The following is a 121,896-nucleotide window of genomic DNA, read 5'->3' on the forward strand; positions in this document are numbered from 1 at the left end:
TAACCATAAAGAAATGATAAATGTTGCCAGGAGATAATGGTACACATACCTTTACTCTCAGCACTTTAATCCCAGGCAGAGCAGGCAGATCTCTGAGTTCGAGGCCAGCCTGGTCTATAGAGTGAATTCCCGGGCAGCTACGGGTGTACAGAGAAACCCTGTCTCAAACAAACAAACAAAAAAATACATAAAAAAGCCGGGCGGTGGTGGCGCACGCCTTTAATCCCAGCACTCGGGAGGCAGAGGCAGGCGGATCTCTGTGAGTTCGAGACCAGCCTGGTCTACAAGAGCTAGTTCCAGGATAGGCTCCAAAACCACAGAGAAACCCTGTCTCGAAAAACCAAAAAAAAAAAAAAAAAAAACATAAAAAAGATAAATGTTGCTGGGCGATGGTGGCGCACGCCTTTAATCCCAGCACTCGGGAGGCAGAGGCAGGCAGATCTCTGTGAGTTCGAGACCAGCCTGGTCTACAGAGCTAGTTCCAGGACAGGCTCCAAACCACAGAGAAATCCTGTCTCAAAAAACCAAAAAAAAAAAAAAAAGATAAATGTTTGTGAAGATTGATAAGATTATGTTGATTTATCATACAAAAGTCAGGTGCAGTGCCACAGGCCTTTAATCTCAATAATTGCGAGGAAGAGGCTGATGAATCTCTGAGTTCAAGGCCAGCCTGGTCCAGTGAGTTTCTGGACAGCAAGATCTAAATAAAGGTTCCCTGCTTCTAAATAAATAAAATGACATGATACATAGATTATACCCATAAATGTATACAATTTTTATATCCTTATGTGTCTGTTAAAAATGAACTAAAATTAAAATGCACTGTATAAAGTCTTAGAAGTCCTGTGATTTCTGTGAAAATTTGCTTTTGAGTCCTTACTTATATCTCATAAATGATATGAAGACAGAGCTGAGATGGGCAAAGCAGACTGATTACAATGTTCTAAATAAGTATGAAGGATACTTCACAAACCCACTGGGTTTCCTGTCCTTCCCCCAGACTCTCAAAAGCTGACAGGTTTTAGTGAAAAGACAGGTAACTTAGGATCTGTTGTTAAAGACCCTAGGCTGTGCTCTGTGGTGTCATGACCACCATGGTCATTGCTGGTGCTCACATGTGGTTGCACGTTGAGAATCAATGGACAGACTGGATAAAGGTCTGTCTTCATTCAGCCTGACCGCCATTGTGGAAGTGGACTTCCAGAAGTTTGGAAAAACACAAAACAGGAGGTTGCTGGGAGAGGGCAGCGTTCTATGCGATCAGGACTTCCTCTCTACCCAGCCAGGCATTGCCCCAATCCCGTCCCTCTTGCCCTTCTTTTTGCCTCTAATTTTCTCTCTGAATCACCCTCCCCGGCTCAGAAGTACACACCTTCATTCTAATTGGCTTGCTAAGGACAACTCAGTGCAGCTCAGTTACAAAGTATCTGATTGGTTGACTCAGGTCAAGCCTACATACCACTCTACCTAGGCACCAAGGCCTTGTATGCTTCTGGCTGTAGCTAGCCGCTAAAGCAGACAGGCCAGGGTTGGAAGTTCCCAAAGAAGGGAGGACGGTAGACTTGAGCACATCTGCAAGTGAGTTTCTACATTGGACGTCTGAGAACAGCTGGCCTTCCTCAATGTGGGTGGGCCTCCTGCAGCCAGGCTACAACCTCAATACAGCAAAGTCTTTCTCTTTCCCAAAATGAGAGCAAACATTTTCTATCTGATTGCTTCTGCAGGGGACCTGACTTGTTAAGTCACCCGGTAGATTTTAGGATGGGCAGCACCCATAATTATAAGAGCCAACAATACTGACAATCCTTATAATAATTCTCAACCTTTCTTCTCCCTCTCCTTCTTGTCCTCTTACCCTTTCACCTCCACTTCCCCCACCCGTGTGTGTGTGTGTGTGTGTGTGTGTGAGAGAGAGAGAGAGAGAGAGAGAGAGAGGAGAGAGAGAGAGAGAGAGAGAGAGAGAGAGAGAGAGAGAGAGAGAGAGAGTGTACAGCACATACTAGGCCCAGTGCTGCAAAGGTGGACAGGAAGATGTTTGGGGCTCACTGGAATCACTGGGTTCAGGTTCAGTGAGAGGCTGTGTCTCTCTTCCATACAGACACACACACACACACACACACACACACACACACACACACACACACACTATTTCTGTTTCTTTGAAAATCCTCAGACATACACATGTAATCATACAGATACACATACACTGTCAGCAATATGATAAAATTGAATGCGCTGGTTTAGACAAAGATCTCAAATCTGACACCTAGGTTTAACTCTCAGCTTCTCACTTCCTGATTATGTGAGCTCAGGTAAATCATTAATGTCTAAAATGCCTGTTTCTTCAGCTGTGACCTGAAGCCAACACAGGTGACTTAACCAGTTAAGCAGGTGACTTGCCTCAGTGACTATAACCTGGTGTTCTTATTTAGGCTAACTGATAAGAATATTTGTGATTTTGCTTCCTTTGTCTTTTGAATAATTTCAAATGCAAAGAGTTTCAGCACTAATACAAGAACACTTTCTCTGAGCTGCTTAAGACCAGGTGCTTGAGGTTACCACAGGCTCTCGAAACCTTACTGTAAATTCCTACCACAAAGACAACTTATTGCTATCCATTTTATCAAGAAATGAACACTGATATACCTCCATCCAACATAAAAATGGACCTTGCTCGGCATCATTCAGAAGTGCCTGGCAGGAATGCCGTGGAGAGATGCTGTCATCCCTTTCTACCCTATGGCGTGGTAAAGCATCAAGTGTGTCCATTGTTGTGACGTTCACTTTAATGGTGACATCAAGAGAATGCAGCAGATTTTTCCTGCGTGCAATCCCCTTCCCTCACGCCCTGATTGTATCTGTTTTCTATAAACGGCAGAGGCAATTTACTGCTAACTCATTGATGGAAATGTAGCCTTCTGCAGTTCTGGGGCAGGGAGAGGGCAGGTCTGTTCACTGCGGTGGAGCTGACTCCTCTGAAAGCTCTTGGGTCAATTTCAGGCCATTGTTCCTTTCAAATAAGGATTCTCTCTGCCTCTGTCTGTCTCTGTCCCTCTGTCTCTCTCTGTCTCTCATCTCATCTCATGTAGCTCAGGCTGGCCTCAAAACTCGTGAATGAGAAGATGGCCTGGAATTTCTGATTATTCTGACTCCTCCTCCAAAGCGTGGGAGCACACCACACGCCCTGGTTTGTGGGTTTCGTGAAAGCAAGCATTTCATCAACTGACCTTACCCCTCTTTGGAGTCTTTCCTGAAATTTTTTTTTAAGATTTATTTGTTATGAATACAGTGTTCTGCCTATGTGTATTTCTGCATGCCAGAACAGAACACCAGATCTCATTCTAGATGGTTGTGAGCCACCATGCGGTTGCTGGGAATTGAACTCAGGACCTCTGGAACAGCAGCCAGTGCTCTTAACCTCTGAGTCATCTCTCCAGCCCCCTCTTTTGGTTCTTTTGGACAATCTTGTGTACCTCAAGCTGGCCTCAAACTTTATACATAGCCCAGGATAACCCTGAACCCCTGATCCTCCTATCTCTATCTTTCTCACAGGCATATTTTCTGCCTGGTTTGGAACCCCTCGCCCTTATTCTTTAAAGAAAAAACATTTAAATTAGTGTGTGTGTGTGTGAGAATGGCATGCATTGCCACTACACACCTTGGTGTTCAGAGCACTCTTGCAGGCATCAGTTCTCTCCTTCCACCGTGTGAGCCCCGGGGTCAAACTCAGATCCTCAGGCTTGGCAGCAAGTGCCTTTACCAGCTGAGTAATCACACCAGCCCCACACTCAGCCTTAAAAGAACACTAGTTGGGGGCTGGGGATATGGTCAGTTGCTAAAACTGAACTGTCATGGTTGCAGACATGGAAGAAAGGTTGGTGAATGGTGTGTGAGAGAAAAGAGGAGACAGTGCAGCTAAGGCATGCCTGTGAAGCCATGCTAAAGAATTTAATTCTCAACTCTCATTGGACATAAAATGAAAAGTTTGTTTATTTAGGTGTGTGTGTGTGTGTGTGTGTGTGTGTGTGTGTGTAGGAGGAGGAGGAGGAGGAGGCTGCTTGTTGATTCCTGGTTGCCCAGCCCAGAAATAATCTCACAGAAACTGTATTAATTAAACACTGCTTGGCCCATTAGGTGTAGCTTCTTATTGGCTAACTCTTACATATTAATTTAACCCATTTCTCTTAATCTGTGTATCGCCACAAGGCTGTGGCTTACAGGGGAAAGTACCGGGGTCTATCTCGGCCCCAGGATACATGGCTTCTCTCTGACTCTGCCTTTTTTCTTCCAACATGCTATTTAGTTTTTGCCACCTACCTAAGTTCTGCGCTATCAACAGGCCAAGGCAGTTTCTTTATTCATTAATGGTAATCACAGTACACAGAGGGGAATCCCGCATCATGTGTGTGTGTTTGAATGAGTGCCTGCACCCAAGCATGCAAATGCAGAGGTCAGAGCAGAGCCTGGTTTGTCTTCTTTTCTCGGCCTAGTGACTTGAGACAGGGTTTTTCAGTGAGCCACTGGGCTCAGGGGATACACCTACTCTCCCTCAGAGCAGGGATTACAACTATATGCAACCAAGTCTTCTGGCATGAGTGCTGAAGAATTCGGTCTTAGGTTCTTATAGTGGCAGAGCCAGGGATCTTACCCACTGAGCAGTTTCCAGCCTCCATGGTAGAATGGGTTTTGTTCTGATTGGTGGGTTGTTTGTTTGTTTGTTTTAGATAAGATCTTACTGTGTAATCTGGTTGACTTTGAACTCATTGAGATCTGCTTGCCTTTGCTTCCTGAGTGCTGGGATTAAAAGGCACGTGCCACCACGTCCAGTGACAGTGGAATGTTTTACACAATCAAATGACAGACAGTGATTTATGTTTGTCAAAATTTGCAGTGTTCAACCAGGTGGTGGTACCTTTAATCCCAGCACTAGAAGGCAGAGGCAGGTGGATCTCTGTGAGTTCAAGGCCAGCCTTGTCTACAGAGTGAGTTCCAGGTCAGCTAGGGCTGTTACACAGAGAAATCCTGTCTCAAGAAAAAAAAAATCCCAGTGTTCTTATTGAATCTTCTTTTCCTGGACTCCCAAGAGAATATTCATCTTTTATTGTTGTTTTTGTTTTTGAGACAGGGTTTCTCTGTGTGACAACTCCGGCTGTTCTAGAACTCGCTTTGTAGACCACAATGGCCTCAAACTCACAGAGATCCACCTGACTCTGCCTCCCGAGTGCGGGGATGAAGGGTGTGCAGCACCACTGCCGGGCTGAGAACACTCATTTTTCAGAGATGCCCAGGTCCTGACACTTCTAAAATCTGCCATTGGTCACACACCAGACTGATAATTCTCAAATTGCAGAGAGATATAGAATTGCCTGGAGAAGATTGAGGAAAGCGAACATTTTGAATCTTAACCCCCAAGATTCTCAGACAAAAGGCCTCAGAACTGAGTAGGATAGAGGATTTCCATTTCAGTGTCTACATCAGTGAGATGCTAGCTGTTTAAAATAATAATTAAAAAAAATCAAAGGTGTTATCCCTGGCAGATGATAAAACAAAGATTTGCATAAGTGTTTTCCCTGGGGGCCAAGACTGCAGAACTGTGGGAAGAAAGATTAAGGTAAGACAGAAAAGCAAGGAGGCCAATAAAGCATCCACTATCAAGGATGTTCCTATTGTTGGCTCTTTGGACTTCTTCCACTGGGGGACTCTGGAGTCAAATTGTGGAGCAGAAAATTCCATTAGCCACCTGCTGAGAGTCAGCCAGGGTATAGGCACACCCACTCCGGTCAGGCTATTTAGAAGAGTATTCCAGGAAATGTTGATATTTCGGCACCTTCAGCATGCCATAAAGCAAGCAGAACAGGTGTGGTGGCAGAGGCTAGAACAGGCAGCCAGGGCTGGGAACTGGAACAGGAAGTGCTTTGCCTGTGGCTCGTGTCTGTGTGTGCGTGTGTGTGTTTGTGCGAGTGCGCATGCGAGTGTGCATGAGTGTGTGTGTGTGTGTGTGTGTGTATGTGCGCGCGCGCTGTGGAGAACAGCACAGAGAGCCCAGTGATAGCTGTACACGCAGAAACTGTGAGATGGAGGGCAACTTTGGAAAGTTTCAATCCTAATGTACAACAAACCAACTCCTTTAATTCTTTTGCTTGCTTGTTTATTGTTTGTTTGCTTGGTTTTTCAAGACAGGGTTTGTCTGTGTAGTTCTGACTGTCCTGGACTGGACAGAACTTACTCTGTAAACCAAGCTGGCCTTGAACTTAGAGATCTACCTGCCTCTGCATCCTTGAGTGCTGGGATTAAAGTCGTGTGCTACCACCACCTGACCAATTCTTTCCCTTTTTTTTCAAGCTATATTTTTATTTAATGCCTGTATGTATGTGAATATCTTCTGAATATGTTGTACCTCTTAGTTCCCCCTGGAGTTACAAATGGTTGTGAGCTGTCATGCGGGTGCTGGGAATCAATGCTCCTCTGGAAGAGCAGAGCCATCTCTCTGGCCTCCTAATTAAAACTTAACTTTAAATGTTTACCCATTTGAACGCTTCTCAGTTTTGTTAACTGTTGCCTACAGTTTCACACATGTGCCATTTTTTATGATTTTTTAAAAAATGCGGGCGGGTCCCTGGTGGGCCATGTGACGGCAGGCAGTGGCGGGCTCTGGGAGCAGCCAGTCCCACTGGGAGCAGCCAGTCCCAGACAGAGACGACAGCTGTCAGTTCCCGGAGGTCCCGCCTGGTGCAGTTTCCCAGCAGCAAGCCGTTGAGCAGGCTGGTCCCGCTACGCGGGCGGGTGTGAGCAGGCTGTGGGTAGAAGGAAGACACATTGTACAGAATAGAATTGAATATTTATTACTTAGAGGAAAGAGAGAGTGTGGGGAAAGAAGGAGAAGAGAAGAAAGAGGAAAGAGACAGAGAAGAGGAGAAGCGGGGAGACACATGTGCAAAGAGGGAACAGTAAGAGATTCAAGATGGTGGGGAGGGGGGAGCAGGAGTCACTGGGAGTGGGCGTGGCTTGCCTCTTAAAGAGACAAAAACCATAACACCAGTGCTATGTCCAGATCATGGTGTCCCCCCAAAACCAACTAGGAGACTAAGTCCTATGTTTAAAAGCAAAGAGCCTTTATTCTTACACAAGTTTGCAAATGCAGACTCTCCGTGTGCCCAATGTTTTAGAGTAGAGAGCCCCAAGCTCAGTTAGGGTTGGGCTTTTATAGCAGCAAAGGTGGGGGTGAGGAATTTCTAAGGTTCAGGACCCCTGATTGGCTAACATTTGTCTAGGGGTGTCCTGGTTTAAAAAAATGATGGGTGTATGCTGGCAGGTGATCCTATCTACAATGGTTGGAATGTTAGGAATTTCCTTTGGATGGCTTGTTCCTGGGTGGTGCCTTGGGTGGTCTCAGTTTGTGGTCTTTTCTGGAACCAAGTATTGTCTTAGGGTAACCACTGAGACTTAGGCATCTTTTGAGCTTGTCATGGCTGGGTCCTACATCAGCAATAGCAAACCATCCGAGTGTTAGCTATTGCCTATATTACCACACATGTGCCAGCAATAGCAAACCACCAGAGGACCTGTTCTAATACTGTTCAAGTTTCAAATACTTGGTATACCCAAAATGCTATAATTTCTTAATTTTTCTTTTAACTCTGTATTCCTGAAAAAATTCCTAATAAGAACTTAAATGTAAATTCCAGTTTCTAAGGCGGTGAGAGGGCTCAGCATGTCAGGGCATTGCTGCCAAACCTGATTACCTAAATCTGATCCCTGGGGCCCACATAGTAGAAGGAAAAAACTGATTCCTACAAGTTGACCTGTTTTACACAAGTATACTGTAACACGTGTGTGTGTGTGTGTGTGTGTGTGTGTGTGTGTGTGTGTGTTACACGCAGGTAAAAGTAATTTGTAGAAGAATCCAATTTTCTAACATGTCATTTAACCCAACATGGCAATCCCAGAGAAGGGGAATGTTATGTGTTCAGTAAGAACAGTTGTTCTCACAAGTTCCTTTATAGTCACTCTCTCCATATCCTAGATGACATACACACACTACAGAAGTGAGGAAGATACATTGACACTCATAACTGCCTACAATTATAGGGGACGTCTAAACTGCTCTTGTCTAACAGATCTGGCTTATAACAAGATACCTCTGTTGTCTACTTGGTTAGATTACTGAATTATTTCTGGGGAGGTCTCTATGTGGCCAATGGTTCTTCACCATGCAGGGAAAATGAGTTTTTTTAATTATTTACAAAAAAACACGAGGAGAATAATTTTCTTGGTGCTTTGGCCCAGCTTGGCAATGTCATTTTGTCATCTGGACATGGAGACAGTTTCTGCAGATGGAAAGATGCTATTGAAAGGACATGAAAATTTGATGGCTGGAATCCTAGAAGGATGTCCAATGGTTTTCAATAAAATATTCATGACAAAGGCATTGAAGAAAGAGATACATTTCCCTTGGCATCATTTGGGCCTTTGAATATACACAGATTTTTTGGGGGGGATGGGGGTGGAAGACAGGTACCTTTTCACTTACCAAACCAATCCAAATTTATATTTTGTCTCTTTGTCTCTCTGCCTCTCTGTCTCTCTGTCTCTGTCTCTCTCTCTCTCTCTCTCTCTCACACACACACACACACACACCCCTCCACACTAAATGAGCTATGTTTGCTGTCATTTACTATTTAAATAGTTAATGATGAAATAAATTGGTACCAGGAATAGGGTGGTTTTCAGGAAAAAGCCCTCCATACAGTCATACAGAACAGTCTGTGGAAAGAGTGAAAAATCAAGCAAGCAGAAAATAATTTAAAATGGTCTCTGCCTTAGTCTTATCTTCTTTTTAATTTAATTTTATTTTAAAAAGAAAACAAACTATCTTTTTTTCTCATTTTACATACCAATCCCAGTTCCCATTCCCTTCCCTCCTCCCATTCTTTTCACCTAATCCCCCACCACCATCCCCCCATCCAGCCCTCAGAGAGGATAAGGCATATTGCTTTGGGGAAGATAGTTTTATCTTCTTATGGGTAAATAAATCCCTAAGAAACAAAACAACTCAATAAACTTTCAGTGAACAGGACTTTCTACTTTTGCACCACAAAGATGATGCCACCACTGCCCAACTTAGGTAAAACCATTTTTAAGGGTAACCAAAATCAGTGTTCTGAAGCTTTGTTGATAGGACTGGGTCCCAGATGAGCATGTAGCCAAATAATTTATTTCTTCTATTAACTGTGATGAGGAGTGTGTGTGTTCATCATCAAAGTCCAGGACAGAGAACAGGATAGAACGGATTGTTCCTTTAAGGTGTGCCTACTGGGGAAGGTAGTTAATAAACTAAGTATGACATTAGTATTGTATTGTTACCATTTCTTTCTTTTGCTTTTTTTTGAGACCAAATTATGTAGAACGAAGTATTCTGGAGCTCACAGACATCCACCTGCTTCTGCCTCCTGGGTGCTTGGATTAAAGGTGTGCATCACCATGCCTGGCTGTCATTATTTCATTATTTCAATAGACAGACACGACAACGTACAGGGTGACACATACAAATGAGTGTACGAGAAGGCCTGGTCATCCTTGGGGGATCACGGGAAGCTGTTAAAAAGAAATGCCTCTTTCATTAAGCTCTGAACAGGGAAGAAGTGGGGAAAGAGCGCTAGGAGGAAACCTGGGGATGAATCGCACAGAGACTGCTTGGGATCTGAAAAGCGGCTTGGGCATTATTCTAAGAGCAAAAACAAGAGGTGAAGGAGCTTCCCAGGGAGGAGTGGGGCTGGGAGGAAATCAGAACCAAAACAGGCAGGAGGGTGAAAATCTGGATCAGAGGACTTGGATGCAGGGAGTAATAATGTTTTGTGTGAAAGAGTTGCAGGGAAGATAAACAGAGGAAGCTAACTCAGTTGGTTGTTACTCAGGATCTTAATACAACTCTGTGTGTCTCACACACACACACGTGCTCACACACACACACACACACACACACACACACACACGGCATGGTCTCACTAGCTTCAAACTCAAGATCCTCTTACCTCAGCCTCTTGAGAGCTGCGATTACAGGCATGCTCTGTGGTGCTTGACCTAGAGTGTAAACTTTTTTTTTTTAATTTTTATTTTACTTTATGATTTTTTAATATTTATTTATTATATATACAATATTCTTTCTGCATGTATGTCTGAAGGCCAGAAGAGGGCACCAGACCTCATTACAGATGGTTGTGAGCCACCATGTGGTTGCTGGGAATTGAACTCAGGACCTTTGGAAGAGCAGGCAATGCTCTTAACCGCTGAGCCATCTCTCCAGCCCCACTTTATGATTTTTTAAAATTCTATTTTAAAAACAATCTTCTTTTACATACCAATCTGAGTTCCCTCCCCCTTCCTGCTTCCACCATTTCTTCCCCACCCTACCTCCCATCTACCCTTCAGAGAAGGTGAGGCCTCCCATAGGAAGTCAACAAAGTCTGTCATATCACCTGATGCAGGACCAATGCCCTCCTCTCTCTATCTAGGCTGAAAAAGGTATAAAAAACATCCTAAGTGAGATAACTCAATCCCAGAAAGACAAACACAGTATGTACTCTTGCATAAAAGGATATTTATAAAAAGCAAAGAATAACCAGTCTATAGTCCACAACCCCAGAGAAGAGAACCCTGTCACTTGTATTTTAAATAAACGCTGATTGACCAGTAGCCAGGCAGGAAGTATAGGCAGGGCAACCAGGCAGGAAGTAGAGGTGGGGCAACCAGGCAGGAGTAGAGGCAGGGCAATGAGAATTATGGGAAGAGGGAAGTTTCAGTCTGCAGTTGTCACCCAGACACAGGAAGCCAGATACAGAGCAAGTAAGATGTTACTGCCTCAGCGAAAAAGGTAGCAAGCCACGTGGCTAACACAGACAAGTATTATCGGCTAATTATAAGTTATAAGAGTTAATAAGAAGCATGAGCTACTAGGCCAATCAGTTTATAATTAATGTAGACCTCTGTGTGTTTTCTTTGGGGTGAACAACTGCGAGACCGGGAGGGACAGAAACCTCAGTCAACAAGAGACAGATATGGATCTCCCCAGAAGGAGAAGTAGAATGTATCTTTAACCATTATTGTTTATTGCTTTCTATCCTAGCATCTTTCTTTCTTTCCTTTTCCTTTCCCTCCTTCTTTCTCCTCTTCCCCTCTTTATTTGTGGATCAGAGGCTGGGGATCAAAACCAGGACCTTGAGCATGCTAGGCCAGTGTCCTACCCTGGGTTACACCCCCACCTTCAAGTAGCACTTTATTTAGTAGAGTTTCCAAATCCTCTGAGTAAGATCTTGGGAAGACATGTCAGACTTGTTCCATGGTCTGAACTTCCATCTCCTTCCTAACTATGTGACATCATAAAGGAAACATATTCCGAAAAACATCCATTCGTTCAATAAACATCAAGAACCGCGTAGATATTGTCGTTGTTCTACCAGTCTGGGACCTCACACCTTTGCTTTCACCCCCTTAATAATTTAGCCTTACACTACCTTAATATTCACCGACTAAAATGAATTTAAAGACGCTTTCATGAGCTCTCGGATGATGAAAAGGGAGATGTACACAAGTCAACATCCCATCCCATGCTCTGTGGGTCAAAGGCCGTGGCAGAGCAGCCTTTGTTTGGATTTGGGTTGGTACCATCCAACTGGGTTTATTGTATCACAAGTTCCTACTTCAGTACCCAGGTCCCTGGGAGCAGCATTAGTTAGTGTTTCCATAGAAACCAAGTGTTTATCCTGCGCCAAGTACTTAATGTACATTTCTTCAGTTATTCCTCAGAACATTACATAATAGGAGAGTCACCTCTTATTCTTTTAACACAAAGAGGCTGGTAAGGTGTAGAGAATTATGGTCTATCAGATGATGGTACCACAATATAATTTTGAGGGGTTGGAGAAACAGCTCCCTGTTAAGAGCAGGTACTGCTCTTGCAGAGGACTAAGTTTGGTTCCCAACAACCATATTGGGCTGCTCACAACAGCCTACAGCTCGGGCTTCAGGGAATCTGACTCCATCTTCTGGCCTCCTCAGGCACTGTACTCATGTGCACATACCCACAAACGTACACACACAAACACATAGTTAAACATTTTTTGGTTTATTTTGTTTTGAGACAGGGTTTTTCTATATAACCCTGGCTGTCTAGAACTCACTCAGTAGACCAGGCTGGCCTTGAACGCAGAGATCTGACTGCCTCTGCCTCCTGAGTGCTGGAATCAAAGGCACATGTTACCATGGAGGCAGTGCCTGGTCTACAGAGCTAATTATAGGATAGCCAGGGCTACACAGAGAACCCTGTCTAGGGTAGGGGTGGACACTTAAAATATTTAGTCAAATATGAGGGGGAAAATTCAGTAGATAAACTGAACACCTTGTGCTGATTTTAAAAAGAGATGATGGGAAAAATACTTCTATCAGCTTAAAACCTTTGAAGCATTTTGGGTTTTTTGTATGTGCTATAGCCAAACAAGTCAAGCACAATTTTGTTAAACACAACAAGGGATTATGGAGAGATCATTCTCATATTCTTTAAACTCTGTTCATTATTCCTTGGATAAAAAAGATGACTAAAGAAACAACTTGCTGGGTGGTGGTGGCGCACGCCTTCAATCCCAGCACTCCGGAGGCAGAGGCAGGCAGATCTCTGTGAGTTCGAGGCCGACCTGGTCTACAGAGCTAGTTCCAGGACAGGTTCTACAGCTGCTGAGAAATCCTGTCTCAAGAAACCAAACCAAACCAAACAAAAACTAAAAAAACCAAACAACAACAACAACAACAACAATAACAACAAAAATCAAATAACTTCTGACACTATTATGCTTATAATGTAAAATTTTTAATGATTTTTTTAAAAATAAACTATGCTACTTATTAAATACTCTTTACTAGTTATACATACTTAAGATACACTTTTAGGCTTACCATCTTATAAAGAAAAACATACATACATACATAATTCAAAAGTAATATCAAATAACACATATTTAAAGCTTTTAGTTTAAAAAAGGTAAAATGAGAGATGACATTTAAAAAGATGAGATAGTTATTTCATCTTGGTACTTGTCTCCTATTTTACTTCATTGTAATAATTTTTTTGTCTTTGGATTATTCTTTTTTAAATGTATTTCTTTGCAAACAACACATACAACCACAAAAACATCAGCATTTTCCAATAAAAAAATGCGCTCAAGGACTCCTTAGGAGCTCTGAACAACGGACACGCTTTTTCAATGACAACACAAGCATGTCAACCCAGTGAAGCAAAACTGCACCCGATTCTCATATGTTCATACATGTAGTGACACACGAGTTTTCTGTTGAAGACTCAGGAGAATATTTCCAGTTTTGACCTGTGAAAAACAAAAATGAGAACAAAGCGCCCTCTCATGTCCGAGAAATCTTGTCAGAGTTAGATGGCAGCAGGGTTATTAAGAACAGACCTAAGCGTTGACCAAGTATAATTCTTCAACTCACAGATACAGCTGAAGTTGGCGTCTCTTTTAAAAGGCATGTGATGGCTGGGCAGTGGTGGTGCATGCCTTTAATCCCAGCACTTAGAAGGCAGAGGCAGGCGGATCTCTGTGAGTTCGAGGCCAGCCTGGTCTACAAAAGGAGTTCCAGGACAGCCAAGGCTATACAGAGAAACCCTGTCTTGAAAAACAAAAACCAAAACCAAAAAAAAAAAAAAAGAGGCAAGTGATGTGTGTGCATGGGGCATGAGTACATACATGCATGTGTAGACTTTAAAAATGCCTGAAAGGTCCCATCTAGATGGACTTCTCTTCTGCCTACAACAGGGGTCCCCAAGTTCTGTCTCTTGATCCACTAAAGCCCAGGTTCTATATTACTCAGCTATTTATATCAGAGACAGAAAGAGGAAGGCAAATATAAAAAAAGCAGCAAGAAGCTAGGCAGTGGTGGTGCACGCCTCCCAGCACTCGGGAGGCAGAGGTAGGCAGATCTCTGTGAGTTCGAGCCCAGCCTGGGCTACAAGAGCTAGTTCCAGGACAGGCTCCAAAGCTACAGAGAAATCCTGTCTCTAAAAAACAAAAACAAAAAGGTAGCAAGAAACAAAACCAGAAGAATTACTTTGCTCTGTTCTATGACACAATTACACCAGCAGTGAATTTCTGAACTTGATCATGAAACAATGTCCATTTTGGTTCATCAAACATATGACATTCATTCTTTATGAGCAAATGCCAAATAATATTTACTATAATTCTACATTTGTGTCACAGGTGTCCTGTTCGCAGAGCAGGCTATGATTTTTAACTTACTGAGTCACTCTCATGATCATTCCCATAGCTGCACTCTTTGTTTGGAGCACTTCTCTCTCTCTCTCTCTCTCTCTCTCTCTCTCTCTCTCTCTCTCTCTCTCTCTCTCTCTCTCTCTCTCTCTCTCTCTCTCTCTCTGTGTTGTTTTGTTTTTGAGAAAGGGTCTCACCATATAGTCCTGGCTGGTCTGGAACTCACTCTGTAGGCCAGACTGGCCTTAAACTCACAGAGATCCACCTGACTGTCTCTCAAGTGCTTGGATTAAAGACATGTGTTTTGAATTTTTAAAAATTGTAGGTGTGGGTATTTTGCTTGCATGTATGTCTGTGAAACGCGTGTATGCCAGGCGGACATTAGATCCTCCTGGAACTGGAGTTACAAGTGGTTGTAGACCACCATGTAGGTGGTAGAAATTAAACCCAGGTCCTCTGGAAAGTGCTGTCAGTGCTCTGAACCATGGAGCCATCTCTCCAGTCCCGTCTGACTGGTCCCAATTTTGCGTGAGAAAGGCCTGGCTGACTTGGTACTCACCATGTAGTCCTGGCTGGCCTCTGAGTCAACCATCTTCCCAAACACTGGGATTACAGCCGTGAACCACCAGGCCCAGAGCTACTGCTAGGAGCTACAATTGATTGTTCATGGTTTGGTTTGCTTGCTTCTTTTTGCTTATGGGCACTACAAGTGCAGTCGTAGAACTGCTGGCCAGCCTCTGGGAGTGCATAAATGCCCATTTCAGAAGCAGACAGTGGAAGTGTAGACGGCTCACAGCGGAGCGCTGAATATGAGATCCAAATGTCAAGAAAGGCTGATGTGTAGAGTGTTGTGCCCCAAATGCTAAAGTGTAATTGTCAAAGTTGAGGAGACACTCAAAGTGATTTTGTCCACAGCATTTGTTCAAGTATTAGAATTTTCATGTAAGTTACAATTTCTCAGATTTATATTGGAAATAAACAGCAAGAAGTAATGCCAGCCTTTCTACGAACCCTGACATTGAAACCCCACATGCCAAAAGCATGGTCACCACTTGCTATTCGAGAGGGCTCTGACATTCTCCACAGAACCCATAGCTAAGAGAGAAGGCAGGAGAGGGGAGATGTGGTAGTCTGAGTGAGAACACCCCCATAAACTCATATTTGCATGGTTAGTCCCCCGTTGATGGAAGATGTGTCCTTGTTGGAGGAGGTGTGTCACTGCATGTGGCCTTTGAGGTTTTGAAAGCCCACACTAGGTCCAGTCTCTCTTTCTGCCTGCTGCCCCAGGATCAGGATGTAAAGCTCTTAGCTACTGCTCCAGCGCCATTCCTGCCTGCTTGCCAACACGATGATAAGGGACTAACCCTCTAAATGTAAGCAAACCCACAATTAAATGCTTTCTTTAATGAGAGTTGCCTTGGTCAAGGTGTCTTTGCACAGCAATACAACTGTGACTAAAGACAAAAGGGGAGAGGAGGAGTAAAAAGGAGAAAAGGACAGACCTGGAGATGAGAACCAGCCTTAGCTATCCCAGGTATGGATTTAGTGCGGCCTAAGGAGCAGAAAGGCAGCCTGTGACTTCCTAACACAGATCGATCACGTTTTAGAAGTTCATTCAATAAATATGTGTGGCTCTTGGATTTCAAAGGTGTTTGCCAGGAAATACCAAAAGCTGAGAAAGCCCCGCTTTGTATCTTAGTATGGATAATATTTACCACTTTTTGGTACAAAGAGTTGGAAGAGATTTTTTTTTTCTTAAATTCTCCACTAAACACCTAAAATTTTCGAATACAGCATGGGAATTCCATGGTGAAGGAAAATCACTTTAGGTCTTAAAGTGTCACATGATCATAACTGGTCCTTCTAGAATGTTTTAAGATTCTATCATTGACCTTCGCTGGCAACAGTGTTACAGATTCAGCTGGCATCAAACAGAAGAGCATTTGTGAGTGGACCTGGTTTTCATAAAGTCAAAGGCATTGTTGTATTTTGTATTCAAAGACGTCTCCGAAGACCGGACCAAACGTTTTTAGATCTGGTAACCAGTGAAAAATCTAAATAGCGCTCTTGGGTTCACTGAATGTTCTGAACAGACAAAAAGCAAGACTGGACTCGAAGCCAGTACTGTATGTGTATATTCTGGCTCTGTCACCAAAACCTAGTTTGTGGGTATTTACTCCGCGTCCCACGTGCCCACAGCCGGAAAAAAAAAAAACCAAAATAAGTATCACCAGCAGTGGTGAGGACACAAAACAAGAGTGGAAATGAGAGCTGAACATCCCAGGGTGGTTTCCCTGAGAACCAGGCTGTAGACGAGAGGGGAGAGTGGACGTAGCTTAGCATTCCTGTGACTACCATAGCTGCGTCTACCCCTACTGCCTTTGTAGCACAGGTTTTCCGCTATCTCCTCAGGACGAGCCATTTCTGCGGATACAGGGACGGAGATAACCTACTGGATTCTGATACATGGGCTACTACATCGCATTAATAAAAATGTTTATTACTTCCCACTTTCTGTCTGCTTTCTGTGTAGGAGGAAGAGGACTCAGGATGTTTATTTTCAATTTCTTCCTCCCTGGGAAACAGGATTCATCTTACACAGACCTGTGTTTTATAGAAATGTACTTCTATCAACTATGTCCCTTTTCCCTCTGTTACTTCACGGAGGTGATAACAGGCCCCTCCTAATTCCCTAGGCTGCCCGAGACATCAAAAAGGTTGTTTGTGTAAAAGTCATTTGAGATAAATAAAACATTATGCAAAATGTCCCTACCCTGATAGCAACCTTAAGAGTAACTAGGGATTAAGTCAGATCCCTCTTGGGGATAGAATAAGAACTTCCTGTACTGTAGCTAGGTGATAGAATTGCAAAGCCGCTAAGCTAAGCGCTGGCTAACCACAGCGGAAAAGAAAAAAAAAAAAGGTAGAGACCCGAGACTGTCAGGAATTTGAATTTGCTTGCTTGTGAAATCATCTGAAATATTTACTTTGACCACATTAAATCTGAAACTGGAGCTGGGTGTGGGGGCACACACCTGTCTATTCAGTACTTACTTGGAAGTGGAGGCAGGCAGGTTGGGAAATCTCGTCTTAAAAATACAAAAGAAAACAAAGCAAGGGCTGGGGAGATAGTTCAGTGGTTAAGAGCACTTGTTGCTCTTGCAGAAGACCCACGCTCAGTGCCCAGTACCCATGTCAGGAGGCTCACCACTTGTAATTCAAGCTCAAAGGGATTTAATGCCCTCCTGCTCTGGTATCCACAGGCACCTGCACTTACATGCCCGTACACAGACACAGACACACAGTTAAAAATACAATTAAAACGACAACAAGGAAAGCCCCCTCAAAAGCCTGGACTTGCCCTTTGATTTCTACCCACTGCGCAGAAGTTCAGTCAAGTGCTCTTGTCCGTGGAGAAATACAAAATCAGACCTCTTTGCTAAAGATATCCCTTGGGCTTTCTCTCCGAGGCTTTTGTTGCATAGAAATTTCTCCTGATTGCGCCCTCCTCGGAGCATGGCAATTCTTCTGGGATGCACTCTCAGACACACGCTTCATCTTGAAATGCTGCCCAATTAGCTGGTCTGAAAGCCTCTTCCAGACACAGCGGTGCTGTAATTACCTCGTCTGGCTTTTCAGTCTCCTACGTGAAACCTCAGCACAGAGGCTGGTCTTTACCGAGGTCGCACGTTTTAAATGTGTTACAATGGAAACACAGAAGTCAGGGAAGTCTTAACGAGTCTGGAAAGAAATACATTACAATGGTGACAACCTTTTCCAGGGGTTGGTAGGATTACGTCTAATCTAATCTTGACTGTGGTTCACTGACCTTTATTGTCTCCAAGTTTGTCCGTCTCATAACATATTATTATTCTTTTAATTTTTAAAAGCTATTATTTTGTGCACACTGTTTGTGTGCCTATTGGCTGTGGAAGATAAAAGAGGGCGCTGGATCCCCTAGACCTGGAGTTACAGATGGTTGTGAGCCATTATGTGGGTACTAAAAATGAAATCCAGGTTCTCTGGAAAAGCATTCAGTGCCCCTGGAACTAGAATTCCAGACAGTTTTGAGCTGCCATGTGGGTGCTGGGAATTGAACCTGGATCCTCAAGGAGAGCAGTCAGTGCTCTTAACCACTGAGCCATCTCTCTAGCCCCCCCCCCCTTTTTTTTGTCTTTTTGGTTTTTCGAGACAGGGTTTCTCTGTGGCTTTGGAGCCTGTCCTGGAACTAGCTCTTGTAGACCAGGCTAGCCTCGAACTCACAGAAATCCACCTGCCTCTGCCTCCCAAGTGCTGGGATTTAAGGCGTGCGCCACCACTGCCCAGCTACCCCTATTGTTATTTTTAATATTACGTTTCTTTATTTGTGGGTGTGAGTGTGGGCCCCACATGAAGGTCAGGATAACTTGAGTCAATCCTCTTCTTAGAATCCTCTCGATTCGAGGGAATCGGGAACACAGGCCATCAGGCATGGTGGCACATGCTGTTACCACTGAGCCATCCTGCCAGCCCCAACACACATTATTTCTTAATGGGGGTGAGAGAGCAAGTTGCATAGGAAGATTCTAAAGAATATCAGATAATTATCATCCTGTATATACTGACAGGGTCTCATATTTGAGGGCTAGGAAAAGTTCCCTTTTCTTTCTCAATCCAATGAGACAATGTTAAATTCATGATAATAACTTTTTTAAAAAAAGATAAATAGTATTTAAAAATAATAAAGAAAAGCACATTCCCTTTTAGGGATAAACAACTCAAGCACAATGTAACCAGGCATTTGAACCTCAGCAGTCACAGAGCACCAGTAAATATGCCCCCACACAAATATCCGGGCAGCATATGATCCATGTCCTCAGTCACAGATGCCAGGCTGACTCAGAGCAAGGGGGACACTCAACTCATGGAGTTGGGGCCCATGTGGATGATGACGTGCTTCTCGTAAGCCCTTTTCATTGTTTTCTCAATCTGCTTCAGAAAGACCTGGGGGATCCGTCCACACAGCGTGTGCACTGTCTCCAAAAACTTCAGCTGGAGAGGGTAGTACATGGATTGGAACAGATTGTCTTGAAAGGGAAACTGAATGACAGAAAGAAAGAAAGCCTGTGATTCAAGTGCTGATTAAAACCACAAATCACTCTCAGTAAAACACACGACACAGTGCAAAGTGACTAAGTTTTGACCCAGTGGTACAGCCCCATGGAATCATGTAACTCTCTGGCCTCTCAGTTCTGTTTTCTCTCTTTCCTTGAAGTCAGGCTTCCTCTAGCTGAGAATGACCTTGACTTTGGAATTCTTCTACCTCCATCTCTAGTGTGTTGGGATTAAGGCATATACCACAGTGCCTAGTTTTCCAGTACTGGAAAGCAAACCAAAAAAGATGATTTACTTGTGTTTTTTAAGGCTCTTCAAGTTTGAAGACAATGTAACAATATCTACCACTAAGGAGAAGAATATATATATATATATATATATATATATATATATATATATATATATATATATATATATAATCTTTCTGATTAGAATGCATACAAGTCTAAAGCAGATAGTCATTTTGAAATCTACTACAACAAACACTGAATTTATTATTTTCAAAAGATTTATTTGTTTTCATTTTATGTGTGTGCATGCAAGTATGTGCACTATGTGTATGCCTAGCACCCACAGAGGTCAGAAGAGGGTACCGGATCTCCTGGAACTAGAATTATGCCACCATATTTGAACCTGGGTCCTCTGCAATAGCAGCAAGTGCTCTTAGCCTATGAACCATCTCTCCAGCCCTTATTTATTTATTTATTTATTTATTTATTTATTTATTTATTATCCTTTTGCCATTCAAGAAACTTAATGGCATGTCTGTGGCGGCTACAGAAGGTCAAGAGTTCAGCCATTGCAAGTTAATGTATTGGCCATGAGCTTTCTTTCGCTATTCTAGGCACCAGGTTGGGATATGGCTCACTGGTGGAGCATCTGCTTAGGATTCCAAAGTCCTGAGTTTGAGCCACGGGACAGGGTCAGGCATGGAAGCTGGGGGGAAAAGGAACTAAGAGGCCAAATGTCAGTGATAATTTTGAGTTTTTTAAATTCACTGTGTATTGGACATTTGAAGATTTGTCTTGTTTTAATATCTCTTATTTTTTTCATGTGATATATGAATGAGCAGCATCTTCCAAAATCAACCTTTTTGGCTACTTAGAAACTAGCATGTGTCAAGCTTTATCACCATCCTATTGAAAGAGAAAGGGCCGCGGTAGATCATGTCACAGTTTAACTTTTGCCAATGAAAAGCCTAAGGAACAGAAAGGTTAAAGGGCAGGCCCCTAGCCCCAGAGCAGAGTGGATGGGTATCGGCTCTCCTAGAACACAGCTCCCACTCCTTCAAGGTCATCAGAAACGTTGTCTCAGTGCCGTGGATCAGCAAGGTGAAGAGGTAACTTGAGAATGGGCCACACCTGCTCAGGTTTGGGACAGCATTGCTTTCTCTCACAGCCCTCAGACAGCCAACCAGAAGTCCCATGAATTCTATCCTCACAGCCCCTTCTCCCTACCTTCCCACTTCCCCAAACGTCCCCGCTAGCTCAGCTCTTGCCTGTATGGCTGCTCTCAACCTCACAAATGGCCCCGTGCCTCACTCTTGCAAGTCTGCAATTAGTTGACATAAGTCACCATAAATCACAGCTGTCACTTTCCTGCCCAGACTTCCCACTGCAGCCCAATTCTCGCTGCAAAAGCTCCAGGAGAGCTGGAGCCCTGCTGCACCTGCTTCCCCGCCCCCTCCCCCCGCCACTAGCTCTCCACGATGGTTTGAGGTGACTATCCTCGTGTGCTCCGGGCACACCAACTTCATTCCACCTTGGAGAGTCTCCAGATTATGTCGGTAGCATCTTCCCTAGGAATGCCTCCATCCAACCGTGTTTCAGGCTGGCACGGGCCTTCCCTGGAAACCCGAAACATCCCTCTGTAGCCAGTTCTCTGCCCTCCCCATCCTGTTCCTCTTAGATAGGCTCTTTCTTTGATTGCGATGGGAATTTATTATATCATCTGGTTTTCTCTACTAGAACAGAGATTCTTGACCACAGACAGGGCTTGGTGTGTATGCAAGCTTCCATATTCCGGACAACTGGAATTATTCCTACATAAACTAGGCTTTGTAGATGACTGCTTAAAGAATTGCTAAAGAATATCTGCCTGGGAGCCGGGCGGTGGTGGCGCACGCCTTTAATCCCAGCACTCGGGAGGCAGAGGCAGGCGGATCTCTGGGAGTTCGAGACCAGCCTGGTCTACAAGAGCTAGTTCCAGGACAGGCTCCAAAACCACAGAGAAACCCTGTCTTGAAAAAAACAAAAAACAAAAAAAAAAAGAATATCTGCCTGATGACCTTTGGGAGGGCCATGATGGGAGCTGTTATTCCTGTCATCCATCACATGAACACATAGACACACAGGGTTAGGCTGTGTGCATACGAGAGAGAAGGAAGACAGCAAGCTAAGAAAAGAAACAGATATGGAATGTTTGCAATTAAAACATCTACATACTACATGCAGCTGTCAGGTGTGTGATTAAAGTTTAAAGGCCATAATTTTTTTACTCTTCATAACTGTCTCATTAGGAAGCTTTATTTATATAAAAGTATTGATTAACACTTTAAAAAAGTTTGTGTGTGTGTTTGTGTGTGTGTGTGCGCATGTCCATAGAGGCCAGATGGGTTACTGAACCCCCTGCAGCTGGAGTTACAGGTGGTCATGAGCCAGCTGATGTGAATGCTAGGAACAGAACTTGGGTCTTGAGGAAGAGCAAACGCTCTTAACCACTGAGCCATTTCTCCAGTCCCCAGAAGGTAACCTTCTTATCTATTTTATGATGAGGAAATCAACCGAGGCTCAGTAAGGTAACAGCAGTTAATGACTAAACAGAGAGTAATAGAAATGGGGTTTGAGCCCAGGTCTGCCCAGGCAGAGCGCCAGCTCTGATCCTTTATCTTACGCTGAGAACATCACAGCCCTGTAGAGAAAGGTAGGCATAGGGGAAAACCGCGTCACAATGGAGTGTCTTCACTCCCGTGCTGATCTGGAGCCAGTGACTGCCCTGACGGAAATGCCTGAATGAAAACAGTCTTTTGAGGCCAAACTGCAGAACTCCGCGGAGTGATTAGGCAGAACTGTTTAAGAAGCAAAGTCATTTGGCTGTCTTTCTGATCCCCTGTGAGAACAAACCAGATGAGTCATAACTCAGCCACAATTGCTCAACTCCAAAGGCGGGCCAGAACACAAGGGAAAGTAGAGAGGGCTCCAATCAGCCCACACGGTTGCATGCTTCCTTGACTTCCACCCGTGCTGGGCATGGGTTTCCCCTGGAGGCAATGTTTGAGTAACCAAGTGTGAGAATGTCACTGAGTGCATAGCAGATTCTGTAATTTAATCACTTGCCCTTTGAAAACTGAACAGCAGGAAACAGGAGAAGAGGTACTCGCTTAGATACATGTCAAGTGATCCCCTATGGGGAGGACAGTGCTGGGATTTCCCAAGCTGGAATTCTTTAGCCAAATGTTCATCTTGATACAGATGTGGTCCAGCTGGGGGATGGCTCAGTGAGTCACACAGATGCATTGCCAGCAGGGAGATGACTCCGTAGGTAAAGTGCTTTCTGCAAAGTGTGACATCCTATGTCTGGGTCCCCAGAACACGCAGAAAGCCTGGCATGGTAGCCTGTATCTATGATCCCTGTGCTCTTACGGTAGGATGGGAGACGGAGATGGTAGACTCCCCAGAATCCCAGGGACCAGCTAGCCTGGCACATGAAGCAGTAAACCACTAAGAGCCCCTGGCTGCCCAGGCAGAGGTGAAGAACAACAGCCCGAGTTACTCTCTGACCTCCACACATGGCTGTCGTATGTGTGTGTCTAAATCCTGGCACCAGGTTCCCAGATTTTCAAGAACAAATAAAGATATTTAATAAAGTCTGTCTCAGGGGCTTGGCAAACGGTTCCTGTCGGGGTGGGGGGTAAACAGCAAATCCTTTCGGCGCTGTGCACCCTATAGTCATAACTAAGAACCTCTGCTGTCAGAATGCCAGTGTAGAATAAGAATGAAAAAGGCACTGTGTTCTCCCACGACTCTGTTTGTGAATGCTGAAACACAAAGCTCCTACAGAGTCATGTTAAAAATTGTTTTGTTGTTGTTGTTTTTCTCTGCACATCTTTGGCTGTCCTGGAACTTACTCTGTAGCCTAGGTTGACCTTGAACTCACAGGGATCTGTCTGCCTCTTCCTCCCTAGTGCTGGGATTAAAGGCAAGCAGTGTTTAAAAGAATACAGTTTCCGTGTAATTATTTCAGGGCATAAGCTAGCCAGGCAGCCGAGAGCCGGGTGGCAGGAAGCAGCCCGCAGCTCCTACTACATCACCCGGTTATGTTGGAAAATTTTACTGATCCTTGCTCTGTCTTCCAGGGTCGGTTTAAGGAGAGCACCCCTTGTAAGTACCTGCTATTGGTTTCCTATTAGCAATCGCAATCTCAAGGCAAAAGGTAATGAGCAACACGGAGCTTTCCAAGTTCACATAATCCTGAACTGCTCCTTCACACGTGTTCACCCTTCTCTTCGAGGAAGACAGAGTGGGCTCAAACTGTATGAGGTTCCATAACCTCCACGCCAACATTGTACATAAAAATCATCGCTTATCCATGGGAGATACATATCTACATACTGAGTGGATACCTGAAACCTTGATGAGTACCGAGCCCTACAGACCGGATACCCTGTGGCTATGACATGACTAGTAGGTGGGAAATATGTACAGTGTGGCTACAGGTACAAAGACATGACTCACATTCCTGCATGACAGAGCAGGATGGCATCCAATCTCGTCATGTTCCTGGGAACAGCACACAATGGACAACTTATGAAGCATGGAATTCTGGAATTTTCCATGTAATATTTTTGGGTCATGGTCACACAGGGTGACTGAAACCATGCAAAGTGAAACCATGGGGCAGGGGCTTTATCTACTGAATGTGATCTTTGAGACCAACCACATACGGCTATAGGGCTTGCCTGGCAGACCTGGTGGGAGGGGCTGTTCTTTCAGGGTCAGCCTGCCAGAGGGACTCACTATGGGCAAGGGCTCAGACTTTCTGCCCTGGGCAGCCAGATTCACATGCAGCTCTGACTGCCTAGCCTGATGTTCACTTCTAAAGGCCTCCCTGTTCGGGTACCTTGGCTAGGGCACTTTCCTCTACTTGGATTTAGAACTTTCTGTTCCTAACCTTGTCCTCCAGCTCTCCATTCCTGGCTCACGGTTCATGAGGTGCAGGAGTGTTTTCCTCAGGGCCTCTTTGCTATGACAAGATTCCTCCATCTAGGTTGTATCCACATGCCCCCTATCAAATCTCCTTTGGTGCTAAAAATGGTAAGCATCTCTTTTTGATTGCATTGTTAAGTCAATAAGAGATTGGTGGATTGGGAATATAGCTCAGTAGGCAAAGTGTTTGTTATGTAAGCTTAAAGACATGAGTTTGATCCCCAGCACCTACGTAAACTCTGTGTGTTGGTGTATACCTGTGATCACAGGACTGGGGAGATACAGACTGGAGATCTCTGGGTTTACTAGGCAAGCCAGTGAGCTTTGGGTTCTGTCTCAAAATTAGAGGGGCCGGAGAACTGGTTCAGTAGTTAAGAGCACTGGGAATGTGGGCTCAATTCCCAGCATCCACATGGTGTCTCACAACCTTCTGTTATTCCAGTTCCAGGAGCTCCAAAACCCTTTTCTATCCTCCAAGGGTATCAGTCACACATGTGATACATGTATGCTGTCAAAACACCATAGACATAAAACAAAAATAGTTAAAAAAATAAAGTGGAAAGTGATTGAGGAAGGTATTTAGTGTCAACCTCTGGTCTTCAGACGCATACTCACCCATACATACACATGCAACAGGCACAAACATGTACACACACATACACAAATGAAGAAAAAGTAATAAAGGATCAATCGCTGCTTTCAGTGCAACAACTTCTAATTGACCAGCATGAGACATGATTGCTTAAGAGCTTGAAGCTGGTAACCAGGCAACACGCTTAGCTTAAACTAAATAAAACAATCTCACTTTTGTTACATTCTCTTTATCCTGAGCTCTTACTCCATAGGATGACAAAAGGCACAGGAGATCCCCCTGGGAGTGGTTGGCCTTCACAGTACCCACGGATCATAGTGCTTGAAGCACTGAATGCTGGCAAGCAAGCGTCCGCTTTGACGAGCACACTTACATCCCGGATTGCTTCATAGAGGGCTCGGAAAGTGGGCTGCTTATCGTCATGGTAGACACCTCGGTTGCCGTGTAGAACAGACACACCTTCCCGCTCAGCCTCTTTGCAGTTGCTTCCATACATGCAGTGATCAGGGCGGTAGTTCCACTGGCAGGGGAACACGTAGAGACACTCTGGTGGCAGATGAAGAGATAGAGCTATGGTCAGTGCCCGCTGTCACCTGTAAGACTGGCGCTTAAAACGTAACATTTATAAGCCACACACTGCACAATTTCAATGCTTTGGAGTGTGGCTGTGAATCCCAGGTCAAATATTCCATGCCACACTTGCCTTAATTCTGAGATCAATGATGGCAGGGACACCCATTATTGATGATAGAGGAAGACAGAACAATACCTAAAATAGGAGTTAAACCAGGGCATCAAACAGCCTAGTGTTCTAGCTTGCTTTCTATTGTTGTGATAAACACCATGACCAAAACCAGCTTGGAGAGGAAAGGGTTTGTTTCATGTCAACTTCCAGGAGCTCAAGGCAGGAACCTGGAGGCAGGCACTGAAGCGGAGGTAATGGAGGGGTACTGCTTACTGGCTTGCTCCTTATAGCTTGCCTAGTTTGCTTTCTTAGATAAAGCTGGACCACTTGCACTATATAGGTGGCCTCACCCACAGTGGGCAGGGTCCTCCCACATCAATCATTAATCTAGAAAATGTCCCACAGAGGTGCCCACGGGTCAACATGATGGAGCTAATTCCTCAACTGTGTTTTTTCCATAGGCAACTCTAATTTGTGTCAAACTGACAAAAATTAACCAGCACACTTGTATCTGAACCCCAACTTTTCACTTATGAACAGTGAAATCTGGAGCCAGTCACTTCTTTACTGATTTTGATTATTAAAAATTTAAAATACACCAGACTGAGGATGAGAAGTTGCATAACCTTCATGAAGCCCTAGGTTAAATTCCTAGAACCTCAAGGTAAAAAATACATAGCAAATGTTAACACAAAGCGCCAAGCACACAGGACTGCCCAAGAGTATCAGCAATGATCATTTCTTTGGAAAGGTTTTGTGAGGAGGACAAACTCACAAGATAGGAGAGCGTAGATTAAGATAAAGAGTTCTCTTCAGATTAAAAACAACCCAAATATAAAACTTTCAGTGAGGCTCCACCTCCTGACGGCACCACTTCCTTCCAAAACATGCTTGGGATTGACTGTCTAGACACAGGAGCCTAGACGGAGCATTTTATGTTCAAATCACAATACTGATGAACACCAGCACACAGTACTGATGTGGGATTCCCCTCTGTATGCTGTGAATATCATTGGTTAATAAAGGAACTGCTTTGGGTCTATAGCAGAGCTATGGGGTAACAGAGCTAGACAGGGAAAGCTAAACTGAATGCTGGGAGAAAGAAAGACGGAGTCAGAGAGAAGCCATGTAGCCCGCCAGAGACAGATGCCGGTACTTTACCAGGTAAGCCATAGCCACATGGCAATACATAGATTAACAGAGATGGGTTAAATTAATATGTAAGAGTTAGCCAATAAGAAGCAAGAGCTAATGGGCCAAGCAGTGTTTTAAATAATATAGTTTCTGTGTGATTATTTCAGTTCTGGGCAGCTGGGATGAATAAGTGGTCTCTTACAACACAGTACACCTGTGATCAGTGTTTATGACAACTGTCCCTAGACATGCAGGATCATTCTTTACCGTTTTGTGGGTCACAGATCTCTTTGAGAATCTAATGGAAGCTTTAGACCCCAAGTACGCAAAACTGCAACTGGGGGTGGGGGAGAGGGATACAGATCTAAAAGAACATTTGTTTATAAGTTCAGGGTCTTCATGTCTCCTAAATATCAGCTATGTACCCCAGCTGCCAAACCTCTAATACAAAATGGAACTCAGAAGAAATTCAATTCACACCTTAACAGAATTTCCTGGGATGAAAAATGCAAAATATTGCACAGGTAATCATAGAAAGCATTTGTCACCTGTGTCGCTGTAGGACAGTGGTATCCTGTTTTGACAATTTCATTTAAATGCAGGCTTTAGTCAGGATGCAATTCTGCCAGAAACCGAAGCTTGGAAGAGCACTCCAGGAAGAAAAGATTAGATTTTGAGAAACTGGAACGTGTTTTAGAAGAAGGTAAATCATCTTGGGTTTGTTGAAGAAAAGATTTCTTCAATGGGGAAGGACTGTAGAGGAAAAGCTGTCATAAATACGCTAGTCTGAAATGGTCACGACATAGAAATCTGTGTTGGGTTGCAGATAACTAAGTAGCTCATAAAATGTGAGGTGAGGCAGAATCGGAGCCAGAAGTGGAGCAGCTCCCAGGATCCGGGGTGGGGACTAATTGGTGTCATCTTTTCGGCACTGCTGGCTGGATGAACCAGCCATGGATTCTGTTCTTAGGTTTTAGGATTTAGAAACCAGGGAATGGATGGTCTGACTGGTTTAGCAGGGAAACACTGGAGGGCAGGGCTCTTGGACACATGAAATGGGGAAAGAGCTATTTCATCCAGCAATGGAATCTGTTATCAAAAGAAAGGGCAATCAGCAGTAGGAAGATGAAGATAACAGATCTGGTCTGGGGGATAGCTTAGTTGGCGAAGTGCTTGCTGTATGAGCATGATGGCCTGATTTGGGCCCCAGAACGCATGTGAAAATAGTCAGGCTTGGTAGCATCTTTGCATTCTGAAGCAGAGAAAGTAGATCCGTGCCGTTCATGGACCAACCAGACTAGCCTACGGGGCAAGTTCCAGGCCAGTGAGATCCATGATTGTCCTCTGGCCTCTACACATAACACACATGTGCACCTCCTCCTGTACACTCACCCCCACCCTCCAAATACATAGATGTGTCTGTTTATTTGCAGGTTAACTTTGTAAACTTAAACTGTCCGCTTTATGAGCAGGAGGAAGAGGAGCAGAAGGGCTAGGCAGGCATCACTGAGAGGCTGAAGACAGGCTACACAAAGGACCCTGTCCAAAAACAAGTAGATAAATTAAAAAAAAAATTCAAAACACCCTTTCTTGAAGCCCTTGGTCTTTGCTATTCTCTCTCTCAAAGTTATATTAAAACTGGTTCCCTATGGGTGATATCCCTTAATGACTGATATCTTCAAGACCCACACAGTGCCAGGACTCCCTTGCAGCTCTGATGATTCATATCCAGTTGGTGCTGAAGATTACAGTATGGTTTGTGCCTGATCATTTTAACTTCACAGAAAGATGAGCTTGACACTCAATTGCTACCATCTACCAACGGAGCAGAGACCTTTGCAGCAGGACCGTTGTGTGTGGTTGTTGTGGTGGTGCACACCGGTAATCCCAGCACTCAGGAGGCGGGAACAGGAACATGAACTGACATGGTCTGTGTAGGGAGATGCTTATTTTCTCTGTGTGTGTGAGTGTGTGTGCGCACACACATGCTGAATGAGTGGAGTGAACTTTATGCCTTCCTAGACTGTAAGTATCTCAGTCTTGTCTCTTGCTGGAGACTGCTTTCTGTCCCTAATTCCCTTTTGCTGTGATTTTGTTTCTCTTCCATTGACATCACTCTATTTTTTTGATTCTACCCATTCAACCAACTAACACTTCTGGCGCCTTGTACTGAAACAACAACAAAACCAAAACCATAAACCATGCCCATCTCACATGGACCCTACAATATTCATTCTTGTCTCTTGTGCTTTACAGAAATCAGGGCTGGTGAGCTTCCCAGTTCACCATGTCCAGAAGCGCACCTAATGTGAAGTAATTGGTCTGATCACCCTCACAGCACAGTACTCAGGACTTCCTGAGGCTGACTGCTTTGTTGTGGTGTTCATTCAATGTAGCCAAATAGCCAAGGCCAGGGCCCTGGGAGGTCCTGGGAAGGATGAGAGTAAGAACCTAAAATAAGGCCTTCAAAGAGTGTGTGTGGCTATGGGCCCTACTACCTGTGTCCTCCGGAGATCCTGACTCCCTAGTAACATACATTCAATACCTAGTCTGGCTATGTACGTTCCAGGGACAGGTTAGCTCTTCTCTGCCCCTTAGAGAACTGTATATTTCTGTTCTGGTGGGACGCTCTGCCCAAAAAATTAAATCTAGTGTAACTTTGGAAGACACCCAAAGTCAACCTCTGGCTTCCACATGCATGCACCCACACACATGTATCCATGCCACATGAACACACGCACATGTGCATGCACACACAGAAATGTGAGGTCAGCCTTTCATTCAAGGAGAAGCTGCTTTTTTCCACATACCAAGAAATGCTCTGTGGGACCAGCCGCCTGCACAGTCCCCAGGGGCTTCAGTCACCTCCACCTGAGTCAGTCTGCAACTGAGCCATGCAATTCCACACCCACACACATTTTACGATCTAATCATGGCAGGACGTTTAACAACAGATTTTAGCTAATGACTTTTAAATACATATCAGTAAGTAGGTTACTGGCTACAGGAGACTCTCTTAACCCTAACACCGCAGTCCCGTGCGGCAGGTTTTATGTGTGTGACTTCATCCATAGCAACCCAGTAAGCCACAACAATAAACGTATTTATCTCCTAGGTTGCTGCCAGTATGGTCACTCTCCTCTTTACAATGCTAAAGGTGACAAATCTTTAAAAACATACAGTTGGCTTTAGGTTGTGAAGAGTTCACATGCAAAATAAATGAGAGGAAAACATATACGCGATGGCTGTCCTTAGCGGTTCATTAGAGAGAGCTAATGTTTAATACAGTGCCAAGGTAAGTGTAAAATGGGACCAAACAGCCACACAAAGGCCAGCAAATGACCTATCACTGACCTGAAACCTGAGCTCTTGATTGCTTACTAGGCTCTGCTCTGAACCAGGATGTAGAACATAATTATGTCATAGTATCTTCGGGTCAGTGGACCTCAGAAGGAGGCACCCAGGTCATCAAATCCAACTGGGTTTAGCACCAATGAAAGGCAAGGCACACACCAGGCATCATTCCCACAGTCCATGCTGCTGGCCTTGCTGATCCCTGCAGAACCATGTGACTTTTCCCCTGGGAGGGTGGAATTGGAATGAAGTTAGCCTTTGTGGGTGGCTGGACCCATAACAGATATGAGTACATTGTTTTGACGCCTGGGGAGCGAAGTGACAATCTTCAAAGAGGAATAAACAGCATCAGAGGGAGGGGGTAAGTGTATGTCACCTCCATTCCCCACCAGGTCCCCTCCTGTTGCAGTTACTGGGCTGAGCCTGCCAGCATTCCCACTCCTTGCTTCTATGAGATACCATCTGCTGATTTAACAAGCAACCTTTGTTCTGATGCTATCTGCAGGGCCCCAGAATCCAAACTGACACCCCTTCATCTACAGAAAAGACATTTTCCGCTTAAGAAGAAAAACGAGGTGCAGACCACATACTGGAGGAGAGAAATGGATTGGAAGTTGCATGTAAAGAGCCAAGACGGGCTCTGCTCATCTAGCTAGCACTGGAAGTCTCTCCCCACAAACCCATGCTGGCTCGCTTGTTTTCTTTCCTAGGATTTGGTTCTTTTTAATCCAGAGACCTACAGCATTAGGTTTCATAGCAGATGCTTTTCTTTTTTGTGGCCTATAACAAATGCTTTAAGGGTGACAAGCACCGCAGGCCACATCACTATCAACATGGCTCTCTACTTCAGGAAGGGAAGGACTGATAAGACAAGGACTACTTTATTTTCCCTAAAGATTCCTCTCAAAGGAAACCATTGTTTTCACTTTAATGAAATTAAATAAACCTTTTAGCAAAGGGGAGGGGAGGGAAGAAGGACATTTTATTAGCTTTAAGGATTAATATGAAAACACAGACCAGGAAATTTCATCTCTCTGTGTACTAGTTATGATTCTATACTCTATGATAAAGACCATGATCAAAGGCAACTTGGAGGAAGGGGTAGTGGTGGAACAAGACTTTAGTCCCAGCAGGAGAATCTCTGTGAGTTCAAGACCAGCCTGGTCTACAGAGCAAGTTCTAGAACAGTCAACACTACGCAGAAAAAAAAAAGCGACTTGGAGAGGAAAGGGTTCATTTTATCTTACGCTTCCTACATCAGTCATTAATTGATCAAGAAGATGCTGCATAGAGTTGCCTACACATAGAGTCGCCTAGAGGCCAATCTGAGGGAGTCATTTCCTCAATTCAAGTTCCCAGAGAATTCTTGCTTGTGTTAAGCTGACAAAAAGCCAACCAGGACACCCTGCCCCACTCGGTACCCTCTGACAAGTCACCAAGCTAACAACATATAACATTTTCTTTTGCTCTAGATAACAAAACCAAACCTTGGGGGATCCGAGATCTTAACCTAGGCCCTCTGCACTCTGGACAGGTGACTGAATTTTAAAGCTCAGGAGCCACCTCCCTTCCACTAGTAGTTGCTCCATGGTGAGGGTCTCGTGCTCACACGAAAATACTGTCATCTGGTCATCTGGTTCTGCGTCTTGCGTCACTTTACGCGGCACTTCTTGGAAGGATGGTGTGGCGGGACAGAAAAGGCTCTAAAACCAGAGTGCAGCGTTGGAGGCTTCAACATTTGGCCTTTTGTGTTAGTGGCTGAGGACCTGCCTCCGCAGATACCCGGGAGGCAGATGTAAGGGTGGGCCAGAGAAACACAAGCCTCTCTGTGCACCATGGAGGTCCATCAATAGCAGCCTGTGTCTAGAATGTTCCCTATGAAATGAGGTGGGCGGACTCCTACACGGTGGCATTCTCCAAAGAGCGCTTACCTGGGTTGAAATAAAAAATAATATTTAATAAATCCTGGTCTCCCCACGTGATGGCATTCTTATACTTCTGGTACAGCGGGAGCAGCATGTCCTCCCAAGCCAGGCCTGTTGGAATCAGGCTGTTCTGGAAGAGAGGAAACCGTGAGAGCAGCTGCAGGAAAGCGAGTGTGCCTTGTCCAGTGAAAATGCTTTCCTGTCCTCCAAGATGCAACACACAGGACACACAGGTGTGGTCCTGCTACCCTGGGCACAGAACCAAGCAAAGCGAGGGCTGTGGGTAGATGCTTGTGGGGGTGGGTACCTATGGATGCAGAGTGGATCAGGAAGTAGAGAGGGCCCTTTGGTTTTCTTTTCTTTTTCTTTTTTTTAGTATTTATTATTTGAATGTATATGTGTGTGTGTGTTTATTATGTATGTGCAAACATGTGTCGTGGGGAACATGTAGAGGTCAGGGGACAACTCCTTTTCTACCTTTATATAGGTTCTGGAGATGAAACTCAAGCCACCATGCTTGCATTGCCAGGTGGAATCCCCTTTACCTGCTCGGCTATTTCGTCAGCCTTGTCTTTCCAGAGGTGTATGAGAATGCCCGGTTGTGTGTGCGGCTATAGGCACACGTGGGTCACAGCACACGTATGGGGATGAGATGGCAGCTTTTTGGTCTCTAGTCCTGCCTTTTCCACCTTGTTTGAGCAGGGTCTCTTTGCTGCTCAGGCCAGGCTAGCTGACCCATAACTTCCAGCATTGCTCTTGTCTGGACCTTTAGTGTTCTGGACTGTAGGCAACTGTGCTTCTGTGTCGGCTTTGCATGGGCTTTAGGGAGCTCAGCTCCAGTCATCAGATTTGCATCACACTCGTTTGACCCTCTGAGCCCTCTCTGTAATTCAGAAACATCATATAGTATTTCTGAATGGAGTCTATGAAGCTTCACAGTATACAGTTGCCTGGGCTTCTCCTGAGCAGAATCCCACATTTCCAATACTTTCCTCCCACCCATAAGCCCGATCAGCACAGACACACACCCAGCATGTCCCTACTGGAAATTCCGGGTCTTCTGTTTCTTTATTTGGTTTGTTTCTCAAGGGTTTCTCTGAGTAGCCTTGGCTGTCCTGGAACTCACCCTGTAGACCAGGTTGTCCTTGAACTCACAGTGCTGGGATTAAAAGTGTGAGCCACCACCACCTGACTTCTAACTCCACATCTTTAGGTGGGATTTTTCCAGCTCTTCCTTACCTTGAACTGCGTACTTCTGATGCGAGTTAAGTTCATGAGCATGACCCCCGAATTAACCCCTGTAGAGCCGTAGAAAGGATGGCGGGCAAAGCGGCTGTACCAGCCAATCTTGGGGATTTCATGCTCTGGGGCCATGGCAGCAAGCTGGGTAGAGTTGAACTGTCTCAGAAGCTTCCAGATATCATCCACGGGCCTCAGAAAGAGGACATCCGTGTCCACGTAGAGAAGCGAGTCCACATCCTTTAAGATCGCCTGTGTGTACAAGGGGGCAGGGAAGCAAAGGGGACAAAACAAAAATAGGTCAGAAACAATGGAAATGACCCAACAGGAAAAAAATTGCTACTGATACTTACTGACCAATGCTGGATTCCACAAGAGGTACCACTATTAGCCCCCTTTCCTCCCTTCCACTTTCACCCGAGGGTAAGTGTCAGTCAAGTGAAGACTTAACAGCAGATAAACCTGGCACTAGACTGGCCCAACAGCCCAACCCGGTCTAGTTGTATATTGACTAGACTTTCAACGAGATCAAACTGGAAACATCAACTGAACACTGTAGCTCTTTTTCTGTTTGCTCGTTCTTCCTTCCTACAAGAAACCCACTTGTCTTTCCCTGTTAGTTCTTTGTTGGAACAATCAGGGATTGACAATTTGATATAGATGATCTCCAGGCCTTCCTCTAGCTCAGGGGTGAGGGCTCTATTCTAGGAGACAGCTCTATATCTTTCTAAGATGGTATTTTCAGCCTATGGCTTTGTTAGTAGATCCGGGCTTGACAAGCTTCCCCAGTAGAGGCCAGATGGTGCATACTTCGGGCTCCGTTGTAGCCAGTTGGCCCTGCTGCTGCATCCTGGGAGCAACAATGACAACTTGTACATGAACAAGAGTGGTTGTGATCTGCACCTCATGGAGGTGGAATTTCGTATCATTGCTGGATGCCAAAGAATAGTCTTGCTTTGAGTTTTAAAAAACCATAGGCTTCTATTTCCCACCAGGCATTCCAGACATCTTTCCGGTTAGTCTCCCCAGGTGAAGGACTGTCCCCTGCACCCCTACCTCAGCTTCCAGGGCTAAGCCCTGGAGTGTAAGACTTTAAAGCTTGAGTTAGCAGTGATGCCACTTGCCTCATTTTGTCATTGTTCCCGGAACTTAGGAATAATTTAATCAAGGGAAGAGTTAACTTTTCCTGAGTCCTCACTGTAACTGTACATGCTATGAACTAAATGTGTGTGTGGGTATATGTACAATTTCACATAGTAAAGCTCCGGCACCCAAATGGAGATATGGTTTTGGAGGACCACGAGGTTTACTGGGGTCATAAGGATGCCATCGTAACAGCACAAGTGCCCTTTTGACAGCAGGCCTCAGGAAGGGCCCTCCTCTCGCTGCCGCATTAGACACAGTGAGAAGGTGGCTGTGGTGCATGACAGGGAGAGAACCTTTTCCCCGACCCCACCCTGCTGGCATCCACGTCTCAGACACTTCCCAATGAAAACTGTGGGAATACATATTTCTGTTGTTCAAGGCAACCAGTCAGCTGTGTCTCGTACTCATCTGTACTCATCTGGATCCCCAGAACTTAACAATGTGAACATGTGTACCATATAATCCAGTTTCGTGGGGATTTCAGCCTGGAGGTATTTCAACACCTACTCAGCTAGCTCCAGTCTCTCTCTTTGCTCATCTATTGGAGCAACAGCTTTTATAAATTAGTGTATGAAATTAAAAACAACAGCTATCTACCATTAAAAAAATGTCCTCCTGACTCCCTGAAAAACTCAAAGGTCTTGAGTTCATTCAGAATTGTGATTCTGCAATTGAGCTTATAAACCATTTTTTTTAAACCTCTATCACACAGCTGGAAGTGGTGATAAATACCTTTAATCCCAGCATTCTGGAAGCAGAAGCAGGGGGATCTCTGAGTCGGAGGCTAGCCCTGGTCTACAGAGCTAGTTCCAAGATGGTCACAGCTACACCGAGAAACCCTGTCTCAAAACAAACAAACAATCAAAACTGCCACACATTCTCCTTGCTTTTCCTCTTTCTATGGGAAGGTAAAGCTTGTCACGGGTTGGCACAGCCTACAGTCGTCATTCAGAAATTTACAATTCTAGTGTACTGTGGAGAAAGGGTAAAAAGCTTTCTACAAAACTATTAAGAAACATGTTGGGATACGAATTGTGGTATGTATAATTAGGACCATGGTGTCTTACGCACCCCCAAGGCCTTTCAGGGGCTTCATGTTCTGCTCATCTAGTTTTACGCGGGAAGGAAACCAGAACACACCTGCTCCAAAAATGATGAACTATTCAGCTGAAGACAGGACCCAGGAGAGCTATCTGCCTCCCTCTCTGCTTTCCTAGAAACAGGACATAGACCATAGACACACAAAAACAGAGACCCTTTTCATCTTCCCCCACCAGTTCCTACCCAGAGAGAGGAGGTACATTCTCTTCCCAAGTCCTCATCAGCTCAGGAACTGAGACTCTGCAGCCTTTGCTCAGCCAGCCTTTCCCCTACACGTCTTCTGGAAGCCTGCAGCTGCTTTTCTTTGTCTTGTCATTGCTTTGATATTTATTATTCTCAAAGGGCTGGCGGGATGGCGCAGTGGGTAAAGGCATTTTCTGGAAGCCTGATGACCGGAGTTCAATCCCAGAGACCCATAGAGTAGAAGAAGAGAACCAAGGCCCTGCAATTTGTCCTGTCATTTGAGTTTTGACACATGTACCTGTCTCTCTCTCTCTCTGTCTCTCTCTCTCTGTCTCTCTCTCTCTCTCTCTCTCTCTCTCTTTCTCTTTCTCTCTCTAGCCAAATAAATAATATGGTCGTTTGAGTAAGAATGGCTCAAATATTTGAAGCTTAGTCACCAGAGAGTGGCACTGCCTGAAAGGATTAGGAGTAGAAGGAGGTGTGGCCTTGGTGGAGGAAGTGTGTCACTGGGGGGGGGTGGACTTTGAGGTTTCAAAAGCCCATGCCAAGCCCAGTGTCTTTCTGCCTGAAGATCAGGATGTATCTCTCAGCTACTTCTCCAGCACCACGCCTGCCATGCCTACTGCCATGCTCCCAGCCATGATGATCAGGGACTAAACCTCTGAACTGTAAGCAAATCTCCAATTATATGCTTTCTTTTAGAGAGCTGCTTTGGTCATAGTGGTCTCTTCACGGCAACAGAAGAGAGACTACGGCAAATATTGTAATGAAATTTCTGGTTCCCAGTTAGGTAATTAAATAAGTCAGGCTCCTGCCCTGGTCACCTGTGTGTTCTCCCATGTGGTGTGTGTGTCACGTGCTGATAAACTTCCTTCTCTTATGACTCTCCTGTGTCAGAACTCTGACTCAACTACAGACTTAAGAGGATTAAGGGGGGAATTATGTTTTATCTCCCTCACAGGGAAGGAAAGCTGAAGAACAAAAAAGTATTCTAAGTCTAAGACAAATAAGGCGAGAATAAGATGAAGTTGTTCGCCAGAAGCGTCTAAGGGAACATGACACTGCATAGTGTTGGGAAAAAAAAAACCAACTAATTTAAAATCTTAGAATTAGAATAAAGGGGGTTAAAGAGCAAAACCTGATAAGGCAAGTTCTACCAACCTTATAATTAGCTATGCATCTCTAGAAATATACTAGCAAACTGAAGTTCATGACTGGGATGATTTCATTGTTTTTCCTGGTCTTTAATCATGGATATATTAATACTTCTGAAATATAAAGTGCAGTAATCAGCCCTCATCAAAACAAAACAAAGGAAAAAAAACCAGATTGGAGGGAGGGCCAAGAAAGGAAAAGCTAAAGCAGAGGGGTGTTACACCGCGCAGGACTGTCAAGAGGGAGAGCTGATGTGCTGGGCGGGAATTCACACGCAGAGAGTTCTCTATTCCATGGCGGCTTTAGCTTCTGACACAGATCTTACTACACAGGCCACGATGGTCTCCAACTTGAGCTTCTCTGGCTTCCGCCTCCCAAATGCAGCGCTGTGCCCGGCCAGGATGAAGACGGTGTAATATGACATCTTACTATGTCACATATCTGTTTACTGTTATAGACAAAACTACATTTCGTTTGTGCACTTTGGTTTTCGTGGAAATTCTAATAATTGATAGCATTCCTCTCTTTTTTTAAAAAAAAAATCTTTAAAAAATTACATTCTGTTTATTTATTTAGTTGAGGAAAAGGAGAAAGACAGGTCAAAGGACAACTTGCTGAAGTCAAGTCTCTCCTTCAACCATGAGATTCTGAGGACTGAACCAGGTCATCAGGCTTAGCAGTGCATGCCCCTACCAGCTGTACCCCATGACAAGCCCTGCTCTTCCCTTCTAACAGTAACTATTTATTTGATTCAAAAATATGGTTTGGCCTGGCGGTGGTGGTGGGGCGCACCTTTTATCCCAGCATTTGGGGGGCAGAAGCAGGTGGATTTCTGTGAGTTGGAGGCCAGCCTGGTCTACAAGAGCTAGTTCCAAGACAGGCTCCAAACCGACACAGAGAAACCCAGTCTCAAAAAACCAATATACTCAATGTCCTTTATTTATGGCTACAAACCAATTATGAGTGAGTATATCCCATGTTCATCTTTTGGGGTCTGGGATACCTCACTAAGGATAGTGTTTTCTATTGCCATCCATTTGCATGCAAAATTCAAGAAGTCATTGTTTTTTTACCGCTGAGTAGTACTCTAATATGTATATATTCCACACTTTCTTCATCCATTCTTCCATTGAAGAGCATCTAGGTTGTTTCCAGGTTCTGGCTATTACAAATAATGCTGCTATGAACATAGTTGAACAAATGCTTTTGTCATATGATAGGGCATCTCTTGGGTATATTCCCAAGAGTGGTATTACTGGATCTTGGGGTAGGTTGATCCCAAATTTCCTGAGAAACCGCCATACTGATTTCCAAAGTGGTTGCACAAGTTTGCATTCCCACCAGCAATGGATGGGTGTGCCTATTACTCCACAACCTCTCCAGTAAAGGCTATCATTGGTGTTTTTGATTTTAGCCATTCTGACAGGTGTAAGGTGGTATCTCAAAGTTGTTTTAATTTGCATTTCCCTGATCACCAAGGAGGTTGAGCATGACCTTAAGTGTCTTTTGGCCATTTGAAATTCTTCTGTTGAGAATTCTCTGTTCAGTTCAGTGCCCCATTTTTTAATTGGGTTAATTAGCATTTTAAAGTCTAGTTTCTTGAGTTCTTTATATATTTTGGAGATCAGACCTTTGTCTGTTGCAGGGTTGGTGAAGATCTTCTCTCAGTCAGCGGGTTGCCTTTTTGTCTTAGTGACAGTGTCCTTTGCTTTACAGAAGCTTCTCAGTTCCAGGAGGTCCCATTTATTCAATGTTGTCCTTAATGTCTGTGCTGTTGGGGACATACGTAGGAAGTGATCTCCTGTGCCCATATGTTGTAGAGTACTTCCCACTTTCTCTTCTATCAGGTTCAGTGTGTTTAGCCTGATATTGAGGCCTTTAATCCATTTGGACTTGAGTTTTGTGCATGGCGATAGATATGGATCTATTTTCATTCTTCTACAGGTTGACAACCAGTTCTGCTAGCACCATTGAGCATATAATTTGTGATCCTAGAGAAGCTAAATAAGAAGGTGAACCCAAAGAAAATCATATAGTCATCCGCCTGGATATGGGAAGTAGACAAGATTGCCGGGCAAAAACTGGGAACTTGGGGGTGAGGTAGCATGGGGCTAAGGGGAAATGGGGTGAGAAACGTGAGAAGGGGAAGATGGGGGGAGCTTGGGGGAATGGGATGGTTGGGATAAAGAAAGGGTAGATACGGGAGCAGAGAAATATATCCTAATTAAGGGAGCCATCTTAGGGTTGGCAAGAGACTTGACTCTAGAGGGGCTAGCAGGTGTCCAGGGAGATGTCCGCAGCTAGTACCTTGGGCAACTGAGGAGAGGGAACCTGAAACGACCCTATCCTATAGCCATACTGATGAATATCTTGCATATCACCTTAGAACCTTCATCTGGCGATGGATCGAGATAGAGACAGAGACCCAAATTGGAGCACCAGACTGAGCTCTTAAGATTCAAATGAGGAGCAGAAGGAAGGAGAACATGAGCAAGGAAGTCAGGACCGCAAGGGGTGCACCCACCCACTGTGACAGTGGAACTGATCTATTGGGAGCTCACCAAGGCCAGTGGGACTGGGACTGAAGAAGCATGGGATGAAAACGGACTTTCTGAACGTGGCGGACAATGAAGGCTGATGAGAAGCCAAGGACAATGGCACTAGGTTTCGATCCTAATACATTAACTGACTTTGTGGGAGCCTAGCCTGTTTGGATGCTCACCTTCCTGGACCTGGATAGAAGTGGGAGGACCTTGGACTTCCCGCAGGGCAGGGAATCTGGACTGCTCTTAATTATCGAGAAGGAGGGGGAATGGAGTGGGGGGAAGGGAGAGAGGGGGAGGGGAGTGGGGGGAGGGGGCAATGTGTGGGAGTAGGGGAAGGGAAATGGGAAATGGGGAGGAGGTGGAAATTTTTTTTCTTTTTCAACAACTAAAAAAAAATAAACACCAAAAATATATATAAAAAAACACACACACATATATATACACATATATACACACATATATACATGCACATACATATATACACAAACATACACACACATATATACATATACACAGACACATATATTTATACACACATGCACACACATATACATACACACATACATATATGAAGACATATATTTTAAGAGTTAGAACTAAGGGACAATGAGGAAAAAGAATAAATTTAAGAATGGAGATAAAGTATCCTATTAGAATTTGGTTTCCTGCTTAATAACTCATGTTGAAATCTCCTCCCTCGGATGATAGTATTTCAAGGTGATAGGACTTTAAGATGATTTGGTCACCAGCAGAGATCTGAGTCTTTCCTGAGAGAAGATGATGAATGGCAAAGCAAGTCCATCCTTCTCCCTTTCCCACTTCATGCTCTCTTGATGTTTCTGGATCTGCCAGATTGTGATGTAGCCCTTGCCTTCACTGGAAGCTGAACAGACATTAGTGCTAGGCTCTTATGTTCCAAGGAACCACTTGTTTATCCTGGCCACCCAGACCAAAATAATCACACAGAAACTGTATTAATTAAAGCACTGCTTGGCCCATTAGCTCTAGCTTCTTACTGACTAACTCTTACATCTTAATTTTTTTTTTTTTTTTAAATATTTATTTATTTATTATGTATACAGCATTCCTTCCATGTGTGCCCACAAGCCAGAAGGGGGCGCCAGGTCTCATTATAGATGGCTGTCAGCCACCATGTGGTTGCTGGGAATTGAACTCAGGACCTCTGGAAGAGCAGTCAGTGCTCTTAACCACTGAGCCATCTCTCCAGCCCCCCTTACATCTTAATTTAACACATTTCTATTAATCTGTGTATCACCACAAGGCTGTGGCTTACCATGTCTATCTCCACCCCAGGACTACATGGCTTCTCTCTGCCTCTGCCTCTTTTCTCCCAGCATGCTATTTAGTTTTCCCCGCCTACCTAAGTTCTGTCCTATCAACAGGCCAAGGCAGTTTCTTTATTCATTAATGGTAATCACAGCACACAGAGGGGATTCCCACATCACTCTTGCATTTCTGAACCGCCAGATTTATAAACCAAAATAAACCTCTGTTTTGTTTGGCTTAGTTTTTGTGGTGCTGAGAATTGAACTTAAGGTCTCATGGGCAATAGTAGGCAAGAGCTCATCTGCCACTGTTCTTGTTAAGTTCCCCAGTCTATGCCATTCTGTCATAGCAACAGAAAATAAACTATGATAGGCTGCAAAGTCAGTTGAACATAATCTGAAAGCGGCAAAATAGGGTCATGTGAGTCAAATTCAGTCCAAAGCCTTATCATTTTTAACAATTTTGGCACAAAGGGACTTTCATGTGAGAACCCACAGTTTTGAAATCATTCCATCTTGACTAAAAGTCAGAGAGTTCAGACCTACCTGTCCTTGCTCCTCAAGAATGAACAGGAAGATGATTGACCAAGGGTGTGGCTCCTGGATGCCTTACTCTTCAAAGGCCAGCCAACAGAATGTTTGACTTAGGGCATGCCTACCAGGTGTTTTGAGGTGTAAGGAGGTAATTACCCTTGCTTGTTCTTTGTATCATGGAAGTCTTGTGCCCTCTCCTTTTGTTTGGGGCACATAAGGCCTGAGAGTAATAAACTCAGGGCCTTTTGCTTTGTGCTACACTATTCGCTGGAAGCCCTCCCCGCTCTATCTTCTGTCTCTTGTCTAGTTCTTTCCCCAGTCCATACTTTTCTCCTCAGTGGGCCGGTCCTGATACTTTTAAAAGTTTGAAATTATTTGCCTACTTCTTAAAAAGTATATCATTATCTTATGTTTATGAGTAGTTTGACTGCTTATATGTAGGTACACCACATGTGTGCCTGGTGCCTGTGGAGGTCAGAGGACAGCGATAGATCTCCTGAAACTGTAGCTACATATGTTGTGAACCACCATGTATGTGCTGGGAATAGAATCTGGGCCCTTCGGAAAACCAGCAAGTACTCTTAGCCACTGAGGCGTCTCTCTAGCCCCATTTGTCTGGCTTAACAAATAAATTACTTTAGCCAGGCATAACTTTAATCCCAGAACTAGTGAGGCAGAGACAGGCTAATCTTCGGGAGTTTGAGTCCAGCCTGGTCTACATAGGGAGTCCAGGCCAGCTAGCCCTACACAGTGAGGCCCTGTCTCAGATTGTTTAAAGGTTTTACAGTTATTTATTTATTTACTATTATTATTACTATTGCTATTTGGTGGTGGCAGTAGTAGCAGCAGCAGTAGCAGTAATAGTGTGTGTGTGTGTGTGTGTGTGTGTGTGTCTGTGAACGTGTGCACATGCTGGATGTGTGGGTGTACTCATGCTGCAGCACACATGGAGAAGTCAGAAGGCTATTTTCGGGAGTTCATTCTGTCACTCTGTGGGTCCCAGAATAGAATTCAGAAGGGTCAGCCTAGTGGCAGATGCATTTATTTACCACTGACACATCTTGCCAACACTGCTCACAGTTTCTTCAAAACGAAGAGATTAAAGAAATATCCAGATGTCTACCTTCCTGTAGGGCAAAGAGTGGTGTTCTTGGTAACAGACACTGGTAGTATTCTCAGTCCAACGGAATAAATATTTATGGAAGTTCCCCTAGGTGCCAGACATGGCTCAGTCAGACAAATATCTCTGCCTATAAGAGGCAGCAAGAAGATAAAATCACTGATTATATAGTGTGCAAACAGGTGAAAAACACCGGGGAGTTTACAGTGTGTGTTTATTTAAGGCAGGGTTTCACTACATAGCCCATAGTGGTCCCAAACTCACAAGACTCCAGCCTCCTGAGTTCTGAGGTGATAGGTGTGTGCTACTCCACACTTTGTGGGTCCCAGAATAGAATCCAGAGGGTCAGCCTAGTGGCAGATGCACCACAAGCTCGGTAGGAGCTTGTGACCGAAAACTGCACAGCTAGGAACAGGTTCACTTTGGGCACATAAGACAGGACAGGTATATGTCTGGCACGCTAATAGCAAGAGACCACATGGCTGGACACCGCAGCGATGGGAAGGGCGCAAGATGAAGAGAGAGGTGGCCAGGGCTGGCTGTTTAGGGCTGATGACACTCTTGTTTGGACTCGGCAATGGTAGCCACTGGAGGGCTTTTCCCCGAGGGGCTCCATCCCTGTCTGATCATCTGCTGAGACCAGACTGTTAGAGGGCTTTTCCCTGAGGGGCTCCATCCCTGTCTGATCATCTGCTGAGACCAGACTGTTAGAGGGCTTTTCCCCGAGGGGCTCCATCCTGTCTGATCATCTGCTGAGGTTGAGATGTGGTTTGAGAGTGCACCGACTCTGGCGACTACAGCCCAGGGAGTGAGAAGTGGTCCAACCCTGAAAGCCGCCTGAAGACAGGACCCACAGGGACGGCAGATGGACTGAGCGTGAAAAGTGAGAGAAAGTCAAGGATAGCTCCAGATATTCTCACTCAAGTGATGGAAAACCACAAAATCACCTCTTGACAGGGTAGGGGCGTGGGAATTGAAGAAATATAAGCAAAGACTATGAAGACTCATAGAAATAGTAAGACAGAAACCATAGAAAATATTGGGAGAGTATTCCAGGGATTACTGAGATCTTGAAATCTGCCCGCGTTTGACTCACACAATTGTTTTATCACTCTGAGACATTAAATTATTAGCATTCTGTTGCCTAGGTAGCAAAGGTACTCTAGATCACTGTATCCTATAGACCGCCCTTCCCCAGGTGACCTCATAGTTACCAAAAAAGTACATTTGCATATCTTGACCACCTGTCAGGATGGCATGGACTTATCTTAATTTTCAGAAAACCACACAATCACCTCCTGAGTTGGGATGTGCAACTATGTTTGTCAATCTCCAAACTCTCTGACCGTCAGACAAGGTGGAAATGGGCCTGCATTTCCAGGCCTCCACACCATGTAAACCGAGAGTGATCTGTATCGCCCTGCGGTTCCTCAGAGGCATCGGTGCCAAAGCCAAGTGCCATTCTCCCCCTCCTCTTCCTCCTCCTCATCTCACTCCCTAGTAGTGGTTAGCCTGGAACTCACTGCAGCAGGCTGGGTTTGAACTCCAACAGATCCTCCTGCCATGCAACACCATACCTGGCTTACTTTCTTTTCCTGCTGCAAAGGGAAAAAATACCCTGACCGTGTAGGGCCCTGGTCTGCCCTTGTTCCTGGGGTGCATCTCGAGGACAGTTTCTGGTCAGCTGACAAAGCATTCCGTTAGTTCCTAAGCTTCCCCTGCCCTCCTGGTGATTAGCTGTAGGGCATTGACTCTATTGTTGATATGGTAATTTCCAACCTGCCTGGGCAGAGGTCCTTGTGCAGTAGTTAGGTAGATAAGGACTCCCCCTAGTCTGAATAAACCCGCAGGCCTTCGGCTGAGCTCCTTTTGAATGACCCTGGCCTCCTTGTGTGCTCTTTCAATCTCCAGGCCCTTGCCCGACACGCGTACAAAGGTGAGCGAACTGTACCGAGGGTGTAACACAGAATCGGGTGTTACATGACCGAAGCAACTTAACAGAGAAATGGTTTATTCTGGCTTCCAGTTTGTCCCTCGTGGCAGGGAAGTCACAGTTGTGGGAGCTTGAAGCAGCAAGTCACACTGCATCCACAAAAACCAAACAGAATAAATAAATAAATAAATAAAATAAAAAAGGAAAAAAAAAACCAAACAGAAACAGTCAAAGCTCATGGTCTCCTTCCGTGGTCTAAGATCCCAGCCCCAGGGAAGGCTATCTCTGGTTTTTCCAGTCAGTCAACATAATCAAGATAACAAACATCCTACAAGCATACCTAGTGATCTATCTACTAGGTCATTCTGGATTCTGTTGACAACAGTAACCCTCACATTCACCATGGCCCCTCCTCACCTGAAGGGACAGAGCTAGCCAGCACTTGACTTCAATGGGAAGTGCCCAGGTTAAGCTGAGCATAGAGGTTTTCAGTATGCTCTCTGATAGGTAGATTATATGTCAAAAGGAACATACAAGGACACCTCTCAGAGGGGAGAGAAACCTCACAGAAGGACCTTGAGTATAGCATATCCTGAGTTGGAGTTTTGGCACCCACTCTGAGGCCTCTGCTCCCCCATCTGTAAAAGCAGGTGTCACAGCACTAACTGATCACATGAGGTGCTCACATAGCAGCTAAATAATAAGCAATAACTTTGTTAGCAGAAACCTGTCCTTCTGGCTAAAATAACCAGTGCAATTAGTTATGGTTCACATCAGTGCCCATGGCATAGCCAGACAGATGCCAAGCACAGAAAGCATTTTATGTCATCAGAGTCGAGAAAGAAGCAAGGAGGTTTGAGAACCTTTCTAATATCACAGTGCACAGGTTATCTTGGCTGGAAACAAGCACTGAGCCTTCTCACTGTTAACCCGTAAAAACAAAATACAAAGTGACTGCAATACTCATCTCTGGAGGCCTGCAATTCTGCTGGCATTGCCTTGAAGAGGACCATTGCTGGTAATGTTATAATGGGAAGAGTAATATTTACCAAAAGTACATTCTGATTGCTTTATGGAAATTAATGAACACTAGATGAGAGGCTTTTTTTCTTTCTTAAGAGAAGTAGGGTGTCACACAAAATCCATTTGTTCCCGGTGCTGCTCAGCCCACCCACTGCCCCAACTTGGATGGCTACTATCTGTGACCTAGCTCAGAAAAAACGTGCTAAGGGTGCAGGAGAGATCGCTCAGCAGGCAAGATTACTCTTGCTCTTCCAAAGAACCCAAGTTCAGTTTCCAGCATTCAAGTTGGGTGGTGTACAATCACCTGTAACTCCAGCTTCAGGGCATCTGAAGACCTTTCTGGACTCCGTGGGCACCTGCACACATGACACACATACACATGTAAATAAATCTTTAAAAAAAAAAGGAAAAGCGAGAGGAAGAAACATATGCTATGTGTTCAGTGGAGCCTAGTCAAAGCCAGCCAGCCTGGTTATCGGGAACAGGCTGGCTCTCTGTCAGGTTTATCCTGCTCCAGCTGGGGAGTGATTGTCCCAGCACAACTGGGTACAAATGTTAGTGTGTGTGTCTGTTAAAAATCTGACTAGCTTAATTCAAAACAGCTGGATCAGCTCATGTCTCCTCCTCTCCACTTTCTGCCCAACACCAGCACCGCGATGGTCCCCCAGGAATCTGTGACATCCTTCGTAGCTGCCTAACCCACTCCTCACAACAGCCACGGGGACTTTTAGCTTGCATGTGATTTCATGTTGACCCAGTGGGGCTTTCCAATGGCTGTATTTAATTACCAAGTATTTGGAAGTTACCAGATCTTTTTGCATCCACTTCTCATTTAATTCCCGTGTAGTCAGGGAACGCACTGCATGACTTCAATTTACCAAGGCTTGTTTTATGGCCCAGCATATGGTCTATCTCTGCAAATGTTCCCTGTAGGTTTTTAACACATGTTTGCTCTGCAGTTGATGGGTGGGGCGTTCCACCAGTTCTGTAGCTGTGCCTGAGGTCACTCAGTCAACAGTACTGCCGCGGTCTTCTCCATCCACACTGATGATAACCATGTGTGCTCCAGGGAGCCTCAGTTCCAGACACAGAGAAAGTTTTCTTATACATTCACGATCACCTGCCCAGGGTGCCATGGCCCATAGGAAGCTGAGCCCTTCCACATCAATCATCAATCAAGAAGATGTCCTACAGGCTTGTCCACAGGCCAGTGTGGGGCATTTTCTCAATTCAGGTTCCTCTTCCCAGGTAACTAGCTCGTGTTGATAAAAACCAACCAAACACAAGTCACAACAGCTTCCCTGGCCTCAGGTCTCAGCTCTGAAATAGCCCTTCTCAGAAAGCCCTTGTGGAGGCCCCCTCTTCTTTCCCTCCATGCATCCTTCATCACATCCCACGAGTTCCTTTCTCCTACCCCTCTTCAACAGTAGCCTTTTCTTAAATTGCTTTCTCCCTCCATTAGAACAGAAGCCCATGGGAGCCAGACTGGAGGAGCGCCTGAAGTCCAGGCACTGGGGCAGTGCTCCTGCTAAACTGTCTCGGAGCCACTACAACTTTATTTATTTAAGATGCAAATGACAACTTCATCATTGCTTTCTATAAATTCATTTTATTTTACTTTATATACACATAAATTTATATATACACACATATATGTTTTACGTAACAAGTAAAATACAATGAATATAGGTATTTTGCCTATATATAAGTAAAATAAAATGAGCATATATATATATATATAATGCTGGATGCCCATGGACATCAGAGAAGGGCATTGGATCCATTGGAACTGAAGTTAGAGATGGTTGTGAGCTGCCATGCAGTACTAGGGATCAAATCTGAGTCCTCTGGAAAATCAACCAGGGTTGTTAATGGCTGAGCCTTCTCTCCAGCCCCATCTCAATCTATTTTTATTATTTCCTTTGGTGTTTGCATGCACACACATATACCATGGCATGCATGTGAAGGTCAGAGGGCAACTTGCAGGAGCTGCTTCTTTCTTTCCAACATGTGGTTCCCAGAGGTCAAACTCAGGTCATCAGGCCTGGCAGCAAGAGTTTATTCACTGAGCCATCTTGCGGGTCTCAATTTTTCTGTAAATATGCTTCAAGACAGATTATAGAACAGAGACAGGCTCAGTAATAGGAAGCATATTGGACTCAGAGTCTTGAAGGAAAGCTGCAGGTATACCTGCCGTACAGAATACTGTTCTGCTGCATGGGCCTGTGCCTGAACCCACCAGCCTCTGCTGACGGACAGCTGTGTCTCTAAGGACACCAGTGCATTCCCTTGTGTCTTCATTTAAAATGGTTTTGTTTTTTACAGTTTTTTACTCGGTTGGTTGGTTTGGTTTGGTTTGGTTTTTGAGACAGGGCCCCAAACTTATAAAGATCTACCTGCTTTTGCTTCCCCAATCCTGAGCTTATAGGCATGTCATTTAAAATGTTTTGTTAGAGCCGGGCGGTGGTGGCGCACGCGTTTAATCCCAGCACTCGGGAGGCAGAGGCAGGAGGATCTCTGTGAGTTCGAGACCAGCCTGGTCTACAAGAGCTAGTTCCAGGACAGGCTCCAAAACCACAGAGAAACCCTGTCTCGAAAAACAAAAAAAAAAAAAAACAAAAAAAAAAGAAGGAAAAAAATGTTTTGTTAGCATATATTACTTTTACATAACACTGGGTTTCATCATGATATTTTGTATATGTACATAATATATTTAGATCATTTTCACCCTTAACCCTCTCCTGTCCACCCCCTCGCACTCCTGCTGATCCCTTACTCTTCCCAACCCGCTTCCCTTCTAGTTTGATGGCTTTTTGTTTCCGACCTAATGAGCCTCACTAGGGTGCTTTATAGGAGCATGGGTGAGGGCTTGTTTATGGGAGAATGCACCCTGAACATGGTCTACAGCTCTGAAAACATGTCTTTCCTTCCCCCCATCAACCATTAACCAGTGTAAAGCCTCATGGGAGAGGTGATGGGACTCCACGAGAGGCCCAGTCTGTGCATCTTATCAGACTGCTGGGAGCTCAAGGGTGCAGCAGCAGCATCGCACCTGGAAGCCAATGCTCCACACGGCTCCCGGTCCTTCCTCTCGCCTATGTTCTTTCCACACCTCACCTCCATTTTTTTCCCAACTAAAATACAGTTTTCTTTATCCAAATGTCATCTGGGGAGTTATTCAGAGATCACCCAAGGACAACAGGAGCCCATCCTATTCCCTCTTGGAAGCACCAGTCATTCCTGGAGTATATGCACCTTCAGGTCAAATACCTTGCCCAAGCTGACACAATCACCATTGCCAAGACAGGCACAGGTGCAGGGAGGGACAGCCTCCGCTAAGCTACCCCTGCCTCCATCTGGGCTTTCCCTGGTGGAAGACCCCAGGGAGCGTGTCCCAAGCCTTCTGCCTGTGTGATTCCGCAGAAAGCTCGCTGGCTGCAGCTGGGATATGAGGATGACCCGGGCAGCTACAGAGACAATAGTTATTGAGCAAAGACTGGAAGCTAGGCACACACATGCGACTGTTTGCATGGATGACTGACAACCTCTGTCACAGATGCAAGAGCCCAGCAGTTCAGCACATAAAATAACAATGGTCTAACTAAATAATTAAACTGATTACGACCATTTATATGGCAGATGCTATTCAATCAACTATCCCATAAAACCAGGAAAGAATGGACAGCTTTATTAACTTTTCGTCATCTAAAATAACATTTGCTTTATGCCACGTGTTTAATATGGAGATCTGAGAGATCTCACTTCTTGGAAGAGTACCGGTTGATGAGTCTGAACCCAGGCCTCCGGTGTGGGAGTCTGGGTGTTTTCATGATTAAATGAAGCTATACAGATCAGGAGAACTGGTCACACAATGGTGACAAGTTCTAGTCTTAGCCTCCTGGACAAAGTGGTGACCGTCAATATTCTCCAGCCAACGTATTCTTTTCCCCTAAGTATTCTGGAGAAGATTCTTTCAAACCACAGAAGTATCTCACTTTGATTAAATTTCCCAACCTCCATTTCAGCACTCACAGGTTAGACCTTCCTCCAGTAATTCTAACTGGGGCGTTCAAAGATGACCTCTCACCCCAACTCCCGTTCCCACACACATTCCCATTCCATGTAGCCCAGGCTACATGGCAAGACCCTCTTGCCTCCGCTTCCCAAGTGCTAGGGTCACAAACATTCACTGTTATGCTATCACATGTCTCCTCCCTCATTCTTTCTGCATGTATTAACTGCAACTCTCCTGTATGGAAGAATTATTATTTTTTTTGTGTTTATTTACCCACTCCATTATTTATTCTTATCAGCATGGAAATTATTTTACTGAAAGGGTGTCTGTAACACAGTATAGATGGCCCCTGACTTAGCAACAGTTTGACTTTATGATTGCACGGAAGCATTGCACATTCAGTAAAATCCCTACTTTCCTATTTGTCTTGGGATCTGTCAAGTCACAGAGCCATCCTTGCTGGTAGTCCTTGGTGGCAGCAGCAAGCACAGTCTGGAAAACAGAGTGTCATATATCCCAGATGAGGTAAGAATACCTGCATCTTCTAGTATTTTTAGTGAGCCCACTGAAGTGAACCCCACGTGTGGCATGTTTGTATGTGTGTGTGTGCCGCACCTCTGTGGAGGTCAGAGTTCAACTTTCAGGAGCCCGTTCTCTCTTTCCAGTTAGGGTTCCGGGGATTAAACTAAGATGATCAGTGTGGTGGTCTGAATGAGAATGGTCCCCAACGCTCATATATTTGAATGTTTGCTTCCCAGTTGGTGGACTATTTGGGAAGAATTAGGAGGTGTGGCCTTGTTAGAGGAGATGTGTCATGGGGTGGATCTGAGGGTTCCCTTTCTCTGCCTCCAACTTGCAGATGGAGATGTAGATCTCAGTTCCTGCTCCGGCACCATGCCTGCTGCCATGCTTCCTGCCACGGTAGTCATGGGCTCACCCTCTAACACTGCAAGCAAGCAAGCAAGCAAGCTAACAATTACATGTTTCCTTCCTTCCTTCCTTCCTTCCTTCCTTCCTTCCTTCCTTCCTTCCTTCCTTCCTTCCTTCCTTTTCTTCCTTCCTTCCTTCCTTCCTTCCTTCCTTCCTTCCTTCCTTCCTTCCTTCCTTCCTTCTTCCTTCTTTTCTTTTTTAAGGCAGGGCTTCTCTGTGTAATGGCCCTGGCTGTTCTGGAACAAATGCTTTCTCTTATAAGTTACCTTGGTCATTGCGTCTCTCATAGCACTAGAACAGTGAGTGACTAAGACAATCAGTTTGCACAACAAGCGTTTTCACCTGCTAAGCCATCTCGCCAGGAACCCACTGTGTTTTCTGAAACACAGTCTCTCACTTGGCCTGGAACTGTTTATTCAGGTAGGCTGTCTGCCCAGTGAGCCCCAGGGATCACCTTGACTTCACTTTCAAACATACCCAGCTTTCTTATGTGGTTCTGTGGATTGAACTGTGGTGCCTATGCTTTACACAAGCTAAGCCATCTACCCAGCCCTCTTTCTATTTGAAAAAATAAATCCTTATTTTCTGGTACCACATGACACTCCAAACTCATCTTGTATTTTCCTTCCTTCCTTCCTTCCTTCCTTCCTTCCTTCCTTCCTTCCTTCCTTCCTTCCTTCCTTCCTTTTCTTCCTTTTGGTTTTTCGAGACAGGGTTTCTCTGTGTAGCCTTGGTTGTCCTAGATCTTGCTTTGTAGACCAGGCTGGCCTCAAACTCATAGAGATCCTCCTGCCTCTGCCTCACAAGTGCTGTTATTAAAGACATGAGCCACCACCACCTGGCTGCATTTTGTGTTTTCTTACCCTAAGCCCTGGAATCAATCAGCTTCCCCAAGGAGCCCTATTGGAGAACAGTACTCAGAAGCCCAAACGTGGGTGTGAGGTATGCTCGTTTCCCACCACTTCTGACCTCTCAGTCAACAGAACTATGGGTATGTACCAACCACAGGTACATACCTAAAATAGTCATATTTAATTGTATATATGTATGTACACGTACACACACACACACACTCCCAGTGATTAAAGTCAGCTAGGCTGGCTTCACGTGTGTATGTATGTGTGTGCATGTACATGGGTATGTGTGCCTATATAAATTTATGTGCATGTACATGGGTATGTGTGCCTATATAAATTTATGTGCACTATGTATATGCAGTTGCTAGGGGTGGAGTTCAGAGGGTATCAGAGCACCACAGAACAGGAATTACAGGCAGTTTAAGAAAGTTTAAGGGTGCTGGGCTGAGTTTTGAGAAATAGATATGATCTCTGTACTTGACTCTGGAGGCAGAACAGTAGTGGCCACACATTGCCACCAAGTGACAGTATGAGGCAGGACATGCATACTCATTGACAGAAGGACAAGGACAGAACAGTCTGACTGGACCAGGTTACTATCTCTCTGGAAAACACTGTTACCAGGAGAACTTGCTTGGGTTATATTAGGACTTGGTTCACAAGGCCACGGATGACCCTAAGCCATGTGATGAGAAAGGCATGCAGGAGGGGACACGGGCACAAGGGAGATGAACAAACAGGCTAGAAAAATATAACTCTTTTACCTGCTATCATTGGCACATTTATGTTTTGTGTTAATGTAAACATATCAAGACCCAGTCAGGCATGATATACATGCTTGATATCCCAGCACTTGGGAGGCAGAAGCAGGGGGATCTCTGCGAGTTCTAGGCTAGCCTTAGCTACATAATGAATTCCAGGACAGCCAGGGCTATGTAGTGAGACTCTGTCTCATACAACAAAACCAGAAAAAAATATCCAGACTCAGAGCACTGGTCTCAAAATGCCCACAACTTTAAGATGATTCTGGTGCATCCAAATGTCTTTGTGAGCAGAGGGTCTGCAGATGCTATGAAAAGGAAAACAACCTAAATTCTTTTCTTTTTAAAATTTTATGTGTAAGTGCATTTTTCTGCATGTATATATCTATACGCCACTATGTGCCTGGTACCCATGGAAACAGAAGAAGGCATCAGAATCCACAAAACTGAGTTACACATATTTTAAGCTGTGATTTGGGAGCTGGGAATGGAACTCAGGATCTTTGGAAAAGCACCAAGCATTCTAAGCTACTGAGCCATCTCTCCGGTCCTCAACAACCTACATTCTTAACACACAAGTGCCTGTCGTCTGTTATAAAATAGTATGAACAACCCAACAGTTGACAGGGTAAGAAGTAGATATTGAGCTAGGCGTGGTTATACGTGTTTATAACCCTGGGCTTAGGGATGATCTCAAGTTCATTCAGGGTCATTATGAGTGAATAACAGATTCAAGGTCAGCCTGAGCTACAGTGAGGAAGACCCTGTTTCCAAAACACCAAGGGAGCTAGCTGGGCAGTGGTGGTACACATTTTTAATCCCAGCACTTGGGAGGAAGCAGAGGCAAGTAGAACTCTGTGAGTTCAAGGCCAGCCAGGTCTACGGAGTGAGTTCCAGGTCAGCCAGGGTTACATAGAGAAACCCTGTCTCAAAAAACTAAAACAAAAACCAACCAAACAAACAAACAAAAAACACCAAGGGCCGCATTAACTCTGAGCGGCTATCGAAGTACACTAAAGAAGCATTAATGATTCATGTTACTAAGCTATTTGAATGGTTAAACAATATGAAACAAAACCCAATAGCTAAGCATGAGATGTAATCAGAGGTAAAGAATTTGCCAAGTACAGAGGATCTGGGTTTAATCCTTAATCCCCAACACTGCCAATGACAATGACGATACTACTGCTAACAATTTGTTCCTAACTAACACGTATCCTGCCATACCACATTCCACAGCCCCACAGCCCTCTCTCCTCTCTGCATAATGAACCAACAGAATGGTTCAGTGTAGATATTATATTGTCTCCACATCTGTCCACATGTGGCATGGCCAGGAAGTCAGATCTCAATTCAATATGGCCTCTTCAGTCATTTTCATTTCTCTCAAAATTCTTCCTTTCTCCAAATTTGTAATGACTACTTAAAACTAACTCACACTGTAACGAATGAATGGAGTAGTAAATTTTTGCGACAGCATCCAATATGTAGCTTGAGCTATCCTGGAATTCATTATGTAGACCAGGCTGGCCTTGAACTCACAAGAGATCCACTTGTGTCTGTCTGTCTCCTGAGTACTAGATTAAAGGTCAGGCACATAGTTAAGAGCCAATAAGTATTGTTGAATGAATGACAACTGTTTATATAAATAAACATATATACCTATGTCTATACACACTTACGGATATTTTAAATAACAATGAAGCCATAGTATCCATTTCCCTGATTTTACTTTCAGGTATTTTCCCTTTGTTTTATAAGTATAGAGAGTAAAGATCTTCCTATTGCTCAGGCTGGCTTCCAGTTTTCTATGTAGCTCAGAACGGCCCTGAATGAACTATGAGCCTCCTGTCTCAGCCTCCCCAGGGCTGGGATTACATGTGTGTAGAGCTTAAGAGGACAACACTGAGTGTCCCCTTTCATCGCTCTCCATCCTAGATTTTGGAAATGGATTCTCACTGAGCCTGGAACTTACCATTTCAGCTGGACCAGCAGGTCAGGGAACCCCTGGAATCTGCCAGTTTCTGCCCTCCCACCAGCAGGGAGGGAGCTGGGGCCCAACATCAAGTCTTCGGGATTATGCAGCAAGCACTTTACCTACTGAGCCATCCACAGCCCCAGCAAATGTCTGTTCTTTACTAAATAGTGTTCCATCATTTAACTCTTTTGATTTGAGATTTTTAAGGTTGTTCATTAAACTACGAAAGTGGGGCAGTAAAAGTTAAACCACAAATAAAGTTTTTACTGTTACCACTACTGTGCCCCTTCGTGGAATTACAAATAGTGTACATATTCATTTCCACGTCATGTTAAAGGGCATGCTGCCAGCATCAGGGGCATATTTTGCGGGTGTATATGGTGAAGTGGGCCCTTCTGATGTGGTCATCTTGACAGACAAGATTCAGGCCACCTCTGCGCCAGGCAGCTCTATGAGAGCTTTGTTCAAGACAGGCTCCCTAAAATCCTGCTTCGTTGAACTTTTGCTCGGCCTTTGATTTCATCATTTCAGCTGTGTTGGCCAACTGTTGGGTCTGCAGGCCACTCTCCACATGGCTTTCGTAACTGGAGGGAGGGATCGGGTTTCTCTGGCATGTTCTGAGAGAATGCCTTTCTCAGCTCTTCCATCTGTTCCCACGTTCCCAGTTGCTTCTGCCCCTTATCAGGTGTTGCCTTTATAGCCAGCAAACCCACTTTTTCCTTATTGGTATTCCACGGGCCATGGCAACTGTTGTTTAGAGCAGAGCTGAATGTCTTAGTGAGATGGGGGCCCCCAGAGCACGTGCTCTCTGCCAGAGTTGCTGAAAAACTAATCACTGGGACACAAGGAACTGCAGGTCTGTGTAGAATAAAACTGAGTATAAAGGCTTCCTTCTGTCACTCGAGAACCAAACCCAACCATCATTTTCTTAATAGTTGTTGGGTTGGAGGTTGGGGGCTTTAGTAAGCGTTTTATCTTTAAATCTGCTGCAAGTATTTGAAGTTATTGGTAAAGCCTCCCCATGCTCTTCCTAGAACAAAGTGGAGCCCAGGTGGGCCAGAAGCTAGGCGTACTCTCATTTCCTCCCCAGAAATTCTGGGTTTTCTGTGTGCCACCACACCAAACTCTGAATAAGACTATTCATCCATATGTCTTTCTGTCCACCATCCATCCATCTACCCACTCCTAATCCCCTCCTTCCTTTCAAACAGTATTAGGAACTGCTTCCTGTTAACAAAGATATGTATTACTCTAGGAAACCAAGGATCTCAGCACTGACCTTATATATCCACGAGGCAAGCAATAATCAACAACAAAACAAAACAAAAACTAAGTGAATTATATACAGTCTGCTTCTGAGGGTAGCAGGATGGGGAAAAGCAAAGAGAGGCAATTAGAGCCCCACAGCCTCGCTACCTGGTAAGTTGAGCACACAGAGAATTCCTGCAAAGCTCAGGGGCATCACCCAAGGGAGATATCCTGGGACGCTTTAGGAATGTTTCCTACAAATGCAGGAAGAAATGCTTCAGGAAACAGATCAAAATAACTATAGGATAGCAGAAGTTGGGCTCCTATATAGAACCTAAAGAAGAAATGATTAAAGTTGCTAAAACAGCAATGTTCTTATTTGCAAAAAGGATACAAATGGGCTCATGCCACAAATAATTAATATTATCATCAGCTTGAAGGTCCTGAGAGACCTGGTGTGTGTAGCAAACATTGGCTCTTTGGTCACCTACCACCATCATCTTCGCTGGTACGTCCAAAGATACCTCAGTTTTCTTATCTTTCCTTTCTTTTCTTTTCCCTCCCTCCCTTCCTTCTATTTCTTTCTTTCTTTCTTTCTTGTATATAAGCATTATCGCCTGAGTTCAAATCCCCAGGACCCATGTGAAAGGCGGATATGCTGTGCATGCATCTTGGACAGAAAGATGCTTGGGGCTTACTGGTCACTAGCTTAGTTCCTGGTCAGTGAAAGACAATACTTCAAAGGCAGACAGTTATAGAGCAGGACACCCAATGTCCTCTGTGTGTGTCCTCCACACATGTGCATCAGCAAGCACACTTGCACACATAGACCAGCATGAACACCTGCACACACACATACACATACTAAGGCTCCTTACTATGTGTGTGTCAGGAGCCAGTTTCCTCCTAAAATCATTACAGGAACCATCACCCTGGGGAGTCTGCAGAGAACCCCACACCCCTAATTGTGTTAAGAATGGATCTATTGACAGAGCCTACCCCACACCCAAATTGGTTGTTAATGAGAGCTATCTGTTAGCGGAACCCACCCCGCATTCTAAACTATCTGGAGAACTAGGTGTGTCATCTCCTAGTTGCGACTTCTTGGCCTACTGTGACCTGACCAAAGGTAACCTGGCTACGTGATCAACGAGAACCACGTGACCAACGTGAACCACGCGGCAAGAGCCCAGAACCCTGTGCCCATCCCCCCAACTCCTTACCCTATAAAAGGTTGTATCTCGTCCCTAATAAACGGAGGCTTTGACAAACTTTGCATAGCCTTCTTCCTCTTTCTTAGCCCATTATCTTCCAGGTAGTGCCTCTCCGTGACCCTGGAATAACTGAACTGCCAGGCGGGCTACTAACCCTAGACTAAGTAGCCTGCCGAGGCAATCAACATGTGTGTCTGTGGGCACACACACCACAGCATATAGAAATCAGAGAACAGTTTATGAGAGCCGGGTCTCCCTTCTATCGTGAAGGTTGAACTCGGGTCTTTGGACTCAGGAACAAGCACCTATATTTGTCCAGCCATTTTGTCATTTCCTTGTTATGTTTAAATTCTCTTGTGCCATTCCAGCTTCTTTATGGTTGTTTTTGTGGCTTATCTTTCTCTATCATTTAATACCTATCCTTTCTGTCTATTTAAACCTCCTGTAGGTAACACATGTTTCGACTACATTTATCAACTCTGACAATCTTTGCTTTTAGAAAACACATTTATTATGTATTTATTATGTGCGTGTGCTTGTGAGAATAAGTGTGCAAGTAGAGGTCAAAGGACAACGTGTAAAAATTGGTTCTCTCCATATATCATGTGAATCCTAGGAAATGAACTCAGGTTATCTGGCTTGGTGGCAAGTAAGCCATCTTATGATTCCATCCCTGCTTTTCGATTTTATTACTTTCTCCATTTACATTTAGTGTTATTTGTATAAGGAATTTATGCAAACCATTTTGATTTTCATTTTCATTTCCTCTTTTTGTTCCTTTTTCATTTTTAAAAATTATTTATTTTGTTTTATGTGCCTTGGTGTTTTGCCTACATGTATGCCTGTATGAGGGTGTCAGATCTTAGAGTTACAGACAAGAATGAGCTGCCACGTGGGTGCTGGAAATTGAACCTGGGTCCTCTGGAACAGCAGTAAGTGCTCTTAACCACTGAGCCATCTCTCCAGATCCCTCTTTTCATTTTTTTATATTAAGTATTTTCTAATACAGAATTTTAAAATTTTTCAATATTTTTTTAGCGTTCAGTGGGATACCAGTTGCTCCACGATCTGATTCACTGAAAATCTGAGGCCAAGAGTGTTAAGCTCATTCTGACACTAACAGGGTACTGTTTATTTATTACTGGGTGCAGTGTGTGTCCTTCTGTTTGCATATGGAGGTCCTAGAATAACTCCAAGCTGTCAATTCTCTCCTTCCACCTTTATGGGGTTTGAAGAATCAAACTCAAGTTACCAGACTTTGTCAACGAACCTTTACACACCTCCCCTTACTTAAGAAAGCGGTTAATTTTGTTGCTTGTGGATCTTAGCCTCTTCAAGACAATAACTGTAGAACTAAGAAATGCTGATGGCTTGCCCCGCCTAAGGAGGTACTCGCGGAGTCTTCTTAAACTTTGAATGAATTTTATTAAACATTTATTTATTTACTCCAGATAGTTTAGACAGTTATCTAGAAAACAATGTGCTCCAGTTCTGCTTGCTTCACTGGGATGCAATTTCCCAGAGTTCCCTGTCCTACCATTTTAGACGCCACTGCCCTCACTTTTTTTTTTTTGAGATGGAGTCTCTTTATGTAGCCCTGGCTGTCCTGGAACTCTCTATGAAGGGCAGGCTGGTCTCAGACTTACAGAAATCCTCCTGCTTCTGTCCCCCAAGTGCTGGTTGCTGCTGCTGTTAAGCTTGTAGAATTTGGAATCAGGGGTCTTGGGCAACCTTTAGATTCCCCAAAGGAGGCTTGCGAGGATCTAGAGACTACAGATGGGCCCTGATGACAGCATGTGAGCCCCTGGATCTTGCTATGCTTAGAATTAGCCCTTTCAGCTGGTTGGTGATGGCGCATGCCTTTAATCCCAGCACTCGGGAGACAGAGGCACACAGATCTCTGTGAGTTTGAGGCCAGCCTGGTTTACAAGAGCAAGTTCCAGGGCAGGCTTTAAAAGCTACAGAGAAACCCTGTCTCAAATAAACCCCACACAAATAAACAAACAAACAAAAAATGGCCCTTTTATCTGGCCTCTGACTAACCAATAAAATAATTATTTGTTTGCTTAGCTAATATAACAGCTATTTTCTATGGTTGTGGTAAAATACCATAACCAAAAGCAATTTATGGTAGAAGAGTTTGTTTTGGCTTACAGTTCCAGAGAGGTAAGAATCTATTATGAAGGAGAAGTATTGCAGCAAGAGGTGGGCCATGGTAGCAGGAAAAAGAAGCGGAGAGCTCACATGCTCAATCAAAACAGAAAGCAGAATGACATACTTTCTCCAGGAAAGCCCTGACATTTAACTCTCCCTAAATAGTACCACCAATTGGAGACCAAGTCTTCAAATATAGGAGCCTACTGGAGACATTTCTCACTCAAACTACTACAGTAGAGTTGACATCTCCCACATGTAACCACGAGTTAGCATTGATATTCTGAATGTCAAATCTTTCGTAGGATGTGAATAAGTGATAATACTGTAGAAAGTTTCTTCATAATTTATTCACATTTAACATGACCATTTTGCTAGCTAAGCTCATTTCAGTGCTTCTGTGGCTTCTGGTAGCTGGGTCAGATTGAAAATATCAGCCAAGGTGATTCCAATGTCCCTCTTAGTAAGGGTATTTAATATATTCTTATACATTTGTCAGTGTGTGTTCATAGTCGGTGAACTGGTTCCCAGGGTATCTCAATGTTAATTGCTAATGCTGAGGTGTGACATTGGTAATAACAGAGGTCTGGCCATGAGTTTAAAATGTTCAAACAAGTCTAATAAGACAGCCTTTTCCATTAGCCTATACCTAACTCATTAGAACACCTGTGGTCACATAGATTTCTGCATATTAGAACCAGTTACAGGCCCCTTTAGCAAGCTGTAAATGGAAAAATGAAAATGTTACATGCCTTCCAATGTGATATAGAAAACACAGGTAATATAAGATGTGTGCATATTTGGCATGGTACTGCTTTGAAATATTTTTTAAAAGGAGGCAAGTTACTGGGTGGTCTGGAGTCAGACTGTGCTCGGGACAAATCGCAGATGGGTCTGAGAGCAATTTCATCCTAACTCCTGCCATGAATGCAGATGCCTGCAGCAAGCGATGGCAGTGTGCACTGAAGTTTCCTGCAAACCCCACATCTGTGTTAAAGCTTCTGCAGACGGATGAGCAATTAGGATGTCTAGTTGTGGAGAGCTGGAACGCTGTATCAGAGCCAACATTATCTTGGGTCATCACTAGCATCCTTAATTGCTACTTACCACCCATCTCCGTATCTGGCCTAACCTCCATCTCTTTGACTATCAGCTGAAATCTTTGGCATGCTTAACTCGGCTATAACTAGCTTCCAACAATCCAAAGCTAAGGATATTTATTATCAGATACCATCTGAAACCCATCACAGGGACTTCCCGGCTGTACTGTAACCTGCCTGCTTGATGTCCCCACCAATGTCCCCACCTTGCTTTATGGCTGTGTTTTGTTATGTGACTATAAGAATTTGTATAACTGCTTCCACAGTGGACTTCCCCATCCAGGGCATCCTGAGTTCATGGGGCATTGTCACAAACAGTTCGCTCAGAATAAAGTATCTCTTGTTCCCTCTGGCAGAAGAGCTTCAGTTTGCCTTAACACGGCACCACCAAAAGATATCAGATGCTGTTATAATTAGGAGCATATCAATTAAGACTCGGTGGAATCCTTTCTCCCTGACTAAAACCCGACTAGCATGTTCCCACCACACTAGCTACTACTTATTTCTGAATAGTTTGCCCTCCAGTTTCCTCCACTACATCCTAAATATTCCTAGGATCCCCAGGCACCTCTATTCCTGAGGAGAGAACCCTTTGTGATTCAACGGCAGTGGGTGGTGAAATGTGCAGTTGTTAAAAATGTCGCGGTGTGTGTTCATTCAAGCCAATGAATGAACGCTTTTGCAGAATGGAGAGTTTCCTGGGAGAACTCAGCCAAGCCGCCTGTAGCACAGCTTCCCTGTAACAGTCCTGCCCCTTGGGCCATTATCCCCAGCAGCAGGAAAGTCAGTTGATCTCTTGGACTTCATAACCCAAGCATCGATGAAATCTGAATTCCTCTAATGCTACATTAGAATCTGAAAGGCATGTGATGCAAAAATCTTTGCTCTGATGGTAAAATGTTAGTTGAGGGCTAGGGAGAAGGCTCAGAGGGCAAAAGTGTCCTTGCTGGGCAAGTATGAGAACTTGAGATCAAAATTCCAGGACCCACATAAAAAGCTAGGGGTGGTCATGCACACCCTGGAGGGTTTCACTGGCATCCAGCCTGCCTCCAAACCGAGAGACAGACCCTGTTCCAGGGAAGAAGGCTGAGGGTAATAGAGCAGGACACACAATGTTGTCTTCTGGCCCCTATACCTAGGCACCAGAATGCACACCTTCACACACAGACACACACACACACTTCCATACACCATACACACTCACTCTCACACACAGGGAAATACACACACACACACACACACACACACACACATATTAGTTAAGAGGGGTCTCTACTGTGTGTCTGGTGTGATGCCAACTGTAATAGTTATTTTCCTCATGGCTGTGACGAAACCCCTGACCAAAGCAACTGAAGGAAGGTAAGGTTTGTCTTGGCTCACAGTTTGAGGAGATACGGTCCATTGTAGTGAGACAGTCATGGCAGCAAGTAGCTGAAAACAAAGGGCCCCACTGCTTCTGCAGTCAGGAAGTGGAGAACAGGCAGAAAGCAGAGCCAGGCTAAAAACCCACCAGCTCCACCTCCTGTGCTCACTTCCTCTAGCACAGATCCACGCACTAGGTCCATGACCTTCTAAAATAGCATGTTCAGACCAAGAGTCCAAACACACAAGCCTATGGGGGCCGTTTCATCCAAGTCGCAGCGCTGATGGTGCAGAAGATGTCTAAATCTACAGTTCTAGCCCAGCCAGTCATTTGCTTGCATTACAGGGTTCCATTTTCCAGGCGCAGCCTTGGCGCATCCGATTAGCTTCTGAGAGGGTGGTTTCATGGGAAATATGATTTAGACTTTACTTCAACAACCCTGAAGATCAATCTCTCTCAACAATGCTCCCCAAAGCCGTGCTCGTAATCTGCCATTATGCTGTAGGACTTGGGAAGAAGGTAAATGTCCTGTCAGCCACAATCTCTCTTTATTGTTTTTAAGAAGGGATGGTTCCCATTACCAGAAGCAGATAAGGGACACTAACACCCATTTGTCATTCAAAACCGACAGCTCACTTCCGCAGAGCGAATCACACTCATCCTGTAGTGAGCTTGGTTTGTTGTTGTCGTTTTAATGGGGTCATAGAGCCATGATGCAAGGGCAGGGAAAATTCAAATGGGGATAGGGTTGGGAGACAATTTCCCAGCAGTAACTTTGGCTTTTAAATACATCCTTTTGCCTTAAATAGATTCTCACCTCAAATAATAATTGTTGTGTACATCACCATTCTGGAGGTTTTAGCTCCAATCTCAGGCAGGCTTCCCTTACCCAGGCTTTCGTACAACTAACTCATCTCACAAGATATAGACAGGTCTCCATGTGATAGAAATATGTCATTTTATCAAACGGCAACTGAGCCTTAGTAGTTAAATTGTATACTGCTCTGTGTAGAATCAGAGTTCGGTTCCCAGCTCCCATTACCAGGGGGCTCACGACTGCCTGTAACTCCAGCTCCCGGGAATCCAACATCCTTGCCTAACCTCTGTGGGCACTCGCAAACATGTGGTATATACATACACAAATAAAAAGATAAAATAAAATAAATATAAGAACTAAAATAGATAAGTGGCGACCCTAGGCTGCAGACTGGCAGCAGCCGCCCATCCAGGCCTTGCTCCTCTCCCTGATATCTACTTTGGAAATGCTAAGGTTATCATTCACCATTCAATTTCCAAACAAGCAGATGGGGAGGCACACCCCCTTCAGGTAATCCTAGACTCTTCAATATCAAACATCACACAGCTTCCTCACCCAAACCGTTGGTCCTGAAGTTTTCCTCATCCCTACACAGTATCACCGTCCATTTCTGAGATGGAGTCACATGAGAAGTGTGTGGTCTGAATGGTTAGATATTGACTGCTTTACCTGAATCAACCAAAACCTGGCCGAAAGCCTTCGTACTTGCTTGGCCCCCATTTCATCTCCAATAGGGGCTGGAAATCCATTTGTCAAGTCACAAATGGATTGTCTTCATTAAACACAAATGTTTGTCCCCATTAAAACGCAAATGGGGCCATCCAGTTTCCATACTAGATTGTGCAATGGCTTCCTACCACCTTTAAACAGAGAGTAGGCATCTCATGGGGCTCTCAGAGCTTCTATTTCCAGCCCCTGCAGATACCACAGGCCCTATCTCCCCCTCTGTTCTAGTCCATGGACCTTTATTTTGGGATACACAGCTCTTCCCAGATCAGGGCCTCTGCACACTACTATTCTCTTGCCTGGACACCTCTCTCTCTCTCTCTCTCTCTCTCTCTCTCTCTCTCTCTCTCTCTCTCTCTCTCTCTCTCTCGGGACTCCCAAACCTTTGTCACCCAGTAACCTCGCTTCATTTGTATCTAGCCACAAATGGTCTCTAAGATCTCTTCCAGGACACAGTGGGATTGTACATGACATATATCCATGGCACTTTTTCTCTGCTTCAGTTCTCAGTTAATGGTGAAGCCACAGACACAAAGTCCCTTGTCTAAGGTATGCTTTGGTTGCTCTCAGACCCAAAATCTTGAGGAAAGAGCCGTCAAGAGCTTTCTAGATCCTCTGTCTGCACGCAGCAGGCTGAGAACATCAATGCCAGAACTGAGGGGGCCACTTTCATTGCCCGCAGTAAGGGTCTCTACCACACCTTGGCTAATTTTACGATTTTCAAGGGGGAGTCTCCCCCAAGCAGCATCTTGATAATAGGGTTCCTACCGGAAGGAAGAGCCTCTGGGCGGCACAGGGTTTGAATAATTTCTTCCATTCTTGGGGGTTTCCAACGGAAAATGTGATGGGGTAGATTCTGTGCTCAAATTTCTTTGTATATGAGTCGGGCCACTGACGCAACTGCAAAACATGGAGACACAGAAGGGTTATGGTTAGACACCGAGATGCACGGAGGACACCTGAGAGGCCTCTGGCGGGCACAGTGGAAATTATCCAGGCAACTCACACAGCGAGATTAGCTTCATCACTGCTCCTACAGGTCACCAAGTGAAGAGACATTTTCCTATAACACTCTTTGGAGTGAAAACAAACCACATTTGCTGAAGGCAGGGGAGTTGGGAGTCTGGTCCACAAACACTGCCCAAGGGAATGGATGACATGCCAAGAGGGCAGTTCAGAACACTTCAGAAGCTGGTTAACAGAAAGAGAGGACAAGGGCTTTCGTCACATTGGAGTTGTGGCAACAAAATCTGGAGAGACTCTAAATGTCAATTCATAAGGAACTGGGAAAACAAAAATTATGATAGATATTCCATATATGGAATATGCAGAATAAAGAACTGTGTGTTTCTGTGTGATGTATACAAACGCTATTATATGGTCCGGTGCAGGGTACATGCCTGTAATCCCAGAATTAAAGAGGTTGAGGTAAGAGGAACCCAAATTTAAGGCTAGCCTGGGCTATGTGAGATCCTGTCTCAAAAAAATTCTAATATGGCTCCATCTAATAGCAAAAATATATGCATCTTTATTTCAAGGTTTACTTTTACATGAATGAGGGTTTTGCATGCAGGTATGTATGTGCACTGTGTGGTGTGCCTATTGCTTGCAGAGACCAGAAGAGAGTGTTGGATACCTGGAACTAGAGCTACCATTTGAGCCACCTGATGTGGGTGCTGGGAACTGAACCTGAATCCTCTGTAAAAACAGAAAGAGTCTTTAACTACTAGGCCATCTCTCCAGCCCCTAAGCACATGTCTTTTATATGTGGAGAAAAAAAATCTAGACAGATAGCGTCCTCTTATTAAAAGTGAACACCTTTACATCTGGTGCTTATGGGTCTCATTTTCTGTTGGATGTTTCTGTATTCTTCAGAACTTTTGTAGTGAATGTTTTTCCTTTGCATATGTCATTTTTTTTTAAAAAAAATATTCATTTTTAATCCCAGTACTTAGGAGGCAGAGGTAGGTGGATCTCTGTGAGTTTGAGGCCAGCCTGGTTTACGAGAGCTAGTTCTAGGACAAGCTCCAAAGCTACAGAGAAACCCTGTCTCAAAAATCAAACAAAAAATTTATTCATTTTATATGTGTCTTAGTGTTCTATTGCTGTGAAGAGACACCATGACCACGGCAACTCTTACAAAGGAAAACTTTTAATTGGGGCTGGCATACAGTTTTTCAGAGATTTAGTCCATTATCTTCAAACAGTGCACAGGCAGACATGGTGCTGGAGGAGGAGCTGAGAGTCCTGCATCTTGATCTGCAGGCAGTAGAAGCAACTGTCACATTGGGCATAGCATGAGCACACATGAAACCCCAGAGCCCGCTTCTATAGTGACACATGTCCTCCAATAAGGCCACACCCACTGCAACAAAGCCACACCTCCCAATAGTGCCACCCCTATGGGGGAAATTTTCTTTGAAACCACTACAATATGTATGTGTGTTTTTCCTGCACCACAGTGCATGTATGTACACCACATGCACAGCTAGTATCTGCAGAAGACAGAAGAGGGCATTGTTCCCCTGTGTTATGATTTAGATAAAACAGCGCAGTTCCCCCGAGGGGCGCAGTAGGCCACGAAGGGCAACAGGGTCCCACACCTGAGGCCTCTGTGGGTCCCAGGCAGGTGGGAGGCAGCGTGTGAGAGACCCTGGTGAGTCAGCAATGCGGCTTGGGGCAGCCAGTTTCATAAGGAGGTGAGAGACAGATTTGGATAGGCATGTGTAGATAGGAGCTGCGACAAATTGTATTCTTTTAAACACTGGTTGGCCCATTAGCTCTAGCCTCTTACTGGCTAACTCTCATATCTTGATTAGCACATTTCTATTAATCTGTGTAGCACCACAAGGTGGTGGCTTACCGGGAAGGATCTTAATCTGTATCCATCTTGGAGAGGAGAGCTATAGCATCTCCTCACTGCCTTCTTCCTTCCAGCATTCTGTTCTGTCTACTCCGCCTACCTAGTTTTCTGTCCTATCAAAGGCCAAGGCAGTTTCTTTATTAACCAATGAAAGTAACATATAGACAGATGACCCTCCTACATCAGGCATGCCATGCAGAGTGAGTTTGGATATAGTTTATTCAGTAAAAGGGAAGGAAAGGGAAGGGGGAGAGAAGAAGAGAGAGGAGCGGGGAGAGGAGAAGAGGTTTCAGCCACCTCTTCCAAAGAGAGATGGGGTAGAGAGAGTGCAGGTTGGAAGCTGAAGGAAGATTGGCTTGTTTTGGCAGAAGGGGGAGTGGGTGGGGCTTGTCTCTTAAGGGGACAAGACAGACCATTTCATTCCCATTCTCTTTTTTATAATAAAAAGGTGGGAGGTTAGGCACAACAGGTTAAAGGAGTTAGGATTGCAAATTCTCAAAACTGCTTCCTGCTTATTTCTGGGCATCGTCTTGTGGGGGGAACCTGAGAAAACTGGGTGCTGGTCACATCCTGGGGTAGTTGGTCTCTTTGATCCTGTCTGGTGTTTGTGGTATGGAAATGTCCAATGTCTCTTAGACCTGTTTAAGGTATTGGCAGAACAGAGGACAAGTTAAATTAAAAAAAAATTTAGAAGTCATTGTTTTTTACCGCAGCGTAGTACTCTAGTGTGTATATATTCCATACTTTCTTCATCCATTCTTCCATTGAAGGGCATCTAGGTTGTTTCCAGGTTCTGGCTATTACAAATAATACTGCTATGAACATAGTTGAACAAATGCTTTTGACATGTGATAGAGCATCTCTTGGGTAAATTCCCAAGAGTGGTATTGCTGGGTCCAGGGGTAGGTTGATCCCGAATTTCCTGAGAAACCGAAACACTGATTTCCACAGTGGTTGCACAAGATTGCATTCCCACCAGCAATGGATGAGGGTACCCCTTCCTCCACAGCCTCTCCAGCAAAGGCTATCCTTGGTGTTTTTGACTTTAGCCATTCTGACAGGTGTAAGATGGTATCTCAAAGTTGTTTTGATTTGCATTTCCCTGATTGCTAAGGAAGTTGAGCACGACCTTAAGTATCTTTTGGCCATTTGAAGTTCTTCTGTTGAGAATTCTCTGTTCAGTTCAGTGCCCCATTTTTTAATTGGGTTAATTAGCATTTTAAAGTCTAGTTTCTTGAGTTCTCTATATATTTTGGAGATCAGACCTTTGTCTGTTGCGGGGTTGGTGAAGATCTTCTCCCAGTCAGTAGGTTCCCTTTGTGTCTTAGTGACAGTGTCCTTTGCTTTACAGAAGCTTCTCAGTTTTAGTAGGTCCCATTTATTCAATGTTGCCCTTAATGCCTGTGCTTCTGGGGTTATACCTAAGAAGCGATCACCTGTGCCCATCTGTTGTAGGGTATTTCCCACTTTCTCTTCTATCAGGTTCAGTGTTTTCGGGCTGATAATGAGGTCTTTAATCCATTTGGACTTGAGTTTTGTGCACGGTGATAGATATGGGTCTATTTTCATTCTTCTACAGGTTGACATCGAATTTTGCATGCAAATGGATGGAAATAGAAAGCACTATCCTGAGTGAGGTATCCCAGACCCAAAAAGAAGAACATGGGATGTACTCACTCATAATTGGTTTCTAGCCATAAATAGGGGTCACAGAATCTACAATTGGCGAACCTAAAGAAGCTAAGTAAGAAGGTGAACACAAGGAAAAACATATCGTTATCCTCTTGGATAAGGGAAGTAGACAAAATTGCCGGGGAGAAAAGTGGGATCTTGGGGGTGGGGTGGGAAGGGGGTAAGGGGAGATGGGGAGAGAAAAGGTAGAAGGGAAGGAGGGGGGACTTGGGGAAATAGGAGGATCGGGATAAAGGAAGGTTGGATAGGGGAGCACGTAACCACAATTCTTAGTTAAGGGACCCACTTTAGGGTGGGCAGGAGAATTGACCCTAGAGGGGCTCCCAGGTGCCCAAGCTGAGGTCCCCAGTTAGTTCCTTGGGCAGCTGAGGATAGGGAACCTGAAATGACCCCATCCTAGCGCAATACTGATGAATATCTTGCATATCATCTTAGAACTTTCATCTGGTGATGGATGGAGATAGAGACAGAGACCCACACTGGAGCACTGGACTGAGCTCCCAAGGTCCCAACGAGGAGCAGAAGGTGGGAGAACATGAGCAAAGAAGTCGGGACCACGAGGGGTGCACCCACCCACTGAGACAGTGGAGCTGATCTACTGGGAGCTCACCAAGGCCAGTTGGACTATTACCAAAAAAAGCATGGGATAAAACTGAACTCTCTGATCATGACGAACAATGAGGGCTGATGATACGCCAAGGACAATGGCACGCAGTTTTGATCCTACGCAATCTGCTGGCTTGGTGGGAGCCTAGCCAGTTTGGATGTTCACCTTCCTAGATATGGACGGAGGGGGGAGGACCTTGGACTTGCCACAGGGCAGGGAACCCTGACTGCTCTTTGGACTGGAGAGGGAGGGGGAGAGGAGTGGGGGGAAGGGGAGAGGGGTGGGAGGAGGGGGAGAAGAGTGGGAGGAGGGGGAGAAGAGTGGGAGGAGGGGGAGGGAAAGGGGAGGCTGGGAGGAGGTGGAAATTTGTTTTTTTTCTTTATTCTTTTATCAATAAAAAAAATAATCAAAAAAAAAAATTTAGGACCAGGGAATTGAGAGGGGTATATCTGATCTGTTTAAGGTGGATCCTTCAATTTGGCTCCCTGGGACTCACAAGAATATTTTGGGTTTGTGAAAACATAAGTTTTAAACAACAGCATATTTATATCAGAACGACTATGACAGAATTTTTGCATAATGAAAAGTGTCTTTAAGACTATGAAAGGCAACATGAGAGAGGATTTTGTTAACTTGTAGCTTATTGAAATTTGTTTAGTGAGGCTGTGCTTTAAATGACAAAACCTCTCAGCTGTCAAACTGCATCAGAGATCTTTGAGAAGGATAAAATTTTACTTGAGTCATTGATTAAACAACTACAGAGAACTTACTTGGTTGGCACCTAGAACTACTCCTCAGGGTCCTGCATGGTTGCTGAGGGGTGTATTTGCCTTTCACTGTTTAGTGCAGGGCCGGCCAGGCTCCAGAAGATCCTGTGGGCTAAGAAATCTGTAGGAAGACAAGCCTACCTTGACCCGAGCAGCTAGGCTGTCAATTCCAGCAATCCTGTCCACTGTCTGGTGATCTTCAGCTTAGATGAAAGGCAGTTTTGCTCAGTGGTCAGCACTTGGCAGTTGAAATGAATTGTGGAAGGACACTGTTCTGTGCCCATTTGTCTTCTGTTTTCTTTGGAGGAAGCAGAGTGCTGCTGCTAGGAGCCAATCTGTCTCTTTTTGTTATGAAAAGTCTTTTAATAATTAAATATTTAAATGCCATATTCCCAGATCTCTGAGCAGTTGAGGGCTGTTTACAGAGTATAGATGAGCTATAACAACAGTATAGAATCTGACTGGAGAGCTGGGTCCAAACTTGACTGTACCAGCTCTTAACAGGTAAAATTTATACTTGTAAAAGACAGAAAGAAGAAAAAACTGCTGGCAATAGAAGGTTATCAGCAGAACTGACAATAGTAGAGAACAGCTTAATATATTTAAAATCAGGGTTGGATTAAATACACCGTATTTTTGTAATAGACTTAAAAATACCAGTTTAAAACATGAGACTTATTGCTTTGTAGTCTGGAATGATATATAATGGGCAGACGATTATAACAGTTAACAGTAAACACACACACACACACACATGTGAACAGGAATTGGGTGAAGTGGATGCTTTGGTGGGCCCTACCAAAGGCATGCCACTGCGCAAAACACACATACAACAGAGTCAGCAAGAGGAATTTAGAGACAAAAACATAAGTAAACCAGGGACTAAGCAGAGTATATCTCAGTAAAGATGCCAGGACTTGGACACCTGACCTGGCTGTCAGTTAAGATGGTGGTGAAGTCACCTGACTTCAGTTAAGAGGGCGGTAAGGTCACCTGATCTCAGTCAAAATGATGGCAGTCACGTGTTGTATGGAGAAGCTGCCATTTTTTGAGCGGCGGGAGTTTTAAATATAATAAATATAATATATTTAAATATTATTTAAATATAATGAAGTCTTAAATATAATAAGGGAGACCTAGAGGTGTGATCTGCCCTGTTGCCCCACCGCCACACCACAAACCCTGGCATGTAACAAAAACTGGAATTGAAAACAGCTGCCTTGCAGATCTGACTAATCTTGTCAGTTTCTGCAGGCCAGTGGTAGCAGTGGCCCGGATAGAATAGAAGGAATGGGAGCAAGAGGAAAAGAACATTTTCAGATGGGTGGGGAAGGGGCTGCCCAGGGAAAGGAAAAGTGGATCAAGGTGGGACACCGGCAAAGCATTTATAGGAGGTGGCTGATAGTCTGAGGGTTTATATTCCACAGCTGAAAATGTGAAAACCGGCAAAAACAGAGACTTTTATTAAGTCCTGGAGGGAGCATCTTGCAGTCCCACCATTCTCTGCAACTTGCTACAAATATCTGATGCTGACTGGCCTATAAAAGACATCACTACATTGGCTTGGCGATCTGCTGCCATGGGATCAAAAAGGGTTTACATCCTGTACCCCTCCAATAGTCTTTCTAAAAATCCTGCAGGAGTACTATCAGACCTTTGTACTATTGCTCTTACCTTAGCCAAATTAGCAAATTAGTGGGGTGTTACGGGAGGTCCTCCCACTCCTCCAGCCTATCGCTGCTGAGATACCAGCCCCTTGGGGCGTGGTCTCTCTCCCTTTAAAAAAGCGGCCACTTCCCTCTCCTCTCTCTCTTCACTTCCTGCTCCGCCGGTGACTTGACTTCCTTCCTGGTTACGCAGAGGGCTGACAGTGATCTGTAAGTTTTTTCCCCTTTAAATAAATACCACCCTATTAATCATAATTCCAAACTGGTGTGGCATTGTTTGTGACTTACGCCTTCATTTGGCGCCCAACGTTTGGTTTTAGAACCTCTCCCGGCTCGCAGCCGCGAGTTCGGCTTGGCGGCCGGAAGTTCGGCTTGGCAGCCGCAAGTTCGGCTTGGCGGGCGCTTGTTCAGCTTGGCGGGAGCCCTTGCTTCCTCAGCCGCTGCCTGTGGATTTAAACTCCACAGGCCCGCGTAGTCTCTGCCCGCCTGGTTTGCTCTTTTCTGAGTCGTTTTTAAATCTCCCTTGCAAGCACAGCTCTTAAGTGGCGCGAACCAGAGCACGCGGTTGCTGAAAGCTGCAACCCCTCAGGGTGACTCTGTCACGTGGAGGCATAAGCGGCTTCCAGGTTGCTCTTCTCTACCCCTGGATTCTGGTTTCTGGTTCCATCTCTGGAATTGATTTAATTACATTTACTTTGTTGAGCAACTTACATTTTCCAGTTTTTAACAAATACTAGGCGGACTCTGAAACAGGACCGTGTTTTCGTCGAGACTTGGCAACAGCGCCACCTGCTGGATAATAGGTAATATGGCAGTTCCCGTTTCTAACGCGAATTTTACTGTTCTGGTTACCAATACAATGGGTTATATCATGCAAGGTTTATATGACTATGGGGATAACTTAATTTACTGGTTACTAGGTTTTAGTATTCTTTTGCATATTCTATCATTTAGGAAGATCATGGCACTCCTAAGAACCATACAATCTTTACTAGAAACTCATGCAGGTCAGGAGATTAAGGATTCAAAAGAGACAATAATAAAAAGACTTGAAATGATTGAAGAAATGATTGGAGCTGGTGAACAGAGTAATAAGGCACAAGGACAGGATACAATGCCAACACCAGCTATTAGAACTGGCTTACCAAAGGTTTTAGCAGCATACCCTATACTTAATTCTGACAAAGCGTCAACTTCTAAAGGCTCAAAGGGAGTCAGAGAAGCTAGATGGACGCCAATAGCAATGAATGATCTAAAAGAAATTAAGCAAGCTATTGTTAATTTTGGCTTGCACTCTGCATACGTAAAGGAAATGATAAGGACTTGGGCTTCTAATGCTAGAGCTACCCCCCATGATTTCCATCAGTTAGTGTCTGCAGTTTTAGATAATGGACCTTCCTTGATGTTTGGAATTTATTTCAGAGAAGAATCCAAACATATGGAACAGCAAGGAAGAGCAAAAGGTATTGAGGTTTCCCAAGACCAAATTCTTGGTGCAGGAGAATATGCTGATCCACAGGTCCAAGCTCTTTATGATGATGAAGTACTGTGTCTATGTCACCAAGCAGCTTTAAATGCTTGGAATAGGATACAAGATCCAGCAAAAAGGGTTGAATCATATACCAGAATTAGGCAGGGACAGAGAGAACCCTTTATTGACTTTTTGCAAAGATTAATTAAGGCTCTGGACATAGGGGTAACAGACCCAGAAGCTAGACGAATACTTCTTGAATCTCTAGCTTTTGAGAATGCAAACATAGAATGCAAAAAGATAATTGGGCCTTTAAAGTCTAGATCAGCACCTATGGATGAATGGATTCAGCATACGATGAATGTTGAGACGTTTAGCTATAACGATGAATCTTGGGTAGGAGAAGCGATTTCCACAGCAATGAGGAGACATCAAACTGCCAGGTGTTTTAATTGTGGTAAATTAGGACATCTGAAAAGGGATTGCAGGCACAGAATTTCTAGGAATATTATCTCCTCTGGGAATGACAAAGATAGGAGACCTAGGCCTTCAGGTATATGTAGGAGATGCGGTAAAGGCCGACATTGGTCCAATGAATGCAGGTCAACAACAGACAAACAAGGCAACCCGATACCGTCGGGAAACTCCTTGAGGGGCCTCTCGCAGGCCCCCAAGCCAACAGTGGCCCAGTCATTCCCAGTCACAGTGGAGAACGTGCCTCACCAAGAAAATTAAAAGCTCCAATTTCTGCTGTAAAAAGTAATACTGGTCTAAATGATGAAATCCATGTGGAGGATGAGTCAAAAAACCCAGTTGGACAGAGTAAACGTATATTTTGGCAGACTTCTATTAATGATCAAAGACCAAAGCTAAGAGTCTGTATAAATGGCACTTTTATTGAAGGCTTATTAGACACAGGTGCGGATGTAAGTATCATTACCCCAGAATCTTGGCATCCGAATTGGCCTCTTAAAGAGGTAGATGTTCAGTTCCTGGGAATTGGAACCCTATCTCGTGTAAAACAAAGCACAAGATGGGTTGAATGCATAGGGCCCGAAGGGCAAATAGGAAGACTAAGGCCATATATAGCCAATATTGCCATAAATTTATGGGGCCGTGACCTGCTACAGCAATGGAATACCCAGATTAACATTCCTGTAGTTCCAGGAACTCATAATTCTGGGAAGTATATGATGAGGTATTATGGAAAAAGGTCACTAGCCATTCAGGCTGTACAAGAACATACAGCAAATACCAAACCTTTAGAGGTACCAACAGCCCTACCTTTAAAATGGCTAACTGAGAAGCCAATATGGATCAAACAGTGGCCTCTAGCTGAAGATAAACTACAGGCATTGGAACAGCTGGTGCAGGAGCAACTAGATGCTCACCACATTGAAGAATCAACCAGCCCTTGGAATTCTCCTGTGTTTGTTGTAAAAAAGAAATCTGGTAAATGGAGAATGGTGACAGATCTAAGAGCTGTCAACAAAGTAATTCAACCTATGGGCTCACTACAATCTGGAATTCCTTTGCCTTCTCTGTTACCAAAAGGATGGCCTCTTATAGTTATTGATTTGAAAGATTGTTTTTTCACTATACCGTTACAAGAAAAGGATAGAGAAAAATTTGCCTTCACAGTGCCTACTTATAATAATTCTCAGCCCAATAGGAGATATCAATGGACTGTCCTCCCACAGGGTATGCTCAATAGTCCTACACTGTGCCAATATTTTGTAAGTAAGCCATTGGAAATAATTCGTAAACAATTCCCCAAGTCCATTATTTATCATTACATGGATGACATCTTGTTATCTGATTCAAATAAAGATACTTTAGAAAGGATGTTTGAAGAAGTAAAGAAAGTCTTGCCTAGGTGGGGATTACAAATTGCCCCTGAAAAGATTCAAAGAGGAAATTCTATTAATTACCTAGGTTACAGAATAGGGTTAGAGAAAATTAAAACGCAAAAGGCACAAATTAGGAGAGACCGGTTAAAGACTCTTAATGACTTCCAAAGATTGTTAGGAGACATTTCCAGTCTACGACCAGCTGTTGGGATAACACCTGATCTAATAGTTCATTTAAACAAAACCTTAGATGGTGATAAAGATTTGAATAGTCCAAGAGAACTGACAGCTGAAGCAGAAAAGGAACTGACAATGATTGAGGAAAAATTACAGGAGGCACATGTGGATAGGGTGAACCCAAATCTTAGCTGCATCCTAGTCATATTGCCTTCCAGAATTTCTCCTACAGGGATTCTAATGCAGAGGGAAGATATTATTTTAGAGTGGATATTTATACCTAATAAACCAAGTAAAAAATTAAAAACTTATGTGGAAAAAGTCTCTGAATTAATTATAAAAGGTAAGCTGAGACTTCGTCAACTAGCAGGTATAGACCCAGCAGAAATTATAGTGCCTTTTACTACTGAAGAAATAAAAAAGTTATGGGAAGACAATGAACCGTGGCAAAGAGCTTGTGCTAATTTTTTGGGAGAAATTAATAGCAACTATCCCAAAAGTGGTAGACTTAACCTCATAAAAAGAACTTCTTGGATTCTTCCTAGAATTGTACGTGATGCTCCAATAACTGGAGCCCGTACGTTCTATACTGATGCAAATAAATCAGGGAAAGCAGGTTACAAGTCAGATGAATTGAGTAAGGTGGAACAAAGCCCTTATAATTCTGTCCAGAAGGCAGAGTTATATGCCATTCTTATGGTGCTAAGGGATTTTAAAGAACCTCTTAATATAGTTACAGATTCACAATATGCAGAAAGAGTTATCTTGCATATTGAAACCGCTGAATTTATACCAGATGACACAGAGTTGACTTCATTGTTTATCCAGGTACAAGACATAATCAGGAACAGGCTTTGTCCGATGTACATAACACACATCCGGTCCCATACAGGTCTGCCTGGTCCTCTAGCCCAAGGCAACGCTGAGATTGATCAATTATTGATTGGAAGTGTGTTGCAGGCCTCAGAATTTCATAAGAAGCATCATGTCAATAGTAAAGGCCTAAAGAAAGAATTTTCCATTACTTGGCAACAAGCTAAGGACATTATAAAGAGATGTCCTACTTGTTCTTTCTATAATCAAACACCGTTGCCTGCAGGGAGTAACCCAAAGGGCACTAAGAGAAATGAAATCTGGCAGATGGATGTGTTCCACTTTATAGAATTTGGTAAATTAAAATATGTACACCACACCATAGACACGTATTCAGGTTTTCAATGGGCTACTGCCCTGAGCTCAGAAAAGGCTGATTCAGTAATCACACATTTATTGGAAGTTATGGCCATCATGGGTATACCTGCGCAAATAAAGACAGATAATGGTCCAGCATATGTATCTAAGAAAATGAAACGCTTTTTTGATTATTATAAAATAAAACACATTACAGGTATACCAAATAATCCTACAGGTCAGGCAGTTATAGAAAGATCAAATCGTACTATAAAGGATATGCTGAACAAACAGAAAGGGACCGAAAATACCCCCAGAAATAGATTACATAATGCTTTATTAACCTTGAATTTTCTTAACGCTAATGAGAAAGGAACGACAGCAGCAGAGAGACATTGGATAATGGAAAAGTCTGCTGAACTAAATCAACCGATTTATTTCAAAGATGTGCTGACCTCTCAGTGGAAGCCAGGAGATGTGCTACGTTGGGGAAGGGGTTTTGCTCTTGTTTCCACAGGAGAAGAAAAATTGTGGATACCATCAAAATTAATAAAGTTTCGATTTGAAGAAGAGAAACCTCTTGGAAAGGAGAAATGACAACTCATCCACAATGATTATATTCATACAGGTGGTAAGAAAAACATATAGAATGGGGGCAGGGTTCTGTTCTTATCTCCACAGGAAAACACTCATCTTTGAGAAATTCAAGGGACCCTGGATGTTTGGATACTGACAGATGGAAAAATACCTGCCCGATAGGAAATATCAAGAAAACTGAATGGGTTGTGTAAGTAATATTAAACCATATTTCTAAATTTATAAAGCTGGTTTTGAAGTTGGACTCTGGCTCAGTCCCTCTCCAATTCCAAGCCTGTTAGTAAGAGAAAAACCCAGAGTTTCTGGAGTTTCTGTCTCATGTCAAGAGCCATGATGTGGGACAGAAAGAAATATGAGTTTAGAAAACATCTTTGCTTTTCTTCATATCTATCATACTTTTCATTGAATATATCTATCATGTCTTTCATTGAATATATATATATGTCTATATGATTAATGCTTAAGTTTTTCATAATGAACAATGAGTTTTTCCTGAAGTGACATTTGAAGTTTCCAGGAAGAAGATGGGGCCCCATAACAACAACTCCACCTGGTTGATATGACGTCATGATACTGATAGCGCTACAACAAGACCTGCTTTGGGTACCAGCTGCACAAGACAGTTCCAACTTGGTTAGCTGAAATGGTGCACATCTTATACAACATTTTGGCCAGACCTGCACAAAATACTCAGAGACTATTGGCAATATTAAAAGACTTGATCTTGAAATTTAACCATCATTTTACTTTCACAGGATCCCCCAGAAAGAACGTCGCCCCCATGACAGCTGGAAGTAATTCTAGAGGACGACGTCCCCTCTCCCAGTAAAGTTTGCCCTTGGGTTTAGGGACATCATTTAGGGGTTGATTATAATTAGTATACGATTGAGGGTTGGGGGAGGAATTTTATAAGCTCAGGGATCATTTTGAAAAAAAAAAAAAAAAAAAAAAAGAGGGATGATGGGATAATAGATTTGTAATTGTGAGTTACTGTTTTTAGACAAATATATTGGTATAGATTCTTGTATATTGATACAAAGTTAAATTATATTGACTATTGTATGCATGCATGTTTCTACCTTGTTTAAAACATTTTTATGTATTGACATATATTGTATTGTATATATTTACCATATTGCTGTGTACATTTCTACCTCTGATTAAGATACTTATATAATGTTTGTGTATTGATATATATTTACCTACTGCAATGTATATTTGTACATTGTTTATATTTGGAGGTCATTGTCCTCATTTGTTTCACAGTTGTTTATTGTCTTAATCTTTAAGTTAGATAGATATTGAGAATTATATAGACTAATAGTCATCTAAGTTTGTCATTTATAATTAGACTAATCAGGTTCTTTAGATATATAGAGATTATACTCAGTATAGATAGATAGTCTTCAACTTCTTCAAAGAGCTGTAGAAAATGGCCTTTAATCTAACTCAGAGTTTTGTGGTAGTGAGACACAATTGCTCCTGGCAACACCACTCTATTCCCGAGAGAATGTTGAGCACCAAAGACACTCCACCTGGAGCCTTTCCTTTTGGCAGAACTGGCCTTGGGGCAAAGAAATACCCATACCTCAACCACTGACAAAGATACAGAGCATGCATCAATGGATAAAACAGGGCTGTCTTATCCTGCCAAGACAGGGTAAGATAGTTTTGAAAAGTTGCTTGCCTTTGAAAATGGTGTGTCAGTTATGTTAGGCCTTAGCCAAAGTTGGTTGCTTCAACACTGCTAATGTGACTTTGGGTGATTGCCTAGGTAGCTAGTTGTCTCTGTGATTTGTTGCATGTTTTGGAAGTTGTTTTACTGAACTTCCTAATTAACCAGGTAACATTATTTCCCTTCTCAGATCTTCGATGGGGTTGAAGACTATATAGATGTAGTTACTTTTCTCTCATGACTTGGCCAAGTTATTTATTATACAAGACCTAAGCTAGTTAGAATAGGATATTTGTACTTATTGTATATAATTTCATAGTAGGTTTAGAACTCTCTTATTTAAACAAAAGGGGGAGGTGTTACGGGAGGTCCTCCCACTCCTCCAGCCTATCGCTGCTGAGATACCAGCCCCTTGGGGCGTGGTCTCTCTCCCTTTAAAAAAGCGGCCACTTCCCTCTCCTCTCTCTCTTCACTTCCTGCTCCGCCGGTGACTTGACTTCCTTCCTGGTTACGCAGAGGGCTGACAGTGATCTGTAAGTTTTTTCCCCTTTAAATAAATACCACCCTATTAATCATAATTCCAAACTGGTGTGGCATTGTTTGTGACTTACGCCTTCAGTGGGGTGCTTTGCAACCCCCCCCATTTTTAGACCTGCCAATTGGACTCTGGCAATAAAGACGGAGGCTGCTCCCTATCAGCTGGAGTATTGAAGTCCCATCCTCTATCTTGTCCGGTGATTGGGTTGGCCTGCTGTCAGCTCCTGGGACATTCTTTTTTCCTCTGTGGTTAGGAGCACCTGTAAGAGCTGCTGGTAATCATCCCAAGTGGGCTAATGAATAGCCAGAACAGATTCTATAAGCCCAGTCATGGCCTGAGAGTCCCGAGAAAAGGAAGGGTTATAAGTAAAGATTAGAGGCAGAAAAAGGCAGTATTGTAATTGACCTGCTACTAAGCAAAGAGGAAATGCTTGGGAGGTCATTCTCTCCCTAGTGGACATCCCTCCCTTGTCCCAGCATAGACGCTGAGTACTGAAGTTTTCAGCTGGGCTCCTCAGGAACGAAGTGCTTCCCCTGGGGAGGAGGAGGGAGAAGTCTGCCATGCTCGGTTGGATATCAGGAAGAACAGGAGGTGCCTGGATTCTGGGTTTCTTTCACCCCTGTACAGGAAAGAGAGAAGACCAAAGGCTCGAGGAAGGGCAGCTACCACCTCCTCCAGCAGCGGAGCTGCTTTAGGAATCAGGAAACTAATGATGGCCAGGGGACCTGGTGCCAGGTTCTGAATTCCTGCAGGTGGATTTTAACAAAGACAAACCGACATACAAAAACAAAAATACAAAGAGACAGACATAAACTCAAAACCAGAAGCTGGTGCTCTCACCACCACTCTGGTGTAGAACTGAAAATACACAAGAACAAAAAGACAGACATAGACTCAAAATCAGAAGCTGTGCGGTAACAGATCCAAAAATACAGATGGAGGATCACATCTCCTCTGGAGATTAGGGTGACCTGGTCGCCCCTCCCTCCCATAAATGCCCACGAAACGTCTTTCAGGGCTAGGGCAAGGGATCTCAGGACACGTTTGCCTTTTCCCTTAGCCCCGTTTCAATACAGGCCCTGCGCAAGTATAATTCTCAGATTACTGATCTACAATTACATAGAAACAAAGACATAATACATAAACAGACAGACATACAAATGAGCTCGTTTCTTTATACCTCCAACTGGGTTTAGAGTGTGTCTGGGAGCAACTCGATTCCCGGTCAGGGAACCAAATGTTGGACTCTAGCGTCCAAACACCGAGGAGTCGCCCTCAGAGACCATCTCACACACCACAGCCGATGAGGATTTTATCAATTCTGTCATGACAGGATCCCCCAGCATTCGGGAAGCCGAGGGACCCCGAATAGCTGGTACAGTCTACTTTTAAAGGGGCCACAGAAGCAAGGGGGGTTGTTCTTTGACTATTCTGATTGGCTTATTTGAAAGGGCTATTACGAATAATTGACTGGAGAGCTGTTGCCAGATCAGATGAGGTAAGAGGTCATTTTGACCCCGTTTCCCAGGGGAACGAACCAGAACATACGTATATGGGTAATTGTTCAGGAACTGAGTACGTGCGAGTGTAGCTGTTAGGTCCTTGGTTCCCAGGGGAGGAGGGGAAGCATAGGCCGAGAGGATTCAGAATTGTCAAAAATGGCTTCAGGATTGTCTTAAAGTCTTACAAGCACCATATATATATATAATAAATAAATCTTTAAAAAAGATTCTACATGCCTTTTTGTGTCTTGGCAACTCAATTTATTCTTGTAAGACTTTAAAACGCTTCATTTGGTATTGGTGAATAATTTCATATGAATAGTCACTGGCAGCTTATGGGTATATCTGAATAACAGAATCCAATGCAGTTCTTCGTGACCACATCCTAGAGCCAGAGTCAGCAAACGAAGACCTCAAAAGACCAATACCCAGCCCACCACATTGGGAAAGCAACTTGACATTTTAAGGTAGTCAAAGGCATCATGGGGACTGGACATAGCTCAGTGGTGAAGAGTGCATGCACACTGCTCTGGCAGAGGACCTGAGTTCAGTTCTCAGCACCCCATCAAGTGGTTCACCACCATGTGTTACTCCAGCTCTAGGGGGAACCTAACGAATCTGGCCTCCATGGGCAGCTGTAATCACGTGTACATACCCACATACATACATACATATGTACGTACACATAATTAAAAATAAAATAAATCTTTAAAAAAATCAAAAGACTCATGCTTTGTGATAGATAAAAGTTACATGAAACTTGAATTTGTATCCCTAAATAGAATGGAACCCAGCCACACACACCCCTACACAAGCGTGCACATTGATTGTTATGGCCACTTAATGACAGGAGCGAATATAAGTGTGATCCACAACATCAGCAAAGCAACAGTTGCTATAGCTGGTGTTTTACAGGAAAACTTTAAAAAGCCACCCCCTGCTTTAGACAAAATTAATTATCTATGCATTGTTAGTAAAAGAAAGAACACGGTGTATGATTTAATTTCTGATATTCATATGAAAATGTATTGTTCTAGTTTGCTTTCTCTTTCTGTGATAAAGCACCATGCCCCAAAGCATTTTGGGAAGGAAGGAACGTTTATTTCAGTTTAAAGCTTACAGTCCATCGCGAAGGGAAATCAGGGCAGGAACTCTGGTGGGGAAGCTGGAGACGGGAACTGGTGCAGAGGCCATGGAGAAATCCTGCTTAAAGGCTTGCTCCTCTGTAGAATATTCCTTTACACCGTGTGACTGGCTTAATAAAAAAGCTAAATGGTCAGTGGCTAGGCAGGATTTCAGGGCAGAGAAAAAGAAGGGTGGAGTTGGGAGTGGGGGAGGAAGCAACATGGAACGTACATACGTGAGGTAAACAAGCCTTGAGGCAGCACATAGATGAATAGAAATGGGCTAACTGAAGTTACAAGAGTTACCTAAAAATAAGCCTAAGCTATTGGCCTTCATATTAATAAGAAGTCTACATGTGGTTATTTGGGAACGGTTGGCAGTACACAGAAACTCTGTCTACACTCTTCATGGCTAGCTTAGCCTGCTTTCGTATACAATTCAGGACCTGCTCAGGAGCAGCATCACTTGGACTGGGCCCTCCATTACCAATTAGTAGTCATGAAAATTCCCCATAGAGTTGCCTACAGACCAGTCTGACACTTCCTCTTTGCAGATGATTCTAGCTTTTGTCAAATTGACAAAGAAACTAACCAGCACAGACATGCAATAGAAAAATATGTCAAAATTGTTCTCCTGAGCACTACTGTGGTGGTGAGGCCTTTTTCATTTGAGGTTCACAAATTTATTGGCTATTTGTTTAAAATGTACACACATCTTTTCTGTTTGTTTTTGTTTTTCAACACAGGGTTTCTCTGTGTAAGAGTCCTGGCTGGCCTTGAACTCACTGAGATCCACCCGCCTCTGCCTCCCACATGCTGGGATTAAAGGTGTATGCTATCACTGCCTGGCAACACACATCATTTTTATAAACACAAACTTTTAGAAACATTGGGAGTGATTGGCAATTTCTTTTTTAAAATAATTTATTTAGTTTTTATGTGCATTGGTGTGAGGGTCTCAGATTCTTTGGAACTTGAGTTACAGACAGTTGTGAGCTAGCATGTGGGTGCTGGGAATTGAATCTGGGTCCTTTGGAAGAATAGCCAGTGCTCTCAACCACTGAGCCATCACTCCAGCCCCATACTTGACAGTTCTGAGTGACAGTTGAAAGCATCTAACATTTGACTCATGATGGGTGTTGACCAATCGGAACGCACCCCAGCCTTAATACCACAATCGAGCTCACTGGCTCAGGAGGACCGACACTCAGTATAACAGGATCGACCGCTTAGCAAGCACAGGCTCACATGCTGGGCATACATCGAGCCCTAACTCAGCCCTCCAAGAATGTGGGAGGTCTCCTTTATTTTGATCTTCAGGATCCAATCTCTCTTTCCCAGTCCATGTCTTCAGCGAGAGCAACCCCAATCCAGGCATATTTGTTACAGTGCACATTTAATCGGTTTCTACCAGGTTCAAAGCTACACTTCCACTTTTTTGGTTTCTTTCCCATCTCCAGTTTTGTTTTTTTCTGTTGTTGTTCCTTTCTACATGAAGATTTTCTTTCTTTTCCACCTCCATGTTCTGTATGTCATGTCATTTTTTAGTGCTTTTCTTCCGTATGAAGTCAGATGCTAGCTGTCGTCATACTCCCGACTTATGGGGACATATGGAAAGTCTAACTATGGTTCACATGATACATTTTAGTATGTTTTTTCATATTCATTCTACAACATAGGTATTAATAATTTTTTGGGTTTTGTTGTTGTTGTTTTGAGACAGGGTTTCTCAGTAGTGATGGAGCCAGTCCTGGAACTTGCTCTGTAGACCAAGTTGGCCTCGAACTCACAGAGATGGGCCTGCCTCTGCTTCCTGAATGCGCCATCACTGCCTGGCAGGTATTACTTTTAAAATCATCAATCTTCCACTTTGCCTGCGTATCTTCTTTTCTTGTGTTCCCACCCTCCTTCTGGGATCACTTTACTCTATCTTGAAGAACATCCTATAAGTCTCCTTTAATGACTTTTGCAGTTAATTCTTTCATTCTCTGAGTGTAGTTTAACCAGGGGAGAATATCCAAGCTGATGCATTCTCTGCATTTTGAAGCTATTATCCCATTGTGTGTTAGCTAGTATTTCTGTTGAGAAGTTAACTGCTATAACTATTGCTTCTAATAGGATAGTTAATTGGGAGGCTGTGGTGGCTTGAATGAGAATGTCCCCCAAAGACTCAGATGTTTAAATGCTTGGGCCCCAATTACTGGCATTGTTTGGGTAGGATTAGGAGGTACAGCCTTGCTGGAGGAGGTGTGTGACTAGGTGTAGGCTTTGAGCTTTTAAAGCCACATTCTGTTCCGGTTTTGCTTGGGGTTTAAGATGTAAGTCCTCATCATTCTGTTCCAGTCTGTGCTGCCATGCTCTTTTGCCACGATGGACTCTTACCTCTGGAACCAGAAGCCCAAACAAACCTTTCTTTCTACTAAGCTGCCTTTGTCATTGTGTTTTATCACAGCAAGGGAAAAGGAGCGAACACAGAGGTTAGGAGGCTTCATCAGTTCCCAATACCAGGTTTCTACCTAAGCAGCTGAGACCTGTGTAGGTCAAAGAGTGCTAATTAGAAACCAGCAGCTAACCTCCAGGAACTGCCTGCTACTTAAGCTCACCCAAAACTGCCAACAAAGCCCTCACTAGGGACTTCCTCTGGAATGATCCAAATATGGCCACTGATCTGTGCTAAACTTTGGCTGCTCACACTTCCTCCATACAAGGCCTTCCTTCTGGCCGTCACCAGGGCTCAGAGCTACAGGCAGTCTGGAGCTGTTTGCTCATGAAGGTATGAACAGGTAGGTGCTTGGACACTGGAATGCACCTCTGTGAGTCAGGTCTTCTTTTCACCAGGGATTTCAGGGGTGGAAATCAGGTCTTCAGGCTTATGTTCTTTTCTGTTTGGCTCTTCTTCCCCCTCAAAGTTCAGCCCTCCTGTAGCAAATTTGTGTGTGTGTGTGTGAGAGTCCCCTTCCACCTTCTGAAGGCAGTTTCTCATGTTGTTGCCCTCCCTTTATTCTAGGGTTGTGAGCTTCTAGGTGATTCTGTCTTTGCTGCTATCTCACAGTAGGCATTCTGTGCTAACAAATGTGAGCTACCTGGAGCCTTTTACCTGTATTCCCGGGATCAAACTCGGCTCATCTGGCTTGCTTAGCAAGCCCTTTAACAAGTTGAGCCATCTCCCCAGCCCCAGGATACCTTTTAAAAGCAACTTCTGGGGCCTTTTGTTCTTTTTCTCTTAAAGAGAGGCTGCTTGTAACACAACATTTTTAAAAAGAAGAGGAACGCTCTAAATATAGAAGACCTAACCCATGGTGCAGCTGCCGAGGCTTGGCAATGGTGGTTGACTTTTTTTTTTTTTAATTGCATCCTGAGGTAAAAATACGTGGTTCTAAATATCCCAGGAAGTTATCACGGAAAACTCTGAATATGCCTAAAATGCTCAGTTCTGGGTACAGCAGAGGAAAGGGTGACACCGCCCCCCTCCCCCAACCCAGCCTCAGCCAGCTGTGGTAACAAAATGCCCAATGGACAGCACACATTCCAGACAATCTTTGCAGAGTGAAAGAACAAATCTATGATCAGACTGGCCCCAAAATGGTACTCTACAAACATGCTCAGAAGAAGAATGGTTTGTCCTGAGACATGGATGACAAAACCGGAAGCAGAGGGGCCTTCTATCACCTACAGAGAGTCTCAGGTTTCAAATCTAAACCGTCACCATAATTATGGCATGGGAAAAAGGTAATACCACATGTTGTGCCAAGCGCCTGATACCTGTGTTAGTCAGCCTGACTGTATTGCAATGAAATACCTGAGGTCGTCCACTGGTGTGGGAGGTCCTTCTGTCTATGTGTTTTATTGGTTAATGAATAAATCTGCCCTGGCCTGTGATAGGGTAGAGTTGAGTTAGGTGGGAGTTGGGAGATGCCGTGTAGCCCCCGCCAGAGACAGACATTGGGGACAGAACCCAGTAAGTCACAGCCATGTGGTAATACACAGATTAATGGAGATGGGCTAGTTTAGGACGTAAGAGCTAGCCCATAAGAAGCCAGAGCTATTAGACCAAGTAGAGAGTTAATTAATACAGTTTCTGTGTGGTTATTTCAGGAGTCTGGGCAGCCAGGAAATGAACAAGCAGCCTCCTACTACAGTCGACTTAAAAAGAGGAAAGGTTCCTGGCAGGGTGGTGCAATCTTCAGTTCTAGCACTTGAAGGGCAGAGGCAGGCAGGCAGGCAGGCAGGCAGGCAGGCAGGCAGGCAGGAAACATGTCGTCAGACTCTGTTTCAACCAAACCAAACTAAACCAACACCATAACCAAAAAGTCAAAATGAGGAAAAAAATTAGGTCCAGGCTCTGGTTGGTCAGTCCAGTTGCTAGGGGACCTGTGACAAGGAAGCAGATCACAACAGCAATGCGTACAGAAGAAATATATGAGATGGCTCAGTGGTTAGAGCACTGACTCTGTTTCCAGAGGATCCAGGTTCAATTCCCAGCACTCACATGGTAGCTCACAACCATCTCTAACTCTGGTTCTAGGGAATATGATGCCCTCTTCTGGCCTCTGTGGGAACTGCATGCATGTGGTACACAGGCATACACGAAGGAAAATAACAACACACTTAAAATTAAATAAATCTTCTTTTAAAAGAGAAAACAGAAAGGTGATAGGGCCCTAATAGACAGTTACAAGCACTGAAAACCATAGGTTTAACTTTCCTGAGGTCCTCCACTTCCTAACAGCACCAAGGAGGCCCAAGAGTTTACCATGGCTTTTGGGGAACAGTCTAGATCCAAACCACAGCAACACTTACAGCAACACCCTTCACTGGTTTCACAGAGACTTGAAGCCACTCAAGAGAAAGTGTATCAGGGAAACCAACACACAGCAGAGCATTGTAAGCACTAAGCATGTCCCAGAGGAGGCTGTTTCGAGATTGCAACTTGGCAGTCACTGTGGCTCATCTAACAGCCACCTATTACACACTCAGAATCCATGGGTCAGCAATTCAGACAAGTCACGGTAAGAACAGGGACTATGCTTCACCGTCCTGGGGCCTCAGCCAGAAGCCTTAAAGGCCAGGTATGAACAGCCGGAGCAACTCTGTCCATATGCCTGGTGCCCAAGGCAGTCTGTTGGCCGAGGCTTCTTCTGAGGGTCTCCTCACACAGAGTACTCTGAACTTCTCTGGGAATGGTAGCAACTTCTAGGGACAGTACACCCCAAAGGGTCAAACAAAAGCTGTCTTTTTTTATGACCTAGCCTTAGATGTTATATGTCATTACACCTGTCATACTCCCTCCCTCATCTGAATGTATAGCTACATGTATGTGTGTGTGTGCACAGAAGTAGTATAACTGTTACCTTGTAACAAACGACCCAGAAAGTAACAGCTTAAGGCCATAAATGTTTCTCCCAAATAATTTGAGAAAACATTTTATTACAATTATTTATTTATTCATTTATTATATGTCTGTGCACATGCAAGCCATCTCACGTGTGTGAAGCTCAGAGCACAACTTGTAGGAGTTAGTTCTCTCCTGTCATGTAGGTCTCAGAGACTGAACTCAGGCTGGAAAGCTTGGTGGCAAACACCCTCACCTACTACCATCTTACCAAGCACTTCATACTTCTCCCTCCGTCTTCCTCCCTCTCTCTCCCTCCTTTACATCCTTCTGTGGTGTGTGTGTGTGTGTGTGTGTGTGTGCGTGTGTGTAGCAGGGAGGAATGAACCCAGGACCTCATGTATGCTAGGCAATGCCCTGACAGAGTTGCATCCCCAGCCCCCTTTCTACTTTTTGTTCTGAGTCAGTCTTACTAAGTTGCCCAGGTTGGCCTTAAACTCACTTTGTACTCTAGGCAGGGCTTAGACTCATGATTCTCCTGCCTCAACCTCCCATGTAGCTGAGATTACAGACCTGCACCACCAGAACAGGCTCAATCAACTCTTTTTATTTATTTTATATGTATAAGAGGTTTTGCTTGCATGTATGTACAAGTAACACAGGCATGCCTGTTGCCTGTAGAGTATAGAAAAGGGGACTGAAGCCCCCCCAAAATTGGAGTTACATATGTTTGTGGTTCACTGTGTAGGTGCAACCTGGGTCCTCTACAAGAGAAGCAAGTGTTCTTTTCCTTTTTTGGTTTTTTGAAACAGGATTTCTCTATGTAGCTCTGACTGTTCTAGCACTCTCTCTGTAGACCAGACTGGCCTCAAACTCACAGAAACAAGCCTGGCTTTGCCTTCTGAGTGCTGGGATTAAAGTCATGCACTACCACGGCCCAGGTGAGAAGCACTGTTTTGTTTTGCTTTTAAGATTTATTTAGTTTATGTATCTGAATGTTCTTTCTGCATGTGTGCCTTTATGCCAGAAGGGGGCATCAGATCCCATTAGAGATGGTTGTGAGTCACCATGTGGTTGCTGGGAATTAAACTCAGGACCTCTGGAAGAGCAGCCAGTGTTTTTAACTGCTGAGCCACCTCTCCAGCCCCAGAAGCAAGTGTTCTTAACCTCTGAGCCGTATCTTCTGCCCACTCAAATAATTTCTTAAGGTCAGGAATGTATGAGCTGAGATGGTTCAGTTCTGGGCCCCTCCCTGACATTGGGGGTGAGATGTCTATGCTAATCTAAGGTTTAATGGGGCTTCTCTGAAGGCTGAGCCCAGAGGATCTGCCTCCAAGCTCATACATAAACATGGGTGTCTTGGTTAGGGATTTTTTTTTAATTGCCGTGAATAGGCACCATGACCATGGCAACTCTTTACAAAGAAAACATTTAATTGAGGTGGTGGCTCACAGTTTCAGAGGTTCAGTCCATTATCATCATGACAGGGAGCATGCACGGTGTGCAGGCAGATATGGTGCTGGCTACATCTTGACCAGAAGATAGCAGGAAGTAGCCTGAATGAAGCTTGAGAAAAAAGAGACCTCAAAACCCACCCTCACAGTGGTACACTTCCTTCAACAAGAACATACCTACTCCAACAAGGCCATACCTCCTAATCATGTCACTTCCTTTGGGGGCCATTTTCTTTCAAACCACCACAACAGGCAAGAAGACTTCATACCTCATCTTATGAAGATCTCCATGGACTACACAGTCACAGCAGTGGGCTTCACCCAGAATTGGTAACCCAAGAGAGACAGTGGAATGCCTTTTTAAGTCTACTTCCATGGATGGTCTTCTTCCACTCCACCTGATGTTATTGGTGTACAGACCTACCCCAGGCCAGTACAGGAGGAGTGTTTCCACAGATGTGAATACTCGGGAAGGTACAGTTGGCCATACAGATACGATCATACACATCTTCCTTCCCCCATGCAATCTCTAGCCAAATGTGCAGCCCCCAGGCTCAGCATCCAGGATGCAGATGGACTCTGAGAGATTGAATAAAGTTCATCCATGGCCAGTTTTCCGCCATTCTTGTGTATGAACAGTTCTGAGGCCCTTGTAGTTGGATGGCCTGTGGCTACTTCTGGACAGTCGAAGAGATCCATGTCGGTGTTACACAAAAGGAGCAAAAGGCAAGGTCGTGGTGTTCCAGTCTCTTTCCTAAAGTAGCATCCTGGGAACCCTGACTGGTCAACAGTGCTCCAGCAGCTGCAGCTGTTTGAATGAGCGCTGTCATTGAGCTCCTGACCCAGAGCCAAGGCCATGTGGACCAGTTCGTCCCTGTGGGAGAGAAGCAGCGGGCATGCAAAGTCTTGAACTCTGCAGGAGCCATCACCTACAGATCACTGGAGCCAGCCTGAACATCATTTTTCTAAGAATAGGCTGGGCTAGTGTTGGAGACTACAGACCCTCAGACCCTGAATTTTCTGCAATCCCTTGCCTGCTGGAGTAAACAGCTTATTTTTCTGTGCTTGCAACTGCTCTGAGCACGAGACCCTCATGAGTTCCTGATGGCAGGGGAGTGGTTTCTGGTGGACTTGCAGCTGAAAAATCCCGAGAGCTAGGGTGTGACCATTAGTCAAGGAGAGCCTTTATAACCTGCCCTTGAACACAATAAAAGGGGCATTCTTGTTTCAAGATGACCCGTGTTTGTGCGTGTGTGTTTGTATGTGTCTGTGTGTGTGTGTCTGTGTGTGTATTTCAATCTCCAGCCCCTTGCCAGACTCGCGAACCGTCCGTGGTGTATAGGCGGAATGGTACAGGCTAGCCCCAAGTTGCAGATGCAGAAGAGGAGACATTCGAAGGTGAAAAGACTAGCCCAAGACTCTGGAACAAGTAAATAGCGAACCAAGTTTTCAATGTGAGTTCTTTGTCTAGTGGTTCAGGAAGGTGTACGGAATTGTGGTAAATGCCATGGAGACGGGAATCATTGAGTTTAACCTGGCATTTAGTGAGCAAACCAACAGAACTCCTTGAATCGTGATTTTCTCAGTTTGCTATGCTTTGAGCTCACATCCAACAAGTTCATGTGTCAGGAGCCCAGTCCTTAGTGTGGTCATGTTTAAAGGTAACATCGAAAGAAAGTATCTGATCTGGATTCCTGTCTGGCAACATGATGTCTTTTTTCTGCTATGGTAGGGCATTGTCTGTCCCACATCATCAGTCATAAGATCCTTGCAACTAAGATGATACTGGGACCGTATCTTGAACCTCCAGAGCTCTGAGTTAAATGAACCCTTTTCTCTTTAGAATGTTACCTAGCCTCAGGTATTTTAATACAGTAACAACAACAACAACAAAAAACCTAAATTAGACAGGGTTACCTTCTGCGAAGAGTTGTGAAGATTAATGAGAAGAAATCACGAATCATCAGCTGACATAACCTACCATAATCTTTATGTTGTCATTGTCCTTTCCCTTATAACACCACTTAAGAGCAGCCAACTGGGAGTGTTCCAATCTTTTCATTCCCTTGTCCCCTGAGGCATTCCACAGGCATTGTTCCAATTGACTCCAAAGCTCTAAAACTACCCGTTCCTGGCTTCTCTCGGTGGCATCTGGAGGTGACTTTTCCCTTAGGAAACATAACACATTCTCCAGTCTTCTGCTGTTAGTCTTTCTCTGCCCAATACATTGTTCTTGGCATCCCTCACAAGCTCCGCTAGCCTGATGACAGGACGAATCACTGTTGACTCAGTCCGCAGAAACAAAACAAAGCAGGTTCCCGCTCTGCCAGAATCCAAGACCTTGGTACAACATAAAACATCCAAGGAAAACAAAGCACAGCCTGCCGAGGTCGGGCAGGACCTCCACTGAGGGAACTGGTCTTTCTGTAGCTCTCCTGTGTGGGTTGAAACCCAGAGAGGCAAGAGCCAAGTAAACGGAGACCCAGCTGCATAACAAAATCTCCACAGTTGCCAAAAAGGGGGTGAGGGTGTTGAAGCACTAGCCCAGATCAAGGCTGACATGACCTCACGGTAGAGAATCCAGGAGAGCACAGCCCTGATCTGTATATGTACGTGTGTGCATATGAACAGACATATGTGTGTCTACATACAGAAACATACACTGACCTCTGGGTAAAAAGGAAAACATGGCAGGACTCCCCCAAATCATTAGCTCTGACATCTCTCATATGAGACTGGAAGGTAGTGAGGACTCTGCCTTTATTTGGATTTATCTCGTTGAGCCTGCTACTTGTTATTTAAAATTCTCTCCTCAATACATAAAAACAAGCTATTTGCCCCGGAAGATAGGCAGTTCTAATAACTCAACACAGACTGAGTGCATGTCATATGCTCATATGCTTCCAATCCCAGTTTTGAAAATTCTTGTGTGTGCTAGTGTGTGCAAACTTGGGCATACACTCATGCCCTGGAGCACATGGAGGTTGTTGGACAACCTTGGGTGCCTGTCTTCACCATGTATCCCGTTGGAGGCAGGGTCTGAGTTTTGCAGCTGCACAAGCCGAGTTAGCTGGCCCATGAGTTTCTGTAGATTCTCCTGTCTCTACTTTACATCTTGGCTTAGGAGTGCAGGGTTTTCAGATACATGCCACTGTGGGTTATAGAGACCCAAACATAGGTTCAGACACATGCCACCATGGGTTATGGACACCCAAACATAGGTTCAGACACATGCCACCGTGGATTATGGAGACCCAAACATAGGTTCAGACAATGCCACCGTGGGTTATGGACACCCAAACATAGGTTCAGACACATGCCACCGTGGGTTATGGACACCCATAGGTTCAGACACATGCCACCGTGGGTTATGGACACCCAAACATAGGTTCTCATGCTTGCTCAGCAAGTGCTTTAGAAACTGAGCCCATCTCTGAATCACACACAAACAAAGCAATGCCCCTAGCCAAGGATCCAAGGTCTTCCAACAACTGAGCGTGCAGCCAGCTCCAGCTGTGATCTGCATTGTCAGCTCACCCAGTGTGGTCTAAGGGCCCTCCCACAAACACTGTGTCTTCGTTTACCCTGCTTCACCTGTTTATCAAACTCGGGCTTCAGCGCGTCTTCCGTGAAGATGTGAAAGCACATCTTCCTGTGGCTGAAGAGCACGGCTGACTTGAGCATGACCATTGTCTCCTCCAACCTGTTGCCGCAGGCCACCACAGCCAGATGAATCCAGAGCTCTGGAGGCACAGAGTGCAAGTTCCTAGCTTCCCCAGGCCTCCTAGAAAGAAGAAAAACAAGCTGAACTTAAAAAAAAAAATTAAAAAAAAAACCCACACTGAATGGTTGGAACATTTCAAAACATGAACAAGGCACAATCTGTTATATTTTATAAAGTGATAAGCATTTTGACAATTCTTCCTGCTTGTAGAAAAATACCATTTATTCCCATATTTATCCTGGCCATAATGAGATGAGTCACTGTTTGGATGGCTATAGGTGTCTGGGGCTTTTTCTGCCAGCACTCAGCTGTCTAGTGCCTGCTGGCTGCCTACAGTACTGTGTTTGGGAATATCATTTCCAAACTCCGACAGCTGACTGGGGGCTATGGGGTTCCCACTAGCACAGGGCCATGGAAATTAGATTTGATGCAATTTGAACAAGAGAAGGGTGAGTCGTGACTTTCCCATGTGAACCTCGAAATATGATACCCCCCTCATCTGGAGGTTTTTAGGTTGTGGTGGAATGCATGACTGCTGGATGGAAGGAAAGCTGTGTAATTGCAAGAGGTGAAGGAAGCAAACAACCTACACGCCCCCACGCCCACGGTGTCCCAGGGTGGCCTTGAAGAAACAGGTGTTAATCTTGTCTGGTCAAGGAGCGGTGAGGTGGTGGGTAGGAGACTCGGCTTAGTGAGAAGCAGGCAGCGGGAAGGTGCGCGAACCTGCGAACATCAAGGTATCCAATCCCGAATGAACAGCTGGGAGGAGAAATGGGATCCAGGAGTCTAGGATCATCATCCAGCTATTTCCTAGGAATAAAGATTGGTCCCAGCCAGGGAGCTGAAGCCAAGCCTCAAAAGCACCACTGAGAAACATTTGCAGGCAAGCTGGAAGAAGTCGGGCTGAAAAAGGTGCCCGGAGACAAATGAACGCAATTTACTCGCACGAAAGATTTGGAGAGCAGAGGAACTTGGATGTCAAACACCACCTTCCTTCCAAAAACCTTCCAGTTCACTCTGCAGCCTTCCCCGCCCCTCCCCCGCCCCCCACGCTCCGGCGTGCTTGCAGGCTCATTCCAGATTGCTTTCACCAAGAGGGAAGTTGAAGCTGTGGGTGGAGCATCCTGGACCGCATCCCAGTTTGATTACTTAAGAGCAAGCTTGGCAGAAGCGTGGCCTGGTGGCTCAGCCCCGGCTAGATGCAGCTGGTTCTCGGATTTCACTAACTTTGGGAGTCACGAGGAAAGATGGTATCTTTATGAATCGCTCACTTCTCTCCAGTCCCCCTATTCTTTTCAGATGTGGCCACTGACTTCTCTCCTCTGTCACCGTGACAGAGAGCCCCGTGGGAGGTCTGTTCATCTCAGCTTTACCTGTAGCCCCCAACCTAATGTTCTGTCCTCACTGGTGTGGGGGTGCGGGTGGAGTTCCAAGATGCCGGTCTTGTTAGTTTTCCAATTAGAATCAGGTGAGGCCTACCTGCCTTCAAGATCAAACACAAACTGCCAATTGGGAATCCTAACTACGTCTCAACTGCCACCAATACACACTCAGTCACACTTCTGTCCCCATCTGTGGCTTTATTTCAGTCCACACAGTGTATTTCTAGGTGCACTGGCTGGTTTCGTGTGTCGATTTGACACAAGCTAGAGTCATCAGAGAGGAAGGCGCCTCACTTGAGGAAATGCCTCCATGAGATCCAGCTGTAAGGCCTTTCTCAATTAGTGATCCCTGAGGGAGGGCCTGGTGGGTGGTACCATCCCTGGTTGGTGGTCCTGGGTTCTGTAGGAAAGTAGTCTGAGCAAGCCAGGGGAAGCAAGCCAGTAAGTAGCACACCTGGCCTCTGCATCAGCTCCTGCCTCCAGGATCCTGCCCAGTTTGAGTTCCTATCCTGACTTCCTTCAGTGTTGAGCAGCGATGTAGAACTGTAAGCCAAATGAACCCTTTCCCCTCTGCAACTTGCATTTTGGTCATGGTGTTTTGTCATAGCCATAGAAACCTAACTAAGCCATTTGGACTTGACACATGAACATTCATTCATTTCACTCATTCTAATTTCTCTCCAAAGTGTTCTCTCTTTACTAAACACTACCCACTCCTTTATGGACAATTCTTTACTGAAGGCCCATTATGTGTGAGAGAGTATTCTAGAACAGAGCTGAACCAAGCAAAGATGAAGAAGTCACTCCAGAGGACAAGGGAAGAAGAGAAATAACACTGAAAAGGTGACGGGGCTCTGTAACATGAGGGCCTGCTGCTTGTTGGGGTTTCTGTCCTGCCCAGTTCCCACATCTGGTAAGCCCCCAAAGAAAATCACACACAGGTCTACATAAGTTATAAACTGATTGGTCCATTAGCTCAGGCTTCTTATTAGCTCTTGTAGCTTATATTAACCCATTATTCTTCTCTATGTTAGCCACAAGGCTCAGTATCTTTTTCAGCGGGGCAGGTCACATCCTGCTTCTTTGGTGGTCTGGACAGGAATGGGCTTCCTCCTTCCCAGAATTCTTCTGTTCTCATTGCCGCACCTCTACTTCCTGTCTGGTCGACCCACCTATACTTCCTGCCTGGCCAATCAGTGTTTATTTAAAACATGATTGACAGAATACAGACAATACTCCCATACCAGGGCTCAGCTTGTGAAGGGCTTGCTCTGAAAGCAGGAGAACCTCAATTTGATCCCCAGAACCTGGCTAAGAAAAGCTAGGCACAGTGTTGCCCACTTGTGATGTCAGCACTAAGGAGGCAAGACAGCTGGTCCCTGGGGCTCAACAGTCAGCCAACCTAGGCCATTTATTGAGTTCCAGATAAGGAAGAAACAGTCTCAGGGGGAAAAAAAAATTGGATGGAGCCTAAGCAACAACACCCAAGCTTGTCTTCTGGTCTCCACAATATACACATGTCCCCAAACACACATGTCCCCATACACACGTGTCCCCGTACACACATGTCCCCATACACACATGTCCCCAAACACACATGTCACCATACACACATGTCCCCAAACACACATGTCCCCATACACACATGTCCCCATACACACATGTCCCCATACACACATGTCCCCATACACACATGTCCCCATACACACATGTCCCCATACACACATGTCCCCAAACACACATGTCACCATACACACGTGTCCCCAAACACACATGTCCCCATACACACATGTCCCCATACACACGTGTCCCCAAACACACATGTCCCCATACACACATGTCCCCAAACACACATGTCCCCATACACACATGTCCCCGTACACACATGTCCCCGTACACACGTGTCCCCAAACACGCATGTCCCCAAACACACATGTCCCCATACACACATGTCCCCAAACACACATGTCCCCATACACACATGTCCCCATACACACGTGTCCCCATACACACATGTCCCCATACACACGTGTCCCCGTACACACATGTCCCCAAACACACGTGTCCCCAAACACACGTGTCCCCATACACACATGTCCCCATACACACATGTCCCCAAACACACATGTCCCCAAACACACATGTCCCCATACACACATGTCCCCATACACACATGTCCCCAAACACACATGTCCCCATACACACATGTCCCCAAACACACATGTCCCCAAACACACATGTCCCCAAACACACATGTCCCCATACACACATGTCCCCATACACACATGTCCCCAAACACACATGTCCCCAAACACACATGTCCCCATACACACATGTCCCCATACACACATGTCCCCAAACACACATGTCCCCATACACACATGTCCCCAAACACACATGAACACACCCATGGGGCGGGGGACAATCTCTAAGTACCTTGCAGAAAAAGTCAAAAGTGGGGACTGGAGAGATACAATTCTCCCAACACCCACATGGTAGCGAACAACTGTCTCTAACTCCAAGATCTGACACCCCTCACACAGACATCCGCGCAGGCCAAGCACCAATGCACATAAAATAAAAATATTTTTTAGGTGAAAAAGGTTGTGACAGAATACTGCTGCCACTGCTGACAGGGTGGGATCTCATCCACGGTGGGTGACTGTGCAGTGTGACACCAGGCAAGTGAAGACAGGCCACCCTGACAAGAAATCCATCAGAGGCTTCGGACAGTGGGGACAGAGCATCTCTAGGGGACAGTGGCAGAGGAGAAACTAAGTCCGTATGAGCCTGGAAACCATGAGGACCCCGCCTCTCGGGACTCACACGCCCACAGGTCTTCCTCCTGGAGGAGTCATGCCCATTATTAAAACCAGTTCTCAATTAGCTAACTTCTGTGGCTGGGAGGAGAGACCATGTGAACAGCACTAAGAAGATGATTTAAATATATGGTTAAGGACCAGCCAAAAGGCCCATAACACTCTGAGCCTCCGAGATGTTTCTTCCAGCAGAAGTTCCTTGTAGTCACAGCCGAGAACCCGAGTTTGAGTCCCTGGAACGACATGGCGCAAGGAGTGAACCAACCCCTAAACTCCTGCAAGCTGTCCTCTTATCACCACGTGCACACACACTCTTGCACACGCATGTATACAAACAAGTGTTAAAAACGCTATAAGACTCAATGTGATCAGTTGGTTAAAATCTGCCCTATATTTGGAAATACGGGTGTGTTGCAAAGGTAATGACAAATGGGGCTGGAATATAGTGCAGTGGTAAAGCACCCGCCTGGCATGCAAGAGACCTTCCATTCCATCCTCAGAACGGAAAAAGGGATACCTTCCCCACCCCAAACAGAAGGAGTCCACCATGCTCATCTTCACCCAGAGACAATAAGTCTAAACCTCAGTAAGCTGGTACAAACAAATTTAAATAAATTTAAATTTTTGCTGACTGGGGAAGATGGAAAAATAAATAAAAGGATGTCCCTGATGAGCTCTCAAGGGTTGGGGCAGGGAACAGACAGCTTGGGTCCTGAACAGTAGACACTGGCCCAAACCCTCAAGAGGTATTTGTCAAGTCAGCACACCCCCTGTTCTTCCACATGGACTCCCCCATGAATAACCTGCAGAAACTCTTGCGTGTTTGCACAACCCCATGCAAGAGCATGCAGAACAGTTCTGCGTAGAAAACAAGCCAATAACCATGCAAAGAAGATCACCAACATATTGCCATGGTGAGTGTGGATTACCATAAAGCAGGGAAAAGGAATAACCTAGAACAGCAGGCTCTGACACGGTCCTAGGAGGAAGTGAAGAAGTCTGTGTGGATTGTAACAGGATAGTCACAGTCAGATTTCAACACAAGAAGGGGTGTTGTCATAGCATAATGGTGCTGATTCCTGGGGCTTTAAATGTGGTTCTGGGGGTTAAATAAACACCAGACTTACTCTCGTCCATTTTCATACAGGATCCTTATTCTCTAATGCTCTTGGTCCTATTGAAACCTTTTAGTATCTAAAAATACTGCCATGTAAATATGCAAAAGAAAATCCATTATCATGTGTATGCTGATCATGCTGATCAGTGTGATACCATTTTGTATGTTTATTTGTTTTTTACTTAAATCCCCTTAAATAAGAGAAAGAAGGAGTATTGTATCTTATTTGCTGATGTACATGGAGTAAAAGTAAATTATACCAACAATTCAATATAGAACGGTAGCTATTTCCGGAGGCTAACTAAAAGTTGTATTTCATTTCTTTCATGGATGAATTCATTTTTTATTTAAGTGAATGTGTGAGTGTGTGTGTGTGTGTGTGTGTGTGTGTGTGTGTGTGTGTGTGTGTGTGTGTATACATGCCAGCATGCCAGCAAAGGCCAGAAGAAAGTGTTGATCCTCTGGAGCTGGGGTTGCAGGCAGATAAGGTTGAGCCACATTATCGTGAACTGAACTTAGGCCTTCTGTAAGAACAGCATACACACACTCTCAAAGGTGGAGCCATCTCTCCAGTCCCAAAAGTTGCTATTCTTAAGCTGAGTGTTGAGCATACAGAACTTCATTTCATTATCTGTATCTGTGTATGTGCCTTCCAAACTGATGGACAAATACTTTCTCTCACTGAGGAAAGTATGTAGACCAGGGATGTGCTCAGTGGTGGAGAGCTGAGCTACCATGCCGAGGCTCTGGCCCCCACCCTTAAAACCAAATCCAAAAGAAGGGAAGGAGGGAAGGAAAGCTCCCGCTTCCCAAGGCAGAGCAAACTGTCTCTTTGCTTCTCTGCAGGCTCCAGTGCTTTGGCCTGTGCCGTACAGAAAACAAGGGCCTAGGCATGCATAATTCATGGTATCTGGTAACAGGTAATGAAAAGCCACTTCTGCTGCCAGGTCCAGCACCAGTGGTTGGGATTTAGCGAGACCTTCGCTGGCCCCACTGCTCCCTCTCACGTTACAGTACAAACCTCAGGCTCTGGGTCACAGGCAGCCGTGGTGCGCTGTCACATGAATAATGAAGATTGGGGGGTGCAGCAACGGTGTGCCTTTCACCAGCTCCCACCTACAGCACACTCAGCACCTCTCAAATGTCCCCCAAATCGGCAAGGATCTGAGGAGCTCTGTCCAGGAAACTGGAACTTCTTAACCCCTCAGGGCTCTGGACTTGGCCAGACATAGGGTGGTAACTCGGCTCTGGCTTGTTTTATAAAAAGCAACTGGAGTAAACATTTGCTGCTCGGAATGTAGGGGAATCTGCTGTGTGGATGTGGAGGTGTGCACAAGTGCACGTGCACAAAGGCACACTGTTCGCAGGGACATGTGCACACGGGTGAGTGGTACGTATGGAGGCCAGAGGTCATCCTCAGCACTGTTGCTCTGAGACAGGAACTATCACTGGCCTGGGACTCACCTATCAGGCTGGGCTGACTGGCCAGGAGCTCAGGGGTCTGCCTCCCAGTGCTGAAACCACAGGGGTCCTGCATCACCATGCCTGTCCTGGGGTTTGAACCCGGGTCCTGCTTACAAGGCAAGCACTGTAGCAGCTGAGCTATGTCTCCAGCCAGTTTGTTTATTGAGATGAGGTCTCTTGTTGCCCAGGCTGGCCCAGAGTTTATTATGTAGCTAAGACTAGTCTTCAACTTCTGATGCTCTGATGCCCAATTGCTGGGATTATGGACACGGCTACCACCCTCTGCCTTGATTCATCCTTTGAAATACCCACTGAGTCACCTCTTTCCTGGTCACCTTCTCCCACAACTCTGACTCATATCTCCCATCATGCCTCTAGCTGTGACTGGAAGAAACGGTCTATACCGCAGATGGTGGGAGACTCCCTGCCTGGCAAAGCACACTCGTCTGTTGTTTGTTATCAGGTAAATACACAGAGAGAGAGAGAGAGAAGAGAGAGAAAGAGAGACAGAGAGATTCTGATGCCACAGTCTTAGGGGAGCCCCTGAAGGTTGCTTACCAACACACATACATCACACACATTTTCCCACCTACAGTTCCAGGCCAGGATGCGCTCAATGACCTTTTACCTTTGGCCCTATGCTGGCAACACCTGCCCTGCCTCAGCTCTTGCTTAGTGTTCCCTTCTCTTGCCTTGATGAAACCCTAGGAGTGTAACATGAGGACCAGCTTGCTTGTTGGGGTTTCTGTCCTGCCCAGTACCCCACAGCCGGCAAACCCCAAAGAAATTCACACAGAGAGTCTGCATTAATTATAAAGTGATTGGCCCAAAAAAAGAGGGGGAAGTGGTGTGGGAGAATTATCTGTACTCTGTCAATCATGTTTTAAATAAATGCTGATTGGCCAGGCAGGAAGCATAGGCTGGAAAACCAGACAGGAAGTAGAGGCAGGGCAGGGAGAACAGGAGGATTCTGGGAAGAAGGAAGCTCTTCCCCCAGTCCTGCCCAGACCACCAAAGAAGCAACATGTGATCTGCCCCTGCTGTGAAAGGTACTGAGCCACATGGCTAACATAGATCAGAATAATGGGTTAATATAAGCTACAAGAGCTAATAAGTAGCCTGAGCTAATGGGCCAATCAATTTATAATTAATGCAGACTCTCTGTGTGATTTTCTTTGGGGCTTGCCAGCTATGGAGTACCAGGCAGGACGGAAACCCCAACGAGCAAGCTGGCCCTCATGTTACATGGGAGGGCACCACTTTCTCCTGGTACCTATCCCACCTAGGAGAGGAAGCAGGATGCTCCTGGCTTCTCTTGGTCATCACCAGACACAGGCATGTGCCTTCATCCAGAGGGTGAAGGGCACTGAGAACTCCCCTGAGCTTCCCCTCTCATCCCTTCTTGGTTTCATCCATCTACTTCCATGTCACTCCTCACCCACTGGGGCTTAGTTCCAGGTCACAGCGTTTCTGCCCAGCTAGGTGCCCAACATCATTGTTGAGGACTCAGCCCCGACTCAATAGGGGCCTCCAGCCTCCTGATCCTGCAGCTCTGTGCCCTCCACAAGCTCACCTTCATCTTCTCCCTGAGACATCCAACACAGATTCTGTCCTCCAGTCTGTCATTTATCTTCTACCATGGATCTGAGTTCCTTCTCCCATCAGCTGATGATTACGTATTTCATTGTGTTTTACACCACATATTTAACATTATATATCATAGAAGACAGTAAAAATAGACATTTATCCTTAGGAAAAAGATGAAAATAATGTACATTCGAAGTTGAAAACCATACAATGCAATCTATTAAAATATGAGGGCTGGCAAGAAGGCTCAAGCTCGATGACCTGAATTTGATCCCTGGGACCCACATAGTAGAAGAAAAAATGGACTCCTTCAAGTTATCCCCTGACCTTCACATAGGCACCACAATGTACATGCACTGTGCCTCCCAAATAAGTACTTAAAATATTAAAAATTATATAAAATATTAAAGTTATCAGATGAAAATTTCTATGCATTTTTGACTCTTTCATGTTGTAATTAGGTCTTTATTCAATTGAACACACTTTTTTCCAGCTGCTTGATAGCATGTCTGTGTGTATATGTGTGTGTGTGGTTTATACATATGAGACAGGGTCTCACTTTTGTAGCCCTGTCTGTCCTGGAACTTACTATGTAGACCAGGTTAGCCTCACACTCATAAAGATCCACCTGCTTCTGCCTCCTGAGAGCTGGGATTAGAGCATGTGCTAGCATGTCTAGCATGCATATAATTTTAATTGCTATTTCTATTTGATTCTTTCATTTTTCTTGTTCATTTTTAAGGCTGCATAACCATTGCTTTTAATGGCTATCTACTATTCTACCCAAAGAAATACCATTACCTACAATCATTTTTCTCATTGATTCTTTCTAACTATTGTATTATTTCAAAAGCTTGTGCCAAGGAGCTGTAGCCAGTATATTTTTCTTCTTCTGCACTATTTCTTTAGACTGTGTTCTTATAAATGGAACCACTGGTTAATATCAACCCTCTTATTAAGAAAGTCTTAGTTTTACTAGCTTCTCAAATCTACCCAAAGCCTTCCTGAGAAAATGGGCCATGGGAAAATAAATAAAACAAACCGGACGGAGCCGCTTGTGAAATGGAATCATGGAGTTGGGGCTCACATAACTGCTTCCCCATCTACCAGGGATGAAGGACGGTGTAGTGCCGGGTCACCATGGCACAGGCTCTCCATTCCCAGCCCTTTTCTAGCAATGTCAATGGCGAAGTCTCAGTCTTGTGTGGTTATGCCTTGAACACCATTCTAATATTGCTCAATCCTCCTTCAGTAGATATGGGACCCTCAGCAGAACCTTGGAGGGAAGAGGACTCAGCGGAAAACCAGCAACAGCATTTTGTTCTCTGTCAATCATCACCTACCTGTGTGATTACAGCCATTCCCAGTACTGGCATGGGTTTTGTTCTTTGGCTTTTTGTTTGTTTATTTTTTTCTTCAAGATAGGGTTTCTCTGAGTAGCCCTGACTGTCCTGGAACTCAATTTGTAGACCAGGCTGGCCTTGAACTCACAGAGATCTCCTGCCTCTACCTTTGCCTCCCGCACTACCAATGCCTGGTGTCATGGGGGTATCTTTACAGAAAGAAAAGAAAAAAGGAAGGAAGGAAGGAAGGAAGGAAGGAAGGAAGGAAGGAAGGAAGGGAAGACAGACAGATCCAGGAGGCTGAGGCAGGAGGATCATGAGTTTGAGGTACAGTGAGTTCAGTCCAATTTGGACGACACAGAGAAACCCTGTCTCTAGATACAGTTCAGTGGTCTATTGCTAACCTGGCACATGCAGAGTGCTGGATTTGATCCCCAGCACCACAAAGATAAATAAAGATACTTAGAGAATCGGAGCCCTCCAGCACAGCTGGTGGCATTATAAACTATGATAGACACCCTAGAAAACTGGCAGTTCCTGAAAATTCTAAATATAGGGCACACCACCCGACTCAGCACTTTCGCTCAAAGCTATGTACAAGAATTGAAAACATGTGTCTACACACAATCTGTACACAAATGTCTACACCAGCAATAACCATGATCACCAAGCCCTCCCTAAATAACCTTCAAGAGACAAATGTTTAAGTAAAATGTGCTGAGCTACACAATGAAATATTATTTCACAATAAAAAGGAATGAGTACCAATATACACTAGAACATGTCTGGAAACAGACAACAGCAAAATGTGAGGATAACTCCGTGGGTATAGTTTCTTTCAGGGCGGTGAACATTTTCTGTAATTAAACAGGGCTGGTGGTTGCACAATTTTATAAATAAACTAAAAATCATGACAGCATATACGTGTCTAAAAGTACTGGGATTAAACTGCAGCACTGCTGTTATTAATAAACAGATGCACTCAGATTTATCACATAGATTTTTGTAGGAAAAAACTGAAAGCAGGCCATGGTAATACAGCAATAACAAATGTGGCCTGAGCGAGCCTGGAAGTCGCTGCCCCCATCCTCCGGCTCCAGCCTCCCCACACTCACATGAAAAATGATCCTTAGAACCCCAGAGGCAGCTCAGAGGGGAGCCAAGGCTCCCACACCTCCCCTGCCTGCTGTCTGAGACAAGCGGCTCCTTAATCGCTTCGAAGTCTCGAGTGTGCGACTTAATTAAACTTCCATTTCTGGAGTGTATAAATAATGGAGAGCGGCATTTATGTGTAGTGCTGTTTACTCTGTAGCCTATTACTAAGAAACACACTGAATTATTAAAGCGGGTAATTGGTTCTGCTCGGCCCCTCTTCCCTGCTGCCTCCTGTCACCCCCTTTTATCAGAGTGCCCCTTAACTGGCAAGCAGAATTAACTCAGGCAAGCCTGATGCTGTGATAGGGCCAGGGGAAGCAGCACACAAGACCACACTTTTTAGACTGCTAGCAAGGAGCCTTACTAGGGAAAGGAAGGGCAGAAGTGCCCTGTAGAAGATCAAGTCTGAGAAGCTGATTACGCTCACCATAGGCAAGAGAAATCTGGAAATGTTTCTCTACTGTGACGCTTCGCTGAACCCATTTGGCTGAATGTGAGAGAAGGATGTGAAGGAACCAGAGTGGCGGGTGAGGAAATGGAGACACTAAATACGGCCTCTGGGAAGACAATCAGCTGATATGGAATTCCATCCAAGTCACATGTGGGCAATGACAGTCACAAACACTCTTGAAAATCCATAGATTTTACTTGTGTATGTGTACGTGTGTGTGTTCATATATGGAGAGACTGGAGGACCACCTCAAAATGTCATTCTTCCTTAGGAGCCATCTTGGTCTTTGAGACAGGGTCTCTCTCTGGAATATGGAGCTTGCCAAGTCAGCTAGGCCGGCCAGCAAATGAGAGCCAGGGATCTGCCTGTCTCCCTCCCCAGAGCTCAGATTTCAAGTGTGTGTTTCTCACCCGGCTGCTGGGGATGGACCGCAGGTCTTCTTCCTTATGTAGCTCGGACTTTACTGACAGAGCTGTCCCCTCAGCCCTAATCCACAGGCTTTAGAAACATGAATGAACACCAAACACTTCCCCACTGAAGCTGTGACCAGACCTTGATGTGGAAGGCAGACACAACACCGAGAACTTTACTTAGACTTTTAAATCACTTTTAATGACCCGTGGTTTGGAGTCAAATCAAGAATCATTAGTCTTTCAAGACAACCAGGCTGACGGCTTGCCTTGGAGTCATGGTAGAATATGAATAATGTCAAAGGCATGCCAAACGCCTGCCATGGGGGGGGCTCAATAAAATTATTTGATGAATGCATTAATTATGAACAGCACATTTTAAATTTGGTTCATGGTATCTGAAACATGGCTGAGTGCCTAAACAAAGTCTAGGACTAATGCAGTGTAGGTGTCTGATGTCTGAAGTGAGTAGCCACGTCCGTGTGGGGATATGTGTGCATTTGCCTTCTACATCTCTGCACATGTACACATGCCATGTGATTAGTGAGTGTCACAGCAAGCAACCAGACCCAGGGAACACACTTAAGAGGCCAGGTTTCCCTGCCCACTTCTTGGTGGTTTAACCCAACAGAAATAATTCTTTTATGCTGCCAAGAGATATAATAAAGGTATAGATAGAGCCAAGCTTCCTACAAAGGGTAAGGTATAATGGTCTGTCCTATCTCTTTAAGAGACAAGCCCCGTCCACTTCCCCCTGCACCATTGAGGCAGGCAGATCTTCCTTCCACTTGCAGTCTGAGCTCTTTCCTTTCTGTCTCTCTCTCTCAAACAGGTAGCTGCTGCTGTGCCTCCTTCCCCCCATTCTCTCTCTCTCTTTCTCTATCTGCCTTTCTCTGCTCTTTCCCCTCTCCCCTTTCCCTTCCATAACCCACTAAATAAATATCCAACCTCACTCTGCATGACGTGCCTATCCATCTCAGTCTCTCACCTGCCACGTGGCTCCCTGCCTGGGACCTGGCTGCCTTCGTGGCTCACCGTGGTCTCGTGCCTGCTGCCCATTGCTGCCACTTGGGGACCTGCAGCATTTCTACCACTGTTCCCCTCTGGGATCCGTAGAGTTTTGTTTTTACCATTACATAAGGAGAAGACTGTTTCGTGGTCTCTCTCTAGCTTCTGAGTTCCCAGCAATGCTCAGAGTTCCTAAAGGCATGGCCACGACACTCCAGCTGTCACTGTAACTGGTACATTTCCCCATATAGCTCTTTGGTTTTGAGTCTCTTCCCTCCCTCGATTCTTTCTCTCCTTTTTTATTTTATTTTAATTAATGTACATAATGCCTTTGGAGATAGGCTTGTTATGTAGGCCAGGCTGTCTCCAAACCCATAATCCTCCTGTCTCAGCTTCCCACGTGTTGGGATTACAGGCATGTAGCAGTGCACCCAGTCTATGTATGTCACTTGTCCTTTCTTCTCCTAAGGACACCAACCCTTAGGCTTCTTCCAAGTCTAACTTCTTCTTGATATCCTTAGCTAATGGAATCTGTAAAGCCCTTTCCAAATGATAAGCTCACATTCTGCAGCAGGTCTAGGTGGCAGAGGTCATACTTCTGATCATTATGCTAAACATGCTACACAAGTGAGTTAGAAAGAGCACTTTTGACTAATAAAGCTCCCACCCAGGGCCCCTGGGGTAGGCTGGATTCCAGTCCTGGACTCACAGCCTTCCCGGGTACCCCTATGTAGGGCATCATTCCTACAACACACCTATCCAATACTCTGCCATTACCTAACATCTTTCTTTCTTGCTCTTTCTATTTCAGAATTCCATGCTGATCCTTGACTGACACTAATTTCATTTTTTTTTTTGCCTTGGAATTGTTCCTGACACAGGAGATTTGATTTCTCAACCCTCCCTTCTGTTCAAATTAGGATGTTGTTTGGATTCTTGAAATATGAACCAGCAGAGTGAGTTGGAAATAAATGGCACTTGACATGGGAGAGAGGAGCATCAGAGGTTATATAGAACCAGAAAATGTTTATCTCAGCCCCTGAAAAAGAATAAGAGTCACTGCCTTCAGTGGGAAGTGGAGGATAAATTGCCTCTCCAGGAATTTCCCATCCTCCTATGCCTCAGGTCAATAACCAGATTTTCATATTTACGGTCATTTATAAACTTCTAGTTTAGGGGGGTTGTTCTTGCTCTAAGCTGAAACACTCTGTCCTGGAGGGAGTGTATGAAGACCCAAAATGTAGGGGCTGGAGAGACGGCTCAGTGGTTCAGACACTAGCTGCTCTTCCAGAGAACTAGGGTTCAGTTCCTAGCTCTCACATGGCAGTAACTCCAGTTCCACAAGATCTGATGCCCTTTTCTGGCCTGTGTAGGCATAAATACCCATACATGCAGACAAAACACCCATACACATTAAAGATTAAATTTAAAAAACCCCACTAAGTATGTGAACAATTAGTTCACACTCAGGAAGTCCCTGAAACTTAGCAGATTCACAACGTGCCTCCTCCCTCAAGGTTACCCAAGCAGTCGGGACTTCTGAGAAGCAGGGACTCTCCTTCCAGTCAAGCTGCCAGCAAGCTGCCCAACGAATCCCAGGGTTCTAGCTTTTGAGGGTTGTCACAATGCTGACGTGGGCTTTTGGTAACACAGCTGCCTTTGAGTCCCCCATGTCCCCAGGTGGACTTCAGTGGTAACCTTACTTTGTTCTGTCATAGTTTTCTATCTGGGCTCAGTAGACATTTGTTCTTCTCCCCAAAGGGTATCACATAACAATAACACACATATCCATTACAGAAAGCTTCAGAAACCCAGACAAGCACAAGGGGAACGGTCACAATCGGTTTCATAATCACTGTTACATTTTTTTCATATTATTTTTTAAGATTTATGTATTTATTATGTATACAATTGTGCCTACAGGTCAGAAGAGGGCACCAGATCTCATTACAGATGGCTATGAGCTACCATGTGGTTGCTGGGAATTGAACTCAGGACCTCTGGAAGAGCAGCCAGTGCTCTTAACCGCTGAGCCATCTCTCCAGCCCCTCACTGTTACGTTTTGGTTTTTAAGAATGATATACAATATATGTAAGGGTATGAATACATACATGTACATTTTATTTTTTATAACAAGATTTTAATCATTTATGTTGCATGTGTGCACGCACATGTGCAGATGCAGGTACGTGTATGTCACAGCCCACATGTGGAGCTCAGAGGAAAAAGCACCTTTATCCACTCATCTGTCTCACTGATCCTACAATTTTTTTTAAACTGAAAAGGGACGGCTTTTTTTTTAACTGACTTTATATAAGTATACATTTCAATTAAAAGAAAAGGAAGAGACTGTATCAAAGAGATCTTTTCCAAAGGTATTCTCAGTAGTGATAAAGGGTTCAGAATATGGGATTTGTCCCCAAGCACAGCATGTGTTTAGCAGTTTTGATCTTGGAGGCCCATAGACATGGTACAATTTCTACCTTTTGGCTGTACTATCTAGGGCAAAAGCTTTCACCACCTCTACCCTGGGGCTTTCTATCTGTAAAACAGATACTTGGGTGACACTGGATGTCTGCTGGCCTTTGTCATCCTTAGGAGTTTCAAATAATAGAACCTCATTTATACTTTAGGGGAACTGCTCTTCAGTTTTCAGTCCCTGAGGTTTGGATCGAAGCCTCTTAAGTTGCAGGCACAGGTCCCAGGTGTGGCCGTCAGGGAGTGCAGAGATGCCTGGGACCCAAGGGCACATGCCTGGATCGAAGGCAATTGTTCCACTGGGGGAAAGCACCTGAGAATGTCACTCACACAAAGCTGAAGCGCAGGGGAAGGATGGTCCTGGTCACACCTGTAACTGGGCCTTTGTCTCCTTTGCAGTGGCAGAGTTTGTGTTCATGATGAAGTGATACTGGGGATGGGGACGGGTCTGGGAACCTACTGCTTGCTAGGGAAGCTGTTCTGGGTCAGCCAGAGACAGGAGTGACCTGTCAGGTGATGGTGGAGATTAAATGAAGTGACCCTTCAACAAATTTCGTACCTGTCATAGTTTGCTTCAGATGTCAACTCTGGGAGGAGGGAATCTGAACTAAAGAATCAGCTCCTTTGGACTGACCCATAGGCATGACTGTGGGAGCACTTTCTTGATTAATAATTGATATGGTGGGCCCACTCCCTGCCCACTGTGATGGGGTCACTCCTGGGCCTGTGGCCTTGGGGTTGTATAAGAAAGCTGGCCAAGCAAACTACAAAGCACAAACCAGTATTTCTTTTTGGCCTCTGTATCAGTTCCTCCCTCCAGGACCTGCCTTGGCTTCCCTTGATGGTGGATGTGACCTATAAACTAAATAAACTCTTTTCTCCCTTGGTTTGGTCAGTGTTTTATCATGCAGAAGAAAGCTAACTAGAATAGTACCATACATGACTGGTGTTCTCTCTCCATTTGTCTCTCTCTGTCTCTCCCATTCACTCTAGTGCTGAGATTACAGGCATGTGCCGCATGCCTGGCTCAGTTCTGTGCATAGAGTAAGGATGAAGTAGTCATTATCATCATTGTGGAGACCCAAAAATGTGAGCCTATTTCCACATTGACCAAAGGTCAGAGAGTTGGACCTTACCTCTATCCCTTCAAGGTTATTGTCTGTTTCTACCTCAAACAAAGGTCCAACCCAGACTTAGAGCAGAGACTTCTGCTCTCTCCAGGTTATTGTCAACAGAAGTGGCTATTATCCAGACCCTGCATTTCAGGAAGAGAGAAGTAGATATGTTTCTACCTCAAACAAAAGTCTAAGGATCCAACTAAGGTTCCAATTCCCCTAAGGAGATAACATTGGATTCCACCAACAGAATGGTTTGCCCACAGAATGTTTTGGTCTAGGGTGTGAATATGACTTGTTTTGTCCTAGCAACAGAATGTTTAATTATGCATGTAGGACCCGACATTCAGTTGGTGTGTTCATCTCCTTGTATCATGTTAATGCAGTTTTTTTAAATCTTACTTCTACCTTTTGGGGTCAGGGCATTTTAAGCAATAAGAAATTAAATGTGGGCAACTTCAGTATTCACTGGAACTCCCTCCTGATACTATTCTATGTTTCTCTTTTATTATTTTTGCATCTTCATACTCTTTTCTTATGTTTCTGATCCCCATGTCCCTACCATGGCAAGTGGTATTTTTGTCAAGGATGGTCCCCGACACATCATGATTATAATTAAATATTATCTTTATCAGACATTCTCGTGTTTCTCTAAATATGTTGTATTCGTGTCCAAATCAGGCTGGGAGACAGTTCAGCATACAAGCTCTAATTTGTTGTAAAGCAAATTAAAGGGCGGGCATGCTTCATAAAATTCTCAGAAAATGACCCGGGTTTCCATTAACCCCTTCTCTCTGTCGATAAAAAATTGATTACTTGAATGTGTATAACTTTAGGGTCACTAGTCTGACAACGTTAAGAACTTGAAGTTCTCAGAAAAATGAGAGGAAAGAAATAGAGCACAAAGGCCTGTGTCACATCACAGCCACGGACCCTGAGGAGATGTATCAGGGACAAAATCCTGCACGGAGGCTCCCAAGGACACTGCTTAATTCTCAGGAAAATAGCCCACACCCTACTTTCTTAAGATTAAACCAACTGATTCTGTGTCCTTGAAGAGACATCAAAGTTCTAGTTGGCCAGGATACCAGATCTGAAACTCTCTAGGAGTCAGTATGAAGGGTTCTGTCTCCTCCACTCTATCAGACATCAGTCAAGAGACAGGGCCTTGTGACCATTCATACACATGGAAGGCAAGTCTCAGTGTCCTCAAGTCTGAACTCTTCCCCCTTCAAGAGTCTGCTCGAATGTGCCTCTGAGCCTCACTAGCGCTCTCAGTTCCTTGTGCCACACGACCCATGCTGGTACTTCATGCTCTACGCTGTCGCTTGGTGCCCTATGCTGGTACTTCATGCTCTACGCTGTCGCTTGGTGCCCTATGCTGGTACTTCATGCTCTATGCTGTCGCTTGGTGCCCTATGCTGGTACTTCATGCTCTATGCTGGTACTTCATGTCCTATGCTGGTACTTCGTGTCCTAGGCTGGTACTTCATGTTCTATGCTGTCGCTTGGTGCCCTATGCTGTCGCTTGATGCCCTATGCTGGTACTTCATGCTCTATACTGTCACTTGGTGCCCTATGTTTTCACTTGATGCCCTATGCTGGTACTTTGTGCCCTATGTTGGCACTTCGTGTCCTAGGCTGGTACTTCATGTTCTATGCTGATACTTCGCGCCTTATTCTGGCACTTCACTTGCATAATCTCATTTTACCAGTGAGCCTGTGAGAAAGCCAAGGTTTCCTTAAGATTGATGTATTTAAAATCACACAGGAGGCATCTGGGTTCAGTTATGGCTTGACTCCCTACAAGTGGTGGGCAGGGATAGTGCCCTAGGACAACAAAATACTCTGAAGGGGGCTGTGAGTGAGCCCTGTACCAGATGCTCTACGTCAATCCTTATCTGACTTCTCCAGACTTCAGTTCCTGAATCCACAGATTCAGAAGTCATAATTTTGATAATGTATTCTTTATGTCTTATGGAAGATGTGGGTCTCATATTGTACAATATGCATTTCTGCTAGAAGATTACAATATTTCGTGTATTAACAGTCATGGTATCAAATAAGAGTCACATTTAAAACACACTGAAGCTACTCTGCTGTGACAAAATCAGGAGATTTCAATAAGGATGCTCTTTACTGCCAGCTTGACTGGAAACATACATGTGGATGCATCTATGCAGGTATTACCAGAAAGGCTTAAATGAAGTGGAAAGACCTATCTACCTATGATGTAGGGGACATTATCCCTTGGGTTGATGTGCTGGACTGAATAAAATGAGCTGAGCACCAGCATCTGTCTCTGCTTCCTGACTGCGGATGGAGTGTGATCAGCTGTCTCAGGAGGATGGACTGGTACCCTCCAACTGTGAGCCACAGAGAACCCTTCCTTAGGTAGGGCTTCTTTGTAACTATTTTTTTACTGCAACAAGGAAAGCAACCAATAAGGAACCAAGTAAAGAAAACAACTATTTCTCAGGCCATAGTTTTCAGAACTTCATAATCTGAAATTAGCTAAACGCTGGGAAGTATTCTAGAAAAATAGAAAATGAACTTTATCATCAATAAAATTTTCATCTTTTGTTTAATTTTTACACTTTATCATCAATAAAATTTTCATCTTTTGTTTAATTTTTACATTGGGATGAAATACAGGTACAGGCACTATAAAATTTTGTCTATTTATTTCATTATAGATGAAAACATAAAGGTTCTTTAGAAAAATAAAACAGTGGTCAAGTTTTCTCCCAGACAAGTTTGCCTGTGTATGTGTGGAGGAGTGAATTTGCCCAGTGTTGACTGCACTTAGTAAAGGTGGTAAGAACAGGTGCTGTGAGTCCGAGTTAGCTGTGTTTATTTTGGGGTAAGTGATAGACACACAACCCAAACCAGATCCAGAGAACAGGGGTGTTTACTAGGTTCTGGAAACTAGAAAGTTTGGGACAGAGCTGTGGGTGGAAGATAGAGATGACCTTGGAACCACAGTTGCTCCCTCCTCATCCCAGTCCAGTGCCTCTGGCCGCTGTGTTGCCTCTCATCTCCACCCCATGTGGGTTCCTATACCCTCTCAATGCAGCCCAGATTTCTCAGTGGGTCAGAGGTTACCTACCTATAAATCGCCTACAGCTTAGTATGCAAGCAAGCATACAAAGTGGCTGCCGTGGCATAGCAGATTCTTACTTCCTTTGTGTACCCTGAAACCATTCCCTTTTGTCCTGAAACCACTCCTCTTTGCTCCATCAATGACTCCAAGATTTTGATTAGGAAAACCTAGTTCAGATAAGATGACTCCAGATGTAAATAGGAGAGACTGCAGCTCTAGCAGGTGTCACAGGAGGAGCCGAGGCTGGATGAATCTCTCTGTTGATTCTGAGACTTGCCAGTGTTCTCCAAGTACTCAATACTAATCTATGATGGTTAATACTGACTGTAAACATGACAGGAGCTAGGGTCATCATGGAACAAACATCTGTGTATATCTGTAATGGAGTTTCTAGCCTAACTGAAGGGCAAAGAGCCACCCTAAGTGTGGGCGGCACCATTCCACTGTCTGCAGTCCTGGACTGCATCAAGAGGAGAAAGTGAGCTGAGCATCAGCATTCAGCTCTCTGCTTCCTGACTGGAGCTGCTATGCGATCATCTGTCTCCGTCTCCTGCTACAGTGACTTCACCACCATGATGGACTGTACCCTCAAACTGTGAGCCAAATGAAACACTCACTCTAGTTGCTTGTCACAACAATGAAAAAGCTAACCAATATAGCCCCTTCTTCTTTTCCTTTCTCTACTGCCCCTCATGAAGCTTTCGTCCTACAGCTGATTTCCTCAGGAGCACCCGGGGCTGTTCCTCTAGTTAGATCTAGAAGATGGAGTTCTGTCCAATGTTGTAAGTTGATCCTTTTGGGCAAAGTAGCTGTAGCAAGAGAAACGAAGGGATTGGTGTGCTTGGTCCTGGATACACAAAGCTTACAATTCAGAAAGAATGGGCTGCCATCTGGGCTTACCTCATCTGTGGAGTGTGGCTCACACAATAATTGCGGAGGTACTGAGGAAATGGAAATCAAATGCTATGATAGTTTGGATGAAAACCGTCACTATCTCATAGGAATGGGCACTATTGGGACATGTGGCCTTGATGAAGTAGCTGTGGCATTGTTGGAGGAAATGTGTCACAGGGTGGGGGATGGAGCTTTGAGGTTTCAGAAACTCAAGCCAGGCCTAGTGTGACTCATTCTCTTTCTGCTGCCTGCAGATCCAGATGTTGAACTCGCAGCTGCTTCTCCAGGACCATGTCTGCCTACATGCCACCATGCTTCTCGCCATGATGATAATGGACTAAATCTCTGAACTGTAAGTCAAGCCCAATTAAATGCTTTCCTTTATAAGAGTTGCCATGGTCAGAGTGCCTCTTCACAGCAATAGAAACCCTAACTAAGACAGACGCCAAGAACAACATCTACCATACACGCTCCCCCAGGGGGCACAAGTAGTCTCAATGGATGAGACTTGCTTAGCTTACATCAACTAGCTGATCTGACCTGAATCTGATCCTCCATTCTTTCCTACTCCCTTCCTCCAAATTACAGGCAATCAAGCAAAGACAATGGGATGAGAGAGAAACTCCATCCACTGGAGCTCCTGGGAAATCAAAGCACCCCTCTCCTTTATATGGGAGTGAAGGAGGCAAGGACGATTCACACAGTTAGAGCTGGAGACATCCGCAGGAACCCATGTTTAGCTAAACGTAAACATTGATGATCATATATGAAAAGACTTAAGAAGCATGCAAATCTTCAGGTAAGTATAGACACATAATATATATTTTGCTCTTTCAGCTTGAAGGCATCTAAGAAATAGCATCCCAAGATTAGCGAGCACGCCTAGTGTCCAGCTCTTAGTTACAAGTACTATTCCTGCCCCCTCCCCCAACACACATAAGTTACCATAGTGCCAGAGAGTAAAGTACCCAATTCCCAACTACAGATAAAACCAGGCTTGTCTGTGGCTCAGTGGGAGAGCGCTTGTGCATTATATGTGAGATCCCAGGCTTGAGTGACCACCTGACACAAAGCCAAACCAAAAATTCATGCAGGGGACATGCAGTCAAGGACAGGATGAGCTCCTAGTGGACAAAATGGGAACAGTTTTAGCAACAGAACAGCCATATGAAGGCCCAACCCAAAGAAAGCATGGAGAGTCTTGTGTCCAGACTGAGAGGAACAGGGGAGTAAGTGACCAATGGAAGAGACACCAATCTCCTGCAGGAGGACCCCAAGTAAGCCATGGCAACACTCGGCCTTCCAGGATCAGAGCAAACTCCACACACCTCACCTGTGGGTCATGTTTCCTTCCTGTATGCAGAACAGGAAGGGAGACAGGACAGGGTGACCACCCAGCAAGTGCCACCTCAGTCAGGTGACCAGGCCCAAGTTAGTAGGCTTTTGTTGTTGTTGCTGCCGTTTTTTGTCTTTGTAACCTTGGCTGGCCTAGAGCTGTCTATATAGAAAAGGCTGCCCTTAAACACATAGAGATCTGCCTGCCTTTGCCTTGTCAATGCTGGGAATAAAGGTGTGCACCGCCTCATCCAGCCTGTTGTGAATCTTGCAGACAGAGCACACATGAGAAACGCTATAGTGCAGATGGTTTTTCTTCTAGAGCCCCATAATCTGGGACTATAATATTTTACGTGAGTAAAATTTTTCAAGTATTCTGATAAGGAGAGCTTCCCAAATAACCAACCAGTGTTCTTCCCAGGTGGCAAATGCCTTAAATGCCTATGGCAAAACCTAAAAGCAAGCCCCACCCAAACCTGTCAGAAATAGGCAGTCTAAGAAACGACTGCAGTGTCCAGCTTTAAAAGATGACAACATACAACAAAGTCTGCTGAATGGGACCCTGGAACAGGGACTCTAAATGGACATTAATAAGAATGTCTCAATATGACTTCATCAACACAGTTGAACCCCAGCAGTGGAAGATCTTATAAGTCGCAGAAGCTGGGTACTGGCTGGGACAAGGTGGACCCTGCCTCTGTTCTCTAGTTCGGTCCATAAATACTCACGGAGTAGCCACCATGAGGTCATCTCTGCCTTAGCGCTCAGGCTAAGTGATTAATGATGCAGGCAGTGCACCTGGGATGGGAGGAGTAAATCAAACCCAGTGCTCGCACAGCTTTGGATGCAACGAAAACAGACTATGGACCAGGATGAGCTAGGAGATCTAGAGGGATGGGAAGTGTCCATGCACATCTTGGAAGGCGTCTTTGTTAATAGGACATTGGAACATAGACCCGAAAGTGAGGCCCCTTGCTAGATGAGGATGTGGAGAGGAACACAGTTGATGGAGGAGGGTCTATGTGTTACTTTCATTGGTTAATAAAGAAATTGCCTTGGCCCTTTGTTAGGACAGAAAAAATTAGGTAGGCAGAGAAAACAGAACAGGATGCTGGGTAGAAGGTAGTGAGAGAGACACCATGGAGCCAGCCGCCAGGTCAGATATGCTGAATCTTCCCTGGTAAGCCACCTCGTGGTGCTACACAGATTATTAGAAACAGGTTAATCAAGATGTGAGAATTAGCCAATAAGAAGCTGAAACTAATGGGCCAGGCGGTGTTTAAATGAATACAATTTGTGTGTTGTTATTTCGGGACGAAAAGCAGGCCTGCCTGCAGCTCATCACTACAAATGGCGCCGACAGCTCCTTCTACATGCAGTCCAGTGACTGAGGGAGAATAGAAAGAGATGAGGGCAGGGCTTAGAGAAACTGAGACGGGCAAGGGCTCATAGTTGATTTATTTATATGGGGACATGCACATGTGTGGAGGTGAGAGGACAACTTTGGGGGTTCCCATCTTGCCAAGGCAGGCTCTCACTTGTTTCTGATGGTTTGCTGCATAAAGCAGGTTAGCTAGTCCTCAACTTTCTGGGCAATTCTGTCTCCACCTCTCATCTCACCCCAGGATAGCTAGAAATGCATTTTATGTGAATCATGAAGATCTAATTTAGGTCATGAGCCTTACAAGGAACATGCTTTTACAGGTTGATGAATTTCTCCCACCCAAGAATTTTATTCTTAGTGTGATGGGAACACACACACACACACACACACACACACACACACACACACACACACACACTGGACAGCTCTAAACTGGCACAGTGACCTGCTTTGGTCTAACTTGTTCAAGATTATTTCAACAGCTATATGGAAAATGAACTATAGAGGGCGCTAGAGTAGACCCACTCAAACCAGAGTAGGCTTCTGCAGTGGTCCAAAGGATGGTAGAGATGGTGGGAAGCATGTTTTGTGGCCGAACTAATAGGACTAACTTGAGTGGGAGTGGGTATGTGTCAGACAACAAAGCTGAGTTCTAGGGTCCACAAGATGTCACATTCGGCAAAGGCACTTGCAACCAAGCTGGACAAATGGACCCACATGGTAGGAGGAAATACCAGTCTGGAAAGTTGCCCTTGAGCTATCTAACACGTGTGCTCTAGACCACATGCACACAAAAACACATACACACACACACACACACACACACACACACTCGCATGTGCTTACACATGATTAGAAAATGATCTGGGAAGAGAATCAAGACGCAAGCTACATAACATCATACAGGTCGCTCAAGTCCTTGAGGTCATGACTGTCCTCTAAGGCCAGCATCTAATTCTGAGAGGGCGACAGATAGATTCTGCTACATGACATCATCCCTGTTTATTGAGACCTTTGTTCAGGCACGAACCCTCTAATGAGACTCATCTCAAAGATCAAAGGGAACCGCAGGAAACTGGTGAGGAGCAAGGATGTGTTTCCTCTCACTGGGGTGGCTGGGGAGGCGGCCAAGTGCAACCAGCAGCTTCTCCATTGTCTCCTCTCCATTCAAATCCCAGGAGGGCGGAGACTCCATTCTCCCCTGCACAGCAAGTGCCTAGCGGTCTGTGTGCCAGAAACATTTGCCCAACAACTGTGGAGTATATTGACAGAGGCATATCACGGGACCAGGAGGGAGCCCAAGTCCTTTTCAGAAACCACATTTTAGGAGCTGGCAAGAGAGTCAGCGGGCAAGGAGCTTGCCGCTGAACCTGACAGCTTGAGTTCATGGTGGAAGGAGAGAACCAGCTACTACAAGCTGTCCTCTGACCTCTGACCTCTGACCCCTGCACGTGCACAATGTGGCAAGCTCATGCACATACACACACAAAATAAATACCTGCAGCATTTTTTTTTCTGAAAAAAGGCCCTATTTTAAGAGAAAACAGGCTACCCCCAGAAGACAAAGAATAGAGTTCAAGGACGGTTCTGAGTCTGAGCAATCAGTGAGACAGTGCAGGGAATGTGGAATTGATCTCGCAAGTGACAGCATGTGACAGTGACGGGTGCAATCTTGCTGATGAATGTATGTGCTCATCACAGGATCATCACGTCAGAGCTGGGAGAGATCTCAGGAAACTTTGGATCATCTGCTCATTTCTTTATAGATGAAGAAAAGACGAAGGATAACCTTGGGAGTGTCCTCGCTTTCCACCAGGTGTATAAGCCAGTCTAGCTAGCCCTTAAGTTTCTGGGGGATTCTCCTTTCTTGGCCTCCCATCTCAATATATAAAAGCTGGGATTGTAGAAGTTACCGTGTGCAGCTGGACCTGAGCTCTGCAGATCCAAAATCGGGTGCTCACACCGGCACGCCAAGCGCTCGGCTCGGCGACCCAACACTCAGCCCTATTTCTTTTTTATATTGCTGATCCCTAACTGCTTTAAGCTTCCTTTTCCACGTGAAGGCTCAAAGAGTTTTCTGAAGCAAAATGGAAATATAGTCTTCAAAAGTCTGAAATCTATTCACAAGGAAAACACTTATTTTAGAATTTAGCTTCATTTTTTAAAAAAAATCTCTTAGCAAAGTTCTTATCATTCACTGAAGATTGGGTAGCTCATCATGTTCCCTTTTTCATTTGGCTGCCTGGAAGCTTATAACTAAATTTAGCACTTACTCCTTCAGTAATAGTGGTCTCGATTTTTAGCAAACAGTACTTATTACTCCCCTCCATGACCCTCTTATACAGCTATTTTAATGACTTTATTGCATATGTATCTTTTTAAAATATTTATTTATTATGTATACAATGTTCTGTCTGTGTGTATGCCTGCAGGCCAGAAGAGGGCACCAGACCCCATTACAGATGGTTGTGAGCCACCATGTGGTTGCTGGGAATTGAACTCAAGACCTTTGGAGGAGCAGGCAATGCTCTTAACCTCTGAGCCATCTCCCCAGCCCCGCATATGTATTTTTTACTGTAGTCACCTCAAATTCTTTTTGGAAGCCAGCCAGGTACAAACCACCAATAAACCAAAACAGAAGGCGAATTTCATCTTGTTGGGCTCTACAGTGATGGTCACTTCCAGGATGATGTCCACTTTGAGATCGCATCCGTGACTTGAAAGCCCAGACTGTCCCTCATGGCCTCATGTTTAGAGAGAAGGAAGTCACCACAGGACAGATTGCATACAAATGGCTAGTTCTAAAATTGTAGGGTCTGCCTGCTAACCAGGCAAGCCCATGGAAAATGTGCTGAAAATGAAAACAAGATGTGAAAGGCGAAAGCCTCCTTCCCCACACTGACATGGCAGAACTGCACTTACAGCAGGGCCCTCAGGGGGCCAGCCTGGGCACTGAGTGGTCAGCAGGTGGCCGGCTGGGTCCCATCCACCCTCAAGTTTTCTGCTCACTACAACCACAAACCTGACCCTCACCACGAAGGAGACATGAGATCACGCAGCCTCTATCTCCTCTGGATTCTGGCCACGTAAAAAGATTAAGCCACAAGGTTTTCTCTTCCCTCCCTAGATGAAATTCTTTCTTAACCACAAAAATTTCACCCAGGCAGAGTTTGAAAAGCAATAAAGGAGTCGGTGGGGATCTTGCCCGCCGGCTCTCTTTTCTCTTTGAACCTTGAGTTACCCTTGGTGTGGAGGCAACAAAAGAAAGAAAGCAGCCCCCGGAAAATGTCCGACTGTTTATGCATTTGAATCCGAGATGCCTGGTGGCAGTTTCTTCGCACTTTTCAGAGTTTGTGAATTAGCTCTTTATTCCTCTGGCATTGGACATCATTTCTGTGATCATCGAGGAGATATGTTCAAAAGAAAAATGGTTTCCAGGATCCTGTTGCCTGAGGCAATATACCTTCTCTCTAGGGCCCATTGGGATTCTATTCATGATCTCCTGCGAGTCAGAGCCAATTTGTTCAGATGGTGACAAGAGGATGCTGCCCCAGTGTTCCTAACACCTTGAAGGATGAGACACATCCAAGAATCCATGATGGTTCTTTAGAAAGGCTTCGGTGCAGTGATAACTGCAGGCAGGACAGTGGCCTGGCAGCGACGGCTCAGCGGGTTCTCACCAGCCCCAGGCTGCCTTGTTCTTCAGCCTCGTCTAACTCTTACCTGCAAGTCCTGCACAAACAACCCTTCTGATTCAGAGTCCCTAAAACTCAGAGAACACTCATGGGTGCGTCATGGAGCGGCTCTGCCACTCTGACGGGTCCTCAAAGCAAAGCTGAGGGCTGAGGAGATGGCTCCATTGATGACGTGCGGGCAGGCCCAAGCATGAAGACCTGGGCTCAGATCCCCAGCTTCTGTAATAGCAGCTCTGGGGAGGTGGAGACAGGAGGCTCCCTAGAGTTGGCCAGCAGCCAAATCTTCAAGCTCCTGGTTCCGTGAGAGACCATGTCTCAAAATAAGATAAAATAATAAAAAAGATGGGGAGAATTGAGAGAGATACTGGATGTCTACTCTGGTCTTCATATGCACAAACATGTATGTACACACAGCGTGCAAAGGAGGGAGGAGAAAACACACATTACTGGCTCTGCTCCCAGGTTTTACGATTCTGGAGGGCTAGCTGGGGTCTGAGAACTTACATTTGAAACAAGTTTTCATGATGCTGTAAAGGGACCACTGTATGTATTGCAGTGTGCGTATAATTATTAATAGCTATCTTTACACGGTGCAGTTGACACTGTTTATGTTAAGTGATGCCAGCTTTTATCATAATGAACTTGTAGCTTAACTCTGAAACAACCTAGTGTAAATAAGAAACCCCAGCAAACTGGAGGGGAAAAAAATCCTACTAACTATGCAATAAAAATAGCCTGATTTTTTAAAAGTGGATTGTCAGCACTCAAGAAGGGTTCTAAGAACTTTAAGGGCTTCCACGGGAAGTGGCAAGATGCCTCCGAGGGTAAAGGTGCCTACTGCCAAGCCTGAGGACCTGAATTCCTTTTCGAGCACATACCAAGTGGAAAGATAAAACCACTTCTGAACAAGGACTTCTGACCTCCACACATGCCTCCCTCAACATGCACACACAAAATAAACAATCAAAGTAATAAAAAAGTAATAAAAATTAAGAGATTGCTAGGGTTCTATCTCCCCTGTCATATCCATGTGCATTTATTGCAAGTAGAGAGAGAAAAGCTGACCCAGCTCCTTCTTAAGGTTTCATGTTTCTCTTAACTACAGTTAAAAGGAAAAAAAAGCGCCCAGACTTCGTCATTATGGTAAAAAAAGAATTCTTCAACTTGTTTCAAGCAATTAAGGAGCCAGCGAATGCGGTCGTTGCAAGGCAGTTAGAAACAGCAGCTCAGAAAGAGCAGAAGAAACAGACCAACTACAAGACTCAGGGACTGTTCAAAACCGTCCCCACAACAAAGGAGAAGAACGCGAATCCCTAACCTGAGGGCATCCGGTAACACCAAGACCAAAGATAAAAAAGCTGCGATGAAAGGCAGCCGCGTGGACGGCCTCGTGTGGGGAGAGGGCAGGGTCGAAGGTTAAGATGGTTTCCCAGCGGGAGCCTTTGGCGGTCCTGCAGCTCCAACAGAGATCAGAAAACCCCCTGTCTGCCTCTTCCCCGTGCCACGCACCACTCTGTCCAAGAACAAAACTTCTTTCTAATCAATTTGAGCCAGACGCCCGCTCCACGGGCAGCACGCGGGTACCAGAGCTTGCACAGAACGCAAGCCAGTCCTGGCTCAACATCCAACTTTTCCAACTCCATCAAGATCTGAATTCTCCCGTGAAACAAGAGAATGAGCTCCAGTTGCCTGGCGATGGCTTTTGAAAAATTAAACAAAGAGCACATGTTTGCAAGAATGCAACCAGACGCCTCGCCCTGACACTTGCGACCCGAAATCTACAAGCCGCTCTCCCTGACACTCCTTCATGGAGGGGTATGGGTGTCACCAGGGTGGTCTGCGTGTCTCACGGGGTGGAAAGAGGTTAAGAGTGGGTGAAACTTGGAATCCGCTTCTCCCATCCATCCAGCCCCAAGCCGCCCTTGAACTTGGCACCGGTGCGGTTAGCGAGACGCTCGTCCCCAGATGGGAGGGATCCAGGCTGCCACGACTCACCTCGCCAACTTCTCGCGGCTGGCGGCGCGCGGGCGGCCGGCTCGGGGGCGCGGACGCGGGGGCCGGCGCCTAGGGGAGCGTCGGCCGGCGACCCCGGGGAAGGCGTGCGGCTCCGGAGGGCGCGTGGGGACCGGCGCGTGGCGGCGCTGAGGGGCAGCCTCGGGAAGCGCGGGGAACCCAGGGGGCTCCGGGTCGCGGCGGGTGCGCAAGGACAGCAGCGCCAGCAGCAGCACGGCCAGCGCCAGGAGAAGCAGCGCTGCCGCCTTACTGCGGAGCTTCATGGTGCGGCGCGGCGGCCCCGGGGCGGCGGGGACCCTCTGCGCATCGCGGCCCCGTGACGGCGGCAGCGCGCAGCGTCCAGGCTGGCTCGCCCGGGACTGGGGTCTAGGCTGGCGGCTGCGGAGGAGGACTGGGAGGAGGTGGAGGGGGAGGAGATGAGAAGCAGGGGGAGGGCTGGGAGGAGGCCCGTGAGGACTCGGGTGGAGCAGCCCTCCCTACCGTAGTGTGTGGAGTAGCGGCTCTGCAGCCCACCACCGGCTGCCAGGAGCGTAGACCTCAGGTAGCGCAGGCTCGCCACACCTTCATTCATTCACTTCATTCATTCAGTGAGTACTCATACTCACCCACGCACTCAAATTCACTCTCCAGTTCACCCAGTCATCCTCAAACTGTCTCTTCCCCCATTCAAGCCTGTATCCACTCACTGAGGACTCCCTCTCCTATTCACTCACTCGTTGTCCCACCGGCTCCTTCACTGTGCACACTCACCCCTTCCACCCACAACTCCACCCAGTTCCCTCATGCGTTTGTTTATTCTGTACATGTTTCCGTCATTGCTTTCATCCATCTATCCTGCAGGCTTGGGCACCAACCCAGTCCCTCTTGACCCAGGGCAGAATTTTTGGCACTAATGAATAACTGCTGGATATAACCCCTCTGGATCCATGTACTCTACCGCAACTGTAGAATGGTTTGCAAGGTTTACATTTGAAACCTGACAGTCCCTGGTTTGGTGAACCTGAGATAAGCACCGAGCTTTCCCAAGCTTGCAAAATGAGAACGATAAGGGTGCTACACGAGGCCTCTCTGAGCATTAAGTTAAATAATCCTTTCAAACAGAGCTGCACAGTATGGGGCTCAAAATGGAATTTGTAGCAACGACTACAACAAAACAGTCTATCCTCCAGACACACGTGCACATTTTGTTTTCCTTCTGGCATAGAGTTAAGATAGAGTAATAACTTCACCATCAAATGTGAGAATGGGCTCTTCAGAGATCTCGTCATTGGCAATCAGCAGATCCAGGTCAGAACTACACAGCTGTCTTCCTAGGCATTCCAGTCAGGATCTGAAGCATCAGGAGATCCTTTTCCATTCTGCACGAACCGACAGGAGGCATTCTCTTAACTCCCTCTGTGACACATCTGTTGGACAAAAAACACTCGGGATCACATTGTCCCTGGGTGTCTAGAAGACTGTTGTCTTATAACTCATCTAAAATTTAATTACATTATAAATCATTACATTAGCATCTGATTGTAAGTCTTTGGGGACCCATTGTACTTAAAGTTCTAGCAGTAAGGCTGTCTAATAAATGGGAAGCTCTTACCAAGCAAGCATCTCAAATATAGCTGGGGTGCCGTTGGACATCTATATGGCAAACCTGGAAAGACAGGAAGACGTTCAAACAATGCACTGGTTCTCCCTGGCTTTGTGAGGAGCACAGGTGTCATAAATCCCACTGCGAAGTGTCTAGACTTGTGGGAAGGGTGCTTTGGGTGGTCACAGTAATTAGCAGGTTCTCTTGGCATGTTGCTGACACTGCAGCGGGGATCAGGACACTTGGCAGAGTAAAATATTGACCTGGGCCAAGGGCCAACATAGATACTCCAGACCTGACATTTGACTTTTAGATTCAGAAATGCCGTTAGTTTGGAGTATGGCCCCATAGTGAAGAAAGCTCCCCTGAATCTGCCTAGGTGTTTTCCCACTTCCTTAAGAATGTTGCAGACAGCAAAGACCCAGGAAGGCAAAGTAGGTCAAAGTAATACATCACAGTGTGGCCAGGGTTTGGGCAGTGAACACAAAGAAAGAACTTGGAACCGATAGACTGAATCAGAGGGCTGGTTTTGGGGAATCCTCTGATGGATATGTGTGCGTGATTGTTTATGTGGGGGTGCACATGTGTATGCAGTTGCAGATGTGTGTACAGGTACATGTGTGTGTATGTCTGTGGACAGCAGAAAACACTTGGGATGTGG

At 44.8% G+C, this 121,896-nt stretch overlaps 1 protein-coding gene across 1 annotated transcript; it reads right to left on the reverse strand.

The window, feature by feature from the left end:
- Positions 1-12,850: 12,850 nt before the first annotated feature.
- Gxylt2 (glucoside xylosyltransferase 2) lies at positions 12,851-120,043 on the reverse strand. Its single transcript, XM_075983337.1, has 7 exons — positions 119,636-120,043; positions 90,771-90,960; positions 63,459-63,590; positions 33,501-33,752; positions 32,268-32,391; positions 25,537-25,709; positions 12,851-19,352 (listed from the first exon to the last, which is right to left on the reverse strand). Exons 1-7 carry the CDS (start codon positions 119,914-119,916, stop codon positions 19,170-19,172), a joined length of 1,335 nt encoding a protein of 444 aa, XP_075839452.1. The 5' UTR covers positions 119,917-120,043; the 3' UTR covers positions 12,851-19,169.
- Positions 120,044-121,896: the final 1,853 nt, after the last annotated feature.

The sequence above is a fragment of the Microtus pennsylvanicus genome, chromosome 8, assembly GCF_037038515.1.
Source record: "Microtus pennsylvanicus isolate mMicPen1 chromosome 8, mMicPen1.hap1, whole genome shotgun sequence".
NCBI classification, from domain to species: Eukaryota; Metazoa; Chordata; class Mammalia; order Rodentia; family Cricetidae; genus Microtus; species Microtus pennsylvanicus.

Coding starts and splice junctions, on each gene's coding strand:
- Gxylt2 (XM_075983337.1), bottom strand. CDS start 119,916: ATGAAGCTCCGCAGTAAGGCGGCAGCGCTGCTTCTCCTGGCGCTGGCC. Junction 33,753..63,458: donor CCCAGAGGCTCTTCCTTCCG/GTAGGAACCCTA, acceptor TTGTACACACAG/GCGATCTTAAAGGATGTGGA. Junction 25,710..32,267: donor TATTTTTTATTTCAACCCAG/GTAAGCGCTCTT, acceptor ATCTGCCACCAG/AGTGTCTCTACGTGTTCCCC.